Raw genomic sequence first — 144,179 nt, forward strand, 5'->3', positions numbered from 1 at the left:
AGCTCCCCCCCCAAAATCGCCCGCAGAAAGCCTTCCCTATCACCAGCGGCACCCGACCCCACGATCACCTTCCAACCCCACCAACGCACGATCACCAAGTGGCACCCTCCCTTCGTGATCAGCCACGGGGCACCACCTTCACCCGCAGCACTCACCATCTCAGCTCTGCTACTCGGTCAGTGCCATCTCAGCTCTGCTAAACCGTCCCCCCAACTCAGCTCTGCTATACCGTCACCCCCAACTCAACTCTGCTATACCGTCACCCCCAACTCAGCTTTGCTACACCATCATCCCCAACTCAGCTCTACTACACCGTCACCGCCAACTCAGCTCTGCTACACCTTTCCCCCAACTCAGCTCTGCTACTCGGTCAGTGCCAACTCAGCTCTGCTACACTGTCACCACCAACTCAACTCTGCTACACCGTCACCGCCAACTCAGCTCTGCTACACCGTCTTCCCCAACTCAGCTCTGCTACACCGTCTGCCCCAACTCAGCTGTGCTACACCGTCACCGCCAACTCAGCTCTCCTACACCATCACCCCCAACTCAGCTCTGCTACACTGTCACCCCCAACTCAGCTCTGCTACACTGTCACCGCCAACTCAGCTCTGCTACATTGTCATCCCCAACTCGGCTCTACTACACAGTCACCGCCAACTCAGCTCTGCTACACCTTCCCCCCAACTCAACCCTGCTACTCGGTCAGTGCCAACTCAGCTCTGCTACACCGTCACCGCCAACTTAGCTCTGCTACACCGTCACCGCCAACTCAGCTCTGCTACACTGTCATCCCCAACTCAGCTCTACTACACCGTCACCGCCAACTCCGCTCTGCTACTTCTTTCCCCCAACTCAGCTCTGCTACTCGGTCAGTGACATCTCAGCTCTGCTACACCGTCCCCCCAACTCAGTTCTGCTACACCGTCCCCCCAAGCTCAGCTCTGCTACACCGTCACCGCCAACTCAGCTCTGCTACACCGTCACCTCAACTCTGCTACACCGTCATCCCCAACTCAGCTCTACTACACCGTCACCGCCAACTAAGCTCTGCTACACCATTACCCCCAACTCAGCTCTGCTACTTGGTCAGTGCCCTCTCAGCTCTGCTACACCGTCCCCCCAACTCAGATCTACTACACCGTCCCCCCAACTCAGCTCTGCTATACCGTCACCCCCAACTCAGCTCTGCTATACCGTCACCCCCAACTCAGCTCTGCTATACCGTCACCCCCAACTCAACTCTGCTACACCGTCATCCCCAACTCAGCTCTACTACACCGTCACCGCCAACTCAGCTCTGCTACACCTTTCCCCCAACTCAGCTCTGCTACTCGGTCAGTGCCAACTCAGCTCTGCTACACTGTCACCGCCAATTCAACTCTGCTACACCGTCACCGCCAACTCAGCTCTGCTTCACCGTCCGCCCCAACTCAGCTGTGCTACACCGTCACCGCCAACTCAGCTCTCCTATACCATCACCCCCAACTCAGCTCTGCTACACTGTCACCCCCAACTCAGCTCTGCTACACTGTCACCGCCAACTCAGCTCTGCTACACCGTCATCCCCAACTCAGCTCTACTACACAGTCACCGCCAACTCAGCTCTGCTACACCTTCCCCAAAACTCAACCCTGCTACTCGGTCAGTGCCAACTCAGCTGTGCTACACCGTCACCGCCAACTCAGCTCTGCTACACCGTCACCCCCAACTCAGCTCTGCTACACTGTCATCCCCAACTCAGCTCTACTACACCGTCACCGCCAACTCCGCTCTGCTACTTCTTCCCCCCAACTCAGCTCTGCTACTCGGTCAGTGACATCTCAGCTCTGCTACACCGTCCCCCCAACTCAGTTCTGCTACACCGCCCCCCCAAGCTCAGCTCTGCTACACCGTCACCGCCAACTCAGCTCTGCTACACCGTCACCTCAACTCTGCTACACCATCATCCCCAACTCAGCTCTACTACACCGTCACCGCCAACTCAGCTCTGCTACACCGTCATCCCCAACTCAGCTCTGCTACTTGGTCAGTGCCCTCTCAGCTCTACTACACCGTCCCCCCAACTCAGATCTACTACACCGTCCCCCCCAACTCAGCTCTGCTATACCGTCACCCCCAACTCAGCTCTGCTATACCGTCACCCCCAACTCAGCTCTGCTACACCGTCATCCCCAACTCAGCTCTACTACACCGTCACCGCCAACTCAGCTCTGCTACACCTTTCCCCCAACTCAGCTCTGCTACTCGGACAGTGCCAACTCAGCTCTGCTACACTGTCACCGCCAACTCAACTCTGCTACACCGTCACCGCCAACTCAGGTCTGCTACACCGTCCGCCCCAACTCAGCTGTGCTACACCGTCACCGCCAACTCAGCTCTCCTACACCATCACCCCCAACTCAGTTCTGCTACACTGTCACCCCCAACTCAGCTCTGCTACACCGTCACCGCCAACTCAGCTCTTCTACCTTGTCACCGCCAACTCAGCTCTTCTACACCGTCACCGACAACTCATCTCTGCTACACCGTCACCGCCAACTCAGCTCTTCTACCTTGTCACTGCCAACTCAGCTCTTCTACACCGTCACCGCTAACTTAGCTCTGCTACACCGTCACTGCCTATTCAGCTCTGCTACATTGTCATCCCAAACTCAGCTTTGCTACACCGTCACTGCCAACTTAGCTCTGCTACAAGGTCATCCCCAACTCAGCTCTGCTACACCGTCCCCCCCAACTCAGCTCTGCTATACCGTCACCGCCAACTCAGCTTTGTTACCCGGTACCGCCAATTCAGCTTTGCTACACCGTCACCGCCAACTCAGCTCTGCTACACCATCACCGCCAACTCAGCTCTGCTACATTGTCATCCCCAACTCAGCTCTGCTACATTGTCATCCCCAAGTCAGCTCTGCTACACCGTCACCGCCAACTCAGCTCTGCTACAAGGTCATCCCCAACTCAGCTCTGCTACACCGTCCCCCCCAACTCAGCTCTGCTACTACGTCATCCCCATTTCAGCTCTGCTACACCGTCATCCCCATTTCAGCTCTGCTACACCGTCACCGCCAACTCAGCTCTGCTACACCGTCACCGCCAACTCAGCTCTGCTACACCGTCACCACCAACTCAGCTCTGCTACACCGTCACCGCCAACTCAGCTCTGCTACACCTTTCCCCCAACTCAGCTCTGCTACTCGGTCAGTGCCATCTCAGCTCTGCTACACCATCCCCCCAACTCAACTCTGCTACACCGTCCTCCCCAACTCAGCTCTGCTATACTGTCACCCTCAACTCAGCTCTGCTACACCGTCACCGCCAACTCAGCTCTGCTACACCGTCACCGCCTACTCAGCTCTGCTACACCTTCCCCCAACTCAGCTCTGCTACTCGGTCAGTGCCATCTCAGCTCTGCCACACCATCCCCCCAACTCAGCTCTGCCGCACCGTCCCCCCAACTCAGCTCTGCTTTACCGTCACCCCCAACTCAGCTCTGCTACACCGTCACCGCCAACTCAGCTCTGCTACACCGTCACCGCCAACTCAGCTCTGTTACACCATCATCCACAACTCAGCTTTGCTACACCATCCCCCCAACTCAGCTTTGCTACACCTTCACCCCCAACTCAGCTCTTCTACACCGTCATCCCGAACTCAGCTCTTCTACACCGTCACCGCCAACTCAGCTCTGCTACACCTTCCCCCCAACTCAGCTCTACTAGACCGTCATCCCGAACTCAGCTCTTGTACACCGTCACCGCCAACTCAGCTCTGCTACACCGTCATCCCCAACTCAGCTCTACTACACCATCACCGCAAACTCCGCTCTGCTACACCTTCCCCCAACTCAGCTCTGCAACTCGGTCAGTGCCATCTCAGCTCTGCTACACCGTCCCCCCAAACTCAGCTCTGCTACACCGTCACCACCAACTCAGCTCTGCTACACCGTCACCGCCAACTCAGCTCTTCTACACCGTCATCCCCAACTCAGCTTTGCTACACTGTCCCCCCCAACTCAGCTTTACTACACCGTCACCCCCAACTCAGCTCTGCTACACCGTCATCCCCAACTCAGCTCTGCTACACCGTCACCGCCAACTCAGCTCTGCTACACTGTCATCCCCAACTCAGCTCTGCTACACCATTACCGCCAACTCAGCTCTGCTACACCGTCACCGCCAACTCAGCTCTTCTACCTTGTCAACGCCAACTCAGCTCTTCTACCTTTTCACCGCCAACTCAGCTCTGCTACACCGTCACCGCCAATTCAGCTCTGCTACATTGTTATCCCCAACTCAGCTCTGCTACACCATCACCGCCAACTCAGCTCTGCTACAAGGTCATCCCCAACTCAGCTCTGCTACAATGTTCCCCCCAACTCAGTTCTGCTATACGTCACCCCAACTCAGCTCTGCTACACTGTCACCCCCATTTCAGCTCTGCTACACCGTCATCCCCAACTCAGCTCTGCTACACCGTCACCGTTAACTCAGTTCTGCTACACCGTCACCGCCAACTCAGCTCTGCTACCCCGTCACCGCCAACTCAGCTCTGCTACACCGTCACCGCCAACTCAGCTCTGATACCCCGTCACCGCCAACTCAGCTCTGCTACACCGTCACCGCCAACTCTGCTCTGGTACACCAGCACCGCCAACTCAGCTCTGCTACACCGTCACCGCCAACTCAGCTCTGCTACACCGTCATCCCCAACTCAGCTCTGCTACACCATTACCACCAACTCAGCTCTGCTACACCGTCATCCCCAACTCAGCTCTGCTTCACCTTCACCCAAAATCTCAGCTCTGCTACACCGTCATCCCCAACTCAGCTCTGCTACAGCGTCACCGCCAACTCAGCTCTGCTACAGCGTCACCGCCAACTCAGCTCTGCTACAGCGTCACCGCCAACTCAGCTTTGCTACAGCGTCACCCCCAACTCAGCTCTGCTACAGCGTCACCGCCAACTCAGCTCTGCTACACTGTCACCGCCAACTCAGCTCTGCTACACTGTCATCATCTCCTTCATTGTCTCAGCTCTGCTACTTCACCATTATCAGGCAGAAGCATTGCATGATGGGAAATGTAGTTTCCTATCTTGGATATAGATCGGCTTTTAGAAAAACTTGTAACTCAGGAACGGCAGCAGCTAGAAAGATGGGAGACGTCTCAAAATACTCAGAGGGACTTGGTGAGTAAGGCCAGCTAGGTTTGGGAGCATTACATTATTTTAGCTCTTGTGGGGAATACCTCTTTAAGCTTTCTAATGGTAAGAGTCTCTTTGTTGCCCATAGCAACCAATCACAACTCAGCTTTCATGTTCCCAGAGCAATGTGAGAAATGAAGCTCAGCTGTGATTGGTTGCTTTGGGTCTCTTACTACAGCAGCACAATACATTTCCCTTAGTAGCCCATAGCAACCAATCAGAGCTCCTCTTTCACTTTACCAAGGCAAATAATATGTGAAAGCTGAGCTGTGATTGGTTACTATCTGGAAACAAGGATAAATCTACTGAGACTCCCCCCCCGGGTGTTTTCGTTTGGGCAGCGTATACTCCTACAGCCAGTGGCAGAGGGAAGAGCTGGAGAAGGAGAGTGACCAGCAGGGGGCGCTCCTGTGTGCCGTTCACCATGGTTGTAGTTCACCTTTCCTCCTCACCTCACACAATAACGGTGAGTACGGCAGAGCGGCCATCTTTGGGGGGGGCAGAGCTGACAGGTACAGTGTAAGAGAGGTGGTGTATGGTGTTTTTAGTGTCCCACATTATCATTATTACACACTTACACCCTTGCACACCTTACTACAATGTATAGTGACATAAAAAAGTACACATTTTTGGCAACAAGAAAAACCTTTATTTGAGTTATTAAATTATTCGCTGTCGGCGGTCAGGATGTCCCTCGGAGCGTGCTGTGGTGGTGGCGGCGGGGAAGCCGCTGAGCACTTTCTTGGAGATGATGGCCAGGCATTTCCTCAGCTCCTCGGTACTGGTGAAGCATCGCAGGATCAGTCTGATGCTCTGTAGGAAGCCGATCAGCATCCTGCTGGTGGTTGTAGTCCAGGACAATGTCTCACTCAATGTGATTGCTTGCAGATCGCTGGTGCTGATGGTGGAAATCCACGTGATCCGCTCACCGGCAGTAGTAGTGGTGATCCAGGTGGCTGTGGTCATCCAGATCTCCAGGAAGCTGGTGAGGGTGGTGGTCCAGATGATCAGATCTCTTGTGCTGCAGATCCAGGTGATGAAATCACAGGCGGTGGTGATCACACTCACTGGCTCTACAGCAGCTGTGATCCAGGTCAGCAGGTCACTATTAGTGAAAGTTCAGCTCAGCAGGCGGCTGGTGGTGGATGTCCAGCTAAGCAGGTCAGTGAAGGTGGTTGCTGCACTCTGGAGATGGCTGCTGATGGAAATGAGGTCACAGGTGGTCATATTCCAGTTGGGCAGGTCTCCAATGGTGTTGTTTGGGCTCTGCATTTTGATGGTGCTGGAGTTGCTACGCTGCAGGTTGGTGATGGTGGAATTGGGCCTCTGCAGGTTGGTGGTAATCTTCCAGCTGGGCTGCTCTCTGATGGAACTGCAGGCCCCTGGTGATGTTGTCCCATCATTTCAAATGATTCGCTGTCGGCGGTAGGGATGTCCCTCGGAGCGTGCTGTGGTGGTGGTGGCGGGGAAGCCGCTTAGCACTTCTTCAGAAATGATGGCCAGGCATTTCCTCAGCTCCTCGGTACTGGACAGACATCGCACAATAAGTCTGATGCCCTGTAGGGCGCCGATCAGCATCCTGCTTGTAGTGTTCATCCAGGACAACGCCTCACCCGCAGTTAGCAGCCAAGCGCACCTGTTGCAGCGACTGGTCAGCCAAGTGAGAAGCTGGAGGGTTGTGGCAATCCACACCAGCTTCTCACTTATGCTGCTCAGTGCGCTCTGCAGATCACTGGCGGTGACGGTGGAAATCAACGTTGTCAGCTCACCGGTGGTGGTGTTGGTGATCCAGGTGGCTGTGGTTGTCCAGATGTCCAGGAAGCTGCTGCGGGTGAGGGTGGTGGTCCAGATGATGAGGTCTCTGGTGCTGCAGATCCAGTTGATGTAATCACAGATGGTGGTGATCACACTCACTCTCTCTACAGCAGCCGTGATCCAGGTCAGCAGGGCGCTATCACTGAAAGTCCAGCTCAGCAGGCGACTGGTAGTGGATGTCCAGCTGAGCACATCGCTAACAGCAGTCAGCCAGCTAAGCAGGTCAGTGAAGGCGGTTGCTGCGCTCTGGACATGACTGGTGATGGACATCAGGTCACAGTCGGGCAGGTCTTCAATGGTGGTGTTTGGACGCTGCAGGTTTCTGGTGGTGTAATTGGGCCTCTGCAGGATGGGGGTAATCTTACAGCTGGTCTGGTCTGTGATGGTGCTGTTTGGCCTCAGGCTCAAGGTGATATTGTCCCAGCTGAGCGGGTCGCTGATGGAATTGCCCCAGCTCAGCGGGTTGATGAAGGGTTCAATCATGCTGAGTGGTTGTCTGGTGGAAAGACAGCCCACTAGGATTGGAACCAGATAGCACAGGAGGTTGCCAAAAATGGCAAGCTCCCTCTCAATCCTCTCCTCTCTCTCCATGGATTGACGAAAATCGAAAACACTAGAAATGACTATCAGTATACACAGGCAGAAAGCAAGGTAATACCAACAGTGTGATCGCTAGTGAGTCCCTAAGAACAGAGATTCTGGGGCTCTGCACCTTCTCTTATAGGGCCCTTGGATGACATCACCAATTATGTCACTTACGTGATGTCACTGCTTGTCGTAGTGATGTCATGAGCATGCCCAGACACGTTGTCAGGTTGTTGTTGTTGTTGTTGTTTACAAGTCAATGGAAAAACTGGATCCAACCGGTTCCAACCGGATCCAACCGGATCCAACCGGATGGCACACAATTGCATCGGTAGTTGCATCCGTTTTTTCCATAAAATGTATACGTTAAACGTATAGGATAAAACACATTGTGAACCTAGCCTTAGCTAGTCCCCCACTATACAATGTCAGATGTGAAATAGGCTTTTATGGCTTCTCAGAATGATGTAGGGTGAGTTCAGACATGGAGGATATGTTGCAGATTTTTACAGCCCAATACATGGTGGCATAGAGCTCCCAAACAGTAACAGGACCCTCTTTGTGCCCCCCATCTGTAGGTGAGCTGCACCTTGTCCTTCAGTCTGTAGTTAGCCCTTCTCTTGGTGCAAAAATAACTTTGCACTTATGAATTATGACAATGCCCCCCGTCACTGCACCCCTAGATAAATTGTGCCACTGTCCTCCTAAATCATTGTTTCCCAACCACTAGTTCTTCAGCTGGTGCCAAAATACAACTCCCATCATGTCCTTCCAGTAGTGCGTGATGGAAGTTGTCGTTTTGCAGCAACTGGAGAGTGAGTCACTTGTTGGAGAACACTGGATTAAATAAACAGTTTTCCTAAATCTTTCTTTCCCAGTCAGTGACTTTTCAGCTGTTGCCAAACTATAACGGCCATTATTCCTTGCCAGCAGTGCACAATGGGGGTTGTAGTTTTGCAGCAACTGGAAAGTCACATGTTAGAGAGCGCTGCACTAAAGAAACTGTCCCACAAGTGAGTTTCCTAACAAGCGACTGTTAAGCTGTTGCCAAAATACACCTGTCATCACGTTCTGCTAGCTGCTAACAGGGCCCGTCACTTGCCCAGGTAAGCCGGGTGCTGACGCCGGCGCTGTGACTAGCGGTTGTACAACCCGTCCACATGCTTGTGTATGCAGCTCTCTACCTGCTACGAACCAGACAGATTTCCTTGATCTTGGCGTCCTGTATATCCACCCTGGTTGAGTATACATTACAAGGTGTATGCAGCCCTGAAAACCCTGAGGACCCCAGGGCAATAGGAAAAATGGCATTTATAATATGTTTAGTCCTTGCTTCACATCTTTAAAAAATAGTTTTTAAATCACCTGGTGTCAATAAGTTAAACTAATTTGTAACCTATTTCTGTATAAAAAAAGTCCAGTACTTATCAGCTGCTGTATGTCCTGCAAGAAGCAGCAGCGGATTAAATGCAACTTGGGCCCAGCCTGGGCCCCCATTGTGAACCACCCCGCTAGCAGTGGAGCAAGCGCAATATTCTTCCGGTAAAGGAGGACACAATCCAGCCCTGGACAGTTACTGAAATGCAGAGAGGTGGGAGCAAGCACAGAGAGGCATTACAGGCCTAGGCCCTGCTAGTGATGTCACCATACCAGCTTTTTTATTATGATACTCAATACCAGTTCGATACCTCAAAAAAACTATACAAATATACCTCCTTGTGCACAACAACTATCATAGCTGCAGTCTGGGGGGAGGGCCCCCAGACTGCGGCTATGATAGTTGTTGTGCACAAGAAGGTATGCTGGGAGTTGTAGTGCACAATGAGGTATGCTGGGAGTTGTAGTGCACAAGGAGGTATGCTGGGAGTTGTAGTGCACAAGGAGGTATGCTGGGAGTTAAAGTGCACAATGAGGTATGCTGGGAGTTGCAGTGTTACAGCAGCAGCCTTCCAATATAACAACAACTCTCAGCATCAGGGTTCTTGAGACTTGTAGTCCTGACAGCCCCACACTGTGCATGTTGCCATGGCTGCAGCCGCACGCAGTGACAGCCCCCTCCTCTCCCGGCAGGCAGTAGCGGTCTTGGGCACCAAGCATCCCACGCAATTGCGTGGGGCCCCAGACATCCAGGGGGGCCCCGCTCTGGCACTGACAGGGCAGGAGCCATTGGCTCCCTCCCTGTCAGTCACTCTTGTGGCCGCAGGAAGTGTTTTCCCTGCGGTCACAAGAGGCCATGACAACGGGAGAGCGGCCTCTTGTGACCGCAGGGGAAACACTTCCCGCAGCCACAAGAGGGAAGAGAAGAGACGAGAAGAGGAAATGCCGGTCCCAGGTGAGTAAAAATGTTTTTTGTTGTTTTTTTCTGTTATATACTATATAGGAGGTAGAGCACACAGTGGGGGCCTATATAAAATGGGAGGAGCGCACAGGGGGCTATATAAACGGGGGGAGCGCACAGGGGGCTATATAAACGGGGGGAGCGCACAGGGGGGCTATATAAATGGGGCGAGCGCACAGGGGGGCTATATAAACGGGGGGAGCGCACAGGGGGGCTATATAAATGCGGGAGCGCACAGGGGGGGCTATATAAACGGGGGAGCACACAGTGGGGGTCTATATAAACGGGGGAGCGCACAGGGGGGCTATATAAACAGGGGAGCACACAGGGGGGCTCTATACAAGTGGGGGAGCGCACAGGGGGCTATATAAACGGGGGCACACAGGGGGCTATATACAAGTAAGGGAAGTCACAGGGGGCTATATACAAGTGGGGGAGCTCACAGGGGGCTATATACAAGTGGGGGAGCTCACAGGGGGCTATATACAAGTGGGGGAGCTCACAGGGGGGCTATATAAGGGGGGAGCACACAGGGGGGCTATATACAAGTGGGGGAGCTCACAGGGAGGCTATATACAAGTGGGGGAGCACACAGGGGGTATATAAAACTGGGGGCAGCACACGGGGTATATACAACTGGGGGCAGCACACGGGGGGTATATACAACTGGGGGGAGCACACGGGGTATATACGACTGGGAGCAGCACACAGGGGGTCTATATAGTATACTGGGGGAGCACACAGGGGGGCTATGTATAACTGGGGGATCACATAGGTCTATATATAACTGCGGGAGCACACAGGGGGGTCTATATACCACTGGGGACAGCACACAAGAGGTATATACTACTGTCGGCAACGCACAAGGGGTCTATATAACTGGGGGCAGCACACAGCGGTCTTAATTACATTGGGACTGCACAGAAGTATATGCCTCACTACTATACTGGGGCACAGAACATACCTAATTATTAAGTGGGAGCACAGGGACACCTTTAATCTGTGGGGGCACAGAGGGGCGTAACTACTATATAGACGTAGAGGGGACCTAACTACTGTATGTGTTGGAGCCTAAAATATTTCTCTGACAGATTCTGGAGGGAAGATTACCAGCCGGGAGAAGACTTCAAGGTGGCTCACGCTGGATGGAGAGAGAAAGAAAAAGAAGTAAAAGACGCTGATCAGAGAAGACGCCTCCTGTTAGTCACTGGATGTAACTGCACTCTGCTATAGGGTCTGTAGTGATAGGGGTCATGGTGTGTCAGTATTATGTTATGGAATCATTGGTAATATCTTCCTGTTTTGTTCAGAGCAGTTTTGAGGTGATATGTAATCTCTGTATGGTGGTAGGAGGGTTATAAGAGGACTATATAACCTAAGGGGGGGGCAGCGCATGTCGAGGAGGGGGGGCATGGGGGGGCCCCCAGACATGACTTTGCTTGGGGCCCCAGAAATGCCAAGACCGCCCCTGCCAGCAGGCCATGCAGACACTTTCTAAAGTTAAGTAACTTTCAGCCGCTCTCCTCTTTTTCCTCCTCCCAGAGTGGCTGCACACACTGCACAATGTGTACAGCACCAAGCAAACTGACAGCGCCCTGCACCCGCAATCAGCACCCTCCTCTCCTGACATCTTCTGTGCTGCTGTGACCTCCCCTATAAGATCAGCATCCTCCTCTCCTGACATCCTCTGTGCTGCTGTGACCTCTCCTAAAAGATCAGCACCCCTCCTCTCCTGACATCCTCTGTGCTGCTGGGACCCTGTGACCTCCCCTATAAGATCAACACCCTCCTCTTCTGACATCCTCTGTGCTGCTGTGACCTCTCCTATAAGATCAGCACCCTCTTCTCCTGACATCCTCTGTGCTGGTGGAACCCTGTCATCTCCCCTATAAGATCAGCACCCTCCTCTCCTGACATCCTCTGTGCTGCTGGGACCCTGTGACCTCCCCTATAAGATCAACACCCTCCTCTCCTGACATCCTCTGTGCTGCTGTGACCTCTCCTATAAGATCAGCACCCTCCTCTCCTGACATCCTCTGTGCTGCTGGAACCCTGTCATCTCCCCTATAAGATCAACACCCTCCTCTCCTGACATCACTGGCGGAACTACCGCCGTAGCAGCCGTAGTGGCTGCTACGGGGCCCCGCCGCATCAGGGGCCCGTAACGCGGGCCCCTGGAGCTTACATCTCCTGCAGCACCCGGCGGCTGAGCATGCCTCCCGGGTGCTGTAGCCGGGGGCCGGTCCCGTGCTCCTCCCGACCCGGAGACTCCTTTCCCCAACCATAGGGAAAAGGAGTCACTGGGCCAGGAGGAGCACGGGACCGGTCCACAGCGCACCTGTCACCCCGTCTGGTGCGCGGCTGCCGTCTGATGCCGCGTCCTAGCCCCGGCAGCGCGCGTATCATAGAGTTCTGTGTGGGCTAGTGCTGCGGTTCGACTTCCGGCACAGAGACGTGTGCCGGAAGTCGCGGCCACAGGCCCACACAGAACTCTATGATACGCGCGCTGCCGGGGCTGAGACGCGGCATCAGACGGGGTGACAGGAAAAAGGCTCGACGGGGGAGCGTGTTGTTAGGTGAGTTTTTTTCTTTTTTTTAAACTTGCTTTCCTCGGAAGGGGGCATCTATAAGGAAGAGGGGGGCATCTATAAGGAAGGGGGCATCTATATGGAAGGGGGGGAAGAGAAGGGGGCATCTATAAGGAAGGGGGGGAGAAGAGAAGGGGGCATCTATAAGGAAGGGGGGGCAAGAGAAGAGGGCATCTATAAGGAAGGGGGGGAGAAGAGAAGGGGGCATCTATAAGGAAGGGGGGGGGAAGAGAGGGGGGCATCTATAAGGAAGGGGGCATCTATATGGAAGGGGGGGAAGAGAAGGGGGCATCTATAAGGAAGGGGGGGAGAAGAGAAGGGGGCATCTATAAGGAAGGGGGGGGGAGAGAAGGGGGCATCTATAAGGAAGGGGGGAGAAGAGAAGGGGGCATCTATAAGGAAGGGGGGAGGGGGACATCTATAAGGAAGGGGGGGGAGAGGGGGGCATCTATAAGGGAGGGGGTAGAGAGGGACCATCTATAAGAAAGGGGGGGAGGGGGACATCTATAAGGAAGGGGGGGAGAGGGGGGCATCTATAAGGGAGGGAGTAGAGAGGGACCATCTATAAGGAAGGGGGGGAGAGGGGGGCATCTATAAGGGAGGGGGTAGAGAGGGACCATCTATAAGGAAGGGGGGGAGGGGGACATCTATAAGGAAGGGGGGGAGAGGGGGGCATCTATAAGGGAGGGGGTAGAGAGGGACCATCTATAAGGAAGGGGGGGAGGGGGACATCTATAAGGGGGGGGGGGGAGAGAGGGCCATCTATAAGGGGAGAACATAGGGGGAGAGGGGGACAACATAGGGGCAGAGGGGGATATAAACGTACAACATTGGGGGAGAGGGGAACATCTATAAGGGGACAATAAAGGGGGAAAGGGGGCCATCTATAAGGGGACAATATAGGGGAAGAGGGGGCCATCTATAGGGGGGGCAACATAGGGGACCATCTATAAGGGGACAACATGGGGGGGCATCTATAAGGGGGACAGCGGGAGGGGGGGGGAACATAAGGAAGCTATCTATAAGGAGGGGCGACAGAGAGGAGGGCCATATACTAAAATGGGATCACATAGAGTCAGTCTACCCACTAAATGTGGGTGTAAAGGGGCCAATACAGATGTGCAGTTGGTAGAGATGAGGATGGTGACAGAGTGTGGAGCCTAATATGTCTGTCTGGCAGATTCTGTGGATTCGTGGCCCGGAAAGGTTCTCATAACGGCCCAGGGCAGATGGAAAAGAAAATGAAAAGGGAAGAACTCCGATCAGAGAAGACGTCTCCTGTAAGTCACCTGATGTAACTGTACTGTAATTTATATGGTGTATAGAACCTGTGTAGAGCTGAGTGTGTTGATGGCGTAGTGGTAGATCGAAAGGGGGTGGGGCCCCAATCAAAAGTTTGCTATGGGGCCCAGCCATTTCTAGTTACGCCCCTGCCTGACATCCTCTGTGCTGCTGTGACCTCTCCTATAAGATCAGCACCCTCCTCTCCTGACATCCTCTGTGCTGCTGTGACCTCTCTTATAAGATCAGCACCGTCCTCGCCTGACATCCTCTGTGCTGCTGGGACCTCCCCTATGAGATCAGCACCCTATTCTCCTGACATCCTCTGTGCTGCTGTGACCTCCCCTAGAGATCAGCACCCTCCTCTCCTGACATCCTTTGTGCTGCTATGACCTCCCCTATAAGATCAGCACCCTCCTCTCCTGACATCCTCTGTGCTGCTGTGACCTCCCCTAGAGATCAGCACCCTCCTCTCCTGACATGCTCTCTGCTGCTGTTACCTCCCCTATAAGATCAGCACCCTCCTCTCCTGACATCCTCTGTGCTGCTGTGACCTCCCCTAGAGATCAGCACCCTCCTCTCCTGACATCCTCTCTGCTGCTGTGACCTCCCCTATAAGATCAGCACCCTCCTCTCCCGGCAGGCCACGCAGCCACTGTCAAAGGTTCAGGGGCAGTACACATAGCTCCTCACTTGCAGTCCGGGCAGTGTCCCCCCCTGGTTTCCTCTCGGGTCATGTATGCCTCCTGTGTGTGCGCTCCGTCTCTCTATGCCTCCTGTGTGCGCGCTCCGTCTCTCTGTGCCTCCTGTGTGCGCTCCATCTCTCTATGCCTCCTCTGTGTGCGCTCCCTCTCTCTGTGCCTCCTGTGTGTGCGCTCCCTCTCTCTGTGCTTCCTGTGTGTGCGCTCCCTCTCTCTGTGCCTCCTGTGTGTGCGCTCCGACCCTCTGTGCTTCCTGTGTGTGCGCTCCCTCTCTTTGTGCCTCCTGTGTGTGCGCACCGTCTCTCTGTGCTTCCTGTGTGTGCGCTCCGTCCCTCTGTGCCTCCTGCGTGCGCTCCATCTCTCTATGCCTCCTGTGTGTGCGCTTCGTCTCTCTGTGCCTCCTGTATGTGCGCTTCATCTCTCTGTGCCTCCTGTGTGTGCGCTCCGTTCCTCTGTGCCTCCTGTGTGTGCGCTCCGTCTCTCTGTGCCTCCTGTGTGTGCGCTCCCTCTCTGTGCCTCCTGTGTGTGCGCTCCGTCTCTCTGTGCCTCCTGTGTGTGCGCTCCATCTCTCTATGCCTCCTGTGTGTGCGCTCCGTCTCTCTGTGCCTCCTGTGTGTGCGCTCCATCTCTCTGTGCCTCCTGTGTGTGCGCTCCGTCTCTCTATGCCTCGTGTGTGTGCGCTCCGTCTTGCTGTGCCTCCTGTGTGTGCGCTCCGTCTCTCTGTGCCTCCTGTGTGTGCGCTCCGTCTCTCTATGCCTCCTGTGTGTGCGCTCCGTCTTGCTGTGCCTCCTGTGTGTGCGCTCCGTCTCTCTGTGCCTCCTGTGTGTGCGCTCCGTCTCTCTATGCCTCCTGTGTGTGCGCTCCGTCTTGCTGTGCCTCCTGTGTGTGCGCTCCGTCTCACTATGCCCCCTGTGTGTGCGCTCTTTCTCTCTGTGCCTCCTGTGTGTGCGCTCCGTCCCTCTGTGCCTCCTGTGTGTGTGCTCTGTCTCTCTCCTGCTGCCACTGATAACAGGGAACTCTTCCCCCGCTCTCCACTCATCCTAGTCCTCATGTTCTCCAGGGTGTGTGTGCGCTCAGCTTCTCAGGATCCCTCTCTCCAGATCAAAAAATACCAACCTGGCGACTCTGGGAGCGGACAGTGCCGGGCGGAGGAGGTGACACCAGGGGGCGACACAGAGAACAAGGCCGGCGCTCAGATAGGTAATTTAAACATAACACTTTTTGCACTTTACTTTATTGCACATTTGCTGCGTCCTGGATGTACATATTAAAGGGGGACTCTGGAGAAAAAAATGTTTTTAGATAATCTGGTATCAGAAAGTTAAACAGATCTGTAAATTACTTCTATTTAAAAATTTCAAGAACTCTTCCAGTACTTATCAGCTGCTGTATGCCTTGCAGAAAGTGGTGTATTTTCTCCAGTCTGATACAGTGCTCTCTGCTGCCACCTCTGTCCATGTCAGGAACTGTCAGAGCAGTAGCAAATCCCCATAGAAAACCTCTCCTGCTCAGGACAGTTCCTGACATGGACAGAGGTGGCAGCAGAGAGCACAGTGTCAGATTGGAAAGAATGCACATAGAGTAAAGTTTACAATACATCAGTCTGTGAGTGCCGTCTATGGAAATTATAAGAAGAAAAGAGCAAGGAAATAAGGAACATGGCAGTTTTATTTGGGATAGAAACAAATAAAGAAAAGGTTTAATAGATATTTTGACCTTTTTTTCCTGTATTTTCCTTCTGGTTCTAATAGCCACAAATCTGTAGTTTTATATCAGGGCAAATATTAGGGACGTTCATTTCTAGCCCAGATCTCAGTGATGTCCTAGAAAAAGGAAAACTGGATCCGCCTCTGCGGAGCGCCTCCAACAGGTTATAATGATAAATGACACTTACTGTGTCTAATGAGGAGGCGAAGCCGGGTAACCCCCATAATATTATCAATGCCCAAAGACAGAAGCTCCTGTACCATCAGTGCCAGGTGGCTGAGAGCTTGTACCTGCTATATTACAGCCCATAGGGAAAGAGACATTTCTCCTGATAAACTGCAGACCTGTGTTACTAATCTATAACTATAATTACATCTTATTAGAATAAAATTACTTCACACGTACAAAATAAATCTGAATGTAACAGTTTTGGGTCTTTGATAGATAATATTTGCGCCCATATTCTGGGAAGAACATAGTGATACATGGTCCATAGGTGGATACAGTGTGTTGCCTCTCTTTCCAGCTATTTGCCATGATGATGGTTCCCGGACTCCGGATACTACATGGAGCAGATGCAGCTGATGGTTCCCGGACTCCGGATACTACATGGAGCAGATGCAGCTGATGGTTCCCGGACTCCGCATACTGCATGGAGCAGATGCTGATGATGGTTCCCAGACTCCGGATACTACATGGAGCAGATGCAGCTGATGGTTCCCGGACTCCGGATACTACGTGGAGCAGATGCAGCTGATGGTTCCCGGACTCCGGATACTACATGGAGCAGATGCAGCTGATGGTTCCCGGACTCCGCATACTGCATGGAGCAGATGCTGATGATGGTTCCCAGACTCCGGATACTACATGGAGCAGATGCAGCTGATGGTTCCCGGACTCCGGATACTGCGTGGAGCAGATGCAGCTGATGGTTCCCGGACTCCGGATACTACATGGAGCAGATGCAGCTGATGGTTCCCGGACTCCGGATACTACATGGAGCAGATGCAGCTGATGGTTCCCGGACTCCGCATACTGCATGGAGCAGATGCTGCTGATGGTTCCCAGACTCCGGATACTACATGAAGCAGATGCAGCTGATGGTTCCCGGACTCCGCATACTGCATGGAGCAGATGCTGCTGATGGTTCCCGGACTCCGGATACTACATGGAGCAGATGCAGCTGATGGTTCCCGGACACCGGATACTACATGGAGCAGATGCAGCTGATGGTTCCCGGACTCCGCATACTGCATGGAGCAGATGCTGCTGAGGGTTCCCGGACTCCGGATACTACATGGAGCAGATGCAGCTGATGGTTCCCGGACTCCGCATACTGCATGGAGCAGATGCTGCTGATGGTTCCCGGACTCCGGATACTACATGGAGCAGATGCAGCTGATGGTTCCCGGACTCCGCATACTGCATGGAGCAGATGCTGCTGATGGTTTTGTGGCTGATATTCCTGTGTTGTAGACTTGTCTCTCCACAGCTGGACATGAGGTTTAGATGACAATGAGGGTGGAGCGTCGCGTCTGCAACCTGAGGAAATGTATTGTGTAAAATGATATCACTTCCATCATCTTATCTAAAGGGGTACTCCGGGGCGGGAGGCCTTTTTTCAGTATCGCCGAAGAGGGAGTGGATGAAATCAATGACGTCCACTTATCTCCCCAATTCCAGAGCTCCAGCGGGGACGTGAATGGATGTCATTGTTTTCATCCCCCCACCCAGCAGTATTATAATAAAAAAACCCTGCCTGGAGCACTCCTGTAACAATACAAGGGTAAGGAGCCAACAGGACACATAGTTAGTAAGGTTAAAAAAAAACACATCAAAAAAGGCCCATCAGGTTCAACCAGGAGAGGTGAGAAGAGGGATATAGAGAAGGGGTATGGATGGAAGAAGGGGAGCAGACGGGATTCTATACTTACACATAGGCATGTATGGTATTTTGCACTAAGGATTGTTATTTATACACTTAAAGGGGTTACCCAGGCTTAGAAAAAAATGGCCGCTTTCTTATAGAAACAGCACTGCTCCTGTCCTCAGTTTGGGTGTAGGTTTTTTAGCTCAGTTCCATTCAAATGAATTAAGCTGAATTGCCATACCACACACAACCTAAGGACAGGGGTGGCGCTGTTTTTGCTAAAAAAGTAGCTGTGTTTTCTTGAGCTTGGATAAACCTTTTAACCCCTTAAGGACGGGGCCCATTTTCGTTTTTGCGTTTTCGGTTTTTCCTCCTTGTGTTTAAAAGGCCATAGCACTTGCATTTTTCCACCTAGAAACCCATATGAGCCCTTATTTTTTGCGTCACTAATTGTACTTTGCAATGACAGGCTGAATTTTTGCATTTGGTACACTACGAAACCAGAAAAAATTCAAAGTGTGGTGAAATTGAAAAAAAAAACGCATTTCTTTTCTTTGGGGGAACTGTGTTTTTACGCCATTTGCCCTGGGGTAAAACCGACTTGTTATGCATGTTCCACAAGTCGTTACGATTAAAACGATATATAACATGTATGACTTATATTGTATCTGATGGCCTGTAAAAAATTCAAACCATTGTTAACAAATATACGTTCCTTAAAATCGCTCCATTCCCAGGCTTATAGCGCTTTTATCCTTTGGTCTATGGGGCTGTCTCAGGTGTAATTTTTTGCGCCATGATGTGTTCTTTCTATCGGTACCTTGATTGCGCATATAAGACTTTTTGATCGCTTTTTATTACATTTTTTCTGGATTTGATGCGACCAAAAATGCGCAATTTTGCACTTTGGGATTTTTTTGCGCTGACGCCATTTACTGTGCGAGATCAGGAATGTGATTAATTAATAGTTCGGGCGATTACGCACGCGGCGATACCAAACATGTTTATTTATTTATTTATTTATTTGTTTACTTTTATTTAAAACCTGGGAAAAGGGGGTGATTCAGACTTTTATTAGGGGAGGGGGCTTTTCACTATAAACAACACTTTTTTTTTTTTACACATATACTAGAAGCCCCCCTAGGGGACTTCTAGTATATATACTTTGATCTCTCATTGAGATCTCTGCAGCATAGATATGCTGCAGCTGGAAGTAAACGAGTGCCAAGCCGGGGACGGCGCCATCTTGGACGAGTCCCCGGCCGGCATCAGTAACGGAGATCGCTCCTCCGGGACAACGTCCCGGAGGAGCGATCTCCCCCACTAGACCCCAGGGAAAGGTTGCCTCCGGTAATCGGAGGCAGCTGTCAACTTTGACAGCTGCCTCCGATTAGCTAATTAGCGGGCACGGCGATCAGACCGTGCCCGCTAATAGCGGCGGTCCCGGGCTACACGCGGCACCCGGAACCGCGGCGCTTCAAAGCGGGGTCGCCGCGTGGCCCCGCTTTGAAGTGCTAATGAGGACATATGACGTACGGGTACGTCATATGTCCTTAAGAGGTTAAATGGAACAATTCACCACCTGTTTTGAGTTCTAAACCCCCAAAAATAGCATAATAAAGCAAGCTGCAATAGTTCCCACCATATATTGTGATGGTCATCTGTATTTTCAAAACGCCCAAAGTCACTGTTTTATCTTTTCTGGCATTGTATGTGATTTAGTTTTATCTAGGTATCTGGGCAGTGTCTTTCTCCAAACCAGTCACAGTTCCTGGGCTGTAATCGCACCTCTTGGGGAATGATTGACAGTCAGGCAACCTGCTTGGTCACCGGTGTGTTGGCGCAGGGCCGGCCTTAGAGTAGATGGCGCCCTGTGCGAAGCTTTCTTTTGGCGCCCCCCCGCCCCTGTTGATACCCCCTAATGGTGACATAGACTAAATCTCACCGCCTCCCATCCCTCCAGACTACCCCCCACAACAAAACCACAAACGGGACAGAAGGCTGTAGTATTTAGATACAATATACTAAATCCTACTACAACAAGCTCCACCCCTAAACCCCAGCCCCCCCAAACCCCCCAACCCCGATAGAAGTACCATCTATGTATGTATCTACCAATCATCTACCCCCCCCCCCCCCCGTTATATATGTGACCTTTTAATCACTTTTTGAATTTTTCTCTGAGATGTGACTTCACTAAAAAACAGCAAATTTGGACTTGGCCTATTTGGCAATTACACTGTTTACCGTGGGGGCAGTAGTCATGCACTGTTTAGCTGTTGGTGTATGCTGGGGATAGTAGTTATGCACTGTTTAGCTGTTGGGTATGCTGGGGGCAGTAGTTATGCACTGTTTAGCTGTTAGGGTATGCTGGGGGCAGTAGTTATGCACTGTTTAGCTGTTGGGGTATGCTGGGGGCAGTAGTTATGCACTTTTTAGCTGTTGGGGTATGCTGGGGGCAGTAGTTATGCACTGTTTAGCTGTTGGGGTATGCTGGGGGCAGTAGTTATGCACTGTTTAGCTGTTGGGGTATGCTGGGGGCAGTAGTTATGCACTGTTTAGCTGTTGGGGTATGCTGGGGGCAGTAGTTATGCACTGTTTAGCTGTTGGGGTATGCGGGGGGCAGTAGTTATGCACTGTTTAGCTGTTGGGTATGCTGGGGGCAGTAGTTATGCACTGTTTAGCTGTTGGGGTATGCGGGGGGCAGTAGTTATGCACTGTTTAGCTGTTGGGTATGCTGGGGGCAGTAGTTATGCACTGTTTAGCTGTTGGGGTATGCTGGGGGTAGTAGTTATGCACTGTTTAGCTGTTGGGTATGCTGGGGGCAGTAGTTATGTACTGTTTAGCTGTTGGGTATGCTGGGGGCAGTAGTTATGTACTGTTTAGCTGTTGGTATGCTGGGGGCAGTAGTTATGCACTGTTTAGCTGTTGGGGTATGCTGGGGGCAGTAGTTATACACTGTTTAGCTGTTGGGTATGCTGGGGGCAGTAGTTATGCACTGTTTAGCTGTTGGGGTATGCTGGGGGCAGTAGTTGTGCACTGTTTAGCTGTTGGTGTATGCTGGGGGCAGTAGTTATGCACTGTTTAGCTGTTGGGGTATGCTGGGGGCAGTAGTTGTGCACTGTTTAGCTGTTGGTGTATGCTGGGGGCATTAGTTATGCACTGTTTAGCTGTTGGGTATGCTGGGGGCAGTAGTTATGCACTGTTTAGCTGTTGGGGTATGCTGGGGGCAGTAGTTATGTACTGTTTAGCTGTTGGTGTATGCTGGGGGCAGTAGTTATGCACTGTTTAGCTGTTGGTGTATGCTGGGGGCAGTAGTTATGCACTGTTTAGCTGTTGGGGTATGCTGGGGGTAGTAGTTATACACTGTTTAGCTGTTGGGGTATGCTGGGGGCAGTAGTTATGCACTGTTTAGCTGTTGGGTATGCTGGGGGCAGTAGTTATACACTGTTTAGCTGTTGGGTATGCTGGGGGCAGTAGTTATGCACTGTTTAGCTGTTGGGTATGCTGGGGGCAGTAGCTATGCACTGTTTAGCTGTTGGGTATGCTGGGGGCAGTAGTTATGTACTGTTTAGCTGTTGGGTATGCTGGGGGCAGTAGTTATGCACTGTTTAGCTGTTGGGGTATGCTGGGGGCAGTAGTTATACACTGTTTAGCTGTTGGGTATGCTGGGGGCAGTAGTTATGTACTGTTTATCTGTTGGGGTATGCTGGGGGCAGTAGTTATGTACTGTTTAGCTGTTGGGGTATGCTGGGGGCAGTAGTTATACACTGTTTAGCTGTTGGGTATGCTGGGGGCAGTAGTTATGCACTGTTTAGCTGTTGGGTATGCTGGGGGTAGTAGTTATGCAGTGTTTAGCTGTTGGGTATGCTGGGGGCAGTAGTTATGCACTGTTTAGCTGTTGGGGTATGCTGGGGGCAGTAGTTATGTACTGTTTAGCTGTTGGGTATGCTGGGGGCAGTAGTTATGCACTGTTTAGCTGTTGGGGTATGCTGGGGGCAGTAGTTATGTAGTGTTTAGCTGTTGGGTATGCTGGGGGCAGTAGTTATGCACTGTTTAGCTGTTGGGGTATGCTGGGGGCAGTAGTTATGCACTGTTTAGCTGTTGGGTATGCTGGGGGCAGTAGTTATGCACTGTTTAGCTTTATGGTATGCTGGGGGCAGTAGTTATGCACTGTTTAGCTGTTGGGGTATGCTGGGGGCAATAGTTATGCACTGTTTAGCTGTTGGGGTATGCTGGGGGCAGTAGTTATGCACTGTTTAGCTGTTGGGATATGCTGGGGGCAGTAGTTATGCACTGTTTAGCTGTTGGGGTATGCTGGGGCAGTAGTTATGCACTGTTTAGCTGTTGGGGTATGCTGGGGGCAGTAGTTATGCACTGTTTAGCTGTTGGGTATGCTGGGGGTAGTAGTTATGCAGTGTTTAGCTGTTGGGTATGCTGGGGGCAGTAGTTATGTACTGTTTAGCTGTTGGGGTATGCTGGGGGCAGTAGTTATGTACTGTTTAGCTGTTGGGTATGCTGGGGGCAGTAGTTATGCACTGTTTAGCTGTTGGGTATGCTGGGGGCAGTAGTTATACACTGTTTAGCTGTTGGGGTATGCTGGGGGCAGTAGTTATGTACTGTTTAGCTGTTGGGGTATGCTGGGGGCAGTAGTTATGCACTGTTTAGCTGTATGGTATGCTGGGGGCAGTAGTTATGCACTGTTTAGCTGTTGGGTATGCTGGGGGCAGTAGTTATGCACTGTTTAGCTGTTGGGTATGCTGGGGGCAGTAGTTATGCACTGTTTAGCTGTTGGGGTATGCTGGGGCAGTAGTTATGCACTGTTTAGCTGTTGGGGTATGCTGGGGGCAGTAGTTATGCACTGTTTAGCTGTTGGGTAAGCTGGGGGCAGTAGTTATGCACTGTTTAGCTGTTGGGGTATGCTGGGGGTAGTAGTTATGCACTGTTTAGCTGTTGGGGTATGCTGGGGCAGTAGTTATGCACTGTTTAGCTGTTGGGTATGCTGGGGGTAGTAGTTATGCAGTGTTTAGCTGTTGGGGTATGCTAGGGGCAGTAGTTATGTACTGTTTAGCTGTTGGGGTATGCTGGGGGCAGTAGTTATGTACTGTTTAGCTGTTGGGTATGCTGGGGGCAGTAGTTATGTACTGTTTAGCTGTTGGGTATGCTGGGGGCAGTAGTTATACACTGTTTAGCTGTTGGGGTATGCTGGGGGCAGTAGTTATGCACTGTATCAGCTGTTGGGTATGCTGGGGGCAGTAGTTGTGCACTGTTTAGCTGTTGGGTATGCTGGGGGCAGTAGTTATACACTGTTTAGCTGTTGGGGTATGCTGGGGGCAGTAGTTATGTACTGTTTAGCTGTTGGGGTATGCTGGGGGCAGTAGTTATGCACTGTTTAGCTGTTGGGGTATGCTGGGGCAGTAGTTATGCACTGTTTAGCTGTTGGGTATGCTGGGGGCAGTAGTTATGCACTGTTTCAGCTGATATATAGATAGATAGAGATAGAAAGATAGAAGGGAAAGAACTAGAGAGACAGAGGAGAGAAAAGCATCAGACTTATAGCAGGGGCACAGGATCCTGGAGGCTGCAGCATTGCTGAGGAGGAGGAGGAGGGAGGACGCACATTGCCGGGCAGAGGTCACAGGTCAGCACACTGATGGGACCTGAGCACACTGCAGGCTGCAATGTGGCAAGAAAAAAGTCAGCATCGCACCCGTGGTGTGTAACGGGGGCGGGGCTTGTCGGTGGGGGCAGAGCTTACCGGGATAAACCCGGAACATTACTTTGCCAGGTTCCTAGCCCGTCTATTGTCTGGAGCGCCCAAACCAACTACTATGTAAGGAGGGCAGGCGGCCAGCTAGAGGGGCGCTCTGACAGACAGATCGTCTGTCTGCCAGACCAGTTAAGTGTGCAGCTGACTGTCTGCCAGAGCGCCCCCCCAACTGGCCAGGAGTGATGCGCCCTGTGCAACCGCACAGCTCGCACACCCCAAAGGCCGGCCCTGTGTTGGCGTATCCCCAAGATGTCATCCGGCTTCCCAGTGTCCCAGCAGGTTCCCTGACTGTCAATCATGCCCCAAAAGGTGCGATTACCGCCCAGGACTGTGACTGGTTTGGAGAAAGAGTTAAACTACCAAAGAAGAAGATGCGCAGCTTTTGGGTAAAAAGCGGCGGCTACAAAGCCAACATACAAGAAGACAACTAGAACCAACTATATATAAAGTATGTAATTAAGGCACTGGCACACCAAGGTGTCAAAATGTAGAAAGTATCTTTATTTGTAATTCATTAAATACACAAAAAAACACCCCAAAAAGATTTTACTTAAAAAACAAATAAAAACCGCTAAATGGAGAGACATGACAGGTCATCATGTTCTCAGGGCCAATAAAGGAGGAGGTAAACTCCAAAGAATGTCTCATTCCTTATAACACCATCATCATCTTATATGTAAATGCCAAAATAGCCATGTGCATGCGATCCCTAAGAAGTAGCTGGTCCTCACTTTACTGTATACTGGGTTGACCCCCGGTGTGTCGGTACGGCCTGTCACTTGCTAGGTGGTGAAGTGTGAAGCCAGCTCTATGGTGGTTGGCTGAGATATAGCCGGGCCCAGTGATGTTATGTTGTTACGCCAGTGCCGGTTGGGGAAAACAGGTATGGTGGCACACCTGCTTTTATTTTAAAGGGCCGGTTATACCTTGTTCCCCTATGGACAGTGACCTGACGGGTTGTTGCAGGGTCCCTTGGGTGCTTATCACGGTGATCCGGAGTGGAATAGTGACCCACCCGGACTATTGGTACTGTCACCCACAGAAAGGGGAGATGAGTGTGTGTGTACTGTGTTGGTGCTTGACGAGGAATCACATAAAATTTGGTTTACTAATTATTATTATTTTCACAGTAAGGCTATGTTCACGCTACGTAATAGTACGGCCGATGACAACAACGGCCGTACTTTATGCGCCTGTAAACATAGCCTTATCTGCTATGGGATCCTGGCCGGAGCGTATACACATCGTATACGCTCCGGACGGGATCCCATGCGGACCTGCAAATAACTGACATGTCAAGAACAAGTATGGAGAAGCGCTCTGCTGAGTGCTTCTCTCCCCATCTCACTGTAAGAGAAGGACTCCATAGACTTTTTACAGAATCTGTCCCTTGAAGAAAGACAGAGAGAAAGACTCAGCAAAGCACTTCTCCAAGCTCGTTCTAGGAATTTTTTTCAAAACAACTGGTACCAGAAAGCTATATGGATTTGCAAATTACAGTAGTCATCAGCTGCTGTATGCCCTGCAGGAACCGGTGTATTCTTTCCAGTCTGACACAGTGCTCTCTGCTGCTACTTCTGTCCATGTCAGGAACTGCCCAGAGCAGGAGAGGTTTTCTGTTTCAATATATTTATTAGGTTTTAACAAACTTTTCCAAATAAAAACAGTTGTACAACTTAGAACCGTACAACATTTCCAACAAACATACATAATTTCCAAACAATTATACATACATTTCAACAAGAAAAGAAGAGTATTATAGTAGACAAGGATCTGATTATACATCAGGAAACCATCCAAAGTCATAATCCTTGTTTAACAAAATAGAAAATGTTAAGATGAAAAATAGGAGCTTGATGTCCATGGTGACCAATTCTCTCTGAACCTTTTAATAGAGTTATTACCAAAGGCTATAGCCTCCTCATATTTGTAAGTGGTATTAATTTCTTGGATTGTGTCCTCTATTTTAGGAATAGAAGAAGATTTCCATCTTCTTGTTAAGAATAGTTTCGCAATTACTACTATTTTGCAAAACAAAATGCGAAACGGTGGTGGAATCTTTATGGATCCCTAAGAGCAAAAGTGCTAATTGGGGTGTTAGTGGGATTTGAGTTTTAAATAATTTGTCCACTAATTTAGAGATTTCACTCCAATATTGTGTTATCCGTGGGCAATACCATAGAATGTGCTGTAATGATCCTTCACACCCACATTCCCTCCAACATAAACTAGAGGATGAGGGGAACATCTTGTGAAGCCTAAGTGGGGTGTAGTATGTATCACTGTAACCTTGCTTTGGTGATAGCCTGTACATGAACTATACATTGTAGGGCCTTGTGTGACCATGAGAAAGCATGTTTCCAGTCTTCTCGGAGGGGGAAATATTCAGTTCTGCGGACCATTTAGCATATGGTCCAATTGCTTCAAATGAGGTAGTTTTCCCTAATATTTCATAAATAGGTTTAAGACCTTTTGGTTGGGATTTAAGGAATTTTATAAGATCCAAATTACATTTCACATTTGTATGTTTCCTAGTTAGTAGAAATTGTCGTAATTTTAGATATCTGTGTAGGTCTTCTTTTGGGAGGCGATATTCATTTTGTAAATCTAAAAAAGAACATAAAACACCTTCCCGGAATAACTGGTTTAATTTTGATAAACCCTTCGAAACCCACTCAGAAAGGTCGGTTTTGGGTAATGCGACATGTAATATATCTAGTGGAGTATTCGGCAATATAATATTATGTCGTGTCTCTGTTGATGTGTACGAGATAATCCACATCTTAAATCCAGCGACCACTGTGGGAGAGAACATTTTGGGGATAGGTAGATGCGCAGGAGAGGTTTTCTATGGGGATTTGCTGCTGCTCTGGACAGTTCCTGACATGGACAGAGGTGGCAGCAGAGAGCACTGTGTTAGGCTGGAGAGAATACACCACTTCCTGCAGGACATACAGCAGCTGATAAGTACTGGAGGAGTTCCTGAGATTTTTAAATAGAAGTAATTTACAAATCTGTATAACTTTCTGAGACCGGTTGATTTAGGGGGGGGGGGGGGGGGGAATTCAGGAAGTTTCTCCCTTGACAAACTGCTCTCCTCTACACTGCTCCACTCTGCTCTCAACTATACAAGCACCGCTACAACTACCTCTACTGTACTCACGACTGCCGTGACAAGAGCCCAAGGGACACATCACAGCCTGGCAGGTCACCGACCATTTGGGGGAAGTACAGCCAGCCACAACACTAAAGCAGGTACCAACATCGCACCTGTGTGCTGGACTATCACTGGCATCACAACATTACTATCGCTGGCTGAGGTGTACAACACAACCGACCAACCACCACAGAAGTGGCGTCACCAGTAACATCACAGCACGTCACTGGTCGAGTACCACAATTACTTAGCGGCTCTACATTCCTGCCCATAGAAGTTAGTGTCAGCGTGACATCCTGTGTATGATGCCTGATAGAGTATATGGACGTGGTTAGGGGAGACAAACTCTTTAATTACTCTTAGAATGGTAAGTACTAGATCATTTACATGTTAGTCGTGTGGCTTTTTGTACCCAGCATGTGTTTTTTTATTAGAACTTACACACTTATACAGCGCCATCAGTGGCGCAGCTACCGCGGTCGCAGGGGTTGCCGCCGCGACCGGGCCCGCCACGAAGGGGGGCCCGCGAGGCCCTCCCGATCAATCACTCTTGTGATTGCTTGCGGTCACAAGAGTCCGGCTCCGTCTTCCCCCGGCTGCTGCGCGGCTGCCGGGGGTGTCGCGTCTCATCCGGGGCAGCGCACGCATCCGACTTCCGGTTCCGGCGCGCAGGGAGCTCTGGGATGAGTTTCGCAATTCCTAAAATAGAGGACACAATCCAAGAAATTAATACCACTTACAAATATGAGGAGGCTATAGCCTTTGGTAATAACTCTATTAAAAGGTTCAGAGAGAATTGGTCACCATGGACATCAAGCTCCTATTTTTCATCTTAACATTTTCTATTTTGTTAAACAAGGATTATGACTATGGATGGTTTCCTGATGTATAATCAGATCCTTGTCTACTATAATACTCTTCTTTTCTTGTTGAAATGTATGTCCGGCTCCGTCTTCCCCCGGCTGCTGCGCGGCTGCCGGGGGTGTCGCGTCTCATCCGGGGCAGCGCGCGCATCCCAGAGCTCCCTGCGCGCCTTGGGCCCTGACTTCCGGTTCCGACGCGCAGGGAGCTCTGGGATGCGCGCGCTGCCGGGGATAGGACGTGACACCCCCGGCAGCCGCGCAGCAGCCGGCGACAGACCAGGAGGAGTGAGGATCAATGTGGGAGCGCGTTGTCAGGTGAGTTAAGTTTTGTTTTTGTTTTTTTTATCAGCCTGCAGGGTGGGGGGAAGAGGGGGGCATCTATGAGGGTGGGGGAAAAGAGGGGGGCATCTATGAGGGTGGGGGGAAAGAGGGGGGCATCTATGAGGGTGGGGGGAAAGAGGGGGTCATCTATGAGGGTGGGGGGAAAGGGGACCATCTATGAGGGTGGGGGGGGAAGAGGGGGGCATCTATGAGGGTGGGGGGAAAGTGGGGGCATCTATGAGGGTGGGGGGAAAGACGGGGGCATCTATGAGGGTGGGGGGAAAGAGGGGGCATCTATGAAGGTGGGGGGAAAGAGGGGGGCATCTATAAGGGTGGGGGGAAAGAGGGGGGTATCTATGAGGGGGGGAAGAGGGACCATCTATAAGGGAGGGGGGGAAGGGGACCATCTATAAGGGGGGTAGGGGACCATCTATAAGGAAGGGGGGAAAGGGGAACATCTATAAGGGAGGGTGGGGGGAGAGGGCCATCTATAAGGGAGGGTGGGGGGAAAGGGGACCATCTATAAGGGAGGGTGGGGGGAGAGGGGGCCATCTCTAAGGGAGGGGGGGAAGGGGACCATCTATAAGGGAGGGGGGGAAGGGGGCCATCTATAAGGGGGGGAGGGAAGGGGACCATCTATAAGGGAGGGGGGGAAGGGGGCCATCTATAAGGGGGGGGGACCATCTATAAGGGAGGGGGGGAAGAGGGGGCCATCTATAAGGGAGGGTGGGGGGAGAGGGGGCCATCTATAAGGGAGGGTGGAAGAGAGGGGGGCATCTATAAGGGAGGGTGAGGAGAGAGGGGGCCATCTATAAGGGAGGGGGTAGAGGGGGCCATCTATAAGGAGGGGGGAGAGGAGGCCATCTATAAGGGAGGGGGTAGAGGGGGCCATCTATATGGAGGAGGGAGAGGAGGCCATCTATAAGGGAGGGTGGGGGGAGAGGGGGCCATCTATAAGGAGGGCAACATGGGGGGAGAGGGGATACACAGAGGGGGGCATATATTATTAGGGGGTCACATAGAGTCAGGGCTACCCACTAAATGAGGGTGTAAAGGGGACAATACAGATGTGCAGCGTGTATAGAGATGAGGATGGTGCCAGTGTGAGGAGACTAATATGTCTGTCTGGCAGATTCTGTGGATTTGTGGCTCGGAGAAGTTCTCATAATGGCCCAGGACGGATGGAGAAGATGAAAAGGAAAGAACTCCGATCAGAAAAGACGTCTCCTGTGAGTCACCTGATATAACTGCACTGTAATGTATATGGTGTATAGAGCCTGTGTACAGCTGCATCCACCTCTATATGACTGGATGAGGTGATTTAGTATACTGGATTTGGTCAGTAACAATATGGTGGTGATGGTAGTGGTTGAGGTGTGGCAGTAATGTTTCCTTCCTATATACTGGTATTACTGGTAATATTGGTCTCAGTATACAGGATTTGGTCGGTAACAGTATGGCGGTAATATGTACGGTGATAATACTTTCTCTTCCAATATGCTGGTGTTCTTGGTAATATCTGTCTTGGTGTTTATATATATATATATATATATATATATATATATATACACACCAATAGCATCACTTGGTCGTGAAAGGAGGAGGGGGGGGGGGGGGGCCCAAGTTGACCTCTCGCACCAGGGCCCAGGAGACATTAGCTACGCCGCTGAGCACCATGTTCTGCAGTAATACTTACAGAGATTCCAAAAGCTGCCATCTTTTTGCCAAATCTTTGTAGAAACCAGAATGGGATACTGAGGACAGCCGAAATCTGCAAATGATAAAAACATTCAAATATTATCGATGTATCTATCTATCTATCTATCTATCTATCTAGAAGATGGAGAGTCCACAGCACACCAGCTCAGGTAGTAGAAAATGTGTAGTTTATTCCAAAAAAATGGTGAACAAACAGATGCAACGTTTCGATAGCCTCTCGCTATCTTTCTCTATTCCCTGAGCACCAGCCACATTGGAATTGGATGTGCGGCTTGTTTTCTACTCTCTATCTATCTATCTATCTATCTATCTATCTCCTATCTATCTATCTACACATTTAGAGAAGATGCTGCACTCAAAAGTCAGGTGAGTATAAATAGTTTTTGTGTTTACACCACTAGTGAGAGTCCTGGCATGTAGCAGCAGTCCTGACATGTAGCGGCGGTCCTGGCATGTAGCATTAGTCCTGGCATGTAGCGTTAGTCCTGGCATGTAGCGGCGATCCTGGCATGTAGCGGCAGTCCTGGCATGTAGCGGCGGTCCTAGCATGTAGCAGCAGTCCTGCCATGTAGCGGCGGTCCTGGCATGTAGCAGCAGTCCTGCCATGTCCCCCCTCTTTCCTCCCACCCACGGAGCGGCGGTTCTGGCATGTAGCAGCAGTCCTGACATGTAGAGGCAGTCCCGGCATGTAGTGGCAGTCCTGACATAGTAACATAGTAACATAGTAAATAGGGTTGAAAGAAGACAAGAGTCCATCAGGTTCAACCTAGGAAAATCCTACTGTGTTGATCCAGGAAGGCGAAAAACCCCTATGGGGCAGAAGACAAACGCCCCACCACAGGGAGAAACTCCCCCCCCTCCCCCGACTGCAATGGCAACCAGAACAATCCCCGGATCAACGTATCACCAGAAATCTAATGCCCATAACTTGTAATATTATATTTTTCAAGAAAATCATCCAGGCCTCCCTTGAACTTATTTAATGAATCAGCCATGACAACATCATGTGGCAGAGAGTTCCACAGTCTTACCGCTCGTACAGTAAAGAACCCGCGTCGATGCTGATGATGAAATCTTCTTTCCTCTAGACGTAGACATGTAGCGGCAGTCCTGGCATGTAGCGGCAGTCCTGGCATGTAGCGGCGGTCCTGGCATGTAGCAGCAGTCCTGACATGTAGTGGCGGTCCTGGCATGTAACCTTCTGAATTGACTAAGGGCCATAATACACGGAACGAAAATTGTCCGAATCCGGCCGATATCGCTCTGTGTATATAGAGACAACAGTTATCAAACGATCATTGTCTTTTGGCAAGTGTAAAAATCATTGGCTGCTGTGCGTATAACATAATAAAGCTGTTACTTACCTGATCACATTCCCAGGTGTCCTCAGACCTTGTCTGTTTGTTACGGCCAGTGACTGGCTGAACGGCCTATAACTTCAGAGAGAGGACCAGAAGTGAGAGCTGGGACTGGGGGATCCCACAGACAAGGTCTGAGGACGTGATCACGTAGTATATATCTTTATTGTTCACTATATACAGCAAGAGCTGCACACACATCACTAATGATATATATATATATATATATATATCATCTGGCCCTGTCTTCCTAATACACAGGAATGTTCGGCACAGCTGAGTTTTCCTGTGTTCTCTATGGGAGGGGTAAGCCATAGCCACATAGATCTGATGGCGGCTTGTCTCTCTGAGAACAAAGAGGTTGGGCATTGATTTTCCATCAAGCCTAACCCCCTATGCCCACTGATATCATCTGTCAGAGGACTGTCCAGAGAGCCTCATACTCCTTACACTGATGGCCGAACCCACCACGAGCAGCAGGTATCACCAACAAAAGTGTAAAAATTAAATTGCTGCTACAATATTTAAGCATTTAGGGCCCCACCTTCAACTTTGCCCAGGGCCACATTTAGTCTAAAACCGGCCCTGCGTCTGAGCAGTACAGCAGTACCGGCCGGGCTAAAGTTCACTGACACCAGCCGTTATGTGACACGGCCGGTGTCATACGCTGTGTAAACCCGGCCTTAAAAGTGCATAGCTGCAAAAGATCAGGAGGAGTGGTTGCTGCTCTGCGGTCTCTAGGTATTATAGGAACAGGATAGACCCTAAAGTGTCCCTATCCTGTACAATGTATGGGGAAAGCATTTTATACACACACACTTACAATATAGCGCCACATATGTGATAGGCACCACCCTATGTTTGTAATGTGGCGCCAGGTATGAACGTTAATAGGCTCCCCCCCCCACACACATTTATATGGCGCCACAATTGAGCATTGATCAGAGACGCCACCCCCCCCCCTTATACCATTACTACATAACATCCAGTATACACAGAGCAGTACTCTCCCTCAGCAGTCACCATATAGCGGTAGATGAGGCTGTGCACAGAGCAGTACTCTCCCTCAGCAGTCACCATATAGCGGTAGATGAGGCTGTGCACAGAGCAGTAATCTCCCTCAGCAGTCACCATATAGCGGTAGATGAGGCTGTGCACAGAGCAGTACTCTCCCTCAGCAGTCACCATATAGCGGTAGATGAGGCTGTGCACAGAGCAGTACTCTCCCTCAGCACTCACCATATAGCGGTAGATGAGGCTGTGCACAGAGCAGTACTTTCCCTCAGCAGTCACCATATAGCGGTAGATGAGGCTGTGCACAGAGCAGTGCTCTCCCTCAGCAGTCACCATATAGCGGTAGATGAGGCTGTGCACAGAGCAGTACTCTCCCTCAGCAGTCACCATATAGCGGTAGATGAGGCTGTGCACAGAGCAGTACTCTCCCTCAGCAGTCACCATATAGCGGTAGATGAGGCTGTGCACAGAGCAGTACTCTCCCTCAGCACTCACCATATAGCGGTAGATGAGGCTGTGCACAGAGCAGTACTCTCCCTCAGCACTCACCATATAGCGGTAGATGAGGCTGTGCACAGAGCAGTGCTCTCCCTCAGCAGTCACCATATAGCGGTAGATGAGGCTGTGCACAGAGCAGTACTCTCCCTCAGCAGTCACCATATAGCGGTAGATGAGGCTGTGCACAGAGCAGTACTCTCCCTCAGCAGTCACCATATAGCGGTAGATGAGGCTGTACACAGAGCAGTACTCTCCCTCAGCAGTCACCATATAGCGGTAGATGAGGCTGTGCACAGAGCAGTACTCTCCCTCAGCAGTCACCATATAGCGGTAGATGAGGCTGTGCACAGAGCAGTACTCTCCCTCAGCAGTCACCATATAGCGGTAGATGAGGCTGTGCACAGAGCAGTACTCTCCCTCAGCAGTCACCATATAGCGGTAGATGAGGCTGTGCACAGAGCAGTACTCTCCCTCAGCAGTCACCATATAGCGGTAGATGAGAATGTACACAGAGCAGTACTCTCCCTCAGCAGTCACCATATAGCGGTAGATGAGGCTGTGCACAGAGCAGTACTCTCCCTCAGCAGTCACCATATAGCGGTAGATGAGGCTATGCACCTGCAGACCTTATAGGTGATTGTATTGCCGGTATTCGGTGACTCACAGGGGACGTCTTCTCTGCTTCTATTTTGTGTTTCTTGCCAACTTTTCCCTCCCCCTGTGCAGCAGTCCCCATAGAGTATAGCCCTCCTCCGTAGCAGCCCCTATATAGTATAGGACCCAATCCTGTGCAGGAGCCCCCCAAAAGCACATAGTATAGTCCCCACATAATATAACCCCTCCTTTTTAGCCCCCACATGGTATATAGCATGCCCCTATGTTGCATGCCTCTTAGTATCCCTTTAGTATGCCCCTTAGTACGCCCTTAGTATGCCTCTTAGTATCCTCTTAGTACCCCCTCAGTATGCCCTGTAGTACCCCTCTTTTTACCTTCTTAGTACCCCCTTAGTATGCCCTTTAGTACCCTTAGTATGCCCCTTAGTACCCCCTTAGTACGCCCCTTGGTATGCCCCTTAGTACCCCCTTAGTATGCCCTTAAGTACCCCCTTAGCATGCCCCTTACTACCCCCTTAGTATGCCCCTTAGTACCCAATTAGGATGCCCTTTAGTAACCCCTTAGTATGCCCCTTAGTACCCCTTTAGTATGCCCCATTGTACCCCCTTAGTATGCCACTTAGTACCCCCTTAGTATGCCCCTTAGTACCCCCTTAGAATGCCTCTTAGTACCTTCTTAGTATGCCCCTTAGTACGATCCTTAGTATGCCCCATAGTATGCCCCTTAGTACCCCCTTAGTATGCCCCTTACTACCCCCTTAGTAAGCTCCTTAGTATGCCCCTTAGTACCCCCTTAGTATGCCCCTTAGTACCCCCTTAGTATGTTCCTTAGTACCCCCTTAGTATGCCCCTTAGTACCTTCTTAGTATGCCCCTTAGTACCCCCTTAGTATGCCCCTTAGTACCTTCTTAGTATGCCCCTTAGTATGCCCTTTAGTACCCCCTTAGTATGCCCCTTAGTATGCCCCTTAGTACCCCCTTAGTATGTTCCTTAGTACCCCCTTAGTATGCCCCTCAGTACCTTCTTAGTATGCCCCTTAGTACCCCCTTAGTATGCCCCTTAGTACCTTCTTAGTATGCCCCTTAGTATGTCCCTCAGTATGCCCCTTAGAAGCTTCTTAGTATGTCCCTTAGTACCCCCTTAGTATGCCCCTTAGTACCTTCTTAGTATGCCCCTTAGTACCTTCTTAGTATGCCCCTTAGTACCCCCTTAGTATGTCCCTTAGTACCTTCTTAGTATGTCCCTTAGTACCTTCTTAGTATGCCCCTTAGTATGTCCCTTAGTATGCCCCTTAGAAGCTTCTTAGTATGTCCCTTAGTACCCCCTTAGTACCTTCTTAATATGCCCCTTAGTACCCCCTTAGTATGTCCCTTAGTACCTTCTTAGTATGCCCCTTAGTACCCCCCTTAGTATGCCCCTTAGTACCTTCTTAGAACGCCCCTTAGTATGTCCCTTAGTATGCCCCTTAGTACCTTCTTAGTATGCCCCTTAGTACCCCCTTAGTATGTACCTTAGTACCTTCTTAGTACCCCCCTTAGTACCTTCTTAGTATGCCCCTTAGTACCCCCTTAGTATGTCCCTTAGTACCTTCTTAGTATGTCCCTTAGTACCCCCTTAGTATGCCCCTTAGTACCTTCTTAGTATGTCCCTTAGTACCCCCCTGAGTATGTCCCTTAGTACCCCCCTTAGTATGCCCCTTAGTACCCCCTTAGTATGTCCCTTAGTACCTTCTTAGAATGCCCCTTAGTAGGGATGTCACGATACCAAAATTTTGAGTTCGATACCGATACCAGCTTTCGGATTTCGATACTCAATACCAATTCGATACTAAATAAAAAGTTTGAGAAAAAAACACGTAAAAATACAAATATAATTTCCCTTTTCCCTGACTACAGATATGTTCCCCCCATGCACAACATTTTTATCTATGTGACTTCTTGATCACTTTGTTACATTTTATAGTTCAGACAATTCACATGTAATGGATACATGTATGTTCTTTTTTTTCTTTTTACTTTTTTTTTTTTTTAAAAGGGAAAAGGGATTATTAGAACCTTTATTTTTTGTTTTATTTTAAAACACTTTTTTTACATTTTTTATTCCCCTCTAACCTCAAGCATACCTCCCTGTGCACAACAACTCCCAGAATACCTTCTTGTGGGGAGTTGTAGTGCAGAAGGGAGGTATGCTAGGAGTTGTAGTGCATAAGAAGGTATGCTGGGATGTTTTGAAAGGCTGCTGCCGCGCAACTGCAACTCCCAGCATACCTCCTTGTGCACTACACCTCCCAGCATAACTCCTGGTGAACAACAACTTCCAGCATAATTCCTTGTGCTTTGCAACTCCCCACAAGAAGGTATGCTGGGAGTTGTAGTGCACAAGGAGGTATGCTGGGAATTGCAGTTGTGCAGCTCCTGACACAACTCTGTGCAGCATACATTCTTGTGCACTACAACTCCCAGCATGCCTCCTTGTGAACAACAACTCCCCACAAGAAGGTATTCTGGGAGTTGTTGTGCCACTGTATCGGTGGGCCCCGCGGGAATGGAGGGGCGGCGACAGGATTGTGGACCCGGAGGTTGGGGAACTGGCTGGTGTAAGGGACCGCTGCCGCAGCACCGGCGGGTCCCGTATTTGGAATGGTTGAATGACTGCCGCCCGCGGGATTGCGGGCCGCAGTCATTAGCAGTGAGGGGCCGATCCATATGCAGCAGACTCGTGCTGCATATGGAGCGGCTCTGCAGGGGTTAAATGCCGCTGTCGGTTATGGGGCAGGGGTACTCAACAACTTTTAGTGAAGGTCCACTTACCGGGGTCTATTGTCAGGTGAAGGTCCGAGCTGAACATCAGTAGGAAACGTGTTTTGTTACTTTGTCACAAACGTTCAACTATTTATATACAGAATTGCTGCTTATTAGCGGGAAAATTGGCATTTTTTTCTCTCTCACCAGGCCTTTGATATTAGGTACAAAGGGGGTGACTGCCCTGGTAGTATATAGCCCCCCTGTTGCTCCCCCAGTAGTGTATAGCCCCCCCTGTGTGCTCTCCTTCAGTAGTATATAGCCCCCTGTGGCTCCCCCAGTAGTATATAGCCCCCCTGTGCGCTCTCCCCCTGTAGTATATAGCCCCCTGTGAGCTCCCCCCAGTAGTATATAGCCTCCCCGTGCGCTCTCCCCCTGTAGAATATAGCCCCCTGTGAGCTCCCCCCAGTAGTATATAGCCCCCCTGTGCGCTCTCCCCCTGTAGTATATAGCCCCCTGTGTGCGGTCCCCCAGTAGTATATAGCCCCCTGTGAGCTCCCCCCAGTAGTATATAGCCCCCCTGTGCTCTCCCCCTGTAGTATATAGCCCCCTGTGAGCTCCCCCCAGTAGTATATAGCCCCCGTGAGCTCCCCCAAGTAGTATATAGCCCCCCTGTGAGCTCCCCCCTGTAGTATATAGCCCCCTGTGAGCTCCCCCTGTAGTATATAGCCCCCCCATGCGCTGTCCCCCTGTAGTATATAGCCCCCTGTGAGCTCCCCCCAGTAGTATATAGCGCCCCTGTGCTCTCCCCCCAGTAGTATATAGCCCCCCTTGTGCTTTCCCCCTGTAGTATATAGCCCCTGTGAGGTCCCCCCTGTAGTATATAACCCCCTGTGCGCTCCCCCCAGTAGTATATAGCCCCCTCAGTAGTATATAGCCCCCTGTGAGGTCCCCCCTGTAGTATATAGCCCCCTGTGCGCTCCCCCCAGTAGTATATAGCCCCCTCAGTAGTATATAGCCCCCTGTGAGGTCCCCCCTGTAGTATATAGTCCACCTGTGCGCTCTCCCCTTGTAGATGCCCCCCAGACAGAAAAAAAATATAACAAAAACAACTCACCTAGCACCTCGTTCCCCGCTGCGGCTGTCTTCGTCTCTTCCCGTCGGTCCGGCCCCCGTCTGATACGCGCTCTGTAGGGATGTCCCGGGGATTCCCCAGCAGAGCGCGCATCAGTGACCTCAGCGTACGCCGCCGGCCTGCACTTCCGGGAAGGACAGGCCGGCAGCGTACACTGAGGTCTGTGGTGCGCGCTCTGCTGGGGAATCCCTGGGACATCCCCAGAGAGCGCGTATCAGCCGGGGGCCGGACCGACACTGCTCCCAGCCCCACAGGCGTACTGACATCTAAGGACAGTACGCCTATGGGGCGGGAGGCAGTGCGGTGGGGAGCGGGACGGACCGGATCCGGGGCGGTTAGGAGGTCTGACCAGGGGTCCGGACAGCTGGCCTCCGCGGTCCGGGTTCGGACCGCGGTCCGCCAGTTGAGGACTCCTGCAAATAGCCGGCACTAGCGATCGCTGTGTGCCGGCTATTTAAATTTGGCGCCGCCGGGAGCGGAGAGCTCGCGGGCGGAGGAGGGGACACCAGGGGGCAGGGGGCGGCACACAGAGAACACGGCCGGCGCTCAGGTAGCTGCCGGCCGTGTTCTCTGCACCATACTTCATGTTAATCTGCACTATTATGCAGATTAACATGACGTATCGATACCAGGAAATCCTGGTATCGAAACGGTTTTCTGACCGAAATATCGATAGTAGTATCGATATTTCGGTGCATCGTGCATCACTACCCCTTAGTATGTCCCTTAGTATGCCCCTTAGTACCTTCTTAGTATGCCCCCTAGTACCCCCCTTAGTATGCCCCTTTGTACCTTCTTAGTATGTCCCTTAGTACCCCCCTTAGTATGCCCCTTAGTACCTTCTTAGTATGCCCCTTAGTACCCCCTTAGTATGCCCCTTAGTACCCCCTTAGTATGCCCCTTAGTACCCCCTTAGTATGTCCCTTAGTACCTTCTTAGAATGCCCCTTAGTATGTCCCTTAGTATGCCCCTTAGTACCTTCTTAGTATGCCCCTTAGTATGCCCCTTAGTACCTTCTTAGAATGCCCCTTAGTATGTCCCTTAGTATGCCCATTAGTACCTTCTTAGTATGCCCCTTAGTACCCCCTTAGTATGCCCTTAGTACCCCCTCAGTACTCAATCTCGTGGAGCTTCTGGTGCAGGCTTCCATAGTTGCAAACAGTATGACCCGGTAAGCCCCGCCCCCATCGCGGTAAGCCCCGCCCCCACTTTGGTAAGCCCCACCCCCGGCTAACTAACCTGCAGAGTACACAGGGCCAGAGGAGGGGAGATGTTATGTTGTTACGCCAGTGCCGGTTGGGTACACAGGTATGGTGGCACACCTGCTTTCATTTTAAAGGGCCGGTTATACCTTGTTCCCCTATGGACAGTGACCTGCCGGGTTGTTGCAGGGTCCCTTGGGTGCTTATCACGGTGGTCCGGAGTGGAATAGTGACCCACCCGGATTATTGGTACTGTCACCCACAGAAAGGGGAGATGAGTGTGTGTGTACTGTGTTGGTGCTTGACGAGGAATCACATAAAATTTGGTTTACTAATTATTATTATTTTCACAGTAAGGCTATGTTCATGCTACGTAAAAGTACGGCCGATGACAACAACGGCCGTACTTTATGCGCCTGTGAACATAGCCTTATCTGCTATGGGATCCTGGCCGGAGCGTATACACATCGTATACGCTCTGGACGGGATCCCATGCGGACCTGCAAATAACTGACATGTCAGTTTTCTGCGGACGCAATTCAGTGAATTGCGGCCGTAGGAAACCCAGTCAGTTCACACAATCATTGTGTGCAGTGGCAAGTTCTGATGCGGGCGCGCGCTGATGCTCCCGCATCAGAACCCTGCGGCCATAAAGATCATCCGGCCGGGATGATCTGTGCAGACCTTTGAACACCTATAGTCTGATTGTTCAGACCTCATTTGATTGCTTGAACAAGTATGAGAAGGACTCAGCAAAGCACTTCTCCAAGCTCGTTCTAGGAATTTTTTTCAAAACAACTGGTACCAGAAAGTTATATGGATTTGCAAATTACAGTAGTCATCAGCTGCTGTATGCCCTGCTGGAACCGGTGTATTCTTTCCAGTCTGACACAGTGCTCTCTGATGCTACTTCTGTCCATGTCAGGAACTGCCCAGAGCAGGAGAGGTTTTCTGTTTCAATATATTTATTAGGTTTTAACAAACTTTTCCAAATAAAAACAGTTGTACAACTTAGAACCGTACAACATTTCCAACAAACATACATAATTTCCAAACAATTATACATACATTTCAACAAGAAAAGAAGAGTATTATAGTAGACAAGGATCTGATTATACATCAGGAAACCATCCATAGTCATAATCCTTGTTTAACAAAATAGAAAATGTTAAGATGAAAAATAGGAGCTTGATGTCCATGGTGACCAATTCTCTCTGAACCTTTTAAGGGTATATTCACACGGGCGTATTAGCTGCGAGTTTAACCAAGCGATAAAACCGCAGGTGAAAACGCTGCGAGACGGTTTGTAATGTAAGTCAATGGCAAACTCAACTCGCATTGTGTTTGCAGCGTTTTTATTAACCTTAGGGTATATTCACACGAACGGGCCCGCAGCGAGATTCTCGCTGCGCGCCCGGCAGGTCCTGGCAGTTCCCATACACTACATACTTGCTGCGGTCTAAACGACCGCAGCGAGTATGTAATTCTGCCGCCCTTAACCCCTTCTGCTCCCGGCCGGCTCCCCCGCTGTAAGCATACTTTACCTGTCCTCGCTGCACGGGTCCGGCGTCCTGCTCTCCCGTCCGGCCAATCAGTGGCTGCGGCTGGGCAACACACTAATTGGCCGGACGGGAGAGCAGGACGCCGGACCCGTGCAGCGAGGACAGGTAAAGTATGCTTACAGCGGGGGAGCCGGCCGGGAGCAGAAGGGGTTAAGGGCGGCAGAATTACATACTCGGTGCGGTCGTTTAGACCGCAGCAAGTATGTAGTGTATGGGAACTGCCAGGACCTGCCGGGCGCGCAGCGAGAATCTCGCTGCGAGCCCGTTCGTGTGAATATACCCTTAGGATGTTTGTGCGATTTTAGCAGCGAGTTGTTGCAGTGTGTTCATTTGCCTGTAAGCCGATGACGTCACTTCCGGCGCTGAGGACCGTGGAAGCGGAAGTTAGGAGCAGGGGAGAGAAGAGAAGCCCTGAAGAGAAACAATGGCGACATACAGCCGCATGGGGATAAATGTCACCCGCCTGATATCCCTGGTAAGTGGTGATGTTGTAGCAGGGTGGGAGACGTGGGGGAATTGCAGGTGACAATGGTGGGGGCTTTTGGTCTCGGGGGCTTGTGGGGAAACTGATTTTCTTTTTGCTGAGGTGTGGCCCTGGGGCGGGGAATGGGATTGTGAGCGGTCATGTCTTGGGGGGACCCTGAGGTGTTGGGCACGGGCGGGCGGCGCAGTAAAATGTTGGCCGGCTGCAGCATATAGATGCTGTGTGGGTGGTTTCTTGAGCTGCTGTGCCGGCGCCATCCTGTCTGCTGACAGATGAAAAATTAAACCCGCGTCCCGCTTCCTTCATCATGGCCAGACGTGCAAGTGCTCGTCGGCACAGAGGTCTATGGCCCGGGCTGCTAGGATTGCATTGGCTGGGGCTTGGCGCTGCCCCCCTTCATTTTTGCCTGTGTGTTAACGCAGCCCCCAGGTGGAGGTAGCGCGGGTGGCCTCTGGGACAGACCCGGCGTTTGGGGGGGGGGGGGATTTATGGCCAATTTGCCCCTTCCACTTTATACAGCTCCTTCATAAGTGGAGCAAAGTGGCACAAGCAGCTTACCTGCTCCACAAATGAAGCAAGGAGCCGAGCGGCTGGAGAAGAGGGACGGCCCCCCCTGCAGGACCATATGCTTTTAGCCCCAGGAGAAGAGGAGTAGGAGGACACCAGGCAAGGGCAGGGCAACAAAGGGGGGTCGATAGGGGTTGGGGGTGGGCAAATTGGGGGGGAGCCTACAATCGCGTGGGGCAGGGTCTTTTGGAGGCCGGAGGCCCGGGGTCTTTATCATACTGCCACCCACCTCCCCATATAGTGTACAGAGGTTAATGTACAATATACAGGGAGGGGGAGGTATCCTGTATGATACTGTACCCCCTGTTCAGGCCCCATTAACACATAATTCACTCGCAGCCGCCCCAGTCCCCCTTTGCTGGGCCATTCTCCACCCACTTGCAACAATATTGAGCATTTAGTCTTCTCTAGCTGACCCATTTTCCCCTCCACCACAAAAAATCTCTCTATCTCTCTCTCTCTCTTTCTCTCTCTTCCTCTCTCTCTCCCTTCCTCTCTCTCTCTCCCTTCCTCTCTCTTCCTCTCTCTCTCTCCCTCTCTTCCTCTCTCTCTCTCTCTCTTTCTCTCTCTCTCTCTTCCTCTCTCTTTCTCTCTCTCTCTTCCTCTCTCTTTCTCTCTCTCCCTCTCTCTCTTCCTCTCTCTCTCTCTTTCTTCCTCTCTCTCTCTCTCCCTCTCTCTCTTCCTCTCTCTCTCTCCCTCTCTCTTCCTCTCTCTCTCTCTCTTTCTCTCTCTCTCTTCCTCTCTCTCTCCCTCTCTCTTCCTCTCTCTCTCTCTTCCTCTCTCTCTCTCTTCCTCTCTCTCTCCTCTCTCTCCCTCTTCCTCTCTCTCCTCTCTCTTCCTCTCCCTACAAATGTGATATCCTTTTGCTTTACAGGTCGAAGGGTATCCGTGTATATGGGACTTGAACGACCCTAAGTATAGTGATCGCCACAAGAAGCACGATGTATGGAGTAAGATCATTAGGACATTGTACCCAGAGTTGGATAGCTACAATGCAAAAATGCAAAAGCAGATCTGTAGGTGTTTCACATAGTCGTGTCCACTATACTATGTGTTGGCTGGCTACGTGTGAATAATGGATTTTATTACATATTTTCTTTCTATGTCAAAATTAAGGCCTAGATGTTCGCAATCGGTGGCGCTCAATTCGTGATCAATATAGAAAAGATGAAAACGAGGTAGGAAAGAGTGGATCCTCTCCAGCAAAAAGAAAATGTGCCTATTATGAACAACTTCACTTTCTCCACACTGGACGTGAGCTGCGCCCGTGAGTTTTTTACTTTTTTTAACACATTTTGATTGTCTGCTTTCTCGTCCCTTTTTCACAAATTTAGTTGGTCCTTCTGGTTTCAGAAGTTACTGAACTGTACCAGAGTCAAAATTATGGGTAATGTCAAACATTCTAACCACACCACAACTTGGACCCTGGCCCCTCCAGCAAAATAATATTTTCTACCCACGCATAAACTTCTGGTATAATTATGCTATGTAGCGATATGTGTCAGGGTTTGTGTGCTTTCACTTTGCCGGCAGTACAGACAGGTTGTGAGGTCCATTGCTGGTGTCTTCTACAAACAATCATCCGCCTAAACAACACAGAGTTATCCAGCACTGACTACACTCCCAAGGGAGCATAATACACTAGTTGCATGTTGTTAGGTCATTCTCATGCAACTATTTGCTTGTCCTTTAATTTTTTCCCCAAAGTCTACCAAATTTGGTATCGGGCTCTGCAGATGAAAACCACTGTGCGAAATAGTTAATGTGAAAACTGTAGCACGAGTTATATATTATAATTTTCTTAGGTATCTCATTCTAATTTAAATATTGCAATTTTTACAGAACTGATGGCAACATTACAGCAAGTGTGTTTGAAGTTGATGACCATGCACTGGTGTCTTCTGGCTCAGCTGGAGACACTGGTTTGTCTCAAGAAGCTTTGCCAGGTATGTCGCATGAGGCTAGTCCACAAAGAAAACATATATCTAAACGCTGTGATGCTGCAATCCGCCAAAGTGGTCAGCGACCAAGATCAACGCCTCAATGCTGTCACTCGAATGCTATGGCCAGGGAGACTCTTAGCATGATACAGCGGGTAGACCGTGAAGACCACTGGGACCAGTTGGCATCTTCAATTGTTGCTAGACTTAGGCAACTGCCAGAGTCGCGTCAATGGCGGTGTGTCCCTGCTTTATTTGAGGTTATGACTATGTTTGCCAACCCACATCCCATCCCCAAAAATAATGAAATATACTTTGCTCTCAGCCAGGTAATGTTGAAAAAGGTTAGCAACCCCATACCTAGGACCCCAAGTCAATTACTATGCAACTCATACACTACTTCCCAACAAAGTTGCCAAAGAATGTCTGGGGAGAGCATTAGCCACTCAATAGCTAGCAACAAACCCTCTCAAATGAGTGCTAGTTCTGCTACTCGTAAAACATTTTTGGAGCTTTTAAATTCTCCTACTGAGCAATCCTCTTCAATCACCCAAATTACACATGCCTCACAGATGTACCAGCACACTAGTACTTCTGATGTTGGCCATTCTGAGGCCCCATACTCCTCTCCAATTCAATTTTAAAGTATGTGAAGTAGTTACTGTTACACTAGGGAAGATGGCACTTTGAATAGGTAGATACTGTTGAGAGTTAAATTACTGTTATTATGCTATGTTAGCATATTGGTTTCTGTATATTTTTCTATGTGTCAGGTAGTGTGTTATTATTGTGTGTGGAATATTCACTGGACACTAGCCATGTAGTGGTGTGAAGTAAGGTACAGTAACACACTTCTGTGTTGTATATAGTGTGACTTATAGGCCTAATAGATTGCTGCTGATATGCTGGAAGGGCTCCTCTGGCCCCAGGGGTGTTTTGAAACTATGGCAGTGGAGTGGGTGGTGATACAAGTTGATGTACACTTGACTCCCCCATTTTTGTGCGTGGTACGGGATTGGCTGCCCCTTACATCAGTCTCCACTATGGCCGCTTAATAGTACAGCCGGCGTGATACGGCACATGAGGCAGCTTACACCTGGAAGCCTCCACGGGACGGGTGTAGGGGGTGTGGCTATCATGGACCTGCTGCAAGAACCGGGGAGTTTGTTGATTTGCCCTCTCTATACCCACCAACTTAAAGGACAACTCCGGCGGGACCCCCCCCCAAAAAAAAAACACAGACACACACAGACACCATACTCACCATCCCTCCGGTGACGATCGCCACTCCATTCGCCCGCCGTCCGCCTCACCGTCACCTGCCTCCGCCGTCCAGCGATGTCTCTTGCTTCCGGGTCCATGAGAGAGAAAAGGCTGCCAGTGCGCTTGCGCACCGGCAGCCTTTTCATTGGCTGGAGCGCATCACATGGCTTCCAGCAAGCTCAGCCAATCAGGGCTGAGCAAGCTGGAAGCCATGTGATGCGCTCCAGCCAATGAAAAGGCTGCTGGTGCGCATGTGCACCAGCAGCCTTTTCTCTCCCATTCACTCTCAATGAAGACGCCGAGGAGGAAGAAGACCCGGACCGCCCCCAGCTCTGACATCACCCGACACCAGAGAAGAGGACCGTGACGACCGTAATAGGTAATGTATATATTCTTTAACTTCCGGGGTGGGGGGTCGGGGGTCGGAAAGTGGGGAAAGGGGGCCAGACCGGGTATTTAACCACATTACAAAGTTATATAACTTTGTAATGTGTGTTAAATAAGCCAAAAAATTTTTTCGACGGAGTTGTCCTTTAACTGGCAATCCCCTAAAATACCCCTTGGCGGGAGGACCCCTTTTACTATATTTTTCATTACATTTGTAATGTGTCAAAAAATTTTTTTCCTGTTTCTGTGTTATTGTGTGTAGCCAAAATGTGCCTAAACTAAGCGTACAGGCTGTTGTCAGAATTTTTGTCAGCATGGCTGCCATGCTTCAGCTCACCACCAGACTGCTGAGGACTCCCCCATAATTACCCATGTGATGTCTATTTCCGTGTAGCAGACTTAACGCAGCTAAAGAGCAACGTACACATTAGTGAAGTTAGTTGAGATGAGTTCCATGGCCAGGTCAGAGGAATCTTTGTAATTTTCTGGTTGGCCCTGGTGCTCACCTCCATTAGTTTGCCTCATGTGTGCCCTCAACTTTAGGCTTTCTATGCTGTTGCCGGGGATGGATTCAACAACCTGGTCTACTTAGGTATATTGTTTATGGTCAGCTCCACCAGCAGCAATTGCGCCATGCAAAATTTGGTGTTCGGCTAGCAGTTTCCATAACACTGAGCCACGGTCAACCACCTTCTGGTTAATAGCTACCACAGAAATACCCCCCAATCCCACTTCAGGAAGCTGAGACTTCAGTTTGTTAGTTTTTTTTTTTTTTAACAATCTGGACGTTGCCACTACAAAAATAAATGTTGGTTGCAGAAATGTGAAAATACAGTCAAAATACATCTGCAAAATTGTTTGCCTTTCCTTTCTTCACATCATCCTTTCTAGAGCAAGGTAGCCATGCGACTGCAGACAATTTGTGATCTAGGAGAGAGGAAATGTCCTGTTAAATATATCATTACTTTTTTTGTTAAATACAAGTTACACCTGTGAGCAATGTTTTCAGGACTTACTAGTTTGTTTTGCAATAAAAATTTTTTAAAATCAATAGTTGACCTATTTGTTTAGATACCGTATGGATGTACATTTATTTTTTTTAGTTGAGTGAATTTTACTTTGTTAATTGCTTGCCTACAGGTCAGGCCCCCTCCATATGTCCTGAAAAACCAAACGGATTTGCTATCAGGAAATCTGGGCGGGTTTTAGGACCCTGAGAGTTGTATTAGTCACGAACACCCTTCAGGATTTTTCCGGAAGGGTGTCTGTTCTGGAAAATTAGACCTTGAGAAAATAGGACATGTCATATTTTTGTCAGGAATTGCGATCTGGACGCCCCCATAGAAGTCTATGGAAGCGCGGAAATCATGGGCACTTTCCTGATGTACATCAGGAAAGGGCCCGTGATTTTGGGTTGTTTGAGTGGCGGCCGGCACCCTGCAACCTCAGCCCAGCACCACGCAGCCCGCACATCATGCTGCCTGCCCCCTCCTGAACCTAAGGGCCCGTCGCTCTCACCTCCTCAACCACCCCACAGATGTCAACGCACGCAGCCCGGAAACTCACCACCCGCCTGGGCCAGACCAGAAGCTGATCGTGACATCCGGCCCCCTGGAACGGCGTCAACCTCCCCTCACCCCGGCTTGAACAGCGCCGGACAGGTAAGTTCCCCCCCCTTCCCCCCGTCTCCTCCAAACTAAAACTCCTACCATGTCCTAAAGGTCATGATGGGAGTTGTACTTCTGCATACTGTGGGCATCCATGTTGAACTACAACTCCCATCATGACCTCTCAGCAGAGCATTATGGGAGTTGTACTTCTGCAAGCTGTGACCATCCCGTTTGCAGAACTATATCTCCCATATCTCCCGTCTATTATTGTCTTATCCATCGGGAAAACCTGAAGGCTTTTCCTGATGGTTTCCTGAAGGTAACAACGGATTACTGTCTGGAAATCCAGATACTTTCCTGATGGCATTTGAGGCCTCTTGATCAGGATTTCCTGACAGTCATAAATGACACTGACGTGTGAATGGGGCCTCACATTTCCACCAAGGGTTCAGGGATGAATTGCGGCCAACCCCCCTTGGTGGTGCCTCTTACACATTTTGCTTCATCACAGCTTTGGTCCTGGGCCCATATCCACTGTTAATATCTTAAGGTTGGACCGTTTCCAAAAAATCCATAGTGTTAGTCCACCCAAATTACCACCACATCAAAATGAAAAGCAATGCAGGAAGGTAAAATTTAGCCATTCTAAAACACTACTCACCTAGTCAATTCAGACTCCCCGACTCTCAGCATATGTGTACTGTAGTAATAAGGATGTAGGAGAAACCACGGTAACTTATGCAACCTTTATATGGAAACAGAGGTAATATTTTACTTTACAAAGTGGAGTGGCCACCATGTTCTCCAGTTATTTAGTTAGGGTGTGTTTATAGATACAGATTTGTCTTACAGGTTTTGGAAGGCAAAGCCCGGAACAGACTATATACATAAAACAGGTTATAAATAAAAGACTGAGAGCTACCGTCATTGCAATGCATGTTTGCCTTTTAAAATCTATAAACACACTATTAATTTTAAACACACTATTATTTCTATAATTGTATAGCAGTGTTGAAATAGATGACATTGCCTTTGTCAGATTGTCACTTCCCACAAACAGCCGCATACTACAACAGGTAAGAGTGGTGGCAGCAATCAGGGTTCAATGGACAAACAAGCTATCACGACACACGTTTGCTGCTTAGAATAGTCCCGATTAGAGTTTAGAAAACCATACATATGGGGGAGATATTTCAAACTTGGTGTACAGTAACACTGGCTCAGTTGCTCTTAGCAATCAATCAGATTCCACCTTTAATTCCTCAAATACTCTTTGCCTACTGAACAGAGGATTTAGATTGTTTGCTAGGGGCAACTGAGCCAGTTGCAAGTAATACCATGTTAGATAAATCTCCCCCAATGTGATCATAATATCAGAAAAATTGTGGAAATTAATCTGATATTTGCCACACTCTAGTGCTACTGCATAACAAAATTTGATATTGTCCATTAGTTATCCAGTGTGGCAAATCTGTATGGCCATGGTTATAGGCAAACAGCAATTGCGTGATTATCAATTAGATAGTTAAGCAATGTTCATGTAATTTAGCAAAATTTATCACTTACCACGCTGTTAAGAGATGGATGTATCCACAAACTGCAGTCTTGGCTTGTACTTGAAAGGATTTTACTCTCAAACGTCCTCATAACAGCCTCCTGGTCCTGATTTAGGCTTGCCTCCTATGTGCCTACCGGATTGACTACTCATCACCAACACAGGAGTATTGCCAGGGCACGGCACCTTCGGAGCTCATGAAGTAGTCAGCGAACAGGTCTTGAGTACTTACCCCCAAATTGGATGGATGATCCAGCTGCCAGTTGACAGCTCGATCTAGACAGGCTTGCTGGCCCTCCACAATTTCATCCAAGATGTTTCGCCTGGTGAAATTGTGGAGAACGCAACAAGCCTTGATGACATTGTCTACTGTCTGCACATCCAATTTGATGGTAGTAGTTAAGACCCGCCACTGACTAGTCATGATTCCAAAGGTGCATTCCACGACTCTACGTGCTCTGGACAGCCGAAAATTAAAAATTCGCTTCCGGGTATCGAGTTCTCTTCGTGGGTATGGGCGCCACAGGTTACTGAGTAATGGGAATGCCTCATCCGATACCATAATGAATGGAACTGGATCCGTGGTGCCCGGAAGTGGCTGATCGGCTGGGAGCGTTTCGCCCGCTCAGAGAATTTGCAGTCCAATCTGTGAGCTTTGCAGCACCCGAGAGTCCCCAGTACTGCCATAGGCACCAACATCAATGGCAACAAAACGACAGTGTGCATCAGCCACCGCCATCAAGACCACTGAAAAAAACTTCTTATAATTATAGAAGCGTGATCCTGAGTGCGGTGGCTGCTGCACCCTGACGTGTTTGCCATCGACGGCACCTAGGCAGTTTGGGAAATTGGCAACAGTCTGAAAGCCTGCTGCAAGCTGTCGCCAAGTCTCCTCGGTAGGGCTAGGCATCACCATGGGCTGCAATTTCTGCCAGATGACGACGCATGTGCACTTCACAATTCCAGAGATGGTGGAAACACCAACTCGGAATTGGAAGTGTAGGGATGCAAAGCTCTCTCCTGTGGCTAAAAATCTGTTGATGAGGGTAGGGTTTTTTTTGAGGGAAGAGAAAATAAAAAAAAGAAAAGAAAAAAAGGCAAACTTAGTGAACACGACCAACACACATTCTCCTAATTTTGCACCATTTCTAAAGATAAAAACTACATGTGTGCAATACAATAAATGGGTAACGTGGCCCATTGGGTGGCAGAATGACACATGGTTTTTTGAACCCACACTGCACCAATTTAACCAAGCTACATAATATTGGCGAGATTAAGGTTGGTGATAGAAAATCGAAAAGTAGATGTACAGCCTCAGTTGAAACAAGGACTTTATAACTATTTTACCCATGCACTAAGGGGGTGCCCATGTCAAAGGTAATTTTCCAATGTAAACTAGCTGCATATGAGGTGAACGTCTCTATTGATTGTGTGGCAACCACTCGGATGTATGTACTTAAGTTAAGTTAACAAGTGTGGCTTTTTTACCAGCTTGTGATGTGGTTGATTTTTGCAATAGGAAGGCAATAGTGCTATGGGCAGCTTAGATCATGACCCCAGTCAGCAACATAGTGGAAAGGTGACAGATAGTACTAATTAACGGCCCTCTTCCACAGGCCGAGCAAGGCCAGACCAACCATGTAAACAATAGGCGATCTGCTGGATTGGTGCTTGTTCACTTGACCTATTCCATGGTCCGATGATAGTTCAGCAAGAGCTGCTGGGACATTGTTACTGTTGTCCTTGCAGCCCGTGCACCATATATTAACTGTCTGGACTTCTTATCCGGTACGTCTTCCTCCCCGGGTCCCGTGCACTAGTTTACCAAAGTGGACTGTTAGCTGACAGGCCACTCAGCCAATCAAAGGCCGTGGGGGTCTCGGCCTGTGATTGGCTGAGCGCTGTGACAGCTGACAGGCCATTCTGAATGTAGAGCATGCGGGACGCAGGGAGGGAAACGGACTGGATGATTAAAAGGTAATGTATGGCGGACTTCTCAAATTGTTGGTCGCCCAGCGTGCACCACTATTTGACCGTAGCGAAGTGCGGTGGTTGACCGATGCTTTTAGGTCTGTAGCATAACAAACGATCAGCCAATGACACGATCATCGGCTGATTGTTATCTCTGTTCCAGCAAGCGACATTTTACCTAATTGGGCCAAATTACCAGCTTATCTCTCCTGTGGAATAGGGCCCTAAGGTTTTCCACCAAATAGTAGGAGATTGTTCAAACATGGGGTACCGTTTAACTGAATCAGTCCCCCCTGGCAACCAATGAAATCCAACTTTTCCATTTTCATACCGTCTGAGAGGATAATACTGTGGAATTTGATTGTTTGCTAGGGACAAATGGGCCAATTTCACTTCACACCATGTATGATAAAGCTCCTCCATTATTTATCAGCTGCTTATTGTACTATTGTTTGCCAGTTGATAGATGACGCCAATTGGTATATAATTTACTTAACATCTGACTTTAATGGGCCTGCCAGTTGGGAAGACACCCACTACATTTATAAATCCCCACAGCTACCATCCCCTAGTACCCCACTTTAGTGGGACCAAAACATCTGTACAATATACGGTACACTCATGATACAGATCATCATAAACTGAAAGCAAAACTCACCGCAGGGTGATGAGTAGTCTCTCCTCAGCACATATTGCCCGTCTCATATTTGTGTCCTCAAAGGTTAATTCTGGCCCCACCAGCCTCAGTAGGTCATCGAACTGCTGTACTGATATCCTGCAGTAATTTTTTAATTTATCCGGATATCTGTGAAGGGTTTAATTATAGTAGCAGAATAAATAAGAAGGCGGTCACTCACCATACAAGTGCTGGATTTATTGTATCGTTACCATAATAGGGTACAGGCAGTCATGCTGTGTGCGTTCCACTAAGGCTACGATCGTTTCGCGTTTGAACGCTTCCACTGGCCTCGTAGTACGTCATGACGTAAGCACGTTTGGGTTATATACCCTGCGTGCTTCACAAGTATAAACATGGCGGCATATTTAAAGTGACAGTAAACATAAACAAAATATATACACGTAAACACCTATCACCAGACTTATATAAATACACTCAGATCATAACGATCATTCAATCCAAGGGGGCCCAAGGCTCCGGTCTTAGATATCCACATTGCTTCCCGTTGCAGCAATATTTTTTGACGGTCGCCGCCTCTCTTCGGGGTGTGGACAATTTCTAGACCTGCAAATCGTAATACACTAGGGTCACTATTATGCTTATGGATGACGTGCTCTATTAATTTTGGTGAGCCTACACCTGTACCCACAGATTTGTAGTGTTCTCTAAACCTCACGTATAAATGTCTTATGGTTTTTCCCACGTAGAAAAAGCCACAGGGGCACATTACCGCATACACTACGTATTTACTCTTACAAGTGATCATCTGGTTCACACAATGCTCTTACCCTCCTAAATGGAGGACTCTTGTACTTGCATTAAACTGACAAAAACGACAATGTCTGCATTTAAAATTCCCTTTTGGTACGCTGTTCTGTAACCAGTTAGCTTTTCTTTCCGGGAGCATACTATTAGTAAGGCTATCCCCTAGGGTTTTTCCCCTCCGATACGCTATAACTGGTTTCTGATGAGAGATATTTGCAAGGTCGGAGTCGGTCTGCAATATGTGCCAGTGCCGCAAAACTGCGGCTCTAATACGACTATCCATGCTAGTGTATTTGAAGGAGAAACAAAATTTATTCTCCTCTTCTCTAGTTTTGCCTCTACCATTGCTCCTTTCCACTCTCTGAAATGCATCTTCTATGATATCTTTGGGGTAGTCCCTATCACCCAGTCTTACTTTAAGTTCGTCTGCCTGACGCTGATATGACTCTCGGCTAGTGTTAATGCGTGATAGGGACTACCCCAAAGATATCATAGAAGATGCATTTCAGAGAGTGGAAAGGAGCAATCAAATTCCACAGTATTATCCTCTCAGACGGTATGAAAATGGAAAAGTTGGATTTCATTGGTTGCCAGGGGGGACTGATTCAGTTAAACGGTACCCCATGTTTGAACAATCTCCTGCTATTTGGTCGAAAACCTTAGGGCCCTATTCCACAGGAGAGATAAGCTGGTAATTTGGCCCAATTAGGTAAAATGTCGCTTGCTGGAACAGAGATAACAATCAGCCGATGATCGTGTCATCTTTTGTGTATATTTTGTTTATGTTTACTGTCACTTTAAATATGCCGCCATGTTTATACTTGTGAAGCACGCAGGGTATATAACCCAAACGTGCTTACTTCATGACGTACTACGAGGCCAGTGGAAGCGTGCAAACACGAAACAATCGTAGCCTTAGTGGAACGCACACAGCATGACTGCCTGTACCCTATTATGGTAACGATACAATAAATCCAGCACTTGTATGGTGAGTGACCGCCTTCTTATTTATTCTGCTACGTTATATTGGACTGTATTCGGGCAGAGCACCACCTTAGTGCACGATCATAAACACATCCGAGATTCCCGGGCTACACCACATATACCCAGCACCCGCGAGGTACACGGAGAAGCAGTGCCTAGCCTATACATTTCTTGTACATATCATCGGTTTAATTATAGTGCTTGAAAAGCACTATATTGTAATCCGTATTCTTCTTTTTCTTCTTCTTCCAGCCATTTTTCTGCGCGTAATACAGCCCGAACCGCTTTGTGCACACACTCCGTTCAAACTGCGTTTCGAAGCCCTCGGAGGTGTGTGGTGTGCTATCTATTTTTCGTTTCGATCGGATTTGTCGTTTTTAATAAATTTACGTTAAACGACCCCAAATTTCCCATAGAAAATAATGGCCCATTGCAAATAATGGCCACACTCTAACCGTTGACAGCCAATCACAGCACATATGCAAATAGCTGAAATATAGCAGCCAATAGGAACTCTAAGGTCTCGTCATGCAATGTATCACACCATCCACAGTCACATGTCCACTATTGGCCAATAGAAGATGTAATATATGGAAGGTCCTTAACGATTTTGTCTCCCCGACATGAGTAAGATTGTCATGGTAACCGAGCAATGATCTTTACCATTAATAGGAATTAGATCGCTCTTAAAGGGACCCAGGTCACCCTTAAAGGAACGCAAGTCGCTCTTAAAGGGACCCAAGTCTCTCTTAAAGGGACGGGAGCCATGTCGCTCTTAAAGGGACCCAAGTTGCTCTTAAAGGGACGGGAGCCATGTCGCTCTTAAAGGGACCCAAGTTGTTTTTAAAGGTACCCAAGTCGCTCTTAAAGTGGCGGGACCCAAGTCGCTCTTAAAGGGACGGGACCCAAGTCGCTCTTAAAGGGTCCCATGTAGCTCTTAAAGGGATCCAAGTCGCTCTTAAAGGGACGGGACCCAAGTTGCTCTTAACCCCTTGCCTCTAAAGCCTGTTTTGGCCTTAATGACCAGGCTCATTTTTCTAAATCTGACCTGTCTCACTTTATGCGCTTATAGCTCAGTGATGCTGTAACGTATGCTAGCGATTCTGAGATTGTTTTTTCGTCACATATGGCACTTTATATTAGTAGCAAAATTTGGTCACTACTTTGTGTATTTTTTTGTGAAAAACATCAAAATATCATGAAAAAGTAGAAAATTTTGCATTTTATGAACTTCTGAAATTCTCTGCTTCTAAAAAAGCAAGTCATAGCACATAAATTAGTTGCTAAATCACATTACCAATATGTCCTCTTTATTCTGGCATAATTTTGGAAACATATTTTACTTTTTTAGGGTGTTATGGGGCTTAGAAATTTATTAGCAAATTATCACATTTTGTGAAAATTTCCAAAACTGATTTCTTTTAGGGACCAGTTCTTTTTTTAAATGGATTTAGAAGGCTTGTATACTGGAAACCCCCATAAGTGACCCCATTTTGGAAACTAGACACCTTAAAGAATTAATCTAGGGGTATAATGAGCATTTTAACCCTACAGGGGCTGGAGGAAAGTATTCACAATTAGGCCGTAAAAAAATCGAAAATTTAAATTTTCAAATAATATAAACGTTTAGATTAAAGTTTGTCATTTTCAAAAGGAACATGAGAAAAAAAGCATGCCAAAATTTGTAACGCAGGTTCTCCTGAATACAACGGTACCCCAGATGTGGGCGTAAACCACTGTATGGGCACACAGCCGGTCTCAGAAGGGAAGGAGCGCCAATTAGCTTTTTTAATGCAGATTTTGCTGAAGAAGTTTCTGAGCGCCAGGTGCGTTTGCAGAGCCCCTGTAGTGTCCGCAGAATAGAATCCCCCCAAAAGTCACCCCATTTTCTAAAGTACACCCCTCAAAGAATTCATCTTTGGGTAGGATGAGCACTTTGACCCCACAGGTATTAGAGGAAAGTATTCAGAATTAGACAGTAAAAATGAAAAACACGAATTTTTCCAATAATATGTTTGTTTAGTTTGAAATTTCTCAATTTCACGAGGAACAAGAAAAAAAAAGTACCCCAAAATTTGTAACACAGGTTCTCCTAAATACAACGGTACCCCATATGTGGGCGTAAACCACTGTATGGCCACACAGCCGGGCTCAGAAGGGAAGGAGCGCCAATTAGCTTTTTCAATGCAGATTTTTCTGAAGAAGTTTCTGAGCGCCAGGAGCGTTTGCAGCGCCCCTGTAGTGTCCGCAGAGGAGAAATCCCCCAAAAGTCACCCCATTTTGGAAAGTACACCCCTCAAGGAATTCATCTTTGGGTGTGGTGACCATTTTGACCCCACAGGTATTAGAGGAAAGTATTCAAAATAAGACAGTAAAATTGAAAAACTAGAATTTTTCCAATAATATGTTCGTTTAGTTTGAAATTTCTCAATTTCACGAGGAACAGGGGAGAAGCTGCATGCCAAAATCTGTAACGCAGGTTCTCCTGAGTAGAACGGTACCCCATATGTGGGCATAAACCACTGTATGGGCACCCAGCTGGGCTCAGAAGGGAAGGAGCGCCAATTAGCATTTTCAGTGCAGATTTTTCCAAAGGAGTTTCTGAGCGCCAGGTGCGTTTGCAGCGCCCCTGTAGTGTCAGCAGAATAGAACCCCCCCAAAAGTCACCCCATTTAGGAAAGTACACCCCTCAAAGAATTCATCTTGGGGTGTGGTGACCATTTTGACCCCACAGGTATTAGAGGAAAGTATTTAAAAGTAGAGAGTAAAAAAGAAAAACTCAAATTTTTCCAATAATATGTTTGTTTAGTTTGAAATTTCTCAATTTCACGAGGAACAGGAGAGAAAATGTACCCAAAAATTTATAACGCAGGTTCTCGTGAGTAGAACGGTACCCCATATGTGGGCATAAACCACTCTATGGGCACACAGCAGGGATCAGAAGGAAGGGAGCGCCAATTAGCATTTTCAGTGCAGATTTTGCTGAAGAAGTTTCTGAGCGCCAGGTGCATTTTTTAGTGCCCCTGTAGTGCCAGCGGAGTAAAATCCCGCCATAAGTCATCCCATTTTGGAAAGTACACCCCTCAAAGAATTCATCTTGGGGTGTGGTGACCATTTTGACCCCACAGGTATTAGAGGAAAGTATTCAAAAGTAGACAGTAAAAATGAAAAACTTGAATTTTTCCAGTAATATGTTCCTTTAGTTGGAAATTTCTAAATTTCACGAGGAACAGGAAAGAAAATGTACCCCAAAATCTGTAACGCAGGTTCTCCTGAGTAGAACGGTACCCCATATGTGGGCATAAACCACTGTATGGGCACACAGCCGGGCTCAGAAGGGAAGGAGCGCCAATTTGCTGGAGCAAAACTGCAGCTAGAAACAGTTATTAGAATAGCGCAGTTACTAAAATACAATAAAAAAATTAGATTACAGGTAATATGGGGTGGTTACGGGTAATCTGGAGGTGGTTACGGGTAATCTGCGGTGGTTACAGACAATCTGGGGTGGTTACAGGTAACCTGCTGTGGTTACGGCCAACGTGGGGTGGTTACGGACAATCTGGGTTGGTTACGGATAAACTGAAGTGCTTATATGTAATTTCGGTTGGTTACGGCAATCTGGAGGGGGTCTTTGGCAATTTGGGGTGGTTAGAGGCAGTGTCCGGTGGTTAGAGGCAACGTGCGGCGGTCAGTGGCAACGTGCGGCAGTCAGTGGCAACGTGCGGCTGTCAGTGGCAACGTGCGGCTGTCAGTGGCAACGTGCGGCTGTCAGTGGCAACGTGCGGTGGTTACGGGCAACGTGCGGTGGTTAAGTGTAATCTGGCGTGATTATGGGCAACCTGGGGTGGTTACGGGTAATCTGTTGTGATTACATGCAACCTGGGGTGGTTAGAGGCAACGTGCGGCCGTCAGTGGCAACGTGCGGCCGTCAGTGGCAACGTGCGGCCGTCAGTGGCAACGTGCGGCCGTCAGTGGCAACGTGCGGTGGTTACGTGTAATCTGGCGTGATTACGGGCAACCTGGGGCGATTAGGGGCAACGTGCAGTGGTTATGGGTAATCTGGTGTGATTACAGGCAACCTGGGGCGGTTAGGGGCAACGTGTGGTGGTTACGTGCAATCTGGCGTGATATTAGCTACGCCCCTGGGTGTGCCACAATTGAGCATACACATACCTCCCAACTTTTGAGCAGAGGAAAGATGGACAGTCACAGCAATGTGCCACGCCCCCTGTAGCCACACCCCTCATAACCGCATCACCTGTTACCATTACATAAGAAACAAATATTATCACCATATCTTCTCCACATAGTGACTTACCCCCCCTTATACCATTACTACATAACATCCAGTATACACAGAGCAGTACTCTCCCTCAGCAGTCACCATATAGCGGTAGATGAGGCTGTGCACAGAGCAGTACTCTCCCTCAGCAGTCACCATATAGCGGCAGATGAGGCTGTGCACAGAGCAGTACTCTCCCTCAGCAGTCACCATATAGCGGTAGATGAGGCTGTGCACAGAGCAGTACTCTCCCTCAGCACTCACCATATAGCGGTAGATAAGGCTGTGCACAGAGCAGTACTCTCCCTCAGCAGTCACCATATAAGGGTAGATGAGGCTGTGCACAGAGCAGTACTCTCCCTCAGCAGTCACCATATAGCGGTAGATGAGGCTGTGCACAGAGCAGTACTCTCCCTCAGCAGTCACCATATAGCGGTAGATGAGGCTGTGCACAGAGCAGTACTCTCCCTCAGCAGTCACCATATAGCGGTAGACAGTGTCGGACTGGGGTACCTTGGCCCACCAGGGAAATTGATTCTTGGGGCCCACCCAATATATAAAGACATAATCAGTGCCAAACCTTTCACGTTAGTACAGCGACTTTGCATAGAGCTGTGTATGTGACCAGCAATACTAGTGCACTGCCAGTCACTTATACAGTTGTTACTGATTTATGCAGTTGTGGTAAAACTGCACCATTTATGTAGAAACTTTAATGAAATTCCAACAATATTGCTGTAAAAACACATAAAAAATGTAATGTGTGAACACAGCCTCAGAAGATGAAGGAAAAAATGACCATCTAGTCTGCTCCTCTATTACAATCTCCAGCAGAGGAGACCCATGACTGTTTATTCTAGCCTCACCATAAGGTGTTGGGCTAGAATAAGACTTTAAAGGACCATCATGAAAAGCATATCAGTGGTCAGCGTATAAACCTGGCTTTAAAATGTAATCTGCCATTTTATACATCTACTAGTAGAAGAGAGAGAACACCATGCGGCGCACATAGCGTATTACTGCAGAACAAATGTGTGTAAGTGGCTAAACTTGCTTCTCACCTTGGGCGGTCATGCTACAAGCCCAACACCGCCAGTCACTTTAGCGGTGGTTTGTATACCTTGATGCCGCTTGCAGCCCTTTCAACGGAACCAGGAGACTTGGACAATAATTCAGCAGCGAAGACAGCACCAAAGTAGTCAAAAATCTTGTGACTTTATTCACTCCCTCTTGTGCAATGTTTTGCCTTACTCAGAGCTAAAACGAAACATTGCGCTAGAGGGTGTGAATAAAGTCACAAGATTTTTGACTACTTTGGTGCTGCCTCTGCTGCTGCTCCGGAGGGGTGCAGTCTGGTGAGGGGGTATTATCCTACCTATCACTGATACTGCTGCTCCGGAGGGGGTGCAGTCAGATGAGGGGGGCATAATCCTCCCTATCACTGATACTGCTGCTCCAGAGGGGGTGCAGTCAGATGAGGGGGGGCATAATCCTACCTATCACTGATACTACTGCTCCAGAGGGGGTGCAGTCAGATGAGGGGGGGCATAATCCTACCTATCACTGATACTGCTGCTCCGGAGGGGGTGCAGTCAAATGAGGGGGGCATAATCCTCCCTATCACTGATACTACTGCTCCGGAGGGGTGCAGTCAGATGAGGGGGGGCATAATCCTCCCTATCACTGATACTGCTGCTGCTCCAGAGGGGGTGCAGTCAGATGAGGGGGTATTATCCTCCCTATCACTGATACTGCTACTGCTCCGGAGGGGGTGCAGTCAGATGAGGGGGGGCATAATCCTACCTATCACTGATACTGCTGCTGCTCCAGAGGGGGTGCAGTCAGATGAGGGGGGGGGCATAATCCTCCCTATCACTGCTACTGCTGCTCCGGAGGGGGTGCAGTCAGATGAGGGGGGCATAATCCTACCTATCACTGATACTGCTGCTCCAGAGGGGGTGCAGTCAGATGAGGGGGGGGCATAAACCTACCTATCACTGATACTGCTGCTGCTCCGGAGGGGGTGCAGTCAGCTGAGGGGGGCATAATCCTCCCTATCACTGATACTGCTGCTCCGGAGGGGGTGCAGTCAGATGAGGGGGGCATAATCCTACCTATCACTGATACTGCTGCTGCTCCGGAGGGGGTGCAGTCTGGTGAGGGGGGCATAATCCTACCTATCACTGATACTGCTGCTGCTCCAGAGGGGGTGCAGTCAGATGAGGGGGGCATAATCCTAGCTATCACTGATACTGCTGCTCCAGAGGGGGTGCAGTCAGATGAGGGGGGCATAATCCTACCTATCACTGATACTGCTGCTGCTCCAGAGGGGGTGCAGTCTGGTGAGGGGGGCATAATCCTCCCTATCACTGATACTGCTGCTCCGGAGGGGGTGCAGTCAGATGAGGGGGGCATAATCCTACCTATCACTGATACTGCTGCTGCTCCGGAGGGGGTGCAGTCTGGTGAGGGGGGCATAATCCTACCTATCACTGATACTGCTGCTGCTCCGGAGGGGGTGCAGTCAGATGAGGGGGGCATAATCCTCCCTATCACTGATACTGCTGCTCCAGAGGGGGTGCAGTTTGGTGAGGGGGGCATAATCCTACCTATCACTAATACTGCTGCTGCTCCGGAGGGGGTGCAGTTTGGTGAGGGGGGCATAATCCTACCTATCACTAATACTGCTGCTGCTCCAGAGGGGGTGCAGTCTGGTGAGGGGGGCATTATCCTACCTATCACTAATACTGCTGCTGCTCCGGAGGGGGTGCAGTCTGGTGAGGGGGGCATAATCCTACCTATCACTAATACTGCTGCTGCTCCAGAGCGGGTGCAGTTTGGTGAGGGGGGCATTATCCCACTTGTGTCTGCTGCTTATATCTTTATTTTTTATACAATCGGTACAATAGTTGAGAAGAAGTTCACACTCTGGAGGTCCCAGTTGTGCAGGAGATCCGTGAGGCTTGGGCGCTGATCGGCTGAGTCAGGATTCTCACATCACAGATGATAGGAGTTGTAGTAGACGTAGGAGTAAGACAAATCAATGGATAATGTGTTTCTAAGGGAATCCTCAATAGATCTGATGATCTCATCTGATGAAACACGTCATCCATTGATTAAAGTCTTACTGTTATATCTACTACAACACCTATCATCTGTGATGTGAGAATCCTCAGCTGATCAGAGCCCAAGCCTCACTGATCTCCGGCACAACTGGACCTCCAAAGTGTGAACTTCTCATCACATACATACAGTATACATATATACACAAATAGACATACTGCAGACATACACACTGTATACATATATACACAAATAGACATACTGCAGACATACATACAGTATACATATATACACAAATAGACATACTGCAGACATACACACTGTATACATATATACACAAATAGACATACTGCAGACATACACACTGTATACATATATACACAAATAGACATACTGCAGACATACATACAGTATACATATATACACAAATAGACATACTGCAGACATACACAAACATGCAGACACAACACACCTTACATATATACATCTAATCATACTAACACACACAGACTCACCAACATAGATACACAGATACAAAAGCATGCAGATTACACATAATATATACACTATATACATGATAGAAAACACACACACACACACACACACACACACACACACATCACTCACATGCATAAACACATGACACATGTACAGACACACACTGATGACAGATAGACAAGTATATACACACACACTCACATGTTCAGCAGGGCAGGAAGCTTCAGTCTTCTTGTCTCCATCTTCTCTTCTCCCAGCCAGGCCCGGCAGCCTGCAGCCTCTCCCCATCTCCTGTGCACCGACTGCACACAGCAACAGGAGAGTCACGTGATTGCAGAGGGGAGGGGGATGGAGGGGGCTGCTCTCGGCATCTTGTGACAGGCAGGAAGAGGGCAGCGCTGAGGATGGGAGCAGATGTAAGGGAGCCAGGTGAGCAGGGGGAGGGGAGGGCCCATGATTACAGAGAGAACGGGCCCTGATACGGTGCTTAACTCACCCAGCAGTGTGGGAGCTCCGGATACCAGGCAGCTTCCAAACGGGAGGCCCCTCTCTGGCTTAGGGGAAGGGCCCTGCAAGGGGGAGGAGGGGGTGGGGCCCACCGGGGGATCCCCCGGCTCCCCGGTGGCCCAGTCCGACCCTGGCGGTAGATGAGGCTGTGCACAGAGCAGTACTCTCCCTCAGCAGTCACCATATAGCGGTAGATGAGGCTGTGCACAGAGCAGTACTCTCCCTCAGCAGTCACCATATAGCGGTAGATGAGGCTGTGCACAGAGCAGTACTCTCCCTCAGCAGTCACCATATAGCGGTAGATGAGGCTGTGCACAGAGCAGTACTCTCCCTCAGCAGTCACCATATAGCGGTAGATGAGGCTGTGCACAGAGCAGTACTCTCCCTCAGCAGTCACCATATAGCGGTAGATGAGGCTGTGCACAGAGCAGTACTCTCCCTCAGCAGTCACCATATAAGGGTAGATGAGGCTGTGCACAGAGCATTACTCTCCCTCAGCAGTCACCATATAGCGGTAGATGAGGCTGTGCACAGAGCAGTACTCTCCCTCAGCAGTCACCATATAGCGGTAGATGAGGCTGTGCACAGAGCAGTACTCTCCCTCAGCAGTCACCATATAGCGGTAGATGAGGCTGTGCACAGAGCAGTACTCTCCCTCAGCAGTCACCATATAGCGGTAGATGAGGCTGTGCACAGAGCAGTACTCTCCCTCAGCAGTCACCATATAGCGGTAGACAGTGTCGGACTGGGGTACCTTGGCCCACCAGGGAAATTGATTCTTGGGGCCCACCCAATATATAAAGACATAATCAGTGCCAAACCTTTCACGTTAGTACAGCGACTTTGCATAGAGCTGTGTATGTGACCAGCAATACTAGTGCACTGCCAGTCACTTATACAGTTGTTACTGATTTATGCAGTTGTGGTAAAACTGCACCATTTATGTAGAAACTTTAATGAAATTCCAACAATATTGCTGTAAAAACACATAAAAAATGTCATGTGTGAACACAGCCTCAGAAGATGAAGGAAAAAATGACCATCTAGTCTGCTCCTCTATTACAATCTCCAGCAGAGGAGACCCATGACTGTTTATTCTAGCCTCACCATAAGGTGTTGGGCTAGAATAAGACTTTAAAGGACCATCATGAAAAGCATATCAGTGGTCAGCGTATAAACCTGGCTTTAAAATGTAATCTGCCATTTTATACATCTACTAGTAGAAGAGAGAGAACACCATGCGGCGCACATAGCGTATTACTGCAGAACAAATGTGTGTAAGTGGCTAAACTTGCTTCTCACCTTGGGCGGTCATGCTACAAGCCCAACACCGCCAGTCACTTTAGCGGTGGTTTGTATACCTTGATGCCGCTTGCAGCCCTTTCAACGGAACCAGGAGACTTGGACAATAATTCAGCAGCGAAGACAGCACCAAAGTAGTCAAAAATCTTGTGACTTTATTCACTCCCTCTTGTGCAATGTTTTGCCTTACTCAGAGCTAAAACGAAACATTGCGCTAGAGGGTGTGAATAAAGTCACAAGATTTTTGACTACTTTGGTGCTGCCTCTGCTGCTGCTCCGGAGGGGTGCAGTCTGGTGAGGGGGTATTATCCTACCTATCACTGATACTGCTGCTCCGGAGGGGGTGCAGTCAGATGAGGGGGGCATAATCCTCCCTATCACTGATACTGCTGCTCCAGAGGGGGTGCAGTCAGATGAGGGGGGGCATAATCCTACCTATCACTGATACTACTGCTCCAGAGGGGGTGCAGTCAGATGAGGGGGGGCATAATCCTACCTATCACTGATACTGCTGCTCCGGAGGGGGTGCAGTCAAATGAGGGGGGCATAATCCTCCCTATCACTGATACTACTGCTCCGGAGGGGTGCAGTCAGATGAGGGGGGGCATAATCCTCCCTATCACTGATACTGCTGCTGCTCCAGAGGGGGTGCAGTCAGATGAGGGGGTATTATCCTCCCTATCACTGGTACTGCTACTGCTCCGGAGGGGGTGCAGTCAGATGAGGGGGGGCATAATCCTACCTATCACTGATACTGCTGCTGCTCCAGAGGGGGTGCAGTCAGATGAGGGGGGGGGCATAATCCTCCCTATCACTGCTACTGCTGCTCCGGAGGGGGTGCAGTCAGATGAGGGGGGCATAATCCTACCTATCACTGATACTGCTGCTCCAGAGGGGGTGCAGTCAGATGAGGGGGGGGCATAATCCTACCTATCACTGATACTGCTGCTGCTCCGGAGGGGGTGCAGTCAGATGAGGGGGGCATAATCCTCCCTATCACTGATACTGCTGCTCCGGAGGGGGTGCAGTCAGATGAGGGGGGCATAATCCTACCTATCACTGATACTGCTGCTGCTCCGGAGGGGGTGCAGTCTGGTGAGGGGGGCATAATCCTACCTATCACTGATACTGCTGCTGCTCCAGAGGGGGTGCAGTCAGATGAGGGGGGCATAATCCTAGCTATCACTGATACTGCTGCTCCAGAGGGGGTGCAGTCAGATGAGGGGGGCATAATCCTACCTATCACTGATACTGCTGCTGCTCCAGAGGGGGAGCAGTCTGGTGAGGGGGGCATAATCCTCCCTATCACTGATACTGCTGCTCCGGAGGGGGTGCAGTCAGATGAGGGGGGCATAATCCTACCTATCACTGATACTGCTGCTGCTCCGGAGGGGGTGCAGTCTGGTGAGGGGGGCATAATCCTACCTATCACTGATACTGCTGCTGCTCCGGAGGGGGTGCAGTCAGATGAGGGGGGCATAATCCTCCCTATCACTGATACTGCTGCTCCAGAGGGGGTGCAGTTTGGTGAGGGGGGCATAATCCTACCTATCACTAATACTGCTGCTGCTCCGGAGGGGGTGCAGTTTGGTGAGGGGGGCATAATCCTACCTATCACTAATACTGCTGCTGCTCCAGAGGGGGTGCAGTCTGGTGAGGGGGGCATTATCCTACCTATCACTAATACTGCTGCTGCTCCGGAGGGGGTGCAGTCTGGTGAGGGGGGCATAATCCTACCTATCACTAATACTGCTGCTGCTCCAGAGCGGGTGCAGTTTGGTGAGGGGGGCATTATCCCACTTGTGTCTGCTGCTTATATCTTTATTTTTTATACAATCGGTACAATAGTTGAGAAGAAGTTCACACTCTGGAGGTCCCAGTTGTGCAGGAGATCCGTGAGGCTTGGGCGCTGATCGGCTGAGTCAGGATTCTCACATCACAGATGATAGGAGTTGTAGTAGACGTAGGAGTAAGACAAATCAATGGATAATGTGTTTCTAAGGGAATCCTCAATAGATCTGATGATCTCATCTGATGAAACACGTCATCCATTGATTAAAGTCTTACTGTTATATCTACTACAACACCTATCATCTGTGATGTGAGAATCCTCAGCTGATCAGAGCCCAAGCCTCACTGATCTCCGGCACAACTGGACCTCCAAAGTGTGAACTTCTCATCACATACATACAGTATACATATATACACAAATAGACATACTGCAGACATACACACTGTATACATATATACACAAATAGACATACTGCAGACATACATACAGTATACATATATACACAAATAGACATACTGCAGACATACACACTGTATACATATATACACAAATAGACATACTGCAGACATACACACTGTATACATATATACACAAATAGACATACTGCAGACATACATACAGTATACATATATACACAAATAGACATACTGCAGACATACACAAACATGCAGACACAACACACCTTACATATATACATCTAATCATACTAACACACACAGACTCACCAACATAGATACACAGATACAAAAGCATGCAGATTACACATAATATATACACTATATACATGATAGAAAACACACACACACACACACACACACACACACACACATCACTCACATGCATAAACACATGACACATGTACAGACACACACTGATGACAGATAGACAAGTATATACACACACACTCACATGTTCAGCAGGGCAGGAAGCTTCAGTCTTCTTGTCTCCATCTTCTCTTCTCCCAGCCAGGCCCGGCAGCCTGCAGCCTCTCCCCATCTCCTGTGCACCGACTGCACACAGCAACAGGAGAGTCACGTGATTGCAGAGGGGAGGGGGATGGAGGGGGCTGCTCTCGGCATCTTGTGACAGGCAGGAAGAGGGCAGCGCTGAGGATGGGAGCAGATGTAAGGGAGCCAGGTGAGCAGGGGGAGGGGAGGGCCCATGATTACAGAGAGAACGGGCCCTGATACGGTGCTTAACTCACCCAGCAGTGTGGGAGCTCCGGATACCAGGCAGCTTCCAAACGGGAGGCCCCTCTCTGGCTTAGGGGAAGGGCCCTGCAAGGGGGAGGAGGGGGTGGGGCCCACCGGGGGATCCCCCGGCTCCCCGGTGGCCCAGTCCGACCCTGGCGGTAGATGAGGCTGTGCACAGAGCAGTACTCTCCCTCAGCAGTCACCATATAGCGGTAGATGAGGCTGTGCACAGAGCAGTACTCTCCCTCAGCAGTCACCATATAGCGGTAGATGAGGCTGTGCACAGAGCAGTACTCTCCCTCAGCAGTCACCATATAGCGGTAGATGAGGCTGTGCACAGAGCAGTACTCTCCCTCAGCAGTCACCATATAGCGGTAGATGAGGCTGTGCACAGAGCAGTACTCTCCCTCAGCAGTCACCATATAGCGGTAGATGAGGCTGTGCACAGAGCAGTACTCTCCCTCAGCAGTCACCATATAAGGGTAGATGAGGCTGTGCACAGAGCATTACTCTCCCTCAGCAGTCACCATATAGCGGTAGATGAGGCTGTGCACAGAGCAGTACTCTCCCTCAGCAGTCACCATATAGCGGTAGATGAGGCTGTGCACAGAGCAGTACTCTCCCTCAGCAGTCACCATATAGCGGTAGATGAGGCTGTGCACAGAGCAGTACTCTCCCTCAGCAGTCACCATATAGCGGTAGATGAGGCTGTGCACAGAGCAGTACTCTCCCTCAGCAGTCACCATTTAGCGGTAGATGAGGCTGTGCACAGAGCAGTACTCTCCCTCAGCAGTCACCATATAGCGGTAGATGAGGCTGTGCACCTGCAGACCTTATAGGTGATTGTATTACCGGTATTCGGTGACTCACAGGGGACGCTCTTCTCTTCTATTTTGTGTTTCTTGCCAACTTTTCCCTCCCCCTGTGCAGCAGTCCCCATAGAGTATAGCCCTCCCACGTAGCAGCCCCTATATAGTATAGGACCCAATCCTGTGCAGGAGCCCCCAAAAAGCACATAGTATAGCCCCCACATAATATAACCCCTCCTTTTTAGCCCCCACATGGTATATAGCATGCCCCTATGTTGCATGCCTCTTAGTATCCCTTTAGTATGCCCTTTAGTATGCCCCTTAGTACGCTCTTAGTATGCCTCTTAGTACCCCCTCAGTATGCCCTGTAGTACCCCCCTTTTTACCTTCTTAGTACCCCCTTAGTATGCCCCTTAGTACCTTCTTAGTACCCCCTTAGTATGACCTTAAGTACCCCCTTAGCATGCCCCTTACTACCCCCTTAGTATGCCCCTTAGTACCCAATTAGGATGCCCCTTAGTATGTCCTTTAGTACCCCCTTAGTATGCCCCTTACTACCCCCTTAGTACCCCTTTAGTATGCCCCATAGTATGCCCCTTAGTATGCCCCTTAGTACCCCCTTAGTATGCCTCTTAGTACCTTCTTAGTACCCCCTTAGTATGCCCCTTAGTACGCCCCATAGTATGCCCCATAGTATGCCCCATAGTATGCCCCTTACTACCCCCTTAGTAAGCCCCTTAGTATGCCCCTTAGTATGCCCTTTAGTACCCCCTTAGTATGCCCCTTAGTATGCCCCTTAGTACCTTCTTAGTATGCCCCTTAGTACCCCCCTTAGTATGCCCCTTAGTAGCTTCTTAGTATGTCCCTTAGTACCCCCTTAGTATGTCCCTTAGTACCTTCTTAGTATGTCCCTTAGTATGTCCCTTAGTACCCCCTTAGTATGTCCCTTAGTACCCCCCTTAGTATGCCCCTTAGTACCTTCTTAGAACGCCCCTTAGTATGTCCCTTAGTACCCCCTTAGTATGTCCCTTAGTACCTTCTTAGTATGTCCCTTAGTACCCCCTTAGTACCTTCTTAGTACCCCCCTTAGTATGTCCCTTAGTACCTTTTTTGTATGTCCCTTAGTACCTTCTTTGTATGTCCCTTAGTACCCCCTTAGTATGCCCCTTAGTACCTTCTTAGTATGCCCCTTAGTACCCCCTTAGTATGCCCCTTAGTACCTTCTTAGTATGCCCCTTAGTATGTCCCTTAGACCCTTCTTAGTATGTCCCTTAGTACCCCTTTAGTATGCCCCTTAGTACCTTCTTAGTATGTCCCTTAGTACCCCCCTGAGTATGCCCCTTTGTACCTTCTTAGTATGCCCCTTAGTACCTTCTTAGTATGTCCCTTAGTACCCCCTGAGTATGCCCCTTAGTACCACCCTTAGTATGCCCCTTAGTACCCCCCTTAGTATGCCCCTTTGTACCTTCTTAGTATGCCCCTTAGTACCTCCTTAGTATGCCCCTTAGTACCCCCCTTAGTATGCCCCTTAGTACCCCCTTAGTATGTCCCTTAGTACCTTCTTAGTATGCCCCTTAGTACCCCCCTTAGTATGCCCCTTAGTACCTTCTTAGTATGTCCCTTAGTACCTTCTTAGTACCTTCTTAGTATGCCCCTTAGTACCCCCCTTAGTATGCCCCTTAGTATGTCCCTTAGTATGTCCCTTAGTACCTTCTTAGTATGCCCCTTAGTACCCCCCTTAGTACCTTCTTAGTATGCCCCTTAGTACCCCCCTTAGTATGCCACTTAGTACCCCCCTTAGTATGTCCCTTAGTACCCCCTTAGTATGCCCCTTAGTACCTTCTTAGTATGCCCCTTAGTACCCCCTTAGTATGCCCCTTAGTACCCCCTTAGTACTTAATCTCGTGGAGCTTCTGGTGCAGGCTTCCATAGTTGCAAATAGTATGACCCGGTAAGCCCCGCCCCCACCGCGGTAAGCCCCGCCCCCGGCGCCCACCGCAGCGCTAACTAACCTGCAGAGTACACAGGGCCAGAGGAGGGGAGACGCCATGGACAACTAGAAATATGGTAAGAGACTGACCCATTATACTTACCATATTTCCTGTTGTCCATGGCGTCTCTCCTCCTCTGGCCCGGTGTACTCTGCTGGTTAGTTAGCCGGGGGTGGGGCTTACCGCAGTGGGGGCGGGGCTTACCGGGTCATACCTGTTGGCAGCTATGGGCTTCCTCTTCCAGCTCCACGGTGCCCGCACTCTTCTCACATCATCTGACGCCGCTGGGCTGGAAGAGGAAGCCTGCACCAGAAGCCTGTGCATCACCTCCTCGGCCTCCTCAGCGTCGGGAGCGGCGTCAGGGGGGGGCATACTGCCGGCCAGTAGGTGTCGCTGTGAGCGCTCACAGTGTAAGGGACGCTGTCTGAAACTGCAGCTGCCGGTGCGAACGCCGAGCCGGGGTGGGGGACAGCGGGACACATGGGGGCCGTTCCGGGACATCACCCCAAAATCGGGACTATCCCGCTGTATCCGGGACGGTTAGGAGGTATGACAATACATACAAGCCCTAATATAGCACCGTATATGAGGATTGATAGGTGTCCCCCCCCTACACACACATACATTTGTAATACAGTGCCGCATATGAGCATAGATGGGCGACCTCCCTACATATATAATATGGCGCCACATATGAGCATTAAGCAGCGCCCCCCCACCACCCCCAATTTATAATACAGCGCCACATATGAGGGGTGAGTGGCCACTAATCAGGGGCGGCACCTGAACTTGTCACTTGCTGCCATCTGCAGCCACAGAACATATGAGGCAGCTGCAGGTCGGTGCCGCTATGTATAAAATCTCCTCTGTCTTGTGTTTTTACTAAGAATGGGGGTTATTTGTTAAAGGTGTATTCCCCCCCAAAATTATTTTTGCATTAATACGTTGCCCACCCGTAGCTTTTCATCTTTCCAATATAAAGTTATTATGGATTCTGCACAGTTTTGCTGTTATCCAGCTGCATTCACCCCCACGGAATGCATAGAATCATCAGACCTCAGTCCAACCCGACACGCTCCCTGCTCCTGGCCCCCACCCTCGGAGTCGGCACCACGTGTCCTCAGTCCCAGCACAGTGAAGTGACTGAGAACACTGATGGGGTGGCTGCTGTTAGAGAGGGAGACAGTGATCAGCGCAGCTAACTAACAGCAGCCACCCGGTCACCCCCAGCCCAGAGCTCACCCCCTGTGTCCAGAGCCTCCCGGCGCACCGTCCAGCACTCACCCGCAGCACACAGCCCCCCGCCCCACAACCCACCGCCCCACCATCACCCGTGGCATCCCTCACTCACCCACGGCATAGCCTCCGCACTCACCAAGCTCCCCCCCCCAAAATCGCCCGCAGCAAGCCTTCCCTATCACCAGCGGCACCCGACCCCACGATCACCTTCCAACCCCCCCAACGCACGATCACCAAGTGGCACCCTCCCTTCGTGATCAGCCACGGGGCACCACCTTCACCCGCAGCACTCACCATCTCAGCTCTGCTACTCGGTCAGTGCCATCTCAGCTCTGCTAAACCTTTCCCCGCAACTCAGCTCTGCTATACCGTCACCCCCAACTCAGCTCTGCTATACCGTCACCCCCAAATCAGCTCTGCTATACCGTCACCCCCAAATCAGCTCTGCTATACCGTCACCCCCAAATCAGCTCTGCTATACCGTCACCCCCAATTCAGCTCTGCTATACCGTCACCCCCAACTCAGCTCTGCTACACCGTCATCCCCAACTCAGCTCTGCTACACCGTCACCCCCAACTCAGCTCTGCTACACCGTCACCCCCAACTCAGCTCTGCTATACAGTCACCCCCAACTCAGCTCTGCTATACAGTCACCCCCAACTCAGCTCTGCTACACCGTCATCCCCAACTCAGCTTTGCTACACCGTCATCCCCAACTCAGCTCTACTACACAGTCACTGCCAACTCAGCTCTGCTACACCTTCCCCCCAACTCAACCCTGCTACTCGGTCAGTGCCAACTCAGCTGTGCTACACCGTCACCGCCAACTCAGCTCTGCTACAGCGTCACCGCCAACTCAGCTCTGCTACAGCGTCACCGCCAACTCAGCTCTGCTACAGCGTCACCGCCAACTCAGCTCTGCTACAGCGTCACCGCCAACTCAGCTCTGCTACAGCGTCACCGCCAACTCAGCTCTGCTACAGCGTCACCGCCAACTCAGCTCTGCTACAGCGTCACCGCCAACTCAGCTCTGCTACAGCGTCACCGCCAACTCAGCTCTGCTACAGCGTCACCGCCAACTCAGCTCTGCTACAGCGTCACCGCCAACTCAGCTCTGCTACAGCGTCACCGCCAACTCAGCTCTGCTACAGCGTCACCGCCAACTCAGCTCTGCTACAGCGTCACCGCCAACTCAGCTCTGCTACAGCGTCACCGCCAACTCAGCTCTGCTACAGCGTCACCGCCAACTCAGCTCTGCTACAGCGTCACCGCCAACTCAGCTCTGCTACAGCGTCACCGCCAACTCAGCTCTGCTACAGCGTCACCGCCAACTCAGCTCTGCTACAGCGTCACCGCCAACTCAGCTCTGCTACAGCGTCACCGCCAAATCAGCTCTGCTACACCGTCATCCCCAACTCAGCTCTGCTACACCGTCATCCCCAACTCAGCTCTGCTACACCGTCACCGCCAACTCAGCTCTGCTACACCTTCCCCCCAACTCAGCTCTGCTACTCGGTCAGTGCCATCTCAGCTCTGCTACACCGTCCCCCCTAACTCAGCTCTGCTACACAGTCACCAACTCAGCTCTGCTACACCGTCACCGCCAACTCAGCTCTCCTACACTATCATCCCCAACTCAGGTGTGCTACACCGTCATCCCTAACTCAGCTCTGCTACACCGTCACCGCCAACTCAGCTCTCCTACACTATCATCCCCAACTCAGGTGTGCTACACCGTCATCCCTAACTCAGCTCTGCTACACCGTCACCGCCAACTCAGCTCTTCTACACCGTCACCGCTAACTTAGCTCTGCTACACCGTCACCGCCTATTAAGCTCTGCTACATTGTCATCCCCAACTCAGCTTTCCTACACCGTCCCCCCCAACTCAGCTCTGCTGCACCGTCACTGCCAACTCAGCTCTGCTACAAGGTCATCCCCCAGCTCAGCTCTGCTATACCGTCACCCCCAACTCAGCTCTGTTACAACTTCTCCTCCAACTCAGCGTTGCTACACCGTCATCCCCAACTCGGCTCTGCGACACCGTCACCGCCAACTCGGCTCTGCGACACCTTCACCGCCAACTCGGCTCTGCTACACCTTCACAGCCAACTCGGCTCTGCTACACCTTCACAGCCAACTCGGCTCTGCTACACCTTCACAGCCAACTCGGCTCTGCTACACCTTCACAGCCAACTCGGCTCTGCTACACCTTCACAGCCAACTCGGCTCTGCTACACCTTCACAGCCAACTCGGCTCTGCTACACCTTCACAGCCAACTCGGCTCTGCTACACCTTCACAGCCAACTCGGCTCTGCTACACCTTCACAGCCAACTCGGCTCTGCTACACCTTCACAGCCAACTCGGCTCTGCTACACCTTTCCCCAACTCAGCTCTGCTACTCGGTCACTTCCAACTCAGCTCTGCTACACCTTCACCGCCAACTCAGCTCTGCTACACTGTCACCGCCAACTTAGCTTTGCTACACCAACACCGCCATCTCAGCTCTGCTACACTGTCATCATCTCCTTCATTGTCTCAGCTCTGCTACTTCACCATTATCAGGCAGAGGCATTGCATGATGGGAAATGTAGTTTCCTATCTTGGATATAGATCGGCTTTTAGAAAAACTTGTAACTCAGGAACGGCAGCAGCTAGAAAGATGGGAGACGTCTCAAAATACTCAGAGGGACTTGGTGAGTAAGGTTAGCTAGGTTTGGGAGCATTTCATTATTTTAGCTCTTGTGGGGAATACCTCTTTAAGCTTTCTAATGGTAAGAGTCTCTTTGTTGCCCATAGCAACCAATCACAACTCAGCTTTCATGTTCCCAGAGCAATGTGAGAAATGAAAGCTGAGCTGTGATTGGTTACTATCTGGAAACAAGGATAAATCTACTGAGACCCCCCCCCCCCCCCAGGTGTTTTTGTTTGGGCAGCGTATACTCCTACAGCCAGTGGCAGAGGGAAGAGCTGGAGAAGGAGAGTGACCAGCAGGGGGCGCTCCTGTGTGCCGTCCACCATGGTTGTAGTTCACCTTTCCTCCTCACCTCACACAATAACGGTGAGTACGGCTGAGCGGCCATCTTTGGGGGGGGCAGAGCTGACAGGTACAGTGTAAGAGAGGTGGTGTATGGTGTTTTTAGTGCCCCACATTATCATTATTACACACTTACACCCTTGCACACCTTACTACAATGTATAGTGACTTTTAAAAAAGTACACATTTTTGGCAACAAGAAAAACCTTTATTTAAGTTATTAAATTATTCGCTGTCGGCGGTCAGGATTTCCCTCGGAGCGTGCTGTGGTGGTGGCGGCGGGGAAGCCGCTGAGCACTTTCTTGGAGATGATGGCCAGGCATTTCCTCAGCTCCTCGGTATTGGTGAAGCATCGCAGGATCAGTCTGATGCTCTGTAGGAAGCCGATCAGCATCCTGCTGGTGGTTGTAGTCCAGGACAATGTCTCACTCGCTGTGATTGCTTGCAGATCGCTGGTGCTGATGGTGGAAATCCACGTGATCCGCTCACCGGCAGTAGTAGTGGTGATCCAGGTGGCTGTGGTCATCCAGATCTCCAGGAAGCTGGTGAGGGTGGTGGTCCAGATGATTAGATCTCTTGTGCTGCAGATCCAGGTAATGAAATCACAGGCGGTGGTGATCACACTCACTGGCTCTACAGCAGCTGTGATCCAGGTCAGCAGGTCACTATTAGTGAAAGTTCAGCTCAGCAGGCGGCTGGTGGTGGATGTCCAGCTAAGCAGGTCAGTGAAGGTGGTTGCTGCACTTTGGAGATGGCTGCTGATGGAAATGAGGTCACAGGTGGTCATATTCCAGTTGGGCAGGTCTCCAATGGTGTTGTTTGGGCTCTGCATTTTGATGGTGCTGGAGTTGCTACGCTGCAGGTTGGTGGTGGTGGAATTGGGCCTCTGCAGGTTGGTGGTAATCTTCCAGCTGGGCTGCTCTCTGATGGAACTGCAGGCCCCTGGTGATGTTGTTCCATCATTTCAAATGATTCGCTGTCGGCGGTAGGGATGTCCCTCGGAGCGTGCTGTGGTGGTGGTGGCGGGGAAGCCGCTTAGCACTTCTTCAGAAATGATGGCCAGGCATTTCCTCAGCTCCTCGGTACTGGACAGACATCGCACAATAAGTCTGATGCCCTGTAGGGCACCGATCAGCATCCTGCTTGTAGTGTTCATCCAGGACAACGCCTCACCCGCAGTTAGCAGCCAAGCGCACCTGTTGCAGCGACTGGTCAGCCAAGTGAGAAGCTGGAGGGTTGTGGCAATCCACACCAGCTTCTCACTTATGCTGCTCAGTGCGCTCTGCAGATCGCTGGCGGTGACGGTGGAAATCAACGTTGTCAGCTCACCGGTGGTGGTGTTGGTGATCCAGGTGGCTGTGGTCGTCCAGATGTCCAGGAAACTGCTGCGGGTGAGGGTGGTGGTCCAGATGATGAGGTCTCTGGTGCTGCAGATCCAGTTGATGTAATCACAGATGGTGGTGATCACACTCACTCTCTCTACAGCAGCCGTGATCCAGGTCAGCAGGGCGCTATCACTGAAAGTCCAGCTCAGCAGGCGACTGGTAGTGGATGTCCAGCTGAGCACATCGCTAACAGCAGTCAGCCAGCTAAGCAGGTCAGTGAAGGCGGTTGCTGCGCTCTGGACATGACTGGTGATGGACATCAGGTCACAGTCGGGCAGGTCTTCAAAGGTGGTGTTTGGACGCTGCAGGTTTCTGGTGGTGTAATTGGGCCTCTGCAGGATGGGGGTAATCTTACAGCTGGTCTGGTCTGTGATGGTGCTGTTTGGCCCCAGGCCCAAGGTGATATTGTCCCAGCTGAGCGGGCCGCTGATGGAATTGCCCCAGCTCAGCGGGTTGATGAAGGGTTCAATCATGCTGAGTGGCTGTCTGGTGGAAAGACAGCCCACTAGGATTGGAACCAAATAGCACAGGAGGTTGCCAAAAATGGCAAGCTCCCTCTCAATCCTCTCCTCTCTCTCCATGGATTGACGAAAATCGAAAACACTAGAAATGACTATCAGTATACACAGGCAGAAAGCAAGGTAATACCAACAGTGTGATCGCTAGTGAGTCCCTAAGAACAGAGATTCTGGGGCTCTGCACCTTCTCTTATAGGGCCCTTGGATGACATCACCAATTATGTCACTTACGTGATGTCACTGCTTGTCGTAGTGATGTCATGAGCATGCCCAGACACGTTGTCAGGTTGTTGTTGTTTACAAGTCAATGGAAAAACTGGATCCAACCGGTTCAAACCGGTTCCAACCGGATCCAACCGGTTGGCACACAATTGCATCGGTAGTTGCATCCGTTTTTTCCATAAAATGTATACGTTAAACGTATAGGATAAAACACATTGTGAACCTAGCCTTAGCTAGTCCCCCACTATACAATGTCAGATGTGAAATAGGCTTTTATGGCTTCTCAGAATGATGTAGGGTGAGTTCAGACATGGAGGATATGTTGCAGATTTTTACAGCCCAATACATGGTGGCATAGAGCTCCCAAACAGTAACAGGACCCTCTTTGTGCCCCCCATCTGTAGGTGAGCTGCACCTTGTCCTTCAGTCTGTAGTTAGCTCTTCTCTTGGTGCAAAAAAACCTTTGCACTTATGAACTGTGACAATGCCCCCCGTCACTGCACCCCTAGATAAATTGGGCCACTGTCCTCCTAAATCATTGTTTCCCAACCACTGGCTCTTCAGCTGTTGCCAAAATACGACTCCCATCATGTCCTTCCAGTAGTGCGTGATGGAAGTTGTCGTTTTGCAGCAACTGGAGAGTGAGTCACTTGTTGGAGAACACTGGATTAAATAAACAGTTTTCCTAAATCTTTCTTTCCCAGTCAGTGACTTTTCAGCTGTTGCCAAACTATAACGGCCATTATACCTTGCCAGCTGTGCACAATGGGGGTTGTAGTTTTGCAGCAACTGGAAAGTCACATGTTAGAGAGCGCTGCACTAAAGAAACTGTCCCACAAGTGACTGTTTTCTAACAAGCGACTGTTAAGCTGTTGCCAAAATACACCTGCCATCACGTTCTGCTAGCTGCTAACAGGGCCCGTCACTTGCCCAGGTAAGCCGGGTGCTGACGCCGGCGCTGTGACTAGCGGTTGTACAACCCGTCCACATGCTTGTGTATGCAGCTCTCTACCTGCTACGTACCAGACAGATTTCCTTGATCTTGGCGTCCTGTATATCCACCCTGGTTGAGTATACATTACAAGGTGTATGCAGCCCTGAAAACCCTGAGGACCCCAGGGCAATAGGAAAAATGGCATTTATAATATGTTTAGTCCTTGCTTCACATCTTTAACAAATAGTTTTTAAATTATCTGGTGTCAATAAGTTAAACTAATTTGTAACCTATTTCTGTATAGAAAAAAAAAGTCCAGTACTTATCAGCTGCTGTATGTCCTGCAAGAAGCAGCAGCGGATTAAATCCAACTTGGGCCCAACCTGGGTCCCCAGTGCGGCTGAACCACCCCGCTAGCAGTGGCGCAAGCTCAATATTCTTCCGCTAAAGGAGGACACAATCCAGCCCTGGACAGTTACTGAAATGCAGAGAGGTGGGAGCAAGCACAGAGAGGCATTACAGGTCTAGGCCCTGCTAGTGATGTCACCATACTAGCTTTTTTATTTTGATACTCAATACCAGTTCGATACCTCAAAAAAATACAAATATACCTGCTTGTGCACAACAATCATAGGCGCAGTCTGTGGGGAGGGCCCCCAGACTGCGGCTATGATAGTTGTTGTACACAAGAAGGTATGCTGGGAGTTGTAGTGCACAATGAGGTATAATGGGAGTTGTAGTGCAGAATGAGGTATGCTGGGAGTTGTAATGCACAAGGAGGTATGCTGGGAGTTGTAGTGCACAAGGAGGTATGCTGGGAGTTATAGTGCATAATGAGGTATGCTGGGAGTTGCAGTGTTACAGCAGCAGCCTTCCAATTTAACAACAACTCTCAGCATCAGGGTTCTTGAGACTTGTAGTCCTGACAGCCCCACACTGTGCATGTTGCCATGGCTGCAGCCGCATGCAGTGACAGCACCCTCCTCTCCCGGCAGGCCATGCAGACACTGTCTAAAGTTTAGTAACTTTCAGCCGCTCTCATCTTTTTCCTCCTCACAGAGTGGCTGCACACACTGCACAATGTGTACAGCACCAAGCAAACTGACAGCGCCCTGCACCCGCAATCTGCACCCTCCTCTCCTGACATCCTCTGTGCTGCTGTGACCTCCCCTATAAGATCAGCATCCTCCTCTCCTGGCATCCTCTGTTCTGCTGGGACCTCCCCTAATAGATCAGCACCCTCATCTCCTGACATCCTCTGTGCTGCTGGAACCCTATCACCTCCCCTATAAGATCAACACCCTCCTCTCCTGACATCCTCTGTGCTGCTGTGACCTCTCCTATAAGATCAGCACCCTCCTCTCCTGGCATCCTCTGTTCTGCTGGGACCTCCCCTAATAGATCAGCACCCTCATCTCCTGACATCCTCTGTGCTGCTGGAACCCTGTCACCTCCCCTATAAGATCAGCACCCTCCTCTCCTGACATCCTCTGTGCTGCTGTGACCTCTCTTATAAGATCAGCACCGTCCTCGCCTGACATCCTCTGTGCTGCGGGGACCTCCCCTATGAGATCAGCACCCTCCTCTCCTGACATCCTCTGTGCTGCTGTGACCTCCCCTATAAGATTAGCACCCTCCTCTCCCGGCAGACCACGCAGCCACTGTCAAAGGTTCAGCGGCAGTACACATAGCTCCTCACTTGCAGTCCAGGCAGTGTCCCCCCCTGGTTTCCTCTCGGGTCATGTATGCCTCCTGTGTGTGCGCTCCGTCTCTCTATGCCTCCTGTGTGTGCACTCCGTCTCTCTGCGCCTCCTGTGTGTGCTCTGTCTCTCTACGCCTCCTGTGTGTGCGCTCCATCTCTCTGTGCCTCCTGTGTGTGCGCTCTGTCTCTCTATGCCTCCTGTGTGTGCGCGCCGTCTCTCTGTGCGCTGCGTCTCTCTATGCCTCCTGTGTGTGCGCTCCGTCTCTCTATGCCTCCTGTGTGTGCGCTTCGTCTCTCTGCGCCTCCTGTGTGTGCGCTCCGTCTCTCTGCGTTTCCTGTGTGAGCGCTCCGTCTCTCTGTGCCTCCTGTGTGTGCACTCCGTCTCTCTGTGCCTCCTGTGTGTGCACTCCGTCCCTCTGTGCCTCCTGTGTGTGCACTCCGTCTCACTATGCCCCCTGTGTGTGCGCTCTCTCTCTCTGTGCCTCCTGTGTGTGCGCTCCGTCTTGCTGTGCCTCCTGTGTGTGCGCTCCGTCTCACTATGCCCCCTGTGTGTGCGCTCCGTCTCTCTATGCCTCCTGTGTGTGCGCTCCGTCTTGCTGTGCCTCCTGTGTGTGCGCTCCGTCTCACTATGCCCCCTGTGTGTGCGCTCTGTCTCTCTGTGCCTCCTGTGTGTGCGCTCTGTCCCTCTGTGCCTCCTGTGTGTGTGCTCTGTCTCTCTCCTGCTGCCACTGATAACAGGGCACTCTTCCCCCGCTCTCCACTCGTCCTAGTCCTCATGTTCTCCAGGGTGTGTGTGCGCTCAGCTTCTCAGGATCCCTCTCTCCAGATCAAAAAATACCGACCTGGTGACTCTGGGAGCGGACAGTGCCGGGCGGAGGAGGTGACACCAGGGGGCGACACAGAGAACAAGGCCGGCGCTTAGATAGGTAATTTAAAAATAAAACTTTTTCCACTTTACTTTATTGCACATTTGCTGCTTCCTGGATGTACATATTAAAGGGGGACTCTGGAGAAGAAAATGTTTTTAGATAATCTGGTATCAGAAAGTTAAACAGATCTGTAAATTACTTCTATTTAAAAATTTCAAGAACTCTTCCAGTACTTATCAGCTGCTGTATGCCTTGCAGAAAGTGGTGTATTCTCTCCAGTCTGATACAGTGCTCTCTGCTGCCACCTCTGTCCATGTCAGGAACTGTCAGAGCAGTAGCAAATCCCCATAGAAAACCTCTCCTGCTCAGGACAGTTCCTGACATGGACAGAGGTGACAGCAGAGAGCACAGTGTCAGATTGGAAAGAATACACATAGAGTAAAGTTTACAACACATCAGTCTGTGAGTGCCGGCTATGGAAATTATAAGAAGAAAAGAGCAAGGAAATAAGGAACATGACAGTTTTATTTGGGATAGAAACAAATAAAGAAAAGGTTTAATAGATATTTTGACCTTTTTTTCCTGCACTTTCCTTCTGGTTCTAATAGCCACAAATCTGTAGTTTTATATCAGGGCAAATAATAGGGACGTTCATTTCTAGCCCAGATCTCAGTGATGTCCTAGAAAAAGGAAAACTGGATCCGCCTCTGCGGAGCGCCTCCAACAGGTTATAATGATAAATGACACTTACTGTGTCTAATGAGGAGGCGAAGCCGGGTAACCCCCATAATATTATCAATGCCCAAAGACAGAAGCTCCTGTACCATCAGTGCCAGGTGGCTGAGAGCTTGTACCTGCTATATTACAGCCCATAGGGAAAGAGACATTTCTCCTGATAAACTGCAGACCTGTGTTACTAATCTATAACTATAATTACATCTTATTAGAATAAAATTACTTCACACGTACAAAATAAATCTGAATGTAACAGTTTTGGGTCTTTGATAGATAATATTTGCGCCCATATTCTGGGAAGAACATAGTGATACATGGTCCATAGGTGGATACAGTGTGTTGCCTCTCTTTCCAGCTATTTGCCATGATGATGGTTCCCGGACTCCGGATACTACATGGAGCAGATGCAGCTGATGGTTCCCGGACTCCAGATACTACATGGAGCAGATGCAGCTGATGGTTCCCGGACTCCGGATACTACATGGAGCAGATGCAGCTGATGGTTCCCGGACTCCGGATACTACGTGGAGCAGATGCAGCTGATGGTTCCCGGACTCCGGATACTACGTGGAGCAGATGCAGCTGATGGTTCCCGGACTCCGGATACTACATGAAGCAGATGCAGCTGATGGTTCCCGGACTCCAGATACTACATGGAGCAGATGCAGCTGATGGTTCCCGGACTCCGGATACTACATGGAGCAGATGCAGCTGATGGTTCCCGGACTCCGGATACTACATGAAGCAGATGCTGCTGATGGTTCCCGGACTCCAGATACTACATGGAGCAGATGCAGCTGATGGTTCCCGGACTCCGGATACTACATGGAGCAGATGCAGCTGATGGTTCCCGGACTCCGGATACTACGTGGAGCAGATGCAGCTGATGGTTCCCGGACTCCGGATACTACATGGAGCAGATGTAGCTGATGGTTCCCGGACTCCGGATACTACACGGAGCAGATGCAGCTGATGGTTTTGTGGCTGATATTCCTGTGTTGTAGACTTGTCTCTCCATAGCTGGACATGAGGTTTAGATGACAATGAGGGTGGAGCGTCTCGTCTGCAACCTGAGGAAATGTATTGTGTAAAATAATATCACTTCCATCCAGGGCCGCTCTAACCAGGGGGCACATGGTGCACGTGCACCGGGCCCACTGGTTAAAGGGGCCCCTCGAGCAGGCGGCCGTTGCTATGTGCGACCAATGCGGTCGCACAGGGCTCCGGCCACCAGCCTGTCAGGGGGGAGCGCCATGGATGGGTAATCTACTTACCCCTCCATGGCGCCCCCTGCAGGGCCCCCCCCGTCCGACGCAGCGCTTCAGCGCTGCAGCAGCAGCGACACTGACAGAGAGAGAGCCATTGGCTCCCTCCCTGTCAGTCACTCTTGTGTCCGCACTTCCTGCGGTCACAAGAGGCCGCACTCTCCCTCTAGCGCCCGACGTCACTAGAGCGTCGGCGCGAGGGTAAGGGGAGTGCAGCCTCTTGTGACCACAGGAAGTGCGGCCACAAGAGGGAAGAGAAGAGGAACGCGTGGACCTAGGTGAGTAAAAGTGTTTGTTTTTTTCAATATTATATGGGAGGGGGAGCACATATACTATTGGGGACCACAGGGGGCTATATACTATTGGGGAGCACAGGGGGCTATATACTATGGGGGGGCACAGGGGGCTATATATTACTGGGGAGCACAGGGGGCTATATACTATGAGGGAGCACAGGGGGCTATATACTACTGGTTAGCACAGGGGAGCTATATACCATGGGGGAGCACAGGGGAGCTATATACTATGGGGGAGCACAGGGGAGCTATATACTATGGGGGAGCATAGGGGGCTATATACTACTGGGGAGCACAGGAGGCTATATACTACTGGGGAGCACAGGGAGCTATCAGTGGCGGATTATAATGTGGGCGGTTTGGGTGGCCGCCCGGGGCCCGAGGCTCCGGGGGGGCCCATGCCGTGCCGCCCACATTATAATCCGCCCACGCCGCTGCAACCCAGCCCGCCACTGCACTCTTGTGACCGCAAGCATTATTTTGCTTGCGGTCACAGGAGTCCCCGGCTGCCTCCGGCTGATGTGCGGCTGCCGGGGGTGTTTTGTCCTCTCCCCGGCAGCGCGCGCATCACACAGCTCACTGTGCCACCTAAGCCCTGACTTCCGGTATTAAGAGCGCACGTTAGAGACGCTCTGCACCGGAAGTCAGGGCCCAGGCTGACTGCTGTGCAAGGGGGGGGGGGGCATCTATAAAGGGGAAAAAAGAGGGGGACCATCTATAAAGGGGAAAAGAGGGACCATCTATAAAGGGGAAAAGAGGGGGACCATCTATAAAGGGGAAAAGAGGGGGACCATCTATAAAGGGGAAAAGAGGGGGATCATCTATAAAGGGGAAAAGAGGGGGACCATCTATAAAGGGGAAAAGAGGGGGACCATCTATAAAGGGGAAAAGAGGGGGACCATCTATAAAGGGAAAAAGAGGGACCATCTATAAAGGGGGAGAGAGGGCGATCATCTATAAGGGGGAAAGAGGGGGAGCATCTATAAGGGGGAAAGAGGGGGAGCATCTATAAAGAGGGGGAGCATCTATAAGGGGGGAAGAGGGGGACCATCTCCTATAGGATAAGCACCCTCCTCTCCTGACATCCTCTGTGCTGCTGTGACCTCTCCTATAAGATTAGCCCCCCTCCTCTCCTGACATCCTCTGTGGTGCTGTGACCTGCCCTATAGACCAGCACCCTCCTCTCCTGACAGCCTCTGTGCTGCTGTGACCTCCCCTATAGATCAGCACCCTCCTCTCCTGACACCCTCTGTGCTGTTGTGACCTCCCCTATAGATCAGCACCCTCCTCTCCTGACATCCTCTGTGCTGCTGGGACCTCCCCTATAAGACCAGCAGCCTCCTCTCCTGACATCCTCTGTGCTGCTGGGAACTCCCCTATAGATCAGCATCCTCCTCTCCTGACATCCTCTGTGCTGCTGTGACCTCGCCTATAAGATCAGCCCCCTCCTCTCCTGACATCCTCTGTGCTGCTTTGACCTCCCCTATAAGATCAGCACCCTCCTCTCCTGACATCCTCTGTGCTGCTGTGACCTCTCCTATTAGATCAGCACCCTCCTCTCCTGACATCCTCTGTGCTGCTGTGACCTCCCCTATAAAATCAGCACCCTCCTCTCCTGACATCCTCTGTGCTGCTGTGACCTCCACTATAAGATCAGCACCCTCCTCTCCTGACATCCTCTGTGCTGTTTTGACCTCCCCTATAAGATCAGCACCCTCCTCTCCTGACATCCTCTGTGCTACTGTGACCTCCCCTATAAGATCAGCACCCTCCTCTCCTGAACTCCTCTGTGGGGGAAAGAGGGGGACCATCTATAAAGAGGGGGACCATCTATAAAGAGGGGGACCATCTATAAAGGGGAAAGGAGGGGGACCATCTATAAAGAGGGGGACCATCTATAAAGGGGAAAAGAGGGGGGCCATCTATAAAGGGGAAAAGAGGGGGACCATCTATAAAGGGGAAAAGAGGGGGACCATCTATAAAGGGGGAAAGAGGGGGCATCTATAAAGGGAAAAAGAGGGACCATCTATAAAGGGGGAGAGAGGGCGATCATCTATAAGGGGGAAAGAGGGGGAGCATCTATAAAGAGGGGGAGCATCTATAAGGGGGGAAGAGGGGGACCATCTCCTATAGGATAAGCACCCTCCTCTCCTGACATCCTCTGTGCTGCTTTGACCTCCACTATAAGATCAGCCCCCTCCTCTCCTGACATCCTCTGTGCTGCTGTGACCTCCCCTATAAGATCAGCCCCCTCCTCTCCTGAACTCCTCTGTGCTGCTGTGACCTCCCCTATAAGATCAGCACCCTCCTCTCCTGACATCCTCTGTGCTGCTGTGACCTCCCCTATAAGATCAGCAACTTCCTCTCCTGAACTCCTCTGTGCTGCTTTGACCTCCCCTATAAGATCAGCACCCTCCTCTCCTGACATACTCTGTGCTGCTGTGACCTCCCCTATAAGATCAGCCCCCTCCTCTCCTGACATCCTCTGTGCTGCTGTGACCTTGGGGGGGGGGGGGGGTGCGCAACATCAGGGTGAGTTGGCAATATGTTTATTGGGGGCAGCGGAAGTTGGGTGGACAATGCTTACTGGGGGTAGCAGCAAGGGACCAAACATTATGTTTATTGGGGTCAGCAGGGAGGGGAGGCAGGCAGTGTTTTTTGGGGACAGTGTGTGGGGGGGGGGTGCAGTAGCGGATCATAATGTGGGCAGATTGACGGGGGGGGGGGGGGGGGCCCCGGTTGGGTGGACAGCCCGGGGCCCAGGGTACATTTAATCCGCCACTGGGAGCTATATACAATGGGGGAGCACAGGGGGCTATATACTATGGGGGAACACAGGGGAGCTATATACTATGGGGGAACACAGGGGAGCTATATACTATTGGGGAGCACAGGGGAGCTATATACTATGGGGGGGCACAGGGGAGCTATATACCATGGGGGAGCACAGGGGGCTATATACTACTGGGGAGCACAGGGGGCTATATACTATGGGGGAGCACAGGGGGGCTATATACTATTGGGGAGCACAGGGAGCTATATACAATGGGGGAGCACAGGGGGCTATATACAATGGGGGAGCACAGGGGAGCTATATACTATGGGGGAGCACAGGGGAGCTATATACTATGGGGGAGCACAGGGGAGCTATATACTATGGGGGAGCACAGGGGAGCTATATACTATGGGGGAGCACAGGGGAGCTATATACTATGGGGGAGCACAGGGGAGCTATATACTATGGGGGAGCACAGGGGAGCTATATACTATGGGGGAGCACAGGGGGCTATATACTATTGGGGAGCACAGGGGGCAATATACTATTGGGGAGCACAGGGGAGCTATATACTATTGGGGAGCATAGGGAGCTATATACTATTGGGGAGCACAGGGGTCTATATACTATTGGGGAGCACAGGGGTCTATATACTATGGGGGAGAACACAGGGGGGCTATATATTATGGAGAGCACAGGGGGGCTATATACTTTTGTGGGAGAGCATAGGGGTCTATATACTATTGGAGAGCACAGGGGGGCTATATACTATTGGGGGAGAGCACAGGGGGGGCTATATACTATTGTGGGAGAGCACAGGGGGGGCTATATACTAATGTGGGAGGGCACAGGGGGGCTGTATATAACTGGAGGAGCACATGAGGGGCTATATACTAATGGGGGAGTGCACAGGAGGGCTGTATATAACTGGAGGAGCACATGAGGGTCTATATACTACAGGGACACCTTAAAACTATGGAGGCACAGAGGGGTGTAAGTATGTAGGGGTACAGAGGGGTGTAACTACTGTATAGGGGTACAAGGGACCTAACTACTGTATGTGTTGGAGCCTAAAATATTTGTCTGGCAGATTCTAGAGAGAAGATTCACAGCCAGGAGAAGACTTCAAGGTGGCCCAGGCTGGATGGAGAGAAAAAGAAAAGGTGACAGACTCTGATCGGAGAAGACGCCCCCGGTGAGTCACTGGATGTAACTGCACTCTGTTATAGGGTTGTAGTGTTAGGGCGGTATTATGTAATGGTATCATTGGTGATATCTTTCTGTTTTGTTTAGTGCAGTTTTTATGTAATATGTAATCACTGTATAGTGGAAATAGTGTTATAAGGTAACTACTGTATGTATTGGGGCTCTTGATACAGTGTGGGGGCAAATTCAGTACATTATACAATGTGCCAAAAGGGAAAGGGGGGGCCCACTCTTGAGGGCTGTGCACTGGGCCCACCAATGTATTAAAACGGCCCTGCTTCCATCATCTTATCTAAAGGGGTACTCCGGGGCGGGAGGCCTTTTTTCAGTATCGCCGAAGAGGGAGTGGATGAAATCAATGACGTCCACTTATCTCCCTAATTCCAGAGCTCCAGCGGGGACGTGAATGGATGTCATTGTTTTCATCCCCCCACCCAGCAGTATTATAATAAAAAAACCCTGCCTGGAGCACTCCTTTAACAGTACAAGGGTAAGGAGCCAACAGACCACATAGTTAGTAAGGTTAAAAAAAAACACATCAAAAAAGGCCCATCAGGTTCAACCAGGAGAGGTGAGAAGAGGGATATAGAGAAGGGGTATGGATGGAAGAAGGGGAGCAGACGGGATTCTATACTTACACATAGGCATGTATGGTATTTTGCACTAAGGATTGTTATTTATACACTTAAAAGGGGTTACCCAGGCTTAGAAAAAAATGGCCGCTTTCTTATAGAAACAGCACTGCTCCTGTCAGGAACCGGTGACACCAGACACACAGAGACAGTGAGCCCTAAGCTCAGCCCCGCCCACTGACTCTACCTATTTGCCCCCCTAGGCTAAACCCTAGGGCAGCAACTGGGCGGCGGTCCCTGCACTTGCTTGGTTGGACAAAAAGACAAGACAGACAGACAAAACACAATAAAGAATGGTCGATAGTCCGGGTCACAACAATCTGGCAGCAAAAGTACAAAATCGGATCCAAAAGCGTAGTCAGAAAACAGGCAATGAGGTCAGGGGCAGGCGGCACACAAGGGAGGTAAAAAATACTAAGCAGGAGTCAGGAGAAAACAGAACACACAAGCAGGCAGAGACAAGTCAATAACCGGCAAGGCACAGGCAGAAGCTGCAATCTTAAATAGGAGACCAGGAACCATGTCCAGAAAGTGATAGGAGGGACCAGCTGTCAATCACTGAGGCACAGGCAGGTTAACTGTTACAAGACCAGAAGAAACTAGCAGCACAGACATGGGTGGGGCAGGGAAAACAATTAGCAGACCAGAAGGAATAAGACACAGTTCAGACAGGGCAAAAACAAGGCAAACTAAACACAGAATAAATGGAAGATTATGGCCAAAATCGCAGTCTTTGGCGCAGAGGTCTAATCTTCGCAGCAGAGGGTGGCACTGATGCCTTTTCAGGCGCGATCATGACATTACCCCCCCTTTTATGAGGGGCCTCCGGACCCTCACAAGATGAACCAGACCTAGGAGGGAAAGGACCTCTTACAATGCATGTCTCAACATCGCTAGAAATATCGTCGTTCGTCTCCCACTCATCGGAATCAGACTCCAAGAGATAGGTAACCGGTCTGACAGATCTCCCATAACTGCTCAATTCAATACCAGACACAGATCCAAATTCTGCCTTAGATGAGGACACAGACCTAGTACCATCACCAGGACATACAGAGCCAATTTCCACCTTACACATATTAGCAGACATGGTATCCTCGGCGGGACACACAGAGCCAACTTCCACAATACATGAAGTCACAGACATAGCATTGGTAGGTTCATCAACAGGATAATGCACATCAAGACCACCCACAAGTACCTGGGCGCCCAGATGACTATCCTGGTTGTCATCTGGACGCTGATGATCTGGCTTCGGGGGACGCTTGGTACAATAGCTGATGAAATGTCCACTTTCTCCGCAGTAAAAACAGAGTCCATTCGTTCTTCGGAGTTGCTTACGGGCCAGAGATCTTTTAATTTTGCCCAGTTCCGGAGGTTCCTCCACGGTGACCAGAGGACGAAACATAGTAGGCAGAGGTTTGGAGGGGACAGAAGTAGGAACATTAATGACACAGGGGTGGTCTAGGCGTGGACTTAGCGTGCGATCAATGGTAATCGCCAGGGAAATGGCCTCTTCAAGGGAGCTAGGGGTGGGGTGACTGACCCAAGCATCTCTGAACGTCACATATGTGTTCAGGTCCCCAGAACACTTGTCAGGCTCCTTGAGTGTGACCACTGGGGTGGCAGGAGTGGTAGCTGGTAGCTGCTGGGCCAATAGCTGGACCTGTTTGGCCAGCTCAAAAACGAGGTTAGCAAGACCCTCAAAACGGACAGATAACTCCTGTGCTGAGTCCATTACTGGCCACAGGTAAGGAGTTAAAAAAAAATATTGTACGGCCGGATATTCTGTCAGGAACCGGTGACACCAGACACACAGAGACAGTGAGCCCTAAGCTCAGCCCCGCCCACTGACTCTACCTATTTGCCCCCCTAGGCTAAACCCTAGGGCAGCAACTGGGCGGCGGTCCCTGCACTTGCTTGGTGGGACAAAAAGACAAGACAGACAGACAAAACACAATAAAGAATGGTCGATAGTCCGGGTCACAACAATCTGGCAGCAAAAGTACAAAATCGGATCCAAAAGCGTAGTCAGAAAACAGGCAATGAGGTCAGGGGCAGGCGGCACACAAGGGAGGTAAAAAATACTAAGCAGGAGTCAGGAGAAAACAGAACACACAAGCAGGCAGAGACAAGTCAATAACCGGCAAGGCACAGGCAGAAGCTGCAATCTTAAATAGGAGACCAGGAACCATGTCCAGAAAGTGATAGGAGGGACCAGCTGTCAATCACTGAGGCAAAGGCAGGTTAACTGTTACAAGACCAGAAGAAACTAGCAGCACAGACATGGGTGTAGTTAGTGTGTGTCTCTCAACAAAGGTGAGCATATAAACCAGTGTTCACACACTACAAAACAAAACACAGAAACAGAATGCAAAAAAATCAGCACCTTCTCGGCCGCACAGCATGAGCAGAGGGACGCATGACGCTCCGCAAAGATACCATCCTGACAGCTCCTGTCCTCAGTTTGGGTGTAGGTTTTTTAGCTCAGTTCCATTCAAATGAATTAAGCTGAATTGCCATACCACACACAACCTAAGGACAGGGGTGGCGCTGTTTTTGCAGTAGCTGTGTTTTCTTGAGCTTGGATAAACCTTTTAACCCCTTAAGGACGGGGCCCATTTTCGTTTTTGCGTTTTCGGTTTTTCCTCCTTGTGTTTAAAAGGCCATAGCACTTGCATTTTTCCACCTAGAAACCCATATGAGCCCTTATTTTTTGCGTCACTAATTGTACTTTGCAATTACAGGCTGAATTTTTGCATTTGGTACAGTACGAAACCAGAAAAAATTCAAAGTGTGATGAAATTGAAAAAAAAACCGCATTTCTTTTCTTTGGGGGAACTGTGTTTTTACGCCATTCGCCCTGGGGTAAAACCGACTTGTTATGCATGTTTCACAAGTCGTTACGATTAAAACGATATATAACATGTATAACTTATATTGTATCTGATGGCCTATAAAAAATTCAAACCATTGTTAACAAATATACGTTCCTTAAAATTGCTCCATTCCCAGGCTTATAGCGCTTTTATCCTTTGGTCTATGGGGCTGTGTCAGGTGTCATTTTTTGCGCCATGATGTGTTCTTTCTATCGGTACCTTGATTGCGCATATACGACTTTTTGATCGCTTTTTATTACATTTTTTCTGGATTTGATGCGACCAAAAATGCGCAATTTTGCACTTTGGGACTTTTTTGCGCTGACGCCGTTTACTGTGCGAGATCAGGAATGTGATTAATTAATAGTTCGGGCGATTACGCACGCGGCGATACCAAACATGTTTATTTATTTATTTATTTGTTTACTTTTATTTAAAACCTGGGAAAAGGGGGTGATTCAGACTTTTATTAGGGGCGGGGGCTTTTTACTATAAACAACACTTTTTTTTTTTTTTACACATATACTAGAAGCCCCCCACTAGACCCCAGGGAAAGGTTGCCTCCGGTAATCGGAGGCAGCTGTCAACTTTGACAGCTGCCTCCGATCAGCTAATTAGCGGGCACGGCGATCAGACCGCGCCCGCTAATAGCGGCGGTCCCGGGCTACACGCGGCACCCGGAACCGCGGCGCTTCAAAGCGGGGTCGCCGCGCGGCCCCGCTTTGAAGTGCTAATGAGGACATATGACGTACGGGTACGTCATATGTCCTTAAGAGGTTAAATGGAACAATTCACCACCTGTTTTGAGTTCTAAACCCCCAAAAATAGCATAATAAAGCAAGCTGCAATAGTTCCCACCATATATTGTGATGGTCATCTGTATTTTCAAAACGCCCAAAGTCACTGTTTTATCTCTTCTGGCATTGTATGTGATTTAGTTTTATCTAGGTATCTGGGCAGTGTCTTTCTCCAAACCAGTCACAGTTCCTGGGCTGTAATCGCACCTCTTGGGGAATGATTGACAGTCAGGCAACCTGCTTGGTCACCGCTGTGTTGGCGTATCCCCAAGATGTCATCCGGCTTCCCAGTGTCCCAGCAGGTTCCCTGACTGTCAATCATGCCCCAAAAGGTGCGATTACCGCCCAGGACTGTGACTGGTTTGGAGAAAGAGTTAAACTACCAAAGGAGAAGTTGCGCAGCTTTTGGGTGAAAAGCGGCGGCTACAAAGCCAACATACAAGAAGACAACTAGAACCAACTATATATAAAGTATGTAATTAAGGCACTGGCACACCAAGGTGTCAAAATGTAGAAAGTATCTTTATTTGTAATTCATTAAATACACAAAAAAACACCCCAAAAAGATTTTACTTAAAAAACAAATAAAAACCGCTAAATGGAGAGACATGACAGGTCATCATGTTCTCAGGGCCAATAAAGGAGGAGGTAAACTCCAAAGAATGTCTCATTGCTTATAACACCATCATCATCTTATATTTAAATGCCAAAATAGCCATGTGCATGCGATCCCTAAGAAGTAGCTGGTCCTCACCTTACTGTATACTGGGTTGACCCCCGGTGTGTCGGTACGGCCTGTCACTTGCTAGGTGGTGAAGTGTGAAGCCAGCTCTATGGTGGTTGGCCGAGATATAGCCGGGCCCAGTGATGTTATGTTGTTACGCCAGTGTCGGTTGGGTACACAGGTATGGTGGCACACCTGCTTTTATTTTAAAGGGCCGGTTATACCTTGTTCCCCTATGGACAGTGACCTGCCGGGTTGTTGCAGGGTCCCTTGGGTGCTTATCACGGTGGTCCGGAGTGGAATAGTGACCCACCCGGACTATTGGTACTGTCACCCACAGAAAGGGGAGATGAGTGTGTGTGTACTGTGTTGGTGCTTGACGAGGAATCACATAAAATTTGGTTTACTAATTATTATTATTTTCACAGTAAGGCTATGTTCACGCTACGTAAAAGTACGGCCGATGACAACAACGGCCGTACTTTATGCGCCTGTGAACATAGCCTTATCTGCTATGGGATCCTGGCCGGAGCGTATACACATCATATACGCTCCGGACGGGATCCCATGCGGACCTGCAAATAACTGACATGTCAAGAACAAGTATGGAGAAGCGCTCTGCTGAGTGCTTCTCTCCCCATCTCACTGTAAGAGAAGGACTCCATAGACTTTTTACAGAATCTGTCCCTTGAAGAAAGACAGAGAGAAGGACTCAGCAAAGCACTTCTCCAAGCTCGTTCTAGGAATTTTTTTCAAAACAACTGGTACCAGAAAGTTATATGGATTTGCAAATTACAGTAGTAATCAGCTGCTGTATGCCCTGCAGGAACCGGTGTATTCTTTCCAGTCTGACACAGTGCTCTCTGCTGCTACTTCTGTCCATGTCAGGAACTGCCCAGAGCAGGAGAGGTTTTCTGTTTCAATATATTTATTAGGTTTTAACAAACTTTTCCAAATAAAACCAGTTGTACAACTTAGAACCGTACAACATTTCCAACAAACATACATAATTTCCAAACAATTATACATACATTTCAACAAGAAAAGAAGAGTATTATAGTAGACAAGGATCTGATTATACATCAGGAAACCATCCATAGTCATAATCCTTGTTTAACAAAATAGAAAATGTTAAGATGAAAAATAGGAGCTTGATGTCCATGGTGACCAATTCTCTCTGAACCTTTTAATAGAGTTATTACCAAAGGCTATAGCCTCCTCATATTTGTAAGTGGTATTAATTTCTTGGATTGTGTCCTCTATTTTAGGAATAGAAGAAGATTTCCATCTTCTTGTTAAGAATAGTTTCGCAATTACTACTATTTTGCAAAACAAAATGCGAAACGGTGGTGGAATCATATGGATCCCTAAGAGCAAAAGTGCTAATTGGGGTGTTAGTGGGATTTGAGTTTTAAATAATTTGTCCACTAATTTAGAGATTTCACTCCAATATTGTGTTATCCGTGGGCAATACCATAGAATGTGCTGTAATGATCCTTCACACCCACATTCCCTCCAACATAAACTAGAGGATGAGGGGAACATCTTGTGAAGTCTAAGTGGGGTGTAGTACCACTGTAACCTTGCTTTGGTGATAGCCTCTACATGAACTATACATTGTAGGGCCTTGTGTGACCATGAGAAAGCATGTTTCCAGTCTTCTCGGAGGGGGAAATATTCAGTTCTGCGGACCATTTAGCATATGGTCCAATTGCTTCAAATGAGGTAGTTTTCCCTAATATTTCATAAATAGGTTTAAGACCTTTTGGTTGGGATTTAAGGATTTTTATAAGATCCAAATTACATTTCACATTTGTATGTTTCCTAGTTAGTAGAAATTGTCGTAATTTTAGATATTTGTGTAGGTCTTCTTTTGGGAGGCGATATTCATTTTGTAAATCTAAAAAAGAACATAAAACACCTTCCCGGAATAACTGGTTTAATTCTGATAAACCCTTCGAAACCCACTCAGAAAGGTCGGTTTTGGGTAATGCGACATGTAATATATCTAGTGGAGTATTCGGCAATATAATATTATGTCGTGTCCCTGTTGATGTGTACGAGATAATCCACATCTTAAATCCAGCGACCACTGTGGGAGAGAACATTTTGGGGATAGGTAGATGCGCAGGAGAGGTTTTCTATGGGGATTTGCTGCTGCTCTGGACAGTTCCTGACATGGACAGAGGTGGCAGCAGAGAGCACTGTGTTAGGCTGGAGAGAATGCACCACTTCCTGCAGGACATACAGCAGCTGATAAGTACTGGAGGAGTTCCTGAGATTTTTAAATAGAAGTAATTTACAAATCTGTATAACTTTCTGAGACCGGTTGATTTGGGGGGGGGGGGGGAATTCAGGAAGTTTCTCCCTTGACAAACTGCTCTCCTCTACACACTGCTCCACTCTGCTCTCAACTATACAAGCACCGCTACAACTACCTCTACTGTACTCAGGACTGCCGTGACAAGAGCCCAAGGGACACATCACAGCCTGGCAGGTCACCGACCATTTGGGGGAAGTACAGCCAGCCACAACACTAAAGCAGGTACCAACATCGCACCTGTGTGCTGGACTATCACTGGCATCACAACATTACTATCGCTGGCTGAGGTGTACAACACAACCGACCAACCACCACAGAAGTGGCGTCACCAGTAACATCACAGCACGTCACTGGTCGAGTACCACAATTACTTAGCGGCTCTACATTCCTGCCCATAGAAGTTAGTGTCAGCGTGACATCCTGTGTATGATGCCTGATAGAGTATATGGACGTGGTTAGGGGAGACAAACTCTTTAATTACTCTTAGAATGGTAAGTACTAGATCATTTACATGTTAGTCGTGTGGCTTTTTGTACCCAGCATGTGTTTTTTTATTAGAACTTACACACTTATACAGCGCCATCCGTGGCGCAGCTACCGCGGACGAAGGGGGGCCCGCGAGGCCCTCCCGATCAATCACTCTTGTGATTGCTTGCGGTCACAAGAGTCCGGCTCCGTCTTCCCCCGGCTGCTGCGCGGCTGCTGGGGGTGTCGCGTCTCATCCGACGCTCTGGGATGAGTTTCGCAATTCCTAAAATAGAGGACACAATCCAAGAAATTAATACCACTTACAAATATGAGGAGGCTATAGCCTTTGGTAATAACTCTATTAAAAGGTTCAGAGAGAATTGGTCACCATGGACATCAAGCTCCTATTTTTCATCTTAACATTTTCTATTTTGTTAAACAAGGATTATGACTATGGATGTATATTATGATGTATAATCAGATCCTTGTCTACTATAATACTCTTCTTTTCTTGTTGAAATGTATGTCCGGCTCCGTCTTCCCCCGGCTGCTGCGCGGCTGCCGGGGGTGTCGCGTCTCATCCGGGGCAGCGCGCGCATCCCAGAGCTCCCTGCGCGCCTTGGGCCCTGACTTCCGGTTCCGGCGCGCAAGGAGCTCTGGGATGCGCGCGCTGCCGGGGATAGGACGTGACACCCCCGGCAGCCGCGCAGCAGCCGGGGACAGACCAGGAGGAGTGAGGATCAATGTGGGAGCGCGTTGTCAGGTGAGTTAAGTTTTGTTTTTTTGTTTTTATCAGCCTGCAGGGTGGGGGGAAGAGGGGGGCATCTATGAGGGTGGGGGAAAAGAGGGGACCATCTATGAGGGTGGGGGAAAGAGGGGGGCATCTATGAGGGTGGGGGGAAAGAGGGGGGCCATCTATGAGGGTGGGGGGAAAGGGGACCATCTATGAGGGTGGGGGGGAAGAGGGGGGCATCTATGAGGGTGGGGGCAAAGTGGAAGCATCTATGAGGGTGGGGGGAAAGACGGGGGCATCTATGAGGGTGGGGGGAAAGAGGGGGGCATCTATGAAGGTGGGGGGAAAGAGGGGGGCATCTATAAGGGTGGGGGGAAAGAGGGGGGTATCTATGAGGGGGGGAAGAGGGACCATCTATAAGGGAGGGGGGGAAGGGGACCATCTATAAGGGGGGGGGGGGAGGGGACCATCTATAAGGAAGGGGGGAAAGGGGAACATCTATAAGGGAGGGTGGGGGGAGAGGGCCATCTATAAGGGAGGGTGGGGGGAAAGGGGACCATCTATAAGGGAGGGTGGGGGGAGAGGGGGCCATCTATAAGAGAGGGGGGGAAGGGGGCCATCTATAAGGGGGGGGCATCTATAAGGGAGGGGGGGAAGGGGACCATCTATAAGGGAGGGGGGAAGGGGGCCATCTATAAGGAGGGGGCATCTATAAGGGAGGGGGGGAGAGGGGGCCTTCTATAAGGGAGGGTGGAAGAGAGGGGGGCATCTATAAGGGAGGGTGAGGAGAGAGGGGGCCATCTATAAGGGAGGGGGTAGAGGGGGCCATCTATAAGGAGGGGGGAGAGGAGGCCATCTATAAGGGAGGGGGTAGAGGGGGCCATCTATATGGAGGAGGGAGAGGAGGCCATCTATAAGGGAGGGTGGGGGGAGAGGGGGCCATCTATAAGGAGGGCAACATGGGAGGAGAGGGGATACACAGAGGGGGGCATATATTATTAGGGGGTCACATAGAGTCAGGGCTACCCACTAAATGAGGGTGTAAAGGGGACAATACAGATGTGCAGCGTGTATAGAGATGAGGATGGTGCCAGTGTGAGGAGACTAATATGTCTGTCTGGCATTGTGGATTCGTGGCTCGGAGAAGTTTTCATAATGGCCCAGGACGGATGGAGAAGATGAAAAGGAAAGAACTCCGATCAGAAAAGACGTCTCCTGTGAGTCACCTGATATAACTGCACTGTAATGTATATGGTGTATAGAGCCTGTGTACAGCTGCATCCACCTCTATATGACTGGATGAGGTGATTTAGTATACTGGATTTGGTCAGTAACAATATGGTGGTGATGGTAGTGGTTGTGGTGTGGCAGTAATGTTTCCTTCCTATATACTGGTATTACTGGTAATATTGGTCTCAGTGGGGGGGCGGAGCTAACCGCGGCCATGCTCGGACGTGTTTGACTAGGGCTCCGACTCTGCAGCTGAAAAACCGGCATTATCCTGCAGAAATTCTGAGGCCACTACCACCGAACATATCCAGATTGTGCCTGGATACAACCATGAGCAAAACTAAGGTCACCCGGCAGTCCCAGCTTAAAGAATTCGCCCGGCCGATCCCGCCACAGGGTGAGGTGGACGACCGCGCGACACAAGATGGCGCTGATCTCATACAAGAGGAGCCCGAACTTACCCTGGCCCAGGTATCGGCCCAGCTCCTTGAGGCAATCCAGCTCTCCACCACCTCCCTGACCGGCAAGCTGGACGAGGTGCGTACCGACGTGGGACTGCTGCGACAAGACCTGCATCAACTGCGGGACAGAGTCCGGGAGGGAGAGCGGCGCATTTCCCAACTTGAAGACCTGACAGCGCCTATGCCTGCCAAAATATCCACCTTGGAACGGGCCGCAGACTCCTGGTCGCAGCGCGCGGACGACTTGGAGAACCTCCTGCGACGTAATAATATACGGGTGCTGGGGATCCCGGAGAGAGCGGAGAACGGTGACCCTTGCAGCTTTGCTGAGCGATGGCTGCAGGATCTGCTACCTGACGCCCAGTTCTCCCTGGCGTTTGCAGTGGAGCGCGCTCATAGGGTTCCGGCCCGACCACCACCACCAGGCACCCCGCCGAGACCTTTCCTGATCCGGCTCCTGAGTAGTAAAGACCGCGACGCGGCGCTGCGAGCTGCCAGGAGGAAGGGGAAGATCACATTCCAAGGATCCACCATTATGATGTTCCCAGACTTCTCTGCTTCCCTACAGAAGACCCGGGCCACGTTCCTCAGCGTAAAGGCAAAGCTCCGAGAGAGGCAACTGCCATATTCAATGGCATATCCGGCTAAGCTTCGGGTGGTTTCGGAGGGGAAGACCCACTTTTTTACCTCACCCGCAGAAGTGGAGGACTGGCTGAATACCCTGGGGCATCCCTCACGTCCCTGATCACCTTCGGAGGCCCTCGTGCAGCGCTGTTGGATGAGTATGACAAGTTGTTATGCCCCTGTTGAGACTCCCTCGGAATATGCGGTAGTTACCCCCTGCAGAGCATCTGTCCCCCTTTCCTATGCTGCCCGGGACCCGGAATGTGTGTATGTCGCCCTGCGACAGTGGCTGCCCCACAGTTCTCCTGTGCCAGTTCCTTCAGGCCCCCCTTCTGTTTGTTCCGAACCCCCCTTTGTGTGCCCTCCCCCGGTGTGTCTATCTGATCCCTTATGATTACTGATTGGGACCCCCCACCCCTGGCCCTATCTTGGAAGCCATGCCGCCTGCATCTGGATGATGGTGCAACCACAGACCTGTGGACACTTTCTGTCCCCAGCCTTGACTGGACGTATCCTCGGTTACCTGGGCTGATAAAGTGCGGAGCTTCCTATATGTGTTTGTTAATTTTCTTGTGTCTGCCTGATATACCCCAGGCTATGATTGAGCCCGCCTTATTTGAGATGCTATCGGAGGGCGCCATAGTCCTTTATGTGTGCACTCTGAAGTGCGCCTGATATGGTTCAATTGTTCTCTCAGGCTCGCATTATACATTTTGGGTATAGAGCTAGAGGGCGCTTTGAAGCCATGTATGCCACCGGGTAGCACCTGGAATTCCTATATATGACTGTATCATAGTGCATACGCATAGACTTAGATCTATTTGAACAACGGCACGTCTAGTTCCTGTTTAGTTTATGTTATTAGATTTTTGCAGTAAGCCTTATGTCTTCGTTAGCCATTTCCTACTCTGAATATACCACTAGGTGACGTCCTAAGCGCAGGAATGTATGTACCATGGTGAACTCACTACATGTTTGGAATGCTTCTTTATCTGAGTGCTGCATAATCCTTACCTTACTTAGTTGTATCTTGATTTGAGGGTGCCACGGAGAGACGCGATGGGCCTGACTATAGGCACTGCAGTACATCTGACTACTATTCTACATGCCTCCTGGGGGTCCCATTATAGGCTTCGTGTCACACTTAGTCTCGGGGTTTTGGGAATTTGAGATTGGGAAGTATCTCCACTCTATTATAAACTGTATACACCACACTACATCTTGACTGTACAGGACTTGCTCTCTTAAGTATACATTTTGTGTTTCGTGTTCTGTCCAGTTGTTCCCGGCATTGAGTGTGACATTAGGGGGCGTCTCGACTCCCGAAGTGTTGCCGCCTCAGCGTACTTGGGTGGCCCAACATTATTTAGCTGCTAGAGGATATAGGAATAGTCTGTTTTTTTACATCCAACTACAGACTATCCCCCGTGCTTATCTGATTGCGGAGACCTACTTGAGTAGGCGACCGCATTTTTTTCCCCTCTTGTTGGAGGGCTAACATTTTGGGTTTTTCTTACACGTTGTAAGATTTTTGGTTTAGATTACACTTTTCCATACCTTTGAAGATGGCTTTCAAATTATTCTCTCATAATGTACGAGGACTGGGTACCTCACGGAAGAGGTCGTTAGTCTTCTCTCACATCCAGAAGTTTAGTCCCCAAATAATATGTCTTCAGGAGACACACCTACAGAACTCTACCTTGAAATATATGCGTAGTTCATGGATCCAGTGGGCTATACACTCGACACACACTTCCTATTCCAGGGGGGTTTCGCTGCTCATTCACCGTTCCCTTAGATGGGAGGTTGGTCATACCTATAAGGACCCAGAGGGCAGAGGGGTATTTGTGCAGGCCTGCATTGATACCTTCCCCGTAGTAATTATTGGCTTATACCTCCCTCCTCCGGCCTCACTGTCAATCCTACATGAGGCGGCCAGGTTTGCAGCGGCATATCCTCACTCCGCTGTTATTTGTCTGGGCGATCTCAACCTCATTATGAATCCGCTGTTGGACCGTTTCAGGAGAACACCCCCAGATGGGCCTCTGCCGACCTGGACCTCCCTTAGTCACCTGGTGGAGGAGTTGGGTTGGTCAGATTTATGGCGACTACACCACCCAGGCCTGTTAGAATACACATGTTATACACCGACCCATCAGGCCCTGTCCCGCATAGACTATATCTTGGGTAATGCTAAGACATGTACAATCCTCACCTCTATTACTCACCTGGCTCGGGCCATTTCTGACCACTCCCCTATAGTCGCTGAATTCAACGTACACCCATTACGAGTTAACAGAGGGATTCGCAAGATACACCCCTTCTGGCTGTCTCTATTCAAGGAACATGATAGAATCCCTGATCAACTGAACGCATTTCTGCACCATAATCTGCCTTATGACTCCCATAGCGCCTTCTGGGATGCCCTTAAGGCTTACTGGAGGGGTTGTATACAATCCTCAATCTCGTTTACTAAAAAAGAGTCTGCCAGACAGGAGGACGACTTGGCCACTGAGTGCAAACGTTTAGAGACGGAGTATGTATCTGACCCGACTGACCAACATAGATGCAAATGGTTACAGGCTGGCAGACAATACCTCCACTGTCTGTATGAAAAGAATAAAAGGAAACTATTTTTTAATGCACAGAAGGGATTCGAGCTGGGAAATCAGTCCAGTAGCCTGCTGGCCCAGCTTATCCACCAAAATAATGCCTCCCCCGCCATACTCCGTATAGAATCAGGGAATGGGACCATGTTGACTTCTAGCATAGACATCTTACAGCGTTTTGTAGAATTTTACCAGGAAACTTACCAATCTAGGCTTCAGCGCTCAGAGGCAGACATAGACGGGTTCTTAGCCACCATCCCGCTGCCAACCCTCACTGAGGAACGGCAGGCGATGTTGGAGTTGCCTCTGACTCTGGAGGAGCTGGAGGAGGCGATGCATGATTCGGCCAAAGGCAAGGCCTCGGGACCGGACGGGATCCCACTTGAGGCCTATGCACAGTATAAAGACATCCTATTACCTCCACTGTTGGAGGTCCTCCGCTCCTCCTTTGACCGGGGTGTACTGCCAGCCTCGTTCTACGCAGCAACCGTTGTCCTAATTCTGAAGCCTGATAAGCCACCGGCTGAGTGCGGATCTTATAGACCGATCTCACTATTAAATTCGGACTATAAACTCCTCACTAAGATCCTGGCCAATCGTTTGAATGGGGTAATAACCTCCCTTATTCACACAGACCAGTCAGGATTCTTGCCCGGACGTAACACCTCACACAACATTAGACGAGCCCAGCTGGTGGTGCAGAGGGAGGTGGGTCAGGGGGAGGATTGGGCCTTGGCGGCGCTGGACGCCGCCAAGGCCTTTGACTCCATAGAATGGCCTTTTCTATTGGCAGTCTTGAGGCGGCTTAACTTTGGTCCTAACTTCATAGCCTGGGTCACGTTACTATATAAACATCCGACCGCCTCAATTGGCCTTAATGGCTTAACCTCCACTTCCTTCTCCCTGGGACGTGGTACGAGGCAGGGTTGCCCCCTGTCCCCCTTGCTATTCGTCCTCGCCATGGAGCCCCTGGCAACGTTGCTGCGCTCTGACCCTATCTACACTGGCATCCCCTACACTGGGGGGGAAGACAGGGTTGGTCTATACGCAGATGATCTACTATTGTTTCTGTCCCGCCCGGACACTTCCCTGCCCCGAGCTATCCATATTATTGATGCATACGGTACATACTCCGGACTCAGCATGAATTGGTCCAAGTCGTTCCTCCTGTATCTTGGTCCGTCAAGACAGAGATTATTAGGCACCAGTGTAGAGGGATTGACGGTGACCAACAAGTTTAAATATTTGGGAGTCTTCGTCACTAAATCGGCCTCTGATGTTATACCCGGCAATGTTACCCCCCTGGTCGGCCATTTCCGAGATAAATTTAAAGTATGGAGCTCCCTCCCGCTATCAGTAGCGGGACGGATGAATCTCATTAAAATGGTGGTTCTCCCGAAATGTTCGTACATTTTACAACATGTATTTGTCCCAATCCCCAAAGTGTTCTTCAAAACCCTTAACTCCGCTATTATTAACTTCATATGGGGAGACTCCAGGGCTAAGTTACAGATGGCCAAGTTACAGCGCCCTAAAGACCAGGCGGGGATGGCATTGCCGGACTTGTACTTATACTACTTGGCGGGCCAGCTCAAATACATGGGACCCTGGGTTACACCGGATGCCCAGTTATTATCTGAACGACACATACTAGACTATTCGGGGCTACCCTCTCTATGGTCGGTGCTTCACACCGACGTGATCGCCAGTCGGAAATTGTTGCCTAGTATGAAAGTGGCGAGACAGGTTTGGAAGGCTGCTAAAGATATTGGCTCCTTTACAGACACACCTGAGGAAACTCCACTATGGGACAATAGCGAACTCGCACACCTGCTGGAGTACCATGACGCCCGCTACTGGAGGGACATAGGTGTACTGTGTCTAGCTGATGTATATAGAAATGGGATAGTGGTGACGTTTGATACATTGAAAGAGAATAGAAATAAACCGCATTCCTGCTTCTATAGGTACTTGCAATTGCGGCATGTATTACAATCACAATTTAGAGAGGGAGAACTCTCTTTGTCCGCATATCCGTTAATTGGAGTGATAAGGTCACAGGGCCCAGGGGGACTGATTTCCCCACTTTACTCGCACCTTATTCGACACAGGGCTGGCAACACTCCACTCCCTGCGGTGGATAGATGGCGGGAACACATACCATTCATGTCCGATGAAACATACGATATCATGCTGGAATCGCATACGCACGTATCACCCTCTGTCAATAACAAACTCACACAACTATACATTATACACCAAAGCTACTTAACACCCGTGAGACTACATAAGATGGGCAGGATCCCTGCTCCATCGTGCCCCAAATGCCATTACGCTCCGGCAGATTTTTGGCACATGGTGTGGGATTGTCCTCGGTTGCGACTATTCTGGAAAGAGGTAGTGCAAACCCTCACGGAAATGTGTCCCCTGCAGGTACCTTTGGACCCCACAGTATGCTTATTTGGAGCTCTGAGTGAAGAGATGTGGACACATCATGGGGTGATATTCCTTAGAGAAACGCTATTCCTTGCCAGAAAGGCAATAGCACTCAAATGGATTGATAAACAGCCCCCCACCATCGAGTTGTGGATTTCACTAGTTAACACTATCCTGGCTTATGAGCGAGTAGTGTATAAGCACCGCAAATGCCCTACCAAATTTAATAAAATCTGGGATAAGTGGTGCCAGTCGCCACGGACAATGGTGTCTGCCCAAGATCTACCTGACCTGGTCGGTACTCCCTAATTCTCCCTCCCTTTTCCTTTTTAATTTTCTAGTCACCAAATGGATTACCCTGTAGTACCGAAGCATCTCCTCCTCACGCTCTCCGAGAACTGTACACCATGATTTTGTCACGCTATTGGATGTGAAATGTTGGCGACCTGTGTGTTTTAAGAATCTGAGTGTAATAGAAAGTTTTCTGCTCTGATGTACCCTCTGGTATAAATTTCTTTGTATATGCCATTATATTCACTTTAATAAAACTGAGTTAAAAAAAAAAAAATATTGGTCTCAGTATACAGGATTTGGTCGGTAACAGTATGGCGGTAATATGTACGGTGATAATACTTTCTCTTCCAATATGCTGGTGTTCTTGGTAATATGTCTTGGTGTTTATATATATATATATATATATATATATATATATACACACCAATAGCATCACTTGGTCGTGAAAGGAGGAGGAGGGGGCCCAAGTTGACCTCTCGCACCAGGGCCCAGGAGACATTAGCTACGCCGCTGAGCGCCATGTTCTGCAGTAATACTTACAGAGATTCCAAAAGCTGCCATCTTTTTGCCAAATCTTTGTAGAAACCAGAATGGGATACTGAGGACAGCCGAAATCTGCAAATGATAAAAACATTCAAATATTATCGATGTATCTATCTATCTATCTATCTATCTAGAAGATGGAGAGTCCACAGCACACCAGCTCAAGTAGTAGAAAATGTGTAGTTTATTCCAAAAAAATGGTGAACAAACAGATGCAACGTTTCGATAGCCTCTCGCTATCTTTCTCTATTCCCTGAGCACCCGCCACATTGGAATTGGATGTGCGGCTTGTTTTCTACTCTCTATCTATCTATCTATCTATCTATCTATCTATCTATCTATCTCCTATCTATCTATCTACACATTTAGAGAAGACGCTGCACTCAAAAGTCAGGTGAGTATAAATAGTTTTTGTGTTTACACCACTAGTGAGAGTCCTGGCATGTAGCAGCAGTCCTGACATGTAGCGGCGGTCCTGGCATGTAGCATTAGTCCTGGCATGTAGCGTTAGTCCTGGCATGTAGCGTTAGTCCTGGCATGTAGCGGCGATCCTGGCATGTAGCGGCAGTCCTGGCATGTAGCGGCGGTCCTAGCATGTAGCAGCAGTCCTGCCATGTAGCGGCGGTCCTGGCATGTAGCAGCAGTCCTGCCATGTCCCCCCTCTTTCCTCCCACCCACGGAGCGGCGGTTCTGGCATGTAGCAGCAGTCCTGACATGTAGAGGCAGTCCCGGCATGTAGTGGCAGTCCTGACATGTAGCGGCAGTCCTGGCATGTAGCGGCAGTCCTGGCATGTAGCGGCAGTCCTGGCATGTAGCGGCGGTCCTGGCATGTAGCAGCAGTCCTGACATGTAGTGGCGGTCCTGGCATGTAACCTTCTGAATTGACTAAGGGCCATAATACACGGAACGAAAATTGTCCGAATCCGGCCAATATCGCTCTGTGTATATAGAGACAACAGTTATCAAATGATCATTGTCTTTTGGCAAGTGTAAAAATCATTGGCTGCTGTGCGTATAACATAATAAAGCTGTTACTTACCTGATCACATTCCCAGGTGTCCTCAGACCTTGTCTGTTTGTTACGGCCAGTGACTGGCTGAACGGCCTATAACTTCAGAGAGAGGACCAGAAGTGAGAGCTGGGACTGGGGGATCCCACAGACAAGGTCTGAGGACGTGATCACGTAGTATATATCTTTATTGTTCACTATATACAGCAAGAGCTGCACACACATCACTAATGATATATATATATCATCTGGCCCTGTCTTCCTAATACACAGGAATGTTCGGCACAGCTGAGTTTTCCTGTGTTCTCTATGGGAGGGGTAAGCCATAGCCACATAGATCTGATGGCGGCTTGTCTCTCTGAGAACAAAGAGGTTGGGCATTGATTTTCCATCAAGCCTAACCCCCTATGCCCACTGATATCATCTGTCAGAGGACTGTCCAGAGAGCCTCATACTCCTTACACTGATGGCCGAACCCACCACGAGCAGCAGGTATCACCAACAAAAGTGTAAAAATTAAATTGCTGCTACAATATTTAAGCATTTAGGGCCCCACCTTCAACTTTGCCCAGGGCCACATTTAGTCTAAAACCGGCCCTGCGTCTGAGCAGTACAGCAGTACCGGCCGGGCTAAAGTTCACTGACACCAGCCGTTATGTGACACGGCCGGTGTCATACTTTGTGTAAACCCGGCCTTAAAAGTGCATAGCTGCAAAAGATTAGGAGGAGTGGTTGCTGCTCTGCGGTCTCTAGGTATTATAGGAACAGGATAGACCCTAAAGTGTCCCTATCCTGTACAATGTATGGGGAAAGCATTTTATACACACACACTTACAATATAGCGCCACATATGTGATAGGCACCACCCTATGTTTGTAATGTGGCGCCACGTATGAACGTTAATAGGCTCCCCCCCCACACACATTTATATGGCGCCACAATTGAGCATTGATCAGAGACGCCACCTCCCCCTTATACTATTACTACATAACATCCAGTATACACAGAGCAGTACTCTCCCTCAGCAGTCACCATATAGCGGTAGATGAGGCTGTGCACAGAGCAGTACTCTCCCTCAGCACTCACCATATAGCGGTAGATGAGGCTGTACACAGAGCAGTACTCTCCCTCAGCAGTCACCATATAGCGGTAGATGAGGCTGTGCACAGAGCAGTACTCTCCCTCAGCAGTCACCATATAGCGGTAGATGAGGCTGTACACAGAGCAGTACTCTCCCTCAGCAGTCACCATATAGCGGTAGATGAGGCTGTGCACAGAGCAGTACTCTCCCTCAGCAGTCACCATATAGCGGTAGATGAGGCTGTGCACAGAGCAGTACTCTCCCTCAGCAGTCACCATATAGTGGTAGATGAGGCTGTGCACCTGCAGACCTTATAGGTGATTGTATTGCCGGTATTCGGTGACTCACAGGGGACGTCTTCTCTGCTTCTATTTTGTGTTTCTTGCCAACTTTTCCCTCCCCCTGTGCAGCAGTCCCCATAGAGTATAGCCCTCCCCCGTAGCAGCCCCTATATAGTATAGGACCCAATCCTGTGCAGGAGCCCCCAAAAAGCACATAGTATAGCCCCCACATAATATAACCCCTCCTTTTTAGCCCCCACATGGTATATAGCATGCCCCTATGTTGCATGCCTCTTAGTATCCCTTTAGTATGCCGCTTAGTACGCCCTTAGTATGCCTCTTAGTATCCTCTTAGTACCCCCTCAGTATGCCCTGTAGTACCCCCCTTTTTACCTTCTTAGTACCCCCTTAGTATGCCCTTTAGTACCCTTAGTATGCCCCTTAGTACCCCCTTAGTATGCCCCTTAGTAAGCCCCTTAGTATGCCCCTTGGTATGCCCCTTAGTACCCCCTTAGTATGCCCTTAAGTCCCCCCTTAGTATGCCCGTTAGTACCCAATTAGGATGCCCTTTAGTATGCCCTTTAGTAACCCCTTAGTATGCCCCTTACTACCCCCTTAGTATGCCCCATTGTACCCCCTTAGTATGCCACTTAGTATGCCCCTTAGTACCCGCTTAGTATGCCTCTTAGTACCTTCTTAGTACCCCCTTAGTATGCCCCTTAGTACGCCCCTTAGTATGCCCCATAGTATGCCCCTTAGTACCCCCTTAGTATGCCCCTTACTACCCCCTTAGTAAGCTCCTTAGTATGCCCCTTAGTACCCCCTTAGTATGCCCCTTAGTACCCCCTTAGTATGTTCCGTAGTACCCCCTTAGTATGCCCCTTAGTACCTTCTTAGTATGCCCCTTAGTACCCCCTTAGTATGCCCCTTAGTATGCCCTTTAGCACCCCCTTAGTATGCCCCTTAGTACCCCCTTAGTATGCCCCTTAGTACCTTCTTAGTATGCCCCTTAGTACCCCCTTAGTATGCCCCTTAGTACCTTCTTAGTATGCCCCTTAGTATGTCCCTTAGTATGCCCCTTAGAAGCTTCTTAGTATGTCCCTTAGTACCCCCTTAGTATGCCCCTTAGTACCTTCTTAATATGCCCCTTAGTACCCCCTTAGTATGTCCCTTAGTACCTTCTTAGAACGCCCCTTAGTATGTCCCTTAGTATGTCCCTTAGTAACTTCTTAGTATGCCCCTTAGTATATCCCTTAGTATGCCCCTTAGTACCCCCTTAGTATGTCCCTTAGTACCTTCTTAGTATGCCCCTTAGTACCTTCTTAGTATGTCCCTTAGTACCTTCTTAGTATGTCCCTTAGTACCCCCTTAGTATGCCCCTTAGTACCTTCTTAGTATGCCCCTTAGTACCCCCTTAGTATGTCCCTTAGTACCTTCTTAGTATGTCCCTTAGTACCCCCTTAGTATGCCCCTTAGTACCTTCTTAGTATGTCCCTTAGTACCCCCCTGAGTATGTCCCTTAGTACCCCGCTTAGTATGCCCCTTAGTACCCCCCTTAGTATGCCCCTTAGTACCTTCTTAGTATGCCCCTTAGTACCCCCCTTAGTATGCCCCTTTGTACCTTCTTAGTATGTCCCTTAGTACCCCCCTTAGTATGCCCCTTAGTACCTTCTTAGTATGCCCCTTAGTACCCCCCTTAGTATGTCCCTTAGTCAGGGGCGTTGCTAGGGTCCTAAAACATCCGGGGCCCGGGCCCTCTAGGGGGCCATCTATAAGGGGGGGGGGACCATCTATAAGGGAGGGGGGGGGAGGGGGCCATCTATAAGGGGGGGGGGCATCTATAAGGGAGGGGGGGGAGGGGGCCATCTATAAGGGAGGGGGGAAGAGAGGGGGGCATCTATAAGGGAGGGTGAGGAGAGAGGGGGCCATCTATAAGGGAGGGGGTAGAGGGGGCCATCTATAAGGAGGGGGGAGAGGAGGCCATCTATAAGGGAGGGGGTAGAGGGGGCCATCTATATGGAGGAGGGAGAGGAGGCCATCTAAAAGGGAGGGTGGGGGGAGAGGGGGCCATCTATAAGGAGGGCAACATGGGGGGAGAGGGGATACACAGAGGGGGGGCATATATTATTAGGGGGTCACATAGAGTCAGGGCTACCCACTAAATGAGGGTGTAAAGGGGACAATACAGATGTGCAGCGTTTATAGAGATGAGGATGGTGCCAGTGTGAGGAGACTAATATGTCTGTCTGGCAGATTCTGTGGATTCGTGGATTCTGTGGATTCGTGTGTAGTTTATTCCAAAAAAATGGTGAACAAACAGATGCAACGTTTCGATAGCCTCTCGCTATCTTTCTCTATTCCCTGAGCACCCGCCACATTGGAATTGGATGTGCGGCTTGTCTATCTATCTATCTCCTATCTATCTATCTACACATTTAGAGAAGACGCTGCACTCAAAAGTCAGGTGAGTATAAATAGTTTTTGTGTTTACACCACTAGTGAGAGTCCTGGCATGTAGCAGCAGTCCTGACATGTAGCGGCGGTCCTGGCATGTAGCATTAGTCCTGGCATGTAGCGTTAGTCCTGGCATGTAGCGTTAGTCCTGGCATGTAGCGGCGATCCTGGCATGTAGCGGCAGTCCTGGCATGTAGCGGCGGTCCTAGCATGTAGCAGCAGTCCTGCCATGTAGCGGCGGGTCCTGGCATGTAGCAGCAGTCCTGCCATGTCCCCCCTCTTTCCTCCCACCCACGGAGCGGCGGTTCTGGCATGTAGCAGCAGTCCTGACATGTAGAGGCAGTCCCGGCATGTAGTGGCAGTCCTGACATGTAGCGGCAGTCCTGGCATATAGCGGCGGTCCTGGCATGTAGCAGCAGTCCTGACATGTAGTGGCGGTCCTGGCATGTAACCTTCTGAATTGACTAAGGGCCATAATACACGGAACGAAAATTGTCCGAATCCGGCCGATATCGCTCTGTGTATATAGAGACAACAGTAATCAAATCATCATTGTCTTTTGGCAAGTGTAAAAATCATTGGCTGCTGTGCGTATAACATAATAAAGCTGTTACTTACCTGATCACATTCCCAGGTGTCCTCAGACCTTGTCTGTTTGTTACGGCCAGTGACTGGCTGAACGGCCTATAACTTCAGAGAGAGGACCAGAAGTGAGAGCTGGGACTGGGGGATCCCACAGACAAGGTCTGAGGACGTGATCACGTAGTATATATCTTTATTGTTCACTATATACAGCAAGAGCTGCACACACATCACTAATGATATATATATATCATCTGGCCCTGTCTTCCTAATACACAGGAATGTTCGGCACAGCTGAGTTTTCCTGTGTTCTCTATAGGAGGGGTAAGCCATAGCCACATAGATCTGATGGCGGCTTGTCTCTCTGAGAACAAAGAGGTTGGGCATTGATTTTCCATCAAGCCTAACCCCCTATGCCCACTGATATCATCTGTCAGAGGACTGTCCAGAGAGCCTCATACTCCTTACACTGACGGCCGAACCCACCACGAACAGCAGGTATCAGCAACAAAAGTGTAAAAATTAAATTGCTGCTACAATATTTAAGCATTTAGGGCCCCACCTTCAACTTTGCCCAGGGCCACATTTAGTCTAAAACCGGCCCTGCGTCTGAGCAGTACAGCAGTACCGGCCGGGCTAAAGTTCACTGACACCAGCCGTTATGTGACACGGCCGGTGTCATACTTTGTGTAAACCCGGCCTTAAAAGTGCATAGCTGCAAAAGATTAGGAGGAGTGGTTGCTGCTCTGCGGTCTCTAGGTATTATAGGAACAGGATAGACCCTAAAGTATCCCTATCCTGTACAATGTATGGGGAAAGCATTTTATACACACACACTTACAATATAGCGCCACATATGTGATAGGCACCACCCTATGTTTGTAATGTGGCGCCACGTATGAACGTTAATAGGCTCCCCCCCCACACACATTTATATGGCGCCACAATTGAGCATTGATCAGAGACGCCACCTACCCTTATACCATTACTACATAACATCCAGTATACACAGAGCAGTACTCTCCCTCAGCAGTCACCATATAGTGGTTTATGAGGCTGTGCACAGAGCAGTACTCTCCCTCAGCAGTCACCATATAGCGGTAGATGAGGCTGTGCACAGAGCAGTACTCTCCCTCAGCAGTCACCATATAGCGGTAGATGAGGCTGTACATAGAGCATTACTCTCCCTCAGCAGTCACCATATAGCGGTAGATGAGGCTGTGCACAGAGCAGTACTCTCCCTCAGCAGTCACCATATAGCGGTAGATGAGGCTGTGCACAGAGCAGTACTCTCCCTCAGCAGTCACCATATAGCGGTAGATGAGGCTGTGCACAGAGCAGTACTCTCCCTCAGCAGTCACCATATAGCGGTAGATGAGGCTGTGCACAGAGCAGTAATCTCCCTCAGCAGTCACCATATAGCGGTAGATGAGGCTGTGCACAGAGCAGTACTCTCCCTCAGCAGTCACCATATAGCGGTAGATGAGGCTGTACACAGAGCAGTACTCTCCCTCAGCAGTCACCATATAGCGGTAGATGAGGCTGTGCACAGAGCGGTACTCTCCCTCAGCAGTCACCATATAGCGGTAGATGAGGCTGTGCACAGAGCAGTACTCACCCTCAGCAGTCACCATATAGCGGTAGATGAGGCTGTGCACAGAGCATTACTCTCCCTCAGCACTGACCATATAGCGGTAGATGAGGCTGTGCACAGAGCAGTACTCTCCCTCAGCAGTCACCATATAGCGGTAGATGAGGCTGTGCACAGAGCAGTACTCTCCCTCAGCAGTCACCATATAGCGGTAGATGAGGCTGTGCACAGAGCAGTACTCTCCCTCAGCAGTCACCATATAGCGGTAGATGAGGCTGTACACAGAGCAGTACTCTCCCTCAGCAGTCACCATATAGCGGTAGATGAGGCTGTGCACAGAGCGGTACTCTCCCTCAGCAGTCACCATATAGCGGTAGATGAGGCTGTGCACAGAGCAGTACTCTCCCTCAGCAGTCACGATATAGCGGTAGATGAGGCTGTGCACAGAGCAGTACTCTCCCTCAGCAGTTACCATATAGCGGTAGATGAGGCTGTGCACAGAGCAGTACTCTCCCTCAGCAGTCACCATATAGTGGTAGATGAGGCTGTGCACCTGCAGACCTTATAGGTGATTGTATTGCCTGTATTTGGTGACTCACAGGGGACATCTTCTCTGCTTCTATTTTGTGTTTCTTGCCAACTTTTCCCTCCCCCTGTGCAGCAGTCCCCATAGAGTATAGCCCTCCCCCGTAGCAGCCCCTATATAGTATAGGACCCAATCCTGTGCAGGAGCCCCCAAAAAGCACATAGTATAGCCCCCACATAATATAACCCCTCCTTTTTAGCCCCCACATGGTATATAGCATGCCCCTATGTTGCATGCCTCTTAGTATCCCTTTAGTATGCCCCTTAGTACGCCCTTAGTATGCCTCTTAGTATCCTCTTAGTACCCCCTCAGTATGCCCTGTAGTACCCCCCTTTTTACCTTCTTAGTACACCCTTAGTATGCCCTTTAGTACCCTTAGTATGCCCCTTAGTACCCCCTTAGTATGCCCCTTAGTAAGCCCCTTAGTATGCCCCTTGGTATGCCCCTTAGTACCCCCTTAGTATGCCCTTAAGTACCCCCTTAGCATGCCCCTTACTACCCCCTTAGTATGCCCCATTGTACCCCCTTAGTATGCCACTTAGTATGCCCCTTAGTACCCCCTTAGTATGCTACTTAGTACCTTCTTAGTACCCCCTTAGTATGCCCCTTAGTACGCCCCTTAGTATGCCCCATAGTATGCCCCTTAGTATGCCCCTTAGTACCCCCTTAGTATGCCCCTTACTACCCCCTTAGTAAGCTCCTTAGTATGCCCCTTAGTACCCCCTTAGTATGCCCCTTAGTACCCCCTTAGTATGCCCCTTAGTACCCCCTTAGTATGTTCCTTAGTACCCCCTTAGTATGCCCCTTAGTACCTTCTTAGTATGCCCCTTAGTACCCCCTTAGTATGCCCCTTAGTACCTTCTTAGTATGCCCCTTAGTATGCCCTTTAGCACCCCCTTAGTATGCCCCTTAGTACCCCCTTAGTATGCCCCTTAGTACCTTCTTAGTATGCCCCTTAGTACCCCCTTTCTATGCCCCTTAGTACCTTCTTAGTATGTCCCTTAGTATGCCCCTTAGAAGCTTCTTAGTATGTCCCTTAGTACCCCCTTAGTATGCCCCTTAGTACCTTCTTAATATGCCCCTTAGTACCCCCTTAGTATGTCCCTTAGTACCTTCTTAGAACGCCCCTTAGTATATCCCTTAGTATGCCCCTTAGTACCCCCTTAGTATGCCCCTTAGTACCTTCTTAGTATGCCCCTTAGTACCCACTTAGTATGTCCCTTAGTACCTTCTTAGTATGTCCCTTAGTACCCCCTTAGTATGCCCCTTAGTACCTTCTTAGTATGCCCCTTAGTACCCCCTTAGTATGTCCCTTAGTACCTTCTTAGTATGTCCCTTAGTACCCCCTTAGTATGCCCCTTAGTACCTTCTTAGTATGTCCCTTAGTACTCCCCTGAGTATGTCCCGGTGTACCCCGCTTAGTATGCCCCTTAGTACCCCCCTTAGTATGCCCCTTAGTACCTTCTTAGTATGCCCCTTAGTACCTTCTTAGTATGCCCCTTAGTACCCCCCTTAGTATGCCCCTTTGTACCTTCTTAGTATGCCCCTTAGTACCCCCCTTAGTATGTCCCTTAGTCAGGGGCGTTGCTAGGGTCCTAAAACATCCGGGGCCCGGGCCCTCTAGGGGGCCATCTATAAGGGGGGGGGGGACCATCTATAAGGGAGGGGGGGGAGGGGGCCATCTATAAGGGGGGGGGGCATCTATAAGGGAGGGGGGGGAGGGGGCCATCTATAAGGGAGGGTGGAAGAGAGGGGGGCATCTATAAGGGAGGGTGAGGAGAGAGGGGGCCATCTATAAGGGAGGGGGTAGAGGGGGCCATCTATAAGGAGGGGGGAGAGGAGGCCATCTATAAGGGAGGGGGTAGAGGGGGCCATCTATATGGAGGAGGGAGAGGAGGCCATCTAAAAGGGAGGGTGGGGGGAGAGGGGGCCATCTATAAGGAGGGCAACATGGGGGGAGAGGGGATACACAGAGGGGGGGCATATATTATTAGGGGGTCACATAGAGTCAGGGCTACCCACTAAATGAGGGTGTAAAGGGGACAATACAGATGTGCAGCGTTTATAGAGATGAGGATGGTGCCAGTGTGAGGAGACTAATATGTCTGTCTGGCAGATTCTGTGGATTCGTGGATTCTGTGGATTCGTGTGTAGTTTATTCCAAAAAAATGGTGAACAAACAGATGCAACGTTTCGATAGCCTCTCGCTATCTTTCTCTATTCCCTGAGCACCCGCCACATTGGAATTGGATGTGCGGCTTGTCTATCTATCTATCTCCTATCTATCTATCTACACATTTAGAGAAGACGCTGCACTCAAAAGTCAGGTGAGTATAAATAGTTTTTGTGTTTACACCACTAGTGAGAGTCCTGGCATGTAGCAGCAGTCCTGACATGTAGCGGCGGTCCTGGCATGTAGCATTAGTCCTGGCATGTAGCGTTAGTCCTGGCATGTAGCGTTAGTCCTGGCATGTAGCGGCGATCCTGGCATGTAGCGGCAGTCCTGGCATGTAGCGGCGGTCCTAGCATGTAGCAGCAGTCCTGCCATGTAGCGGCGGTCCTGGCATGTAGCAGCAGTCCTGCCATGTCCCCCCTCTTTCCTCCCACCCACGGAGCGGCGGTTCTGGCATGTAGCAGCAGTCCTGACATGTAGAGGCAGTCCCGGCATGTAGTGGCAGTCCTGACATGTAGCGGCAGTCCTGGCATATAGCGGCGGTCCTGGCATGTAGCAGCAGTCCTGACATGTAGTGGCGGTCCTGGCATGTAACCTTCTGAATTGACTAAGGGCCATAATACACGGAACGAAAATTGTCCGAATCCGGCCGATATCGCTCTGTGTATATAGAGACAACAGTAATCAAATCATCATTGTCTTTTGGCAAGTGTAAAAATCATTGGCTGCTGTGCGTATAACATAATAAAGCTGTTACTTACCTGATCACATTCCCAGGTGTCCTCAGACCTTGTCTGTTTGTTACGGCCAGTGACTGGCTGAACGGCCTATAACTTCAGAGAGAGGACCAGAAGTGAGAGCTGGGACTGGGGGATCCCACAGACAAGGTCTGAGGACGTGATCACGTAGTATATATCTTTATTGTTCACTATATACAGCAAGAGCTGCACACACATCACTAATGATATATATATATCATCTGGCCCTGTCTTCCTAATACACAGGAATGTTCGGCACAGCTGAGTTTTCCTGTGTTCTCTATAGGAGGGGTAAGCCATAGCCACATAGATCTGATGGCGGCTTGTCTCTCTGAGAACAAAGAGGTTGGGCATTGATTTTCCATCAAGCCTAACCCCCTATGCCCACTGATATCATCTGTCAGAGGACTGTCCAGAGAGCCTCATACTCCTTACACTGACGGCCGAACCCACCACGAACAGCAGGTATCAGCAACAAAAGTGTAAAAATTAAATTGCTGCTACAATATTTAAGCATTTAGGGCCCCACCTTCAACTTTGCCCAGGGCCACATTTAGTCTAAAACCGGCCCTGCGTCTGAGCAGTACAGCAGTACCGGCCGGGCTAAAGTTCACTGACACCAGCCGTTATGTGACACGGCCGGTGTCATACTTTGTGTAAACCCGGCCTTAAAAGTGCATAGCTGCAAAAGATTAGGAGGAGTGGTTGCTGCTCTGCGGTCTCTAGGTATTATAGGAACAGGATAGACCCTAAAGTATCCCTATCCTGTACAATGTATGGGGAAAGCATTTTATACACACACACTTACAATATAGCGCCACATATGTGATAGGCACCACCCTATGTTTGTAATGTGGCGCCACGTATGAACGTTAATAGGCTCCCCCCCCCACACACATTTATATGGCGCCACAATTGAGCATTGATCAGAGACGCCACCTACCCTTATACCATTACTACATAACATCCAGTATACACAGAGCAGTACTCTCCCTCAGCAGTCACCATATAGTGGTTTATGAGGCTGTGCACAGAGCAGTACTCTCCCTCAGCAGTCACCATATAGCGGTAGATGAGGCTGTGCACAGAGCAGTACTCTCCCTCAGCAGTCACCATATAGCGGTAGATGAGGCTGTACATAGAGCATTACTCTCCCTCAGCAGTCACCATATAGCGGTAGATGAGACTGTGCACAGAGCAGTACTCTCCCTCAGCAGTCACCATATAGCGGTAGATGAGGCTGTGCACAGAGCAGTACTCTCCCTCAGCAGTCACCATATAGCGGTAGATGAGGCTGTGCACAGAGCAGTACTCTCCCTCAGCAGTCACCATATAGCGGTAGATGAGGCTGTGCACAGAGCAGTAATCTCCCTCAGCAGTCACCATATAGCGGTAGATGAGGCTGTGCACAGAGCAGTACTCTCCCTCAGCAGTCACCATATAGCGGTAGATGAGGCTGTACACAGAGCAGTACTCTCCCTCAGCAGTCACCATATAGCGGTAGATGAGGCTGTGCACAGAGCGGTACTCTCCCTCAGCAGTCACCATATAGCGGTAGATGAGGCTGTGCACAGAGCAGTACTCACCCTCAGCAGTCACCATATAGCGGTAGATGAGGCTGTGCACAGAGCATTACTCTCCCTCAGCACTGACCATATAGCGGTAGATGAGGCTGTGCACAGAGCAGTACTCTCCCTCAGCAGTCACCATATAGCGGTAGATGAGGCTGTGCACAGAGCAGTACTCTCCCTCAGCAGTCACCATATAGCGGTAGATGAGGCTGTGCACAGAGCAGTACTCTCCCTCAGCAGTCACCATATAGCGGTAGATGAGGCTGTACACAGAGCAGTACTCTCCCTCAGCAGTCACCATATAGCGGTAGATGAGGCTGTGCACAGAGCGGTACTCTCCCTCAGCAGTCACCATATAGCGGTAGATGAGGCTGTGCACAGAGCAGTACTCTCCCTCAGCAGTCACGATATAGCGGTAGATGAGGCTGTGCACAGAGCAGTACTCTCCCTCAGCAGTTACCATATAGCGGTAGATGAGGCTGTGCACAGAGCATTACTCTCCCTCAGCAGTCACCATATAGCGGTAGATGAGGCTGTGCACAGAGCAGTACTCTCCCTCAGCAGTCACCATATAGCGGTAGATGAGGCTGTGCACAGAGCAGTACTCTCCCTCAGCAGTCACCATATAGTGGTAGATGAGGCTGTGCACCTGCAGACCTTATAGGTGATTGTATTGCCTGTATTTGGTGACTCACAGGGGACATCTTCTCTGCTTCTATTTTGTGTTTCTTGCCAACTTTTCCCTCCCCCTGTGCAGCAGTCCCCATAGAGTATAGCCCTCCCCCGTAGCAGCCCCTATATAGTATAGGACCCAATCCTGTGCAGGAGCCCCCAAAAAGCACATAGTATAGCCCCCACATAATATAACCCCTCCTTTTTAGCCCCCACATGGTATATAGCATGCCCCTATGTTGCATGCCTCTTAGTATCCCTTTAGTATGCCCCTTAGTACGCCCTTAGTATGCCTCTTAGTATCCTCTTAGTACCCCCTCAGTATGCCCTGTAGTACCCCCCTTTTTACCTTCTTAGTACACCCTTAGTATGCCCTTTAGTACCCTTAGTATGCCCCTTAGTACCCCCTTAGTATGCCCCTTAGTAAGCCCCTTAGTATGCCCCTTGGTATGCCCCTTAGTACCCCCTTAGTATGCCCTTAAGTACCCCCTTAGCATGCCCCTTACTACCCCCTTAGTATGCCCCATTGTACCCCCTTAGTATGCCACTTAGTATGCCCCTTAGTACCCCCTTAGTATGCTACTTAGTACCTTCTTAGTACCCCCTTAGTATGCCCCTTAGTACGCCCCTTAGTATGCCCCATAGTATGCCCCTTAGTATGCCCCTTAGTACCCCCTTAGTATGCCCCTTACTACCCCCTTAGTAAGCTCCTTAGTATGCCCCTTAGTACCCCCTTAGTATGCCCCTTAGTACCCCCTTAGTATGCCCCTTAGTACCCCCTTAGTATGTTCCTTAGTACCCCCTTAGTATGCCCCTTAGTACCTTCTTAGTATGCCCCTTAGTACCCCCTTAGTATGCCCCTTAGTACCTTCTTAGTATGCCCCTTAGTATGCCCTTTAGCACCCCCTTAGTATGCCCCTTAGTACCCCCTTAGTATGCCCCTTAGTACCTTCTTAGTATGCCCCTTAGTACCCCCTTACTATGCCCCTTAGTACCTTCTTAGTATGTCCCTTAGTATGCCCCTTAGAAGCTTCTTAGTATGTCCCTTAGTACCCCCTTAGTATGCCCCTTAGTACCTTCTTAATATGCCCCTTAGTACCCCCTTAGTATGTCCCTTAGTACCTTCTTAGAACGCCCCTTAGTATATCCCTTAGTATGCCCCTTAGTACCCCCTTAGTATGTCCCTTAGTACCTTCTTAGTATGCCCCTTAGTACCCACTTAGTATGTCCCTTAGTACCTTCTTAGTATGTCCCTTAGTACCCCCTTAGTATGCCCCTTAGTACCTTCTTAGTATGCCCCTTAGTACCCCCTTAGTATGTCCCTTAGTACCTTCTTAGTATGTCCCTTAGTACCCCCTTAGTATGCCCCTTAGTACCTTCTTAGTATGTCCCTTAGTACTCCCCTGAGTATGTCCCGGTGTACCCCGCTTAGTATGCCCCTTAGTACCCCCCTTAGTATGCCCCTTAGTACCTTCTTAGTATGCCCCTTAGTACCTTCTTAGTATGCCCCTTAGTACCCCCCTTAGTATGCCCCTTTGTACCTTCTTAGTATGTCCCTTAGTACCCCCCTTAATATGCCCCTTAGTACCTTCTTAGTATGCCCCTTAGTACCCCCCTTAGTATTTCCCTTAGTCAGGGGCGTTGCTAGGGTCCTAAAACATCCGGGGCCCGGACCCTCTGAGTTTCTCTCCCCCATGCTTTTCTCCCCTTTCTCTCTCCCATGCTTTTCTCCCCTGTTTATCTCCCCCATGCTTTTCTCCCCTGTTTATCTCCCCCATGCTTTTCTCCCCTGTTTATCTCCCCCATGCTTTTCTCCCCTGTTTCTCTCCGCCATTTTTCTCTCCCTCATGCTTATCTCCCCTGTTTCTCTCCCCCATGCTTATCTCCCCTGTTTCTCTCCCCCATTTTTCTCTCTACCAAGCTTTCTCCCCTGTTTCTCTCCCCCATGCTTTTCTCCCCTGTTTCTCTCCCCCATGCTTTTCTCCCCTGTTTCTCTCCCCCATGGTTATCTCTCCTGTTTCTCTCCCCCATTTCACTCCTCTGTTACTTTCTCCCCTGTTTCTCTCCCCCATGCTTTTCTCCCCTGTTTCTCTCCCCCATGCTTTTCTCCCCTGTTTCTCTCCCCCCTTGCTTCTTTCCCCCTGTGCTTCTCGCCCGTTTCTCTCCCCCCGTGCCTGCTCACCTCCTTCTAGATCGCGGCTGCTGCTGTCCGCCTCACCTACCGTAGCGGCCGGAGGTGCTCCTACAACTCAATCAGCTCAGAGCGGGAGCGTGGGGCCGCTGCGGTGGGCCGTGGCGCACGCGTTAATTGGATGCGTGCACCACAGCCCACCGCAGCGGCCCCACACTCCTGTTTTCCGCTGATTGGATGGAGGAGCGTGTCCGGGCGCTGCGGGCGGCCAGTAGGTAAGGAGGACAGCAGCAGCTGCAATCTGCGAGCCAGATGCGGCCATCAAAAGAGCCGCATCTGGCTCGCAAGAGCGGGGCAGAAGAGATCCGGGGCAGCAGGCATTTTATTCGGGGCATGAGCCCCGAATAAAACTGCCTAGCGACGCCACTGCCCTTAGTACCCCCTTAGTATGCCCCTTAGTACCTTCTTAGTATGCCCCTTAGTACCTTCTTAGTATGCCCCTTAGTACCTTCTTAGAATGCCCCTTAGTATGTCCCTTAGTATGCCCCTTAGTACCTTCTTAGTATGCCCCTTAGTACCTTCTTAGTATGTCCCTTAGTACCTTCTTAGAATGCCCCTTAGTATGCCCCTTAGTACCCCTCTTAGTATGCCCCTTAGTACCCCCTTAGTATGCCCCTTAGTACTCAATCTCGTGGAGCTTCTGGTGCAGGCTTCCGTAGTTGCAAACAGTATGACCCGGTAAGCCCCGCCCGCCCCCATCGCGGTAAGCCCCGCCCCCGGCGCCCACCGCAGCGCTAACTAGTGATGGGAAATCTAGTTCGTTTTGGTGATTAGTTCACTATGAACTAGTTCACTGAAAAGAATAGTTCAAAAGATGAGTTCATTTAGTTCAGTATTTCTCTGGATTCTGCTGAGAAGATATTGAACAGTTCTAGTTCATTACACAGAAGCTGTGGCTCCTAGGAGGAGTTATAGTCTTGTTAAAATGATCAGATATAGTTAATACATCTGATCATTATATAACAAACTTTTGTTAAAGGGGTACTCTGGAGAAAATAAATTCAAAAGTTATTTATTCAAGTTAGTAATTTCCTTTTTTTTTCTTTTTTAAATATTCAAGCCTCCCAGTACTTATCAGCTGCTGTATGCCCTACAGAATGTCATGTTGCAAGGAGCTCTGTGTCAGACTGGGAAGATTACATGACTTCATGTAGGGCATACAGCAACTGATAAGTACTGGAAAGCTTACTTTTTTTTTTTAAATGTTTAACTTTCATCATTCTCCAGTTCGCTCACTTGTCAGAGCAATATCAGAAAGCTGAGCTGTGATTGGTTGCTATGGGGGCAAAAAAATCTTTCTCTAAAACAGCCTGCTGATTCTCCAGCCATATCCTATGAGGAGCTGATAGAGAGAGGCATCATGGGACCTGTGAACTAAATGAACTAGATGAACTGCTGAACGAAATGGTTTGAGAGTGAATCAGGAATCAGGTCTAGTTCAATGTGATGCATATCACTGAGCCCAGCACTGCCCCCTGTGGTAGTGTAGAGGACTGACTCATAATGAATGTGTATGCGGGAGCTGAGAAGCAGATCAGCAGCCACTATTTTGAGTACAGAACAGGAGCCAGGGGGTAAAGATTTTAGCAAGACTGATCTTCTAGGCTCCAGGAGGCTGATCTAATCCCAAAGACTGGTGAGGGACATGAACCACATATAGAAACTAACTCTCTCTCTCTCTTTCTCTCTCTCTCTCTCTCTCTCTCTCTCTCTTACATACATATGGGCTGTGTCTGTCTACTGTGTAATTTCAATTTTATTAATATTATTACTATTATATTTGTATGTGATGTGTGCGGTATAGTGTTTTACTACCTTATTTTACAGCTTCAGGAGCTATAGAGCAAGTGTGAGAGCAGGGAGCTTGTTTCCTGGAGCTGGATGAGGGATCACTGGCTCCTCCCACTTTCTGTTTAGTTCATAATGAACTAATCTCTGTCAGGATGGTGAACTAGATGAACTAGTTCACTCTGAAGATTAGTTCATTTTGAACTAATCACTCACGAACTACCCATCACTAGCGCAAACTAACCTGCAGAGTACACAGGGCCAGAGGAGGGGAGGCGCCATGGACAACTAGAAATATGGTAAGAGACTGACCCATTATACTTACCATATTTCCTGTTGTCCATGGCGTCTCTCCTCCTCTGGCCCGGTGTACTCTGCTGGTTAGTTAGCCGGGGGTGGGGCTTACCGCAGTGGGGGCGGGGCTTACCGGGTCATACCTGTTGGCAGCTATGGGCTTCCTCTTCCAGCTCCACGGTGCCTGCACTCTTCTCACATCATCTGACGCCGCGGGGCTGGAAGAGGAAGCCTGCACCAGAAGCCTGTGCATCACCTCCTCGGCCTCCTCAGCGTCGGGAGCGGCGTCAGGGGGGGGCATACTCCCGGCCAGTAGGTGTCGCTGTGAGCGCTCACAGTGTCTGAAACTGCAGCTGCCGGTGCGAACGCCGGGGCCGGGGTGGGGGACAGCGGGACACATGGGGGCCGTTCCGCGAAATCACCCCAAAATCGGGACTATCCCGCTGGATCCGGGACGGTTAGGAGGTATGACAATACATACAAGCCCTAATATAGCACCGTATATGAGGATTGATAGGTGTCCCCCCCTACACACACATACATTTGTAATACAGTGCCGCATATGAGCATAGATGGGCGACCTCCCTACATATATAATATGGCGCCACATATGAGCATTAAGCAGCGCCCCCCCACCACCCCCAATTTATAATACAGCGCCACATATGAGGGGTGAGTGGCCACTAATCAGGGGCGGCACCTGAACTTGTCACTTGCTGCCATCTGTAGCTTTTCATCTTTCCAATATAAAGTTATTATGGATTCTGCACAGTTTTGCTGTTATCCAGCTGCATTCACCCCCACGGAATGCATAGAATCATCAGACCTCAGTCCAACCCGACACGCTCCCTGCTCCTGGCCCCCACCCTCGGAGTCGGCACCACGTGTCCTCAGTCCCAGCACAGTGAAGTGACTGAGAACACTGATGGGGTGGCTGCTGTTAGAGAGGGAGACAGTGATCAGCGCAGCTAACTAACAGCATCCACCCGGTCACCCCCAGCCCAGAGCTCACCCCCTGTGTCCAGAGCCTCCCGGCGCACCGTCCAGCACTCACCCGCAGCACACAGCCCCCCGCCCCACAACCAACCGCCCCACCATCACCCGTGGCATCCCTCACTCACCCACGGCATAGCCTCCGCACTCACCAAGCTCCCCCCCCAAAATCGCCCGCAGCAAGCCTTCCCTATCACCAGCGGCACCCGACCCCACGATCACCTTCCAACCCCCCCAACGCACGATCACCAAGTGGCACCCTCCCTTCGTGATCAGCCACGGGGCACCACCTTCACCCGCAGCACTCACCATCTCAGCTCTGCTACTCGGTCAGTGCCATCTCAGCTCTGCTAAACCGTCCCCCCAACTCAGCTCTGCTATACCGTCACCCCCAACTCAGCTCTGCTATACCGTCACCCCCAACTCAGCTCTGCTACACCGCCATCCCCAACTCAGCTCTACTACACCGTCACCGCCAACTCAGCTCTGCTACACCTTTCCCCCAACTCAGCTCTCATACACCATCACCCCCAACTCAGCTCTGCTACACTGTCACCCCCAACTCAGCTCTTCTACACAGTCACCGCCAACTCAGCTCTGCTACACCTTCCCCCCAACTCAACCCTGCTACTCGGTCAGTGCCAACTCAGCTGTGCTACACCGTCACCGCCAACTCAGCTCTGCTACACTGTCATCCCCAACTCAGCTCTACTACACCGTCACCGCCAACTCCGCTCTGCTACTTCTTCCCCCCAACTCAGCTCTGCTACTCGGTCAGTGACATCTCAGCTCTGCTACACCGTCCCCCCAACTCAGTTCTGCTACACCGTCCCCCCAAGCTCAGCTCTGCTACACCGTCACCGCCAACTCAGCTCTGCTACACCGTCACCTCAACTCTGCTACACCGTCATCCCCAACTCAGCTCTACTACACCGTCACCGCCAACTCAGCTCTGCTACACCATTACCCCCAACTCAGCTCTGCTACTTGGTCAGTGTCCTCTCAGCTCTGCTACACCGTCCCCCCAACTCAGATCTACTACACCGTCCCCCCCAACTCAGCTCTGCTATACCGTCACCCCCAACTCAGCTCTGCTATACCGTCACCCCCAACTCAGTTCTGCTACACCGTCATCCCCAACTCAGCTCTACTACACCGTCACCGCCAACTCAGCTCTGCTACCCCCTTCCCCCAACTCAGCTCTGCTACTCGGTCAGTGCCAACTCAGCTCTGCTACACTGTCACCGCCAACTCAACTCTGCTACACCGTCACCGCCAACTCAGCTCTGCTACACCGTCATCCCCAACTCAGCTCTGCTATACCGTCCGCCCCAACTCAGCTGTGCTACACTGTCACCGCCAACTCAGCTCTGCTACACCGTCATCCCCAACTCAGCTCTACTACACAGTCACCGCCAACTCAGCTCTGCTACACCTTCCCCCCAACTCAATCCTGCTACTCGGTCAGTGCCAACTCAGCTGTGCTACACCGTCACCGCCAACTCAGCTCTGCTACACCGTCACCGCCAACTCAGCTCTGCTACACTGTCATCCCCAACTCAGCTCTACTACACCGTCACCGCCAACTCCGCTCTGCTACTTCTTCCCCCCAACTCAGCTCTGCTACTCGGTCAGTGACATCTCAGCTCTGCTACACCGTCCCCCCAACTCAGTTCTGCTACACCGTCCCCCCAACTCAGTTCTGCTACACCGTCCCCCCAAGCTCAGCTCTGCTACACCGTCACCGCCAACTCAGCTCTGCTACACCGTCACCTCAACTCTGCTACACCGTCATCCCCAACTCAGCTCTACTACACCGTCACCGCCAACTCAGCTCTGCTACACCATTACCCCCAACTCAGCTCTGCTACTTGGTCAGTGCCCTCTCAGCTCTGCTACACCGTCCCCCCAACTCAGATCTACTACACCGTCCCCCCCAACTCAGCTCTGCTATACCATCACCCCCAACTCAGCTCTGCGGCACCGGCACCGCCAACTCAGCTCTGCGGCACCGTCACCGCCAACTCAGCTCTGCTACACCGTCATCTCCAACTCAGCTCTGCTACACAGTCACCGCCAACTCAGCTCTGCTATACCATCACCCCCAACTCAGCTCTGCTACACCGTCCCCCCAACTCAGCTCTGCTGCACCGTCATCCCCAACTCAGCTCTGCTACACCGTCACCGCCAACTCAGCTCTGCTACTTTGTCACCGCCTACTCAGCTCTGCTACACCTTCCCCCAACTCAGCTCTGCTACTCGGTCAGTGCCATCTCAGCTCTGCTACACCATCCCCCCAACTCAGCTCTGCCGCACCGTCCCCCCCAACTCAGCTCTGCTATACCGTCACCCCCAACTCAGCTTTGCTACACCGTCACCGCCAACTCAGCTCTGCTACACCGTCACCGCTAACTCAGCTCTGCTACACTGTCACCGCCAACTCAGCTCTGCTATACCGTCACCGCCAACTCAGCTCTGCTACACCGTCACCGCCAACTCAGCTCTGCTACACCGTCATCCACAACTCAGCTTTGCTACACCATCCCCCCAACTTAGTTTTGCTACACCGTCTCCCCCAACTCAGCTCTGCTACATAGTCATCCCGAACTCAGCTCTGCTACACCGTCACGGCTAACTCAGCTCTGCTACACCGTCACCGCCAACTCAGCTTTGCTACACCGTCATGCACAACTCAGCTTTGCTACACCGTCCCCCCCCAACTCAGCTTTGCTACACCGTCACCCCCAACTCAGCTCTGCTACACCGTTATCCCCAACTCAGCTCTGCTACACCGTCACCGCCAACTCAGCTCTGCTACTCCGTCACCGCCAACTCCGCTCTGCTACACCTTCCCCCCAACTCAGCTTTGCTACTCGGTCAGTGCCATCTCAGCTCTGCTACACCGTCCCCCCAACTCAGCTCTGCTACACCGTCCCCCCAAACTCAGCTCTGCTACACCGTCACCGCCAACTCAGCTCCATTACACCGTCACTGCAGGTCTGCTACACCGTCATCCCCAACTCAGCTTTACTACACCGTCACCGCCAACTCAGCTCTGCTACACCTTCCCCCCAACTCAGCTCTGCTACTCGGTCAGTGCCATCTCAGCTCTGCTACACCGTCCCCCCAACTCAGCTCTTTTACACCATCCCCCTAAACTCAGCTCTGCTACACCGTCACCACCAACTCAGCTCTGCTACACCGTCACCGCCAACTCAGCTCTGCTACACAGTCATCCCCAACTCAGCTTTGCTACACCGTCACCGCCAACTCAGCTTTGTTACCCCGTCACCGCCAATTCAGCTTTGCTACACCGTCACCGCCAACTCAGCTCTGCTACACGATCACCGCCAATTCAGCTCTGCTACATTGTCATCCCCAACTCAGCTCTGCTACATTGTCATCCCCAACTCAGCTCTACTACACTGTCACCACCATCTCAGCTCTGCTACACCATCACCGCCAACTCAGCTCTGCTACACCGTCATCCCCAACTTAGCTCTACTACACTGTCATTGCCAATTTAGCTCTGCTACATTGTCATCCCCAACTTAGCTCTGCTACACCGTCACCGCCAACTCAGCTCTGCTACATCGTCACCGCCAACTCAGCTCTGCTACACCGTCACCGCCAATTTAGCTTTGTTATCCCGTCACCGCCAATTCAGCTTTGCTACACCGTCACCGCCAACTCAGCTCTGCTACACCATCACCGCCAATTCAGCTCTGCTACATTGTCATTCCTAACTCAGCTCTGCTACTTTGTCATCCCCAAGTCAGCTCTGCTACACCGTCACCGCCAACTCAGCTCTGCTACAAGGTCATCCCCAACTCAGCTCTGCTACACTGTCCCCCCCAACTCAGCTCTGCTACACCGTCATCCCCATTTCAGCTCTGCTACACCGTCATCCCCATTTCAGCTCTACTACACTGTCACCGCCAACTCAGCTCTGCTACACCGTCACCGCCAACTCAGCTCTGCTACACCGTCACCGCCAACTCAGCTCTGCTACACCGTCACCGCCAACTCAGCTCTGCTACACCGTCACCGCCAACTCAGCTCTGCTACTCGGTCAGTGCCATCTCAGCTCTGCTACACCGTCCCCCCAACTCAACTCTGCTACACCGTCCTCCCCAACTCAGCTCTGCTATACTGTCACCCCCAACTCAGCTCTAATACACCGTCACCACCAACTCAGCTCTGCTACACCGTCACCGCCAACTCAGCTCTGCTACACCGTCATCCCCAACTCAGCTCTGCTACACCGTCACCGCCAACTCAGCTCTGCTACTTTGTTACCGCCTACTCAGCTCTGCTACACCTTCCCCCAACTCAGCTCTGCTACTCGGTCAGTGCCATCTCAGCTCTGCCACACCATCCCCCCAACTCAGCTCTGCCGCACCGTCCCCCCCAACTCAGCTCTGCTATACCGTCACCCCCAACTCAGCTCTGCTACGCCGTCACCGCCAACTAAGCTCTGCTACACCGTCACCGCCAACTCAGCTCTGTTACACCGTCATCCACAACTAAGCTTTGCTACACCATCCCCCCAACTCAGCTTTGCTACACCTTCACCCCCAACTCAGCTCTTCTACACCGTCATCCCGAACTCAGCTCTTCTACACCGTCACCGCCAACTCATCTCTGCTACAAGGTCATCCCCAACTCAGCTCTGCTACAATGTTCCCCCCCAACTCAGTTCTGCTATACGTCACCCCAACTCAGCTCTGCTTTACCGTCACCCCCATTTCAGCTCTGCTACACTGTCATCCCCAACTCAGATCTGCTACACCGTCACCGTTAACTCAGCTCTGCTACACCGTCATCCCCAACTCAGCTCTGCTACACCGTCACCGCCAACTCAGCTCTGCTACCCCGGCACCGCCAACTCAGCTCTGCTACACCGTCACCGCCAACTCAGCTCTGCTACACCATCACCACCAATTCTGCTCTGCTACACCGTCATCACCAACTCAGCTCTTCTACACCGTCCCCACCAACTCAGCTCTGCTACACCGTCACCGCCAATTCAGCTCTGCTACATTGTCATCCCCAACACAGCTCTGCTACACTGTCACCGCCAACTCAGCTCTGCTACAAGGTCATCCCCAACTCAGCTCTGCTACACCGTCCCCCCCAACTCACCTCTGCTACACCGTCACCCCCAACTCAGTTCTGCTACACCGTTATCCCCAACTGAGCTCTACTACACCGTCACCGCCATCTCAGCTCTGCTACACCATCACCGCCAAATCAGCTCTGCTACCCTGTCATCCCCAACTCAGCTCTGCTACACCGTTACCGCCAACTCATCTCTGCTACACCGTCACCGCCAACTCAGCTTTGTTACCCCGTCACCGCCAATTCAGCTTTGCTACATCGTCACCGCCAATTCAGCTTTGTTACCCCGTCACCGCCAATTCAGCTTTGCTACACCGTCACCGCCAATTCAGCTCTGCTACATTGTCATCCCCAACTCAGCTCTGCTACATTGTCATCCCCAACTCAGCTCTACTACACTGTCACCACCATCTCAGCTCTGCTACACCGTCACCGCCAACTCAGCTCTGCTACACCGTCATCTCCAACTCAGCTCTACTACACTGTCACAGCCAATTTAGCTCTGCTACATTGTCATCCCCAACTCAGCTCTGCTACACCGTCATCCCCAACTCAGCTCTGCTACACCGTCACCGCCAACTCAGCTCTGCTACAACGTCACCGCCAACTCAGCTCTGCTACACCGTCACCGCCAACTCAGCTTTGTTACCCCGTGACCGCCAATTCAGCTTTGCTACACCGTCACCGCCAACTCAGCTCTGCTACACCATCACCGCCAACTCAGCTCTGCTACATTGTCATCCCCAACTCAGCTATGCTACTTTGTCATCCCCAAGTCAGCTCTGCTACACCGTCACCGCCAACTCAGCTCTGCTACAAGGTCATCCCCAACTCAGCTCTGCTACACTGTCCCCCCCAACTCAGCTCTTCTACACCGTCATCCCCATTTCAGCTCTGCTACACCGTCATCCCCATTTCAGCTCTACTACACTGTCACCGCCAACTCAGCTCTGCTACACTGTCACCGCCAACTCAGCTCTGCTACACCGTCACCGCCAACTCAGCTCTGCTACACCGTCACCGCCAACTCAGCTCTGCTACACCTTTCCCCCAACTCAGCTCTGCTACTCGGTCAGTGCCATCTCAGCTCTGCTACACCGTCCTCCCCAACTCAGCTCTGCTATACTGTCACCCCCAACTCAGCTCTGCTACACCGTCACCGCCAACTCAGCTCTGCTACACTGTCACCGCCAACTCAGCTCTGCTACACCGTCATCCCCAACTCAGCTCTGCTACACCGTCCCCCTTACTCAGTTCTGCTACATTGTCATCCCCAACTCAGCTCTACTACACTGTCACCGCCAATTCAGCTCTGCTACACCGTCCCCCCCAACTCAGCTCTGCTACACCATTAACACCAACTCAGCTCTGCTACACTGTCACCGCCAACTGAGCTCTGCTACACCGTCACCGCCAATTCAGCTTTGCTACATTGTCATCCCCAACTCAGCTCTGCTACACCATTACCGCCAACTCAGCTCTGCTACACCGTCACCGCCAACTCAGCTCTTCTACCTTGTCACCACCAACTCAGCTTTTCTACACCGTCACCACCAACTCATCTCTGCTACACCGTCACCGCCAACTCAGCTCTTCTACCTTGTCACCGCCAACTCAGCTCTTCTACACCGTCACCGCTAACTTAGCTCTGCTACACCGTCACCGCCTATTCAGCTCTGCTACATTGTCATCCCCAACTCAGCTTTGCTACACCGTCCCCCCCCAAATCAGCTCTGCTACTCCGTCACTGCCAACTCAGCTCTGCTACAAGGTCATCCCCAACTCAGCTCTGCTAAACCGTCCCCCCCAACTCAGCTCTGCTATACCGTCACCCCCAATTCAGCTCTGTTACAACGTCACCCCCAACTCAGCTCTGCTACACGGTCACCGCCAACTCAGCTCTGCTACAACGTCACCGCCAACTCAGCTCTGCTACACAGTCACCGCCAACTCAGCTTTGTTACCCCGTCACCGCCAACTCAGCTTTGCTACACCGTCACCGCCAACTCAGCTCTGCTACACCATCACCGCCAATTCAGCTCTGCTACATTGTCATCCCCAACTCAGCTCTGCTACACCGTCACCCCCAACTCAGCTCTGCTACAAGGTCATCCCCAACTCAGCTCTGCTACACCGTCCCCCCAACTCAGCTCTGCTACACCGTCATCCCCAACTCAGCTCTGCTTCACCATCACCCAAAATCTCAGCTCTGCTATACCGTCATCCCCAACTCAGCTCTGCTACACCGTCACCGCCAACTCAGCTCTTCTACACCGTCACCGCTAACTTAGCTCTGCTACACCGTCACCGCTAACTTAGCTCTGCTACACCGTCACCGCCTATTCAGCTCTGCTACATTGTCATCCCCAACTCAGCTTTCCTACACCGTCCCCCCCAACTCAGCTCTGCTGCACCGTCACTGCCAACTCAGCTCTGCTACAAGGTCATCCCCCAACTCAGCTCTGCTATACCGTCACCCCCAACTCAGCTCTGTTACAACATCTCCCCCAACTCAGCTCTGCTACACCGTCATCCCCAACTCAGCTCTGCGACATCGTCACCGCCAACTGAGCTCTGCGACACCGTCACTGCCAACTCAGCTCTGCTACACCTTCACCGCCAACTCAGCTCTGCTACACCGTCACAGCCAACTCAGCTCTGCTACACCTTTCCCCAACTCAGCTCTGCTACTCGGTCACTTCCAACTCAGCTCTGCTACACCTTCACCGCCAACTCAGCTCTGCTACACTGTCACCGCCAACTCAGCTCTGCTACACCAACACCGCCATCTCAGCTCTGCTACACTGTCATCATCTCCTTCATTGTCTCAGCTCTGCTACTTCACCATTATCAGGCAGAAGCATTGCATGATGGGAAATGTAGTTTCCTATCTTGGATATAGATCGGCTTTTAGAAAAACTTGTAACTCAGGAACGGCAGCAGCTAGAAAGATGGGAGACGTCTCAAAATACTCAGAGGGACTTGGTGAGTAAGGCCAGCTAGGTTTGGGAGCATTACATTATTTTAGCTCTTGTGGGGAATACCTCTTTAAGCTTTCTAATGGTAAGAGTCTCTTTGTTGCCCATAGCAACCAATCACAACTCAGCTTTCATGTTCCCAGAGCAATGTGAGAAATGAAGCTCAGCTGTGATTGGTTGCTTTGGGTCTCTTACTACAGCAGCACAATACATTTCCCTTAGTAGCCCATAGCAACCAATCAGAGCTCCTCTTTCACTTTACCAAGGCAAATAATATGTGAAAGCTGAGCTGTGATTGGTTACTATCTGGAAACAAGGATAAATCTACTGAGACCCCCCCCCCCCCCCCCCCCGGGTGTTTTTGTTTGGGCAGCGTATACTCCTACAGCCAGTGGCAGAGGGAAGAGCTGGAGAAGGAGAGTGACCAGCAGGGGGCGCTCCTGTGTGCCGTCCACCATGGTTGTAGTTCACCATTCCTCCTCACCTCACACAATAACGGTGAGTACGGCTGAGCGGCCATCTTTGGGGGGGGCAGAGCTGACAGGTACAGTGTAAGAGAGGTGGTGTATGGTGTTTTTAGTGTCCCACATTATCATTATTACACACTTACACCCTTGCACACCTTACTACAATGTATAGTGACATAAAAAAGTACACATTTTTGGCAACAAGAAAAACCTTTATTTAAGTTATTAAATTATTCGCTGTCGGCGGTCAGGATGTCCCTCGGAGCGTGCTGTGGTGGTGGCGGCGGGGAAGCAGCCGATAACTTTCTTGGAGATGATGGCCAGGCATTTCCTCAGCTCCTCGGTACTGGTGAAGCATCGCAGGATCAGTCTGATGCTCTGTAGGAAGCCGATCAGTATCCTGCTGGTGGTTGTAGTCCAGGACAATGTCTCACTCGATGTGATTGCTTGCAGATCGCTGGTGCTGATGGTGGAAATCCACGTGATCCGCTCACCGGCAGTAGTAGTGGTGATCCAGGTGGCTGTGGTCATCCAGATCTCCAGGAAGCTGGTGAGGGTGGTGGTCCAGATGATCAGATCTCTTGTGCTGCAGATCCAGGTGATGAAATCACAGGCGGTGGTGATCACACTCACTGGCTCTACAGCAGCTGTGATCCAGGTCAGCAGGTCACTATTAGTGAAAGTTCAGCTCAGCAGGCGGCTGGTGGTGGATGTCCAGCTAAGCAGGTCAGTGAAGGTGGTTGCTGCACTTTGGAGATGGCTGCTGATGGAAATGAGGTCACAGGTGGTCATATTCCAGTTGGGCACGTCTCCAATGGTGTTGTTTGGGCTCTGCATTTTGATGGTGCTGGAGTTGCTACGCTGCAGGTTGGTGGTGGTGGAATTGGGCCTCTGCAGGTTGGTGGTAATCTTCCAGCTGGGCTGCTCTCTGATGGAACTGCAGGCCCCTGGTGGTGATGTCCCATCATTTCAAATGATTCGCTGTCGGCGGTAGGGATGTCCCTCGGAGCGTGCTGTGGTGGTGGTGGCGGGGAAGCCGCTTAGCACTTCTTCAGAAATGATGGCCAGGCATTTCCTCAGCTCCTCCGTACTGGACAGACATCGCACAATAAGTCTGATGCCCTGTAGGGCGCCGATCAGCATCCTGCTTGAAGTGTTCATCCAGGACAACGCCTCACCCGCAGTTAGCAGCCAAGCGCACCTGTTGCAGCGACTGGTCAGCCAAGTGAGAAGCTGGAGGGTTGTGGCAATCCACACCAGCTTCTCACTTATGCTGCTCAGTGCGCTCTGCAGATCGCTGGCGGTGACGGTGGAAATCAACGTTGTCAGCTCACCGGTGGTGGTGTTGGTGATCCAGGTGGCTGTGGTCGTCCAGATGTCCAGGAAGCTGCTGCGGGTGAGGGTGGTGGTCCAGATGATGAGGTCTCTGGTGCTACAGATCCAGTTGATGTAATCACAGATGGTGGTGATCACACTCACTCTCTCTACAGCAGCCGTGATCCAGGTCAGCAGGGCGCTATCACTGAAAGTCCAGCTCAGCAGGCGACTGGTAGTGGATGTCCAGCTGAGCACATCGCTAACAGCAGTCAGCCAGCTAAGCAGGTCAGTGAAGGCGGTTGCTGCGCTCTGGACATGACTGGTGATGGACATCAGGTCACAGTCGGGCAGGTCTTCAATGGTGGTGTTTGGACGCTGCAGGTTTCTGGTGGTGTAATTGGGCCTCTGCAGGATGGGGGTAATCTTACAGCTGGTCTGGTCTGTGATGGTGCTGTTTGGCCCCAGGCCCAAGGTGATATTGTCCCAGCTGAGCGGGTCGCTGATGGAATTGCCCCAGCTCAGCGGGTTGATGAAGGGTTCAATCATGCTGAGTGGCTGTCTGGTGGAAAGACAGCCCACTAGGATTGGAACCAGATAGCACAGGAGGTTGCCAAAAATGGCAAGCTCCCTCTCAATCCTCTCCTCTCTCTCCATGGATTGACGAAAATCGAAAACACTAGAAATAACTATCAGTATACACAGGCAGAAAGCAAGGTAATACCAAAAGTGTGATCGCTAGTGAGTCCCTAAGAACAGAGATTCTGGGGCTCAGCACCTTCTTTTATAGGGCCCTTAGATGACATCACCAATTATGTCACTTACGTGATGTCACTGCTTGTCGTAGTGATGTCATGAGCATGCCCAGACACGTTGTCATGTTGTTGTTGTTGTTGTTGTTGTTGTTTACAAGTCAATGGAAAAACTGGATCCAACCGGTTCCAACCGGATCCAACCGGATGGCACACAATTGCATCGGTAGTTGCATCCGTTTTTTCCATAAAATGTATACGTTAAACGCATAGGATAAAACGCATTGTGAACCTAGCCTTAGCCATGTCACCCACTATACAATGTCAGATGTGAAATAGGCTTTTATGGCCTCTCAGAATGATGTAGGGTGAGTTCAGACATGGAGGATATGTTGCAGATTTTTACAGCCCAATACATGGTGGCATAGAGCTCCCAAACAGTAACAGGACCCTCTTTGTGCCCCCCATCTGTAGGTGAGCTGCACCTTGTCCTTCAGTCTGTAGTTAGCCCTTCTCTTGGTGCAAAAATAACTTTGCACTTATGAATTATGACAATGCCCCCCGTCACTGCACCCCTAGATAAATTGGGCCAATGTCATCCTAAATCATTGTTTCCCAACCACTAGTTCATCAGCTGTTGCCAAAATACAACTCCCATCATGTCCTTCCAGTAGTGCGTGATGGAAGTTGTAGTTTTGCAGCAACTGGAGAGTGAGTCACTTGTTGGAGAACACTGGATTAAATAAACAGTTTTCCTAAATCTTTCTTTCCCAGTCAGTGACTTTTCAGCTGTTGCCAAACTATAACGGCCATTATACCTTGCCAGCTGTGCACAATGGGGGTTGTAGTTTTGCAGCAACTGGAAAGTCACATGTTAGAGAGCGCTGCACTAAAGAAACTGTCCCACAAGTGAGTTTCCTAACAAGCGACTGGTAAGCTGTTGCCAAAATACACCTGCCATCACGTTCTGCTAGCTGCTAACAGGGCCCGTCACTTGCCCAGGTAAGCCGGGTGCTGACGCCGGCACTGTGACTAGCGGTTGTACAACCCGTCCACATGCTTGTGTATGCAGCTCTCTACCTGCTACGAACCAGACAGATTTCCTTGATCTTGGCGTCCTGTATATCCACCCTGGTTGAGTATACATTACAAGGCGTATGCAGCCCTGAAAACCCTGAGGACCCCAGGGCAATAGGAAAAATGGCATTTATAATATGTTTAGTCCTTGCTTCACATCTTTAAAAAATAGTTTTTAAATCACCTGGTGTCAATAAGTTAAACTAATTTGTAACCTATTTCTGTATAAAAAAAAGTCCAGTACTTATCAGCTGCTGTATGTCCTGCAAGAAGCAGCAGCAGCGGATTAAATGCAACTTGGGCCCAGCCTGGGCCCCCATTGTGAACCACCCCGCTAGCAGTGGAGCAAGCGCAATATTCTTCCGGTAAAGGAGGACACAATCCAGCCCTGGACAGTTACTGAAATGCAGAGAGGTGGGGAGCAAGCACAGAGAGGCATTACAGGCCTAGGCCCTGCTAGTGATGTCACCATACTAGCTTTTTTATTATGATACTCAATACCAGTTCGATACCTCAAAAAAACAATACAAATATACCTCCTTGTGCACAACAACTATCATAGCTGCAGTCTGGGGGGAGGGCCCCCAGACTGCGGCTATGATAGTTGTTGTGCACAAGAAGGTATGCTGGGAGTTGTAGTGCACAATGAGGTATAATGGGAGTTGTAGTGCACAATGAGGTATGCTGGGAGTTGTAATGCACAAGGAGGTATGCTGGGAGTTGTAGTGCACAAGGAGGTATGCTGGGAGTTGTAGTGCACAAGGAGGTATGCTGGGAGTTAAAGTGCACAATGAGGTATGCTGGGAGTTGCAGTGTTACAGCAGCAGCCTTCCAATATAACAACAACTCTCAGCATCAGGGTTCTTGAGACTTGTAGTCCTGACAGCCCCACACTGTGCATGTTGCCATGGCTGCAGCCGCACGCAGTGACAGCACCCTCCTCTCCCGGCAGGCAGTAGCGGTCTTGGGCACCAAGCATCCCACGCAATTGCGTGGGGCCCCAGACATCCAGGGGGGCCCCGCTCTGGCACTGACAGGGCAGGAGCCATTGGCTCCCTCCCTGTCAGTCACTCTTGTGGCCGCAGGAAGTGTTTTCCCTGCGGTCACAAGAGGCCATGACAACGGGAGAGCGGCCTCTTGTGACCGCAGGGGAAACACTTCCCGCAGCCACAAGAGGGAAGAGAAGAGACGAGAAGAGGAAATGCCGGTCCCAGGTGAGTAAAAATGTTTTTTGTTTTTTTTTTCTGTTATATACTATATAGGAGGTAGAGCACACAGTGGGGGCCTATATAAAATGGGAGGAGCGCACAGGGGGCTATATAAACGTGGTGAGCGCACAGGGGGCTATATAAACGGGGGGAGCGCACAGGGGGCTATATAAACGGGGGGAGCACACAGGGGGGCTATATAAACGGGGCGAGCGCACAGGGGGGCTATATAAACGGGGGGAGCACACAGGGGGGCTATATAAATGCGGGAGCGCACATGGGGGGCTATATAAACGGGGGAGCACACAGTGGGGGTCTATATAAACGGGGGAGCGCACAGCGGGGCTATATAAACAGGGGAGCACACAGGGGGGCTCTATACAAGTGGGGGAGCGCACTGGGGCTATATAAACGGGGGGAGCGCACAGGGGGCTATATACAAGTGGGGGAGCTCACAGGGGGCTATATACAAGTGGGGGAGCTCACAGGGGGCTATATACAAGTGGGGGAGCTCACAGGGGGCTATATACAAGTGGGGGAGCTCACAGGGGGGGCTATATAAGGGGGGAGCACACAGGGGGGCTATATACAAGTGGGGGAGCTCACAGGGAGGCTATATACAAGTGGGGGAGCACACAGGGGGTATATAAAACTGGGGGCAGCACACGGGGTATATACAACTGGGGGCAGCACACGGGGGGTATATACAACTGGGGGGAGCACACGGGGTATATACGACTGGGAGCAGCACACAGGGGGTCTATATAGTATACTGGGGGAGCACACAGGGGGGCTATGTATAACTGGGGGATCACATAGGTCTATATATAACTGCGGGAGCACACAGGGGGGTCTATATACCACTGGGGACAGCACACAAGAGGTATATACTACTGTCGGCAACGCACAAGGGGTCTATATAACTGGGGGCAGCACACAGCGGTCTTAATTACATTGGGACTGCACAGAAGTATATGCCTCACTACTATACTGGGGCACAGAACATACCTAATTATTAAGTGGGAGCACAGGGACACCTTTAATCTGTGGGGGCACAGAGGGGCGTAACTACTATATAGACGTAGAGGGGACCTAACTACTGTATGTGTTGGAGCCTAAAATATTTCTCTGACAGATTCTGGAGGGAAGATTACCAGCCGGGAGAAGACTTCAAGGTGGCTCACGCTGGATGGAGAGAGAAAGAAAAAGAAGTAAAAGACGCTGATCAGAGAAGACGCCTCCTGTTAGTCACTGGATGTAACTGCACTCTGCTATAGGGTCTGTAGTGATAGGGGTCATGGTGTGGCAGTATTATGTTATGGAATCATTGGTAATATCTTCCTGTTTTGTTCAGAGCAGTTTTGAGGTGATATGTAATCTCTGTATGGTGGTAGGAGGGTTATAAGAGGACTATATAACCTAAGGGGGGGGGCAGCGCATGTCGAGGAGGGGGGGCATGGGGGGGCCCCAGACATGACTTTGCTTGGGGCCCCAGAAATGCCAAGACCGCCCCTGCCGGCAGGCCATGCAGACACTTTCTAAAGTTAAGTAACTTTCAGCCGCTCTCCTCTTTTTCCTCCTCCCAGAGTGGCTGCACACACTGCACAATGTGTACAGCACCAAGCAAACTGACAGCGCCCTGCACCCGCAATCAGCACCCTCCTCTCCTGACATCTTCTGTGCTGCTGTGACCTCCCCTATAAGATCAGCATCCTCCTCTCCTGACATCCTCTGTGCTGCTGTGACCTCTCCTAAAAGATCAGCACCCCTCCTCTCCTGACATCCTCTGTGCTGCTGGGACCCTGTGACCTCCCCTATAAGATCAACACCCTCCTCTTCTGACATCCTCTGTGCTGCTGTGACCTCTCCTATAAGATCAGCACCCTCTTCTCCTGACATCCTCTGTGCTGCTGGGACCCTGGGACCTCCCCTATAAGATCAACACCCTCCTCTCCTGACATCCTCTGTGCTGCTGTGACCTCTCCTATAAGATCAGCACCCTCCTCTCCTGACATCCTCTGTGCTGCTGGAACCCTGTCATCTCCCCTATAAGATCAACACCCTCCTCTCCTGACATCCTCTGTGCTGCTGTGACCTCTCCTATAAGATCAGCACCCTCCTCTCCTGACATCCTCTGTGCTGCTGTGACCTCTCTTATAAGATCAGCACCGTCCTCGCCTGACATCCTCTGTGCTGCTGGGACCTCCCCTATGAGATCAGCACCCTATTCTCCTGACATCCTCTGTGCTGCTGTGACCTCCCCTAGAGATCAGCACCCTCCTCTCCTGACATCCTTTGTGCTGCTATGACCTCCCCTATAAGATCAGCACCATCCTCTCCTGACATCCTCTGTGCTGCTGTTACCTCCCCTATAAGATCAGCACCCTCCTCTCCTGACATCCTCTGTGCTGCTGTGACCTCCCCTAGAGATCAGCACCCTCCTCTCCTGACATCCTCTCTGCTGCTGTGACCTCCCCTATAAGATCAGCACCCTCCTCTCCCGGCAGGCCACGAAGCCACTGTCAAAGGTTCAGGGGCAGTACACCTAGCTCCTCACTTGCAGTCCGGGCAGTGTCCCCCCCTGGTTTCCTCTCGGGTCATGTATGCCTCCTGTGTGTGCGCTCCGTCTCTCTATGCCTCCTGTGTGCGCGCTTCGTCTCTCTGTGCCTCCTGTGTGCGCTCCATCTCTCTATGCCTCCTCTGTGTGCGCTCCCTCTCTCTGTGCCTCCTGTGTGTGCGCTCCCTCTCTCTGTGCTTCCTGTGTGTGCGCTCCCTCTCTCTGTGCCTCCTGTGTGTGCGCTCCGTCCCTCTGTGCTTCCTGTGTGTGCGCTCCCTCTCTTTGTGCCTCCTGTGTGTGCGCTCCGTCTCTCTGTGCTTCCTGTGTGTGCGCTCCGTCCCTCTGTGCCTCCTGTGTGCGCTCCATCTCTCTATGCCTCCTGTGTGTGCGCTCCGTCTCTCTGTGCCTCCTGTATGTGCGCTTCATCTCTCTGTGCCTCCTGTGTGTGCGCTCTGTCTCTCTATGCCTCCTGTGTGTGCGCGCCGTCTCTCTGTGCGCTGCGTCTCTCTATGCCTCCTCCTCTATCTATCTATCTATCTACACATTTAGAGAAGACGCTGCACTCAAAAGTCAGGTGAGTATAAATAGTTTTTGTGTTTACACCACTAGTGAGAGTCCTGGCATGTAGCAGCAGTCCTGACATGTAGCGGCGGTCCTGGCATGTAGCATTAGTCCTGGCATGTAGCGTTAGTCCTGGCATGTAGCGGCGATCCTGGCATGTAGCGGCAGTCCTGGCATGTAGCGGCGGTCCTAGCATGTAGCAGCAGTCCTGCCATGTAGCGGCGGTCCTGGCATGTAGCAGCAGTCCTGCCATGTCCCCCCTCTTTCCTCGCACCCACGGAGCGGCGGTTCTGGCATGTAGCAGCAGTCCTGACATGTAGAGGCAGTCCCGGCATGTAGTGGCAGTCCTGACATGTAGCGGCAGTCCTGGCATGTAGCGGCAGTCCTGGCATGTAGCGGCGGTCCTGGCATGTAGCAGCAGTCCTGACATGTAGTGGCGGTCCTGGCATGTAACCTTCTGAATTGACTAAGGGCCATAATACACGGAACGAAAATTGTCCGAATCCGGCCGATATCGCTCTGTGTATATAGAGACAACAGTTATCAAATGATCATTGTCTTTTGGCAAGTGTAAAAATCATTGGCTGCTGTGCGTATAACATAATAAAGCTGTTACTTACCTGATCACATTCCCAGGTGTCCTCAGACCTTGTCTGTTTGTTACGGCCAGTGACTGGCTAAACGGCCTATAACTTCAGAGAGAGGACCAGAAGTGAGAGCTGGGACTGGGGGATCCCACAGACAAGGTCTGAGGACGTGATCACGTAGTATATATCTTTATTGTTCACTATATACAGCAAGAGCTGCACACACATCACTAATGATATGTATATATATCATCTGGCCCTGTCTTCCTAATACACAGGAATGTTCGGCACAGCTGAGTTTTCCTGTGTTCTCTATGGGAGGGGTAAGCCATAGCCACATAGATCTGATGGCGGCTTGTCTCTCTGAGAACAAAGAGGTTGGGCATTGATTTTCCATCAAGCCTAACCCCCTATGCCCACTGATATCATCTGTCAGAGGACTGTCCAGAGAGCCTCATACTCCTTACACTGATGGCCGAACCCACCACGAGCAGCAGGTATCACCAACAAAAGTGTAAAAATTAAATTGCTGCTACAATATTTAAGCATTTAGGGCCCCACCTTCAACTTTGCCCAGGGCCACATTTAGTCTAAAACCGGCCCTGCGTCTGAGCAGTACAGCAGTACCGGCCGGGCTAAAGTTCACTGACACCAGCCGTTATGTGACACGGCCGGTGTCATACGCTGTGTAAACCCGGCCTTAAAAGTGCATAGCTGCAAAAGATCAGGAGGAGTGGTTGCTGCTCTGCGGTCTCTAGGTATTATAGGAACAGGATAGACCCTAAAGTGTCCCTATCCTGTACAATGTATGGGGAAAGCATTTTATACACACACACTTACAATATAGCGCCACATATGTGATAGGCACCACCCTATGTTTGTAATGTGGCGCCACGTATGAACGTTAATAGGCTCCCCCCCCCACACACACACATTTATATGGCGCCACAATTGAGCATTGATCAGAGACGCCACCCCCCCTTATACCATTACTACATAACATCCAGTATACACAGAGCAGTACTCTCCCTCAGCAGTCACCATATAGCGGTAGATGAGGCTGTGCACAGAGCAGTACTCTCCCTCAGCACTCACCATATAGCGGTAGATGAGGCTGTGCACAGAGCAGTACTCTCCCTCAGCAGTCACGATATAGCGGTAGATGAGGCTGTGCACAGAGCAGTACTCTCCCTCAGCAGTCACCATATAGCGGTAGATGAGGCTGTACGCAGAGCAGTACTCTCCCTCAGCAGTCACCATTTAGCGGTAGATGGGGCTGTGCACAGAGCAGTACTCTCCCTCAGCAGTCACCATATAGCGGTAGATGAGGCTGTGCACAGAGCAGTACTCTCCCTCAGCAGTCACCATATAGCGGTAGATGAGGCTGTACACAGAGCAGTACTCTCCCTCAGCAGTCACCATATAGCGGTAGATGAGGCTGTGCACAGAGCAGTACTCTCCCTCAGCAGTCACCATATAGCGGTAGATGAGGCTATGCACCTGCAGACCTTATAGGTGATTGTATTGCCGGTATTCGGTGACTCACAGGGTACGTCTTCTCTGCTTCTATTTTGTGTTTCTTGCCAACTTTTCCCTCCCCCTGTGCAGCAGTCCCCATAGAGTATAGCCCTCCCCCGTAGCAGCCCCTATATAGTATAGGACCCAATCCTGTGCAGGAGCCCCCAAAAAGCACATAGTATAGCCCCCACATAGTAACCCCTCCTTTTTAGCCCCCACATGGTATATAGCATGCCCCTATGTTGCATGCCTCTTAGTATCCCTTTAGTATGCCCCTTAGTACGCCCTTAGTATGCCTCTTAGTATCCTCTTAGTACCCCCTCAGTATGCCCTGTAGTACCCCCCTTTTTACCTTCTTAGTACCCCCTTAGTATGCCCTTTAGTACCCTTAGTATGCCCCTTAGTACCCCCTTAGTATGCCCCTTAGTAAGCCCCTTAGTACCCCCTTAGTATGCCCCTTGGTATGCCCCTTAGTACCCCCTTAGCATGCCCCTTACTACCCCCTTAGTATGCCCCTTAGTACCCAATTAGGATGCCCCTTACTACCCCCTTAGTACCCATTTAGTATGCCCCATTGTAGCCCCTTAGTATGCCACTTAGTATGCCCCTTAGTACCCCCTTAGTATGCCTCTTAGTACCTTCTTAGTACCCCCTTAGTACGCCCCTTAGTATGCCCCATAGTACGCCCCTTAGTATGCCCCTTAGTACCCCATTAGTATGCCCCTTACTACCCCCTTAGTAAGCTCCTTAGTACCCCCTTAGTATGCCCCTTAGTACCCCCTTAGTATGTTCCTTAGTACCCCCTTAGTATGCCCCTTAGTACCTTCTTAGTATGCCCCTTAGTACCCCCTTAGTATGCCCCTTAGTACCTTCTTAGTATGCCCCTTAGTATGCCCTTTAGCACCCCCTTAGTATGCCCTTTAGCACCCCCTTAGTATGCCCCTTAGTACCCCCTTAGTATGCCCCTTAGTACCTTCTTAGTATGCCCCTTAGTACCTTCTTAGTATGCTTCTTAGTATGTCCCTTAGTATGCCCCTTAGAAGCTTCTTAGTATGTCCCTTAGTACCCCCTTAGTATGCCCCTTAGTACCTTCTTAATATGCACCTTAGTACCCCCTTAGTATGTCCCTTAGTACCTTCTTAGAACGCCCCTTAGTATGTCCCTTAGTATGCCCCTTAGTAACTTCTTAGTATGCCCCTTAGTATATCCCTTAGTATGCCCCTTAGTACCCCCTTAGTATGTCCCTTAATACCTTCTTTGTATGCCCCTTAGTACCCACTTAGTATGTCCCTTAGTACCTTCTTAGTATGCCCCTTAGTACCCCCTTAGTATGCCCCTTAGTACCTTCTTAGTATGCCCCTTAGTACCCCCTTAGTATGTCCCTTAGTACCTTCTTAGTATGTCCCTTAGTACCCCCTTAGTATGTCCCTTAGTACCCCCCTTAGTATGCCCCTTAGTACCCCCCTTAGTATGCCCCTTAGTACCTTCTTAGTATGCCCCTTAGTACCTTCTTAGTATGCCCCTTAGTACCCCCCTTAGTATGCCCCTTTGTACCTTCTTAGTATGTCCCTTAGTACCCCCCTTAGTATGCCCCTTAGTACCTTCTTAGTATGCCCCTTAGTACCCCCCTTAGTATGTCCCTTAGTCAGGGGCGTTGCTAGGGTCCTAAAACATCCGGGGCCCGGGCCCTCTGAGTTTCTCTCCCCCATGCTTTTCTCCCCTTTCTCTCCCCCATGCTTTTCTCCCCTTTCTCTCCCCCATGCTTTTCTCCCATTTCTCTCCCCCATGCTTTTCTCCCCTGTTTATCTCCCCCATGCTTTTCTCCCCTGTTTCTCTCCCCCATTTTTCTCTCCCCCATGCTTATCTCCCCTGTTTCTCTCCCCCATGCTTATCTCCCCTGTTTCTCTCCCCCATGCTTATCTCCCCTGTTTCTCTCCCCCATTTTTCTCTCTACCATGCTTTCTCCCCTGTTTCTCTCCCCCATGCTTTTCTCCCCTCTTTCTCTCCCCCATGCTTTTCTCCCCTCTTTCTCTCCCCCATGCTTTTCTCCCCTGTTTCTCTCCCCCATGGTTATCTCTCCTGTTTCTCTCCCCCATTTCACTCCTCTGTTACTTTCTCCCCTGTTTCTCTCCCCCATGCTTTTCTCCCCTGTTTCTCTCTCCCATGCTTTTCTCCCCTGTTTCTCTCCCCCATGCTTTTCTCCCGTTTCTCTCCTCCATGCTTTTCTCCCCTCTTTCTCTTCCCCTGTTTCTCTCCCCCATGCTTTTCTCCCCTGTTTCTCTCCCCCATGCTTTTCTCCCCTCTTTCTCTCCCCCATGCTTTTCTCCCCTGTTTCTCTCCCCCATGGTTATCTCTCCTGTTTCTCTCCCCCATTTCACTCCTCTGTTACTTTCTCCCCTGTTTCTCTCCCCCATGCTTTTCTCCCCTGTTTCTCTCCCCCATGCTTTTCTCCCCTGTTTCTCTCCCCCATGCTTTTCTCCCGTTTCTCTCCTCCATGCTTTTCTCCCCTCTTTCTCTTCCCCTGTTTCTCTCCCCCATGCTTTTCTCCCCTGTTTCTCTCCCCCATGCTTTTCTCCCGTTTCTCTCCTCCATGCTTTTCTCCCCTGTTTCTCTCCCCCATGCTTTCTCCCCTGTTTCTCTCCCCCATGCTTTTCCCCCCTGTTTCTCTCCCCCATGCTTTTCTCCCCTCTTTCTCTCCTCCATGCTTTTCTCCCCTCTTTCTCTCCCCCATACTTTCTCCCCTGTTTCTCTCCCCCATGCTTTCTCCCCTGTTTCTCTCCTCCATGCTTTCTCCCCTCTTTCTCTCCCCCATGCTTTCTCCCCTGTTTCTCTCCCCCATGCTTTCTCCCCTGTTTCTCTCCCCCATGCTTTTCTCCCCTGTTTCTCTCCCCTATGCTTTTCTCCTCCATGCTTTTCTCCCCTGTTTCTCTCCTCCATGCTTTTCTCCCCTGTTTCTCTCCTCCATGCTTTTCTCCCGTTTCTCTCCTCCATGCTTTTCTCCCCTATGCTTTTCTCCCCTGTTTCTTTCCCCCATGCTTTCTCCCCTGTTTCTCTCCCCCATGCTTTTCTCCCCTCTTTCTCTCCCCCATGCTTTTCTCCCCTCTTTCTCTCCCCCATGCTTTTCTCCCGTTTCTCTCCTCCATGCTTTTCTCCCCTGTTTCTCTCCCCCATGCTTTCTCCCCTGTTCCTCTCCCCCATGCTTTTCCCCTCTGTTTCTCTCCCCCATGCTTTTCTCCCCTGTTTCTCTCCCCCATGCTTTCTCCCCTGTTTCTCTCCCCCATGCTTTCTCCCCTGTTTCTCTCCTCCATGCTTTCCCCCCTCTTTCTCTCCCCCATGCTTTCTCCCCTCTTTCTCTCCCCCATGCTTTCTCCCCTGTTTCTCTCCCCCATGCTTTTCTCCCCTGTTTCTCTCCCCCATGCTTTTCTCCCCTGTTTCTCTCCCCCATGCTTTTCTCCTCCATGCTTTTCTCCCCTGTTTCTCTCCTCCATGCTTTTCTCCTCCATGCTTTTTTCCCCTGTTTCTCTCCCCTATGCTTTTCTCCCCTGTTTCTCTCCTCCATGCTTTTCTCCCCTGTTTCTCTCCTCCATGCTTTTCTCCCCTGTTTCTCTCCCCCATGCTTTTCTCCCCTGTTTCTCTCCCCCATGCTTTTCTCCTCCATGCTTTTCTCCCCTGTTTCTCTCCTCCATGCTTTTCTCCCCTATGCTTTTCTCCCCTGTTTCTCTCCTCCATGCTTTTCTCCCCTATGCTTTTCTCCCCTGTTTCTTTCCCCCATGCTTTCTCCCCTGTTTCTCTCCCCCATGCTTTTCTCCCCTCTTTCTCTCCCCCATGCTTTTCTCCCCTCTTTCTCTCCCCCATGCTTTTCTCCCGTTTCTCTCCTCCATGCTTTTCTCCCCTGTTTCTCTCCCCCATGCTTTCTCCCCTGTTCCTCTCCCCCATGCTTTTCCCCTCTGTTTCTCTCCCCCATGCTTTTCTCCCCTGTTTCTCTCCCCCATGCTTTCTCCCCTGTTTCTCTCCCCCATGCTTTCTCCCCTGTTTCTCTCCTCCATGCTTTCCCCCCTCTTTCTCTCCCCCATGCTTTCTCCACTCTTTCTCTCCCCCATGCTTTCTCCCCTGTTTCTCTCCCCCATGCTTTTCTCCCCTGTTTCTCTCCACCATGCTTTTCTCCTCCATGCTTTTCTCCCGTTTCTCTCCTCCATGCTTTTCTCCTCCATGCTTTTTTCCCCTGTTTCTCTACCCTATGCTTTTCTCCCCTGTTTCTCTCCTCCATGCTTTTCTCCCGTTTCTCTCCTCCATGCTTTTCTCCCCTGTTTCTCTCCCCCATGCTTTTCTCCCCTATGCTTTTCTCCCCTCTTTCTCTCCCCCATGCTTTTCTCCCCTCTTTCTCTCCCCCATGCTTTTCTCCCCTTTCTCTCCCCCATGCTTTTCTCCCCTCTTTCTGTCCCCCATGCTTTTCTCCCGTTTCTCTCCCCCCTTGCTTCTTTCCCCCTGTGCTTCTCGCCCGTTTCTCTCCCCCCGTGCCTGCTCACCTCCTTCTAGATCGCGGCTGCTGCTGTCCGCCTCACCTACCGTAGCGGCCGGAGGTGCTCCTACAACTCAATCAGCTCAGAGCGGGAGCGTGGGGCCGCTGCGGTGGGCCGTTGCGCACGCGTTAATTGGATGCGTGCACCACAGCCCACCACAGCGGCCCCACACTCCCGTTTTCCGCTGATTGGATGGAGGAGCGTGTCCGGGCGCTGCGGGCGGCCAGTAGGTAAGGAGGACAGCAGCAGCTGCAATCTGCGAGCCAGATGCGGCCATCAAAAGAGCCGCATCTGGCTCGCAAGAGCGGGGCAGAAGAGATCCGGGGCAGCAGGCATTTTATTCGGGGCATGAGCCCCGAATAAAACTGCCTAGCGACGCCACTGCCCTTAGTACCCCCTTAGTATGCCCCTTAGTACCCCCTTAGTATGCCCCTTAGTACCTTCTTAGTAAGCCCCTTAGTACCTTTTTAGTATGCCCCTTAGTACCTTCTTAGAATGCCCCTTAGTACCTTCTTAGTATGCCCCTTAGTACCTTCTTAGAATGCCCCTTAGTATGTCCCTTAGTATGCCCCTTAGTACCCCCTTAGTATGTCCCTTAGTACCTTCTTAGTATGTCCCTTAGTATCCCCTTAGTATGCCCCTTAGTACCCCCTTAGTACTTAAAGAGAACCAATCATGGATGATAATCAAAAAATTTTTTCCCCCTAATTAGATGTATTTCATTATTTTATTAATATTTGTAAATATAATTGATTATTTTTTTTGTTGCGTTTTTAAAATATTTACTTTTTACTTTCCTGTCTCGCGCCGGCTCTTTTTAAAAGAGTCGGCGCGAGACAGGAAGCTCCCGTCATGCAGAGCGGCAAGGCCGGGCGCCGCCATCTTAATGACGTCACTTGCGTTCCACCGCTGGAACGCAAGAGACTAAATCAAGATGGCGGCGCCCGACCATGCTACAGCGGACCAGAGGATCAGGTTAAGTATAAGATACAGACTGCAAAGGCAGTCTGTGTCTTCATAAATAGACAAAATGAAGATACAGACTGCCTTTGCAGTCTGTATCTTATACTTTACCTGATCCTCTTGTTCGGTGGAGGAAGGCCGGCGCCGCCATCTTGATTACGTCACTTGCATTCCAGCGGTGGAATGCAAGTAGCGTAATCAAGATGGCGGCGCCGGCCTTACTGCACCGAACAAGAGGATCAGGTAAAGTATAAGATACAGACTGCAAAGGCAGTCTGTATCTTTATAAATAGACAAAATGAAGATACAGACTGCTATTGCAGTCTGTATCTAATACTTTACCTGCTCCTTTGTTCCGGTGCAGTAATGGCGGCCGCCGCCATCTTGTTGACGTCACGCTGGAACGCACCGCTGGAACGCACGTGACGTCATCAAGATGGCGGCGGCCGGCATTACTGCATCGGAACAAAGGAGCAGGTAAAGTATTAGATACAGACTGCAAATGCAGTCTGTATCTTCATAAATAGACTTCGTAAAGATACAGACTGCCTTTGCAGTCTGTATCTTATACTTTACCTGCTCCTTTGTTCCGGTGCAGCCGCCATCTTGATGACGTCAATTGCGTTCCAGTGGTGCGTTCCAGCGTGACGTCATCAAGATGGAGGCGCCCGGCATTACTTCACAGAAGAGGAAGAATTAGGTAAAGAAGAGCGGCGTCAGGAGGGGGGCATACTCCCGGCCAGTAGGTGTCGCTGTGAGCGCTCACAGTGTAAGGGACGCTGTCTGAAACTGCAGCTGCCGGTGCGAACGCCGGGGCCGGGGTGGGGGACAGCGGGACACATGGGGGCCGTTCCGGGACATCACCCCAAAATCGGGACTATCCCGCTGGATCCGGGACGGTTAGGAGGTATGACAATACATACAAGCCCTAATATAGCACCGTATATGAGGATTGATAGGTGTCCCCCCCTACACACACATACATTTGTAATACAGTGCCGCATATGAGCATAGATGGGCGACCTCCCTACATATATAATATGGCGCCACATATGAGCATTAAGCAGCGCCCCCCCACCACCCCCAATTTATAATACAGCGCCACATATGAGGGGTGAGTGGCCACTAATCAGGGGCGGCACCTGAACTTGTCACTTGCTGCCATCTGCAGCCACAGAACATATAAGGCAGCTGCAGGTCGGTGCCGCTATGTATAAAATCTCCTTTGTCTTGTGTTTTTACTAAGAATGGGGGTTATTTGTTAAAGGTGTATTCCCCCCCAAAATTATTTTTGCATTAATACGTTGCCCACCCGTAGCTTTTCATCTTTCCAATATAAAGTTATTATGGATTCTGCACAGTTTTGCTGTTATCCAGCTGCATTCACCCCCACGGAATGCATAGAATCATCAGACCTCAGTCCAACCCGACACGCTCCCTGCTCCTGGCCCCCACCCTCGGAGTCGGCACCACGTGTCCTCAGTCCCAGCACAGTGAAGTGACTGAGAACACTGATGGGGTGGCTGCTGTTAGAGAGGGAGACAGTGATCAGCGCAGCTAACTAACAGCAGCCACCCGGTCACCCCCAGCCCAGAGCTCACCCCCTGTGTCCAGAGCCTCCCGGCGCACCGTCCAGCACTCACCCGCAGCACACAGCCCCCCGCCCCACAACCAACCGCCCCACCATCACCCGTGGCATCCCTCACTCACCCACGGCATAGCCTCCGCACTCACCAAGCTCCCCCCCCCAAAATCGCCCGCAGCAAGCCTTCCCTATCACCAGCGGCACCCGACCCCACGATCACCTTCCAACCCCACCAACGCACGATCACCAAGTGGCACCCTCCCTTCGTGATCAGCCACGGGGCACCACCTTCACCCGCAGCACTCACCATCTCAGCTC

General features: G+C 50.4%; 1 protein-coding gene and 1 pseudogene across 5 annotated transcripts; one reads left to right on the top strand and one right to left on the bottom strand.

Moving 5' to 3' along the window:
* Window positions 1-5,470: 5,470 nt before the first annotated feature.
* Window positions 5,471-44,396, top strand: LOC138795704 (uncharacterized). Of its 5 annotated transcripts, none has more exons than XM_069975148.1 (5): window positions 5,471-5,670; window positions 15,573-15,712; window positions 41,970-42,111; window positions 42,212-42,362; window positions 42,938-44,396. In XM_069975148.1, the coding sequence occupies exons 3-5, from the start codon at window positions 42,096-42,098 to the stop codon at window positions 43,677-43,679; spliced, it is 909 nt and encodes a 302-aa protein (XP_069831249.1). In that variant the 5' UTR covers window positions 5,471-5,670; window positions 15,573-15,712; window positions 41,970-42,095; the 3' UTR covers window positions 43,680-44,396. The 5 variants fall into 5 exon arrangements, with proteins under 5 accessions (XP_069831249.1, XP_069831248.1, XP_069831250.1 ...); XM_069975149.1 differs by lacking the exon at window positions 5,471-5,670 and adding an exon at window positions 13,660-13,810; XM_069975147.1 differs by lacking the exon at window positions 15,573-15,712 and having other exon boundaries at window positions 5,472-5,670.
* Window positions 44,397-45,411: 1,015 nt separating this feature from the next.
* LOC138795221 (putative nuclease HARBI1) lies at window positions 45,412-85,916 on the bottom strand (annotated as a pseudogene).
* Between the last annotated feature and the right edge of the window lie 58,263 nt (window positions 85,917-144,179).

This window comes from Dendropsophus ebraccatus, chromosome 6 (assembly GCF_027789765.1).
Source record: "Dendropsophus ebraccatus isolate aDenEbr1 chromosome 6, aDenEbr1.pat, whole genome shotgun sequence".
In the NCBI taxonomy this organism is placed as follows: domain Eukaryota; kingdom Metazoa; phylum Chordata; class Amphibia; order Anura; family Hylidae; genus Dendropsophus; species Dendropsophus ebraccatus.

Coding starts and splice junctions, on each gene's coding strand:
- LOC138795704 (XM_069975146.1), top strand. CDS start 29,382: ATGGAGAAGATGAAAAGGAAAGAACTCCGATCAGAAAAGACGTCTCCT. Junction 29,430..41,969: donor GATCAGAAAAGACGTCTCCT/GTGAGTCACCTG, acceptor TTTGCTTTACAG/GTCGAAGGGTATCCGTGTAT. Junction 42,112..42,211: donor AAAAATGCAAAAGCAGATCT/GTAGGTGTTTCA, acceptor GTCAAAATTAAG/GCCTAGATGTTCGCAATCGG.